The following is a 124,783-nucleotide window of genomic DNA, read 5'->3' on the forward strand; positions in this document are numbered from 1 at the left end:
GAGGACGCCCGGCTCCATCTGCACGCTGTACCACCCCACCTTACCGGGGGTCGATGCCCGAAGATGATGAAGCCGGCGGAATAAATTAACGGTAGGTACCTCCCCCTTGAAAAGACAGAGCCACACGAAGCCAACTATCGTCCTAACAGCTAACGGATGCAGCTGAGCCACGGCAACGTTCATAGCTTTGACGATGGCCGCGACGTATTTATTCAAAGGAAACCGGAGGCCATACTCCAGATGCCTGATATATACGCCGATATGCCCCGGAAGAGGGCAACAGACCGCCTGACCCTTCCCAGGGATAACGATTTTGTACCCCTCACCGAAGTAGAAATGACCCTCGAAAAGAGTCCCACCAGAACAACTGGCGAATTTATTGGTCCAGGCACGGTCAGGACCAGTCTCGCACGCCTCGCCGTGGCCCAGGATAGGCGGTCTCTCCTCACCAGAAGGAATCCCTTCCTCACAGTCATCATCCCCCCACCCTCCGGAGCTTTTGGATCGACTTCAGGAGACGGAGACCTAGGGCCCCCAAACCTTATCGGGATGGCGTTTAGTATCTCCTCCTCATCAAGACGCGACGAGGAACCCCCCGGCGCAGGCTCACTAGGTCCAGCACCAGCAGAAGACATGTTACAACAAAACTTACGAGTTAAAAAGAGAATTTATTTGTTTACCTTGAAGAAAACTGCCACGCCGGAGTAATAATTCGGAAAGCTAGAGAGTGGTTTCGTCACAAGGGCTAGAAAGAAGGAAATTTTTGAGGAAATGAAATTGGTGGCCAATTTCAGGGACTAAGTACCCTATTTATAGAGGAAAGCCCATGAAGAGGAACCAATCAGGGCGCAGCCCATGAAACATCAGCCAATCAACAAACAGACACGTGTCGAGCATGGAACCACGGGATGTCAATCGTCGCGACAGTTGAATGTCAATCAATGCAACAGTGACCAAGCGTCTTCAACACGCCCCTTCATATCTCTGCCTATTCATCTTCCTCGACAAATTCCTAAGTATCTGTTCTCCGCCGGCCACGTGATCAACCAAGCCAGAAAGCACCGGCCAGGGGGCAATCAGAAACAACCGGCACTCTCTACCTGGTCTCAGCCAGCGTCATTGCCTTTTTCCACATCGGACGTCCCTTACACATCCATGTGGAGGGGGGATATGGTGCAGCCTAAGCAGAGCCATGCCGGGGAAGAAGAAGCCGGGGCATAAATTGCTGGCGGCACAGAATATACGCTCAGCATACATCGGAGCCCATGCCACGGCATAGACTACGCTGGGGGCAAATTGATGGGGCATATTCTGCACCCTCTGACCAAGTCAACATATTGAGCAAGGTCAAAGATATCCACAGCAAGTCAACGGCTTAAACAGCCTAACCGACGCAGCCTGTCGGCCTGCCTCTTGTGCCTCGGCTAGGACACCTTGTCCGCCGGGGCACACATCCGCGAACTCATATCCAAGACCCCTCGGCGGCGAGTCAACATGGCCCGCCGGCCTGCCATGGGTCCCTCGGCCGAGGGTAGCTCAGTCTTTCCACCTGCTAGCCACTTGGCCACTACGTGACAAAAGGTGAAAGTATATAAATACTCCTCAACTATCATTGAGGAAAGGATCCACAATTAAACCTAAGAATCACTATTCATCTGGTAATATCTTCCTTATCTCTCTACAATACGCACCTTGCTAAGTAACAACAACTTACCTCTCTAAGTTACTGACTTGAGCGTCGGAGTGAGTTCGCTCGGCCCAAAGCCGAGCCCTCAGTTTGTTCATCGTTTCAGGAGACCGCAAGGAGGATTCAACTAAGGACGTCATTCTACAAGCACGGGTGGTAACATATAACTGCTCTGGAATTACACCCGGAACACTTACAACTAGTTTTAATCCCGTGCACCAAAAATTGCACGGGATTACTTGTTAAACAATTGTTATTATTAAATTATGAATGGAGAAAATGTAGAAATATTAAAGTTTAAATATACTAAGTAAGAATATCAATCAACAATATTGAATATAGTAAAGACAATAACATTAATACAGTCGTTATTACATGGGACGAATTGACATGGTGAGACGATTTCGTTGTATATAAAAACAACTTACTTATTAGTATTAGATAAATAGTTTATTTGTTGAAATGAACCGTCTCACAGATCCGTTTTACTCTATAATTCGTGTCAATCTAAATAGGCTCAATAACAAACTGTTGGCTCAAAATCTAAATATGATTAAAATAGCCTTAAATAACTTCAAACTAATCCATTAAAATCTCAGTACATATCGCCAAAGGCCCCACCTTCACCTTATAGTAAATTAGCAATGTTAACCTAACATACTTATACTTCACAGTTCACACGCCTCTTTCTCTTTCGCTCTCTCTCTCATCAAACACACCCTCAGCAGTCACCGTCATTATATCATTTTCTCAAACCTATAATTTCTCTTTATAATCCTTATTCATTAAATAATATATCATCTCGTTTCTCGATAATGTTTACCCAGTTGTCAATCTCTCTCACAATCAGCTATGTTTGTTTCATTTTTTGTTCATGTTTCTTTGATTTTTTTTATTCAATTTCTCATAGATCTGATGGTTATTTTTTTTAAAGTTGATTTTTTTTTTTTTATAAAATTATTAGTGAATATCATCGATCTAATGAGTATTATTTTTTTAAATAAAATTACTCAATATGAGTAAGTATGTGTTTTTAAATAATATTCTTTTTACTTTATCTGGTTGCTTATATTATGTTTAAATTATTATTTTCATTTATTTAAAACTTATTTTCGTTAATTTAAAAAAATCTCATATTTTGAATGTAATCTTCCCTTTTTTGAAGTTTTTTTTGACAAAACAATAGAGTATTTCTAAGAACGAAAATTAAATCTATTCAATTTAAATGACTTGGATATTTTATAAAAATATTTATCAATTAAATTTCAAAATCTTATTTTTATATAAGTTTTTAATGGCATGTTTTTCCTATTATAGTTACAGGATTTTTAAAGAGAATTTTTTGAAATAAATTGTTAATTTTAGCTTTCAAATTTTTTTGAAGATTTTAAAACAATTTTTTCAAAAAAAATAAGTAATTTTTAGATGTTAAATATTTGTAATCGCTTACTTGAGATCATTTAAAAGAATTAGATTATATTAATTCAAATTAGATTAGCTTAGATTATACGGACTATTAATAAATTGATTTTATTATAAAAAACGTGCAAAATAAACTTAAAATCATTTTTTTCGAAGTAATTTTTCAGATTTGAATTGGGTGGAGGAGAGGAGAGGAGAGATTGAGAGGAGAGAGGGTAATTAAGTGGTGTATAGAAAGTGGTGGGTCATATATGTTGCCAAATTTTTAAAAAAATTCAGCCAATGGGAAACCTTCAAAAAAAACCCGACTTTTATACTAGTTAGATTATGTGATTTTTTTTTTGGATTAATGTTAATGGTAAGAATAACTCTTAGTCTCAAATTATATATGTTGTTGGCGTTAAGCTCGTGCGTTATAACGGAGTAATTAACTTAGTTTATAATTATAATGAAAAAAATTATAAGGGTTTAATGTTTACATGGTACATCTAATCATTTCTTTACATTAATGTAGATTGCGAATGTTGGTGGTTGAATCTATTTTACATTACTTCTTCCGTTCCAATGAGTTGTATACATTTGCTTCGTGCGTTAGAACGTAATAATCAAGCAAGTAAAACAAATTAGGTTACTAATTTTTTTTTTTTTTTTTTTTTTTTTTTTTTTTTTTTTTGTCGGAGAGAAAAGATGTATTACATGATAGTTTGGCTCTCGGAGCCCATAATACATCCATTGTGTAAGACTAAAACAACATTATTAATACAAACTACTAAAACTATGATAGCATGGAGTAGAACGGAATATTGATAGCGAGCATTTGAACCAGCTTCACCATCACACTTGACTTCCATAAACCGCTGATACATAAAAACCGTCGGGTGACAATAACAAGGTATACTTACGCTCTTGCGAAAAGAACGTAGAAATAAAAGGTGACAAGCAAGACGATGAAGTCTGCCATCGGTGGAGATAACTCTCCTACACCTTAGAGATTGAACCCTTGGATCGTAAGACCAGCAAACCACGAAAATCGGAATGTAGATAGATGAGAACAAGGACAACCCCACAACCAAACACCCCTCCACGAGACTCCAAAAGGCACCAAATTCCGAGACCAACCCACACTCGACTGAGAGGATCCATAACATGATTCCAAGACGGAAGCAAACTCCAAATGATAGAGGGACAGGACACCCTAAACCCTTGAAGGAGATGCTTACATAAGGAAATCTTTATTAAGGAAAAACAAATTAAAAAGACAAAAATAAAAAGGACACTTCTAACTAAAGTCATGAAATAAAAGGAAAGTGACCATCACAACCAACCCACCCGACACTACAATCCGATCCATATTGAAACTACCAAGTCAGACCAACACTCCAATCATAAAACTGAAAAGGACCAAAACAGGATGAACCCAAGTCAAACAAAGATGAAAGAGTCCCCATCAAGTCAACAAGATCAGACCATAAACTCCACAACAATCCTAGGCCGAAACATGAACCACAAGACAACAAACACTCGGAACACCCCAAAGCTCCAAACGAAGCAACGGGGGACACACGGGGACATGCAAACCGCAAAAGGTGGAAAACACGCAACAAAGCCACTCATAACACCAACCGACTCCTCCCAGACCACCGTTAAACATGCAAATGAACAAAGACATAGACGACACTCACTGACACTATTGGTAAACGAAAAAGGACCGATAGGTGGGGGGGAAATGGGGATCACCATATCGGACCCAAAATCACATAGGACAACAAAGCGGAAATGGATGAGCTATACTCATCGACACGAAAAGAAAATCAGCCCGGAGGTGGGGAAATGGGGGATCACCTGCCGGGATGAAATCCAAAAGGACGGAGACAGGACAAGGAGTCGGGAGAGGGGACATGCAAGACCACCAAGAGAAGGCAGACCACCGTGAACGAGAAAAGTGACGACACCAGCAACGGAGTAGACCCAAGAACAACAAAAAAAAACCAAACTTCAACAGATCGGACAAGGGAAGACGAAATTATAAACTGATTGGAGACGGTGACCGAGGAAACATCCATCCGAAGTAAAACAATCGGAAATCAAACGTAATCGCTTTAAGCAAGGAGTGAATGACCCTCCTCGAGACAAGCCAAAGCGCGCCACATCTCCGGAGAGGCGGTAAAAATATAGGGGATGTAGAGGGGTGGGTGGCTAGTGATGGAGCAAGACTTAAATTTTTGGGGTTTTTTGGGGTTTTTTTTGGAGAGAGAAAATTAGAGAGAGGAGAGAGCTTTAGTCTTATCTTTTATTAGGTTACTAATTGTTCATAAAGAAAATTCAAAGCTAAAATCTATTGTCTGTCAGTTAGTCTTGCTGAAGACGGATCGGAGCAAGTGACTGTCTGTCAGTTAGTCTTGCCGAAGACGGATCGGAGCAAGTGACGGGTAATGTCATTTACAAAACGGATAGGGGGGACAAGGTGGGGGCACCCCATGTGCTTCCCTCTCTCCTCTATTTGGGTCATTTGTGAGAGAAAATGGTATCCGTCACTCCAAAGTGACGGATACGTGTCGTGTTCAATGAAATTTTGTGATTGTCTATATACTTCTAAATTATGGGCCACATCAACGGAATGACTAGGGAAAGGAAATTCAAAGCTAAAATCAATTGTCTATACACTTTCATCTTAATGACTGTTAGAATAAGACATCGTCAATATTTACTACCTTAATTAATCATAAAATTATCTCATATGTAAATTTAGAATAAAACCGCCCTAAACTTTTTTTTTTTTTTTTTACAATCGGGATAACGAGATCTACATTTTAATAGCACGCTTAGCTATCTTATGAGCGGCTTTATTACAAATTCTAGGAACATAAGCAAAAGAAATGCAATGAAAGTTTGCCGCTAGATCGATTATATCGTCAATAGTATTCCTAGTCCAATGTAACGATAATAAAACATAACAAACTCAATTAAGATTGAGTGGACCGAATGTAAATTGATTTTAATTAGTCTTGTGGTTCCACATTGAAGAGGATGGGACATCCTCTTAGCATTAATCTCTACCTCAAACCCAAAATATTATACTACTAGTTGGTCATTTCATCTGTAAGAATGGACCTAATTAATTACGAGTAGTATTCTCAAATAAGATCGTTGTACTCTAGACAGTAGACACAGTCTTTTAATTACTAACATGCTGTGAAGCGATTGTTAAAAGTTGGGGTTGAGCTCCCAAGCACGAATCCTCATACCAACAGCGTAAGCCACAAATGCGTCAATAGCAGCCTGCAAGGCTTGGCCACAGCTAAGATTTTCAACCTCCCAGTCACTCCTAGCCACCGTATCGCTTCGTCCAATATCAATATCAAGCACCTCCTCTGCTATTTCAGCAATTGTTGATCGATAAAGGCTCCTTCCATTATCATCTTCCACGTGGTGGCGAAGATCAATCGGCATCCCTGCCTCCATCTCTAGCTTGTGGCGCGACTCCCTGATACACATGATATATAACAATTCCATCACATTCAATTGTTTACTTCATCTTTCGCATTAAAAACAAACTTTATATGACTTTTTAAGGTCAAAATTAAAAACATAAGCAGTTAAGTATAAAATGCGGTTAGAGTTCGTTATAAGACCAATTAATCTTGTTTCAGACCGTCTTACACAAAGATTGTGTAAAATGTATCCAATTCACAAAAATCATCTCCGTCACATTCAATTGTTTACTTCCTCTTTCCAATCAACAACAAACTTCGTTTATGACTTTTTAAGGCCAAACTTGAACAATTTTGACGGTTAATAATTTAAAACAAAAGTATAAAATGCCGTTAGAGACCAATTATAGTAAAAGTAGTTATCAAAAACCGTTTTACAAAATATTCGTGTAAGGCCAACTTAAACAAGTACTCCGTATTATATTTCCAACAATTTAAGCCTAAACTGGATCAATATCACACAGACAACTACGAATGCGAGAGGATGAGTAATTGTATAAATGTAGAAAAATACGGTTGCATACGAGAGAGTATACTAATTCCGTCCATTCAAATCAATTTCATTTCTAATTTTGGTCAAGATTTTATAAAAAAATTGACGAAATATTAATCATATAATAATCTTGCTTGTTGATTGGTTGTAATTCAAAAATCGGTCATAAAATTATACTGAAAATAACAAAAAAAAATTTAAAATACTCCGAATAAACATAAAACAATATCTCAAAATATCGTCGAATATTGCAAAAAAAAACGCGAAAAATCAAATAGGAAGATCATAGTGAAAGGATTCCGTCACCTAAGTTTAGCGGCATCCTGATGATTCCAAAGACCGACGAAAGTAACACGGGAATCAGACAGTAACCGACGAAGAACACGAGGACAGGAGCCGGCACGGTGGAGTTTGAAGACAAGACATTGGCGGCCAATGCAGAGTTGGATGGTAGCAGCAGAGTGATTGTAGAAGTAGGTGGATGGGGTCCACTGAACGCCTAAACCGACAACGAGACGGTGACGATGGAAACGGTGGTTATGGAGAAGGGAGTGAAGCCAGTCGCGTGCGATACCGGGGTGGTTGGTGACGGTGGTAGAGATTTGATGGGTTTGGTTGTTGTTACCGATTAGGGTTATTGTGAAATTGGAGTTGTAGTGTGGGTTTTCTGATATTAGTATTCCCATTGTTTTTTGAATTTTTGTGGTAATGGAATGGTGGGGCGAGTGAGTTTATATAGTGGGGATTAGTTTAAGTTTGTTTAGACCTGCGGAACTGATACAGATGTTTAAGACGGAATTTCGGGGGTTCGTCCCTCATAAGTACAAAAGTAAAAATAGTTTTAGGACGGAACTGGCATAAATTGTAGTGTAAAACGGTTTCACACCGTCTTAAGCAATAACGCCTGCGCAACTGAAAGTTATTGGGTCCGAAAGCCGTTGGTGATTTCTTTGATGGGCGGTGCTTATTCTTGCCGGCTAATGAGATTAGGATGGTGCGAAATTCAACTTCATTCTTAAGAGTGAACTAGTTTTACACCCGTGCAGAAAATTGCACGGGATTCTTTTAAAATTCTGATATTCGACGTCTGATAATTTATATAAATATAATGAGATGTAAATATTTAGGTGAAGTACTTCATGATTTCTCTATCTAACTTCTTATTACATATGATTTGTTATTTTGAGAATTATGATTTGATATGATAAAATTGAATGTTCGAATTATAACTAAAAAAATGTGAGATGTAAATTAGTTGTTTATACTCCCTCCGTCACAGTTATTTGTTTGCTTTTCAATTTTAGGGATGTCTATAATAGAGAATTGAATCCTCGATACTCAATTTGGTCCGCTTGTCATCTAATGATTGACCTACCCCTTTTTTTGTCTATGTGCTAAAGCCAAAGCAAACAAATAACCGAAGGCAGTACCGAATATGTCGTAGCTTAAATCATAATCCGGAATTAAGTTCTCATATTTTTTATTGACAAAAAGTGAAATAGTAATGAAATCCAACTATCCATTTATCCAAGTAGACCAAGCAAAGCTGTCCCGATCCTAATGATCCGAGACGCGAAAATGACCGGAAATGTATCACCCGAAAGTGACGCAATACACCCGAAGTGACCCGACCCAAAACTGACCCGATCCAAAGTGACCCGATTGACCTAAAATGACTTAATTACTGCAAAATCATGATCCAAAATAACATAAACGACCCAGATTGACCCGACCCAATATAACCTCGTTCGAAGTGATCATATAAATTATTGGGCCGATCCGATGTGACCCGACCCGAACTCAACCTGAATATCCCATTTACCACGTCTATATCCAAGTATACCAAGCCCAACCCATCATAATTACTAAACCTAAATTCTTGAACATACTTCCAAGTTCCAAGTTCCAAGTTCCAACCGCCTCCTTCACTTACTCACTTGATCACCTTCTATAGTTCTATCACATTAACCTTGTATCCATTAACCATTTATTCATAATCAAAACCTCATATATATTTCTCAAAAAAAACCCTCATATATATTCCTCCTATATACACAATCCGTTTAATTCAATCTTATATTCTATAAAACACATTAATTATTAAATACTCACACAATACAATGGAGTCTTTGCACAATTTATGGACTTCCTAACATTCACATATCTATCTATTTCAATCTATTTTTACCTTAGATCTCCCTGCTTTCATGATTTTTTTTTTGTTGAATGCCTCCAAGTAAATTTTTGATTGAAACTCAAGTTCTAATCATCGCACCAATTTATTTAAGTTGTTCAATCCAAGCTTCATTTTTTTCAACCAGATTTATTTATGTATTTAATTTGGTTATAATTATTTTGATTTTGTAATCATGCCGACATTATTTTTTTCTAAATTATGATTTATGATATTTTTTTTAGTGATTTTTTATTTTAAAATCATAGCAATGTAAATTTAATACTACTATTGAATTTTTTAAGTGGCATAAATTTTAATTGGGCATTAAATTGTATCGTGAAGACATCAGTAACAAATGAAGATTTTTTTTGTTTTGTAATTATAATAAACGTAGTATATTGATTTTGTAACTGGTTATTTTGGATGTAATTATTAATCATTTTAATTATTGATTCACGGATTAATTATGAAATGAAAGCATAGTATAATGTTAATTAATCTAATCTTGATTTATTTATGAATTTATTTATGAAAGCAGGAACCTAGTTAGGTAGAAGAGAGATGGTAATTAATCTATTTCATTGAACGTGGGTTGCATTTTGAAATAAAAGATTTTTTACTCCCTACAAATTAGGGACCAATCACAATCCTCTAATTGCTTCAGCTTTTATAGATAGGGGATTGTATAAAATGGCGGAGTTAATGCAAATGGGCCGAAGAGGAGTGGAGGAAGGGTAAATGTGTCTGTATTGACTAGGATGGATATATATAGCGGAAGTATATCTGTCAATCGGGTCGTTTGTTAATTGTTCATATGGATCGGGTTAAAATACGGGTCGGATTAGGGTAGGAAAATATCAGTAACTCTTATATAAGACCGTCGTATAGTATAATCAATCCTTATTCAAAAGGAAAGAAATCTAAAAATTATATTTAATTTAATTTATATTTTAATCTTATTTGATCAACACTCGAATGATTACCCACTCAAACTCGAACCCATATCAATCTCACCCTAGGAATCATGGATACATCGAAACAGAGTACTCTCAAACATTCTCTCCACCGCGAATTCAGGAACGTCTATTTTGATATCATAGGAACTTCCAGGTAAACTTGCTGCAAATTTTAAATATACATGCTTAGTAACAAAATTGAGACTTAACTTTATCACAACTTACCAATGTAAATTATGCTTATATGAATCTAGTGACATAAACTTGCCTGTGGGCTAAAGTCTACTTAAATTAGATGCATAAAAACCTTAAACTTTATGATGAAACTATCAAATTATATTTATTTCTCAACTCCTGTGGGTATATTAAGAAACATAGTTCAATATAACATCCTAACTAATTATACAAATATAATAAGATTCATGTGGGTAAGTCTCATCACATTACGTATAATTAATTACAATAAAATGTCTAGTTTTCACATGTGATTTCGTATAAAATTTAATCAGTTAGAGATGCTGTAGCTACTCCCTAACTAATAAATTTAAAATCACTTGACATTTACTTTATGTATATACTAACTCGATGTATATAGCGTTAGCGAAGTAAATACCAATGATACTGTCGAAAGCCAAAAATAATGCCATCACTTCAAGCAAATCAAGTAGAATCAATTTCCAATACTCAGCATACTTAATTAGCCAAAGTAAAGAAAAAAAAAAAAAAAAAAAATGTATGAAGTCACATGCTTGTCCATTATCACCAGACTTATCTCGGTGGTGCAAACACCACTCCATAATTTCATATACTCCAATAAACAATAAAATAACAAAACCATAAAGGTGACAATAGCATGGTGGTGCCACTCCATAATTTCATATACTCCAATAAACAATAAAATAACAAAACCATAAAGGCGACAATAGCATGGTGGTCCAAACACCACTCCATAATTTCATATACTCCAATAAACAATAACAAAAACAATAAAATAACAGTGGGTACTCCATAATTTCATATACTCCAATAAACTATATAAAATGCATAAAGTACTCCCCACTTTAGCATGTGGACAAATTTGTGAAACATGGGGCAACTTTGGTGTACACAAAAGTACAACTTTTAAGAAAAAGATAGTTAATGGTGTACATTAAAATCAAAGAATAAGCACACAATTACTGCATTACACTATACAGTACGTCTTCCTTGCGACGGGTCGGATATTGCGACGGATATTATGTAAGTGGAAATGGGTAGAGGGGACAAGGTGGGCACCCACCCCATGTGCTTTGTCTCTCACTCTTATGGATTTTTTGTGAGACGATATGGTATCCGTCGCAAGTTTGCGACGGATACCCTCCGTCATAAGGGAGAATTTGTGTACACTATAAAGCAACAAAATCATAGCACAGTAGAAACCGTAACAGTGCGCGAAAACAACAGATGTAAGTCATCTTCAACCTTCCGTCAATACATCAAAAACAGAAATTTCCAGAAAAATAAAAAATAAAATTTCAACATAAAATTTCCCAGATTTTAATGATAAAGACGGAAATAGATTACACACAAACAAGGCAATAAACGATTATCAGAAGAAATCCCATAATCCGACAGAAAAACGAGAGCGTCAAATCATCACATTTCAATTGACGGAAAAACCGAAGTCGGAAAACAACAAACAAGACAGAGGCGATAAACTTGCTCTAATACCAAATGTAAGATATTTAATCTTCTATATGTATGTTTAATTACTGAAATAAACATACAATAAACTAAGAAGCGGAAGCGATAAATAAAGATCGAGAATTAAAACCTCCAGCCATTGCTTATCGGTATTCCTGATCAGCTTTTACCCAAATAAAAGAAATAAACCCGTTTCCGTTCTCGACCTTTGCTGCTATAAAAAAACTCGTCTGCTTAATGTGCCTTTTCTGATTTCGGTTCCGAACCCTCCTTCTCAGTGATTTAGATGGTATATATTATCTTAAGGGAGAGTAGGTTTGGTGACCTTAATAATCAGAATTTGTGTTCCATTTATACTAATCTTGCCATCAAAGATCAAGTTAGAAAAATGAAGAAAAGATGAGTGGGTGGTTGAAGAAGTGGGAAGACAAAGTAGCCAAAATAATGGGCCACTAATATTGTGAGTGGTTGGTTGACTCAAAAATCCAACATCATGGATACATACTCTCAAACATTCTCTCCACCGGCGACGTATGTACATGTAACCGCAGATTCACCAAGATAAGGCGACAAAACCAAGGCGGTGGGGGTTATCGTAGACGGATACCAAAGCTATGCATAATTGCATACCATCAAATAGCAACCACGATTCTAACCTCCAATCTCAATAACAGTGGCGTATCTAGGATTTGTCTATAGGGGGTGCGGCTACGGATTTGAGATCTCGACAATCAAATTTCTAAAAATGCTAGACGACGGTTAATAATAAGTTTAGCACTAATAAGGGAGTATGTTATTTTCCTACGGTCATAGTATTAACACAAATACTTGTATAAGGTCGGAATTTACACAAGTATATTGTGAGACAAGGTTTTTGATAACTACTTTTAATTAACATTGGGTAAAATCGTCTTATTATAAAAGAATAACTGCAATATTAATTATTACACATAATTAGTGACGACATTGATATTTAATAAGAGCTCATTTTGATAGTCCTATACTGGAAACTATCAAACTAACAATAAAATTACAAAAGAAAAAAAAACTATGGGAATCAACCAAGAATGATTTAGGAGGAAATAGTTCTAGGTAAGAGAACAAAAATAATTAAATCAAAAAAGATGACCCTGTGGATCGAACACCAGACATCCAACAAAACATTCACCATACTTACCAGTGCACCATGATGCATATACTGCTAAAACTCCTGTCTAATATTTACTTGAAATAAAATGGCTTGGGGGTGCAGGTGCATCCACCGCACCCCCCATAAAGACGCCACTGCTCAATAATATCTTCCAAAATCTAAAACTCAAAACAGAAATAACAAGATTCTCAACATTAAAATTTACAATAGATGAAGTACAATATTACGCCATAACCGAACAGTAGAAAATGATCAATTTCCAACCAAATTAACAACATACGACTAAAAAGAGAAAATAAAGTAGGTGCTACTCAAATTATGTGATCAATTAATTCCCAATCCAAAATATTACGAGTAGCCGAGTAAGACATTTCATATTTATAGAATAAACCTAATTAATTGCGAGTGAGTATTCTCAAATAAGATGGTTGTATACTAGACAACATCTTTTATTTAGTACTAATGTATACCATCAGCACCAACCCTCATACCAACAGCATAAGCCACAAAAGCGTCAACAGCAGCCTGCTGGACTTGATCATAGTTAAGCTCCTCATCTTCCCAGTCACTCATAGCAATCTCATGGCTTCGTTCGATATCAATCCCAAGCACCTCCTCCGCAATTTCAGCAATTGTCGCTCGATAGAGTCTCCTACCATCATCGTCCTCAGCGTGGTGGCGAAGATCAATCGGCATCCCTGCCTCCATCTCTAGCCTGTGACGCGACTCCCTGAACACGTGATAAACTAATTAATATTATACCAAATCCGTCACTTTCATTTAATTGTTTAATTTCTCCTACCAATCAAACCAAACTTTCACTATCACTTTTTACTGTGAAACTTAACAAAAATTGACCGTTAAAGCGTCGTTTTGCAGACTGAGAGAATTACGGAATACATTTTTTTCAACAAAATTAATTGTATAAATGGAGAAAAATATGTTCAATAGTCGTCTTGTAGACTATGAAAAGTTTAATTCAATACAATATGTAGTACAAACTAATTGTAATTGTGCCTATTTAAAATGTTTTTCATTTTTGAAATTTGGTCAAGATTTAAAAAAAAAAAAATTTGACCAAGTGTATATAATTTGATAGTAGATTTTATGGTTTTTTAGTTATTAGTCAAGAATCACACAGAATATTTCAAAATAAAATCACACGTGGAAAAATAGGTCAAAATTTGCAACCATAATTCTCTAAATAATCATGAGTTGAGATTTCAATTTCTTATGATATATTGATGTAAATTTTTCCGCATTCATTTTGCACAATAAATAAGAAAATAATTTTGGACTAAACAAAAAGTCTATCCCACATACAATTGACAAAACACTCTATCTCACATATAAATACAATTGATTTTGAACCACGCAAAACCTTCAGAAAAGGAAAGAGAGAAAAAAATCCGACTACCATAAAAACGGAAAGAGCGGGGAAATGAGTGAATAGAAGGGAGTATATTCTCTGTGACAAGTGTACCAAAATTATGCCTGTCAGATAAAATTATTAATCAAAAACATTCCAAAAATAGAGAAATAATTAATTGCCAGAGACACCCAAAGCAGAATATATAAGCAAATGACCGAAAACACAATATCAAAATTCAAAATGTGGTTGAATATAACAAAATAAAATAAAATAAAATAGGAAGATGATAGTGAAAGCGAAGAGGACCTTAGTTTGGCAGCATCCTGGGAATTCCAAATACCAACAAAGGTAATCTGAGGATCGGACAACATCCGTCGAAGAATCATGGGACAGGAGTCTGCATGATGGAGTTGGAAAATGAGACAGCGCCGTCCGATACATAGTTGGATGGTAGCGGCAGGTTGGTTGTGACGATATGGAGCCCACTGGACACCTAAGCCAACAATGAGATGGTGACGATGGTAACGGTGGTTGTAGAGAATAGAATAAAGCCAGTCACGTGCGACTCCTGGGTGACTAGTTACGGTTGTTGAGATTTCATGGGTTTCGTTGTTGTTACCGGTTAGGGTTATTAAGTAAGTGGTTGTTACTCCCATTGTTTTTTGTATTTTTGGGTGTTGTTTTAGTGGAAAAGTTTAAGGAAATGTAGGGTGTGGTTGTGTGGGGGAGTGAGTTTATATAGTGGTGTTTTAGGTTTGGTTTGGGATTTGTTGTGGCCGAACCAAAAAGTGCATAGAAATTGATTGTGTATAACGGAAGATTTAACAAAAACGGGCACGAACTTGCCAATCTTTATTCTTGATGGTTAATTCTCGCCACACATTTTCATTGAAGATAGATTAATTTGTCGTTTTAAAGAGATCTCTCATAAAGTGAGTTAGTGGGGAAAGAAATGAAAGGGATAACTCGTGGAAAGATTGTAAAAGCAATCTTTTATGATATTTACGGAGAGTATTAGTTAGTATTTTATCAAGAAAATATTAAATTGTAGGTATTTTTAGCGATGAATGAATAAGAAATTCTAAATAAATTGAAACCAAATACACCAATGAGTAAGTGTGTGTATGTTTGAATCGTTTCTCCAATTATTTATCTTTTTAAATTAAAGATAAATAATGTTCGAGATGAAAATTGGATATTTAGTCTATGGTATCGATCTAGTCTTTTTCCATTTTCAAAAGTTTACTCGGTTATTTTCCACTATACGGCTGTACCCCAGTTTTTTTTATTAGGAGCATTTGCTTAAAGCGAAGATTTACACCATTACATATACTTCTATGTAGCTATGTAAGTAACAAGAAAATTCGAGTAAGATTTAATAACTTTGCCACGAAAACATCAAGACTGTATGGATGATATTATGATAAATATCATAGTGAACATTTTAAACATAAAACAAACGTTCGTGTTACAAATACAATACATCAAGATGGAACTTTTGGAAAAATTAACAAAATACAATAGAGATGGGTCAAAAAATGAAATTAACAAATTACTTCTTTAGTTTTATTATTTATACCTTCATTTTAAATTATCATGATTATGAATAGTTTACTTATCGATGACTATGATAACTAAGATAAGGTTACTAATTTTCTCAAAAAAAAAAAAAAAAAAAAAAAAAAGATACTCCTAGTTACTAAAATGTGAAATCCTTGATGTGACTTTACTAGAGAAAATCTAGATTTTGCGTGTTGGACTGAGGAGACGATCGGTAAATGGGCTGTACATGCTACGCACAAGTGGACAACGGGTAAAAACAACAGGATAAGGTTAAATACCGTCATAATCGTATGATCGTTTAAGTAACGGTAACTTTTCAGTTTTCACCCCATGATTCCCAATCGCTTCCACCACACCTTTCTTTTCGTTAATTATTTTTACCATTTTTTATTTTTTTTTATTTTACGTTACTTTCGCTATATAAACCTCCCCACTTTTTGGTTTTATCCTGATTTCTAAAGCTTCATCCACAAACCAAAGGAAACCCTAATACCAGAAATTTCTCTCTATTTTCACTTCTTTTCAAGGTAAAAATCTTTTATCACCGCGTAGAGTTAAATGAGAAGTTCATTTTGAATACGGATAGAGTATCAAATTTGCTTTCTTGCACTTCGATCTTCATGTTAATTTGGATGTTAATCTGTACTCTATGTATTTCCTCTAGATCATGTTAGATTTTCTTACTATAACTGTTGATCCGCAAATTAACCGTATAAAAGTTTTAGTCAAAGCTTGTTCATTTATACAGGTATATAATCAACAATTGCAAATGTTACGCTTTTCGTCCCAACCATTTGTTTACCATTTTTATTGTGTGTAAGCAGTCTTTTAATAAAACGTAAACAAATGGTTGGAAAGGAAGGATTACATTTATTTTCTCTCTTACAAAGTATTCCTAGTTTTTTAAAATCAATTGAATTTAATTTATTGGTGATTATGTGTATATGTTGTGTAACGATTACTAACGATGAAGCCTGAAGGCCAGGGATGATTACTTTGGCTTTTGTAACATAAAGTTATGAACGCTTTGTATTATTTGCCGGTGTTATGCGAAGTAGCGAACCCCAGGCCGACATAACAAAGGTCTTCCACTAATAATGATATTAATAAGCATTTGTTGACTAGATTATTAGGAATTAGCCACTTAGGATTCATTCTTTCCGTGATTGGATTGAGTTTTGTGTTAGATCAATCAATTTGTATAATTGTATTCATTCAATTGTCGCAGCCTAGTTGGTCGTTGTGCGATAAATGTATAGCCTGTAGGCAGTGGTGGCCCCAGGGAGTGGCTAGTGGGGGCGACTGACGTTTGAAAATTTCGAAATTTTTAGTTAAAATTTTCGAATTTTTTTGAGGCCCCCTTATAATATTATCGTTTCGCTCCCGCTGATTTAAATTCCAAATTCGCCATGCATTACATAATCTATCTCGAATTTGTATTAGATTTTAACATATGTAAACTTTCTATTGCTTATACAGGAATGACAGACAAGTCGCAGTATGGTCGCATTGGTTACATTGGTCTAGTTGAAGTGGTGGATAACTCAGCAATGACTACCAAGCAAAGCTCAGGTCCCACCACCACAAACTATGAGCTAACCACAAAATCAACCAACTACGACAAGCAAAGCGGCAGCTACATGCGTGGGACTGCCAAGGAATCATACTCAAGCGGAGACTACTCGAACCATGGGAAAGTTGGGTACAAGGACCAGTACAAGACAAGCTCGAGTGTGAGGGTTGGTGACAAGATGGGTTACACCGAGTACTACAAGCAGGAGAAGGTGACTCGAGTTGAGTATGACACTACTACCACCAACTACACTGGGAAGAACTACAAGAACTATGGTGGTGGGAACAAGCGTTACATCAATGGCGGTGGTGGAGGGAAGAGGTACAATCCCTATGGTGGTGGTAACAAGTATCTGAACTAGTGCGTGGTTGTGTACTAATTTCTTATCTAAACAGCCCGGTTGTTTTGGGGTTGTAGCTATGGTTTTACGGTTCTAGTACTAATCGGGACATTCTACTGCTTTCGACTGGATTTTGTTAATTTTCTTGTGCAATTAAAGGTGGCAAAGTCCCCTGTTGTAAATAATTAAACTAAAATCATGGACCTCAGAAATCAACTATAACTAACTAAAATAATCTTAGCTTTACTAAATTTAAAACTTAATACTCGGTATCAGTTAACTTAGTTATAAACTTAACTAAATTATTATTATGGTATTCAACAAATTCTTATTTTCGATGGGAAAATTTCCAGTTTGAAATAAGACGAATCAAATATAGCTATTTTACGATAAAATGTTATTACTCCGTACTATTTTCTGATAAAGCGTTTGGTAAAAAGTGACAATTTTAGTTATAAATATTTTGTCATTAAATGGCTACATTCTATTAATAAAAAATGGTAACATTTGATTCGTCTTGTTTCAAATCGTCTGAAATAAGACTTATTTACGATGGAATCTTCAATGTAACAGTTCCAAATCCAGACGTTGCGTATGATATACTAGTACAGTAAAATTCTACTGTAAAGTTTTGACTAGTGAATGGTTTGATGGACTATATACTTAGTATATACAATCATACTCCGTATAATAGTTGTCAATTAGATAAAAAAATTCTTGTATAAAACCGTCTTGCACAATTATTTTGTTAAATACGGAGTAATAAGTTAATTTACTTAATGCACCAGTAAAATAACTTCCCACCACTACTTATCATATTTAGGTGAGATTGTGAGAATGTACTCTACAAAACTATTTTACAACGGCTTATTTTTTTATTTTTTATTTTTATTTTTTTGCAAAGAACACGTGCGGTATTATATTACGTCCCACTCCGCCATCGTAATGATGGAGGGCAGAAAATCAGTATCCGTACATATCTCCTCCTCAACGCTAGAACATAACCGTGCTACAAGATGAGCTACCGTATTACCCCCATGCTTCACATGTAAGCTACCATGAAAATCGAAAAGCAAAGAAAACTTGCAAATATCATTAATACACAAACCAAAACTATTTCTATCAATCGAACCTTTCCGTACCGCTTGGACAACTTGGAGAGCATCGGATTCCACCACCACTTTGGTCACGAGCAAAGTTTTGCTACTTCCAGTCCGTAGAGCATAGCCTTCGCCTCCGCTATCTCAACCGACCATCGAGCTTTGCATCTCTTGCTAGCCATGAACACCACCGCCCTGCAGAGTCTCTACCCACAACCCCAAGGCCAATCTCCTCTTCATTGAATATGGCTGCATCGGAATTAATTTTAATCACTCCGACATCAGGAGCAGTCCAGTCCGCCGCGCCCACATTCGTACCACCACTCCCATTGCTGCCATCGCCAATCGCCAAAATATCTTGGTAGTCTCCAACCATTCGTATCAGCCCCATAGTCATTACCTCATAGTTGGGTTGTTATAAAACGGTTTTATTAGAGATTCACAATAACTAAATAACAAAAGGATAAGATCAAATTGGTATCTAATCGTGATCTTCTAATAACTGTTACCACTATTCATTTCTTTTTTTACCATGTTCCCCAATCGTTTCCACTACTCCTCATCAAGCATTTTTTACGGTAAATCATAATTACCCACTTTTACCACGACACTTCCGCTATTTAAACGAACACCACTTTCACTTTTACTTTCATTCATTTTCAAAGCTTCTTCAACAAAACAAAAGAGAAAGTGTACAAAACTAGGGTTTAAGAGCTATGGCTTCCGACGATGACCAATATGATTACGAAGGATATTCTGGTGATGATGTTGATCCCGACATGGATGAACCTTTCTATGGCGGTGATGAAGATGTTGATCCCGACATGGATGAACCTTTCTATGGCGGCGATGAAGATGTTGATCCCAACATGGGTGAACCTTTTTATGGCGGTGATGATGAAGATGTCGGTCCCGACATGGGTGAACCTTTCTATGGCGGTGATGATCAAGATGATAATGAGGGTTACGATCACGGTGACGGTAACAATGACGATAACGAAGGTTATGGTTATGGTTACGGTTACGCAAGCGATGATCCGAGCTTGAACCACTATGAGGTAGGGCAGAGTACGGATCGGGTATTTGATCCAAAGTGTTAGTTCGGATCGGATATCCATATTAAAAATCCTGAAATTAGATATCCAATATCCAAACCAAATGTTTCGGATATCCAATGTTCGGGTATCCAAAATAATCGGATCGGATGCGGATATCCATCGGATATCCATACTTTTGAATTTACTTTAAAATTAAGTTTGAAACACGATTATATTCATAGTCTTACATGATGATTTTCTTTAGTAAATGTTCTCGACATAAAATTTAAGTACCACCTATATATTTCTTTAATATTTAAAACATTAATTAAGTTGTTATATCAATAAAATTTTATTTTCTCGAAATTATACTAGAAAACTATAGTTTCGGTTCGGATTGGATATCCAAATGTTTTAATTCTAATATCCATATCCAAACCAAAACCAAAGATTTCGGATCAGATATCCAAACCAAACTTAAGTTTCGGATCAGATATCCAAACATTCGGATCGGATACGGATCGAATATCAGATCAGTTTGGATAATCGGATTTTTTGCTCTGCCCTATTATGAGGTTTACTTCTTCCTTTATATTCTTAGCTTATCTTATTTTTGTCCTATGTATTAAATAAGGATTAGTCACTAGTATAGTTGTAAAACGAATTAAAATAAAACCCTATTAATGGACGCATGATTTCTAAAATAAAATTACTGTATATGTAAATGTTAAAAACTAGAGTAAATTATAAATTACTCCCTTTTAAGTTGCACTTTTCTAAACTTACTCCCTTATATGTTTGTTTTTTTAAATTACTCCCTTAAGTTGTTCTCAGGTCAAAAGTTACTACCAAGTTAGTTCTCAGGTGAAAAAATTAAGTAAATGGACGAAATTACCCTTCGAAAAAAACCATTCTCTTCATCTCTTACTTCCTCATTTCCTATATCCACCCTTCTACCATCGGCCACCGGCCCACCGCACAACCTCCACTACCGCACCACCGTCATCCCAACAACCTCCCTCCCACTACCTGATGTAGGACAATGGGCCACCGCACGTGCCACCATACTCATTTAAATTTCCCGGCAACAAGCAACACCTCACTCCCTTTCCCACCTAACACACCGACAAATTCAATAGGCTAAATGTCTCCGGTGACGTTGTCGGCAATATTAGAGCCCAAAATTGGTATGTCGACATTTTTCGTGGTTGAGTCGCCGGCAACGTCGCTCATTGAAGGTGGTTGTTTTGGGCAAAAAACGCAAATGGGGCGAGAAAGGAGAGATAATGGGGCGAGAAAGGAGAGATAAGGACGGATGACGGGGTTATTGTGAGGGAGGAGAACGGCGGGTGGTGGGGTGTTAGAGAGGAAGGAGAGGGTGGCGGCTGGTGGGATAGTTGGGGAGATAAAGGGGGAAGATGGGTGAGGGGTAGTTTCGTCATGAATTTAGAAATATGGAGGGAAAATTAAAAAAGAAACGGAAATACTCATCGGAGTTGGTAAATGGTAGCAAGTTTTGGTCTGAGGTCAACTTAAGGGAGTAATTTAAAAAAAGAAACATATAAGGGAGTAAGTTTAGAAAAGTGAAACATAAAAGGGAGTAATTTATAATTTACTCTAAAAACTATTGTCAAAGTGTTATCCTGAAACTCGTCTCAGGGAAATAAATAGCAAGTATTTATTTTCCATTCCATGATAACCAACTCATAAAATCCCTCAAAATTTCTGTGTTTTGGTAATTTGTTTACCTTTAATTTTGGTAGGAATACAAAAATCATCATAAATTGTTATGATAGTTGTACAATCATTTGATCGGAAAATGATTGAAAAGTGTTGTGGAATTGCAGCATATACAAATACTTGTGTAAAGCGGTGTTATACAAGTTTATTGTTAAACAATGTCTTTCATTAACTAATTTTGCTCAATAAGAGCATCTACTAGCTTACCTTTGCCACATCAACTTTTTAAGCCACAACAATTTCAAGCTATAATTTGCTCCAATTGTTAAGCTAATTTACTAGTAGCTTAATTGAACCCACTTAACACACCCTCTATTTTTCTATTGGTTACATTCTTCTTATAGGACCATTTGAGCTACTAGCTCCATTGAGGTACTAGCTCAATTTAAGCTAGTTTATGGAGAGTGCTCCAATGGTTAAACAAGTAGCTTGAAATCTTTTTTATTTGCAAGCAAGTCCTTTTAGGTAACCATTGGAGATGCTTTAATGTGATTATATTTGGACCGTTTTGTGTAAAATCGCCCGACTGTTGACGCGGGACACTAAACTACTATGCTTATGCAGGAAATAGCAGACGAGCCTGATTATGGTTACAATGGTCTAGACAACTCAACAATGACGACCAATCAGAACACAGGACCCACCACTAACACCTACGAGCTAACCACAAAGTCAAGCAATTACGACAACCAAACCGGCAGCTACATACGTGGAACTGTCAAGGATTCATACTCGAGCGGGGACTACTCGAACCATGGACGAACTGGGTACAAGGACGAGTACAAGGCAAGCTCAACCCTAAGGGTTGGTGACAAGAGGGGTTACACTGAGTATCACAAGCAAGAGAAGGAGACTCGAGTCGAGTATAACAACCCCAGCACTTACTCTGGATCTGGAAAGAGCTACAATTACAATGGCGGTGGCGGTAGTGGTGGGGCCAAGAGATACAGGCGCTAAAGTGGTGGTAACAAGTTTTTGGCCGGACTAAGTGTTTTGGGTTGTAGTTATGGACTTAGGCTTTATGTAGTTTTAGTAATCGTGACATTTTACATTTTTATTGCTTTTAGATTGGTTTGTGTTCATTATCAAGTTGGCCAAGTCCCTCCTCGTGTTAATAAATGTTCCGGCAAATGTTTATTGTAGCGGTTAATTTTCCTTAAAAGATGTCATATTTCACCCAACTTAAACTTGAAAAATATAGCCATCTTAAAATGAAATTTGCCTTATTGTAGTCGTGAGAACTTAATTGATCACCCCTCTTTATTAACGACCAAATTAATACAATATTTAGGTCTTAGGACTTTTTTTTATCTTAATACCTACTATAATAAGAATAATAATGATAATAAAAATGAAAATAAAAATTTACCTCCAAATATAGTCATTCTCCTTATTTACTATGGAGTAAAATATAAAAAACTATAGGGTATATACGTTCTAAGTTTCTAACCAATGAGAAAGCTTCATATTTATTCTACTAAAATTTTACTTCATTGGAGAAGTGTATTAAAAAAGGTAATGTGCCAATTTATACTTTAAGATTTCTGGTAAAATAAAATTTACCAAAATGATGAAATCCCTTCCCCGAGGGTTTTAACTTTTACCGTGGGGTGTGGACTGTACATTCCACTACCAATAACCAAAGGAGATAAGGTCAAATCTAATGGAATCTTTTCGTACCATCTTTCACTTACGGTAACTTTACAGTTTTACCCTCAAGGTAATCCCAATCGCTTCCACTACTAAACCGTAATTTCTTACTCACTTGCACTATATAAACCAACCTCCCCACAGCAGGAAACCCTAGTCGCCGTAATTTCTCCACATTTTCACCTTCTTTCCAAGGTAAAACCTTTTTCTTCAATTTTCTTTTTTTTTCTTAAGTTGAAATCTCATCATGTTTTTCAATATTATGTAAACCTTTACTGAATTGCTCATTATTCTTTTTTTTTTTTTTGTTTTATCAAAAAAGAATGTGTACCCTTGTGCATGATAATCTTTAAATTGTTGGTAGATTTGTTGATCATGGAGTATTAAGAGTGGGTAATTTGGGGTTTGTGTATTTAACCTTCTTACTAAAGAAAACCAACGTGTGTCCACGTTATTGTACTCCCTCCTATTCACTCATTTTGTCCCTCTTTCCTTATTGAAGCTAGTCGGGTTTTTGTCCCTCATTCCTTTTTTTGGTAAGTTTTCAAGTTGTGAATTTACCATCTTATCCTTGTCTATTTTTGCATATTACAACATTTGCCATTCACTAACCCACTTACTTAACATAACCCAAATCTAATTCAACCCACCTAACACTAACTAATCCAGCCCAAAACAATTAACAACCCAATTATCAACCCAATTAACAACCCAATTATCAACCCAACTCCCGCCATATAATCCCCTCATCCTTCCCCAAACCCTAGCAGCCTCCTTCCTCTTCATCTTTCTAGAACCGTCTCTTCATCTCTTCATCTCCAACCCAGAAAACCCTAAATCGTCTCTGTCATCGCCTCCTTCCTCTCATCGCCTCCTTCCTCTCATCTTTCTATAATCCCTAAATCGTCTCTATCATAATCTGAGACACGCTTCTCATCTGTGATCTCCAATCTCTTAAAACCCGATCATCAACATGTCGCATCTTCAAATTCACAATGAATCCTCAGGATTTGACTCTAAATCTCCAGATCTGACTCATCTTTTCTCCGATATTGAAGATGGTCCTTGCCTATTCAACATCTATGAACCTCCTTTTGTTGATGTTGACGTTGATGACTATGGCGATAGGGAGAAGAGTATTGCACATGTTGAAGGCATGTCAATGAAGATCATTCCTGATTCGTATGATGACTATTCATCATCTTCTGAAGTTGTCCCTGAATCTGAGGTTGTTCCTGAATCTGATGTTGAGGTTGTTCCTGAGACATGCATGGAGACTGAACCTGAACTTGTTTACCATACGTGCTTGACTGAGCAAGATGCTTTTAACATTTGGTTTAAGGAAGATGTTGAGGAGAGGACTAGCAAGAAATTGGCAAGATATGAGACACCGGAGTATAAAAGAATGGCTTTATTGCAGATGTGCAATTTTTTACCTGCTATGAAGGTGCTCCTTGAAGAATAAGGGAGGTTAATTTCTGACGATCCATAATTATATTGTTTTTTTTTTTTATGTTTTTGTTGGTTGGGTTCGAAAAAATGGACCAGTGATGATTTTTTATTACAGTTTGGGTATATTTCCTCATTATAATGGACTAATGCCCAATGATCTGTTATTGAGGGCAAAATCTGACCCTAAATCACTTACTGCATGCATAAAGCCACCACAACTCAAAGTGATGAGGTTATGCAAGCATTAAGTGATTGGGATCTTGAATTTGTTGAGCTACTGAATTTTAAAGTTGTACGCCAAGTGAATTGCAGTCAAATCTGATGTTCATAATATTTGTGTCCCAGTTTACATTTAAACATTGTGCAAAGTTCATAAATAAGCATCAAAATACACAAATTATGAAACATGTTCTTCTGTTGCTTGACTGATCTTCAAAATATGCTGATCTGCTGATGTTTAGAGTCTGCTTGTATTCTGAGCTTGGTCTTCTTAACTGCAAAACATGTTCTGCTTTTGACAAAATATGGACCAATCTGATCTAGCATTTATGTTCATAATATGCTGCATAACTGTTAGCAAAAATCAAATAAACCACAGCATTGCATTAACTGAACCATCTCAACAGGGTCCATTGGTTAGAACCTGATCTTCGGTGAGGTCAATATATAATGATCCTGTTGGTTCATTACTGCACCCAGGTGGTTCAGTAATGTTACCAACAAGTTCAGCATCTGCAGTAGCATCTGCAGTAGCATCTGCATTAACATTTGCATTAACATTTGCATCAACTAATGCATTAGCCTGTATCCATGTTTCAACCTGTTCATATGTCATATCACCGAAGAATGCTCATGTTGAGTCCAGTACCTGTTGGTTCATTACTGGACTCAACATGTTCAGTAATGTTGCCAACAGGTTCATTTATATCAGCATAATGTGCTTTCACTGCATCAACCAATTTTTTTATGCTAGAAGCATCACCCACATTGTTCAAGTATGTTATACACTCTTGCACCAAGTTCAAATCAGCAGTTAGATAGTCAGGCAATAAGCCTGCAACTGCTAATTTGGATTTGTGCATGTGTGGTAAGGGGTAATCATTTCCTCCTTTCCTTTTCAAAACCTCTATCATGCATGCTTGTAGTGTTATGAAGACATAATTGAGTTTAATTACCTCCAACTTTTCAAAAGCATTATTAACTTCCACAACAAGTTTATCCAACTTGTAAGCATTTTTTCTTTGCTGAAGTGACTGAATAGCTCTGAAAAAACCCAAATCTAAGACATTCAAATCTGGTGAGTTTGGTGGTTGACAACTTAACTCAATATTCCACCCATCCTTGTTTGCTTCAGCTTTGAAATCTGGATCTGAATTCTTTATGTGTGGACGTGCATTATCTTTTTTTTTTTGGGAAAAAGGTAAGTATTATATTATAATTATCGTCACCCATACAAAATTGTGCTACTCATGCTAATTACAAATCAGTCATCCTCTACAAATTGTGTCTATCCAATCATGGACTCTCCCTATGTTTGAACATTTTCCACATCCACGGATCCTCATTCTAGTTTCAACCTTACATTGCTGTACCAGACTTTTAGGAAGTGGCACAACCCCCTCTATTCGGCTTCTGTTTCGACTGACCCATATGTGATTCATCAGACTCGCCAAAACCATTGCTACAATCTGCTTCATCAATAGGGACCTTACCCTATACTGCACCCACCATTCAATAACCCCCCTGTACAGGTATTTTTATCATCAGCCATTGTTCAACCAGCATCAAACATCGTTTACTGAAATCACATTGAAAGAACAGATGGTCAATGGACTCAGCTGCATCCCCGCAGAAGTAGCATTCATTTTCATGAGCTATGTTCATCTTCATTAGCCTATCCATTGTCAATAACCGGTTATGAGCAATTAGCCATACAGTAAATTTATGTCTTGGTATAATCAGGTGGTTAGTAATCCAAGGATGCCAGGCCCTATCAGGATACTCCTCAACCAACCAGTCATACCCCAGTTTGATAGTATATGTCCCAGTCCCCTGCAAGAGAAGAAGAGGTTTCATTGCTTCCTTTACTCCACAAATTTTCTTCCATGCCCAGCTAACACCCACACCAGGTTTATAATCCATCCAATCCTGCTGTTTTATATATACAGAGTGAATCCATCGTACCCATAGATGATCAGTTTTGGCCGCAATCCACCATACATATTTAGCAATTGCTGCAAGATTCCACCAGTATAGTTGTTTTAGGCCCAACCCTCTCTTTTTAGTTGTCTGACACACTTGACTCCAGGCAACCAAAGCAGGTCTGGTTGTGCTATCATTCCCATGCCAAAGAAACTGCCTGCATTGTGCTTCAATTTTGTTGATGATAGTCTTTGGGAGTATAAAAATACGAGCCCAGTAGTTGTGCAACGTGCTTAGGACTGATTTGATAAGAACAACCCTCCCAGCATAGGAGAGTTTTCTTGCTCCTAATCCTCTAATTCTGGTACTGATTCTCTCAATGAGGCAATGACAGTCCTCCACCCCAAGCCTTTTAGGAGTAATAGTTACACCCAAATACTTAAAAGGAATCGTGCCCCTTCTCATCCCCTCGACACCCTTTCCAAAGATAATCATAGTCTGTGCATCAACACCATTACTATACATGCTAGATTTGTTTTGGTTCATGCAAAGCCCAGAGGCATTTGAGAAGGATTTAAATGCTCTTAACAATAAAACCACAGACTTCTTATCCCGCCTGCAAAACATGATTAAATCATACGCAAAACAGAGATGACTTAACTGAACCCTCTTGCAAAAAGGATGAAACCTCAAGTCAGTCATTCTTTGAACCCACTCCAAAGATCCTACTTAAGTACTCAAGACAAATTGTAAAAAGCAAAGGTGATAATGGGTCACCCTGCCTTAAACCCCTCTTACCCTGAAAAAACCCAAAAACTTCACCATTAAGGGCTATAGAATAAGTAGGAGTAGACACACACTGCATGAGGAGACCCACCACATGATTAGGAAACCCCAAAGTCATTAACATCTCTTGCGTAAAAGACCACTCAACACTATCATAGGCTTTTTGTAAGTCAATCTTCATTAAAAGTCTGGGAGAGCAAGCTTTTCTCTTATACATTTTAACCAAATCTTGGGTCAACAGGATATTCCCAACTATGTCCCTTCCTGTCACAAAGGCACTCTGGGAAGGACTAATAATATCAGGCATAATTGTACTGAGCCTATTACAAAGAACCTTGGCAACACACTTGTAGATGGTGTTGCAACAGGCTATAGGCCGAAATTGAGTCACATTCTCTGGAGCATCTATTTTTGGAACCAAGGTAATAGTAGTTGTATTACACTCCTTCAGCAATTTACCAGAATGAATGACACTCCTCACAGCAGCACTCACTCCCACTCCTACAATAGCCCAAGAATCCTTAAAGAACTGGCTACTGTAACCATCTGGACCAGGAGCTTTGGTACCAGGAATGGAATACATAGCCTGTCTGACCTCCTCATCTGTTACTGGAGCATTCAGAATGGCCAGATGAGCTGCAGTGAGGCATTTACCTTTGGTAACAAGATGACTGTGTACTGGACTTACTTTCTTAGAGGTCCCAAGAAGCTCTTTATAATAATTTTCAAAGGCTGCTTGAATCTCCTCAGGTTTAGTGCACAGCTTGCCATTCATATCCTTAATTTGATACACCTTATTCCTCATTCTCCTTTGTTTGATACTGGCATGATAATAAGCAGTATTTTCATCCCCCTCACTCATCCATTTCTCCTTGGATTTCTGAAGGAGATATTGCTCCCTTGCTTTCTTCAGTAGCATCAACTCCTTTGCACAAGCAGATTCAGCATCACAAAGCCCCTTATTAAGAGGATCCTGAATCAATTGGGTCTGAAACTATTTAAGGGATATTTCTGCAACTTTTGTGATATTTTCAATGTCACTAAAGTTGTTATGATTAAGCTCCCTAAGCCCCTTCTTCAGCATCTTAAGTTTTGTCACCACCTTGTACATGGGAGTGCCCTGAATATCCTTATACCAACTATTCTGAACAATTTCCTCAAACTCCTCCACAAGAGACCACATGTTAAAATACTTAAAAGAGGGCCTCTTCCTAGGCATATCAGCAGTTAATTTAATCAAGCATGGGCAATGATCAAACAACCCTTCTGGTAAAAAATTTGCATAACATTCAGGAACAGTGGTTAGCCAATCTGCATTGATAAGCACTCTGTCCAGTTTACTATAAACCTTGGTCCCATTCTCATGCTTGTTGTTCCACGTGAAGAAAGCTCCAACAGTTTTCATTTCAGTAAGATTACAGTTCAAGACCATTTGTCTCATGGGTAAGACATCATTCCAAGAGACAGGTGCCCCCCAATTCTCTCATTTATGTTCATCAGACTATTGAAATCACCACAGATCATCCAAGCACTGTCAACTCCTCTACTAATCTGAGTAAGCTCAGACCAAAGCCCAACTCTCTCCTGCTCCTTATTAAACCCATACACCAGTGTAAACCAAAAAGTAATGCCCCTCAGTTTATCACAGACCTTAGTATGTATAACCTGAGCACTAATACACCTAACATCTACCAGAAATTGACTAGGCTGCCAAATTAACCAGAGACGTCCCCCTTTATGCTTGCTACTATTAGTGCAAATAGACCAATTATTACATATATTGTTTCTAACTTTAACCCAATTGCTACTTCTTATTTTAGTTTCTATTAAGCCAAACAGTCCCACCTTATTTTGATTAAGGAACCACTTTATTTCATTCTGTTTATTTATACTATTCATACCCCTAATGTTCCAAAACCCTATACTACCCATTCTCAATCTGCAATTTCATGAGACCCCTCTTACCAGCACTCACACTCCTAGAAATTGAGAGATTCAGAGCATCCATAAAAGTTATACCTCGAGGAGTATACTGTCTACTCTCAGGGAACTCTTGTCTCATCATTCTAGATAAGATTCTTCTTGGGAAAGACTGTCCTTCACCCCCCTTCACAGGAACATCCACAGGAGACTCCATCCTTGCTGGCACAGGCTGTGTTGGAGTACTCACAGGCGTACTGGCAGGTACTGGAGCTGGAGTAGCATGCTGCACAGGAGGTTTAGGAATATTCTGTTTAGGACCATTCTTCTGTTGAGGGTGTTGCACTGGAACAGCAGGCTTTGGTTTTGGTCTCCACACTTTTTTTGGGACCCCTGTCACCTCGCCCTTCCTGCACTCTTCTTTCAGATGCCCCATCCCCTTACATTTTGTACAGAGAAGAGGTAACCAATCATACTCAACACGCACTGTCTGAAGTTGACCCAATTCATCCTTGAACTTAATCTCCTTAGGGTAAGACTGCCCAATTTGTACTTCAACAAGCACCCGAGCAAACCCAAAAAACTACGATTAGTCAGTAGAGTCATCACATTTAATGAAGCTCCCAACCTCCTCTCCTAGTTTCCTCAGACTATCCTTCCCCCAGAATTTCACCTCAAGACCATACAATTTCATCCAGATAGGTACTCGTTGCACATCATGCTTAATAAGCGCTACATCAGGACTCCATTCCTTAATGATAACGGGTTTGTTATCAAACATTAAATGACCATTTCTTAGAATTTCCTGCTGCTGCGCTTTTGTTTTAAATCTCACCATAAAAATCCCATTCGGTAGAAAAGACACTTTATCAACGCCATTATTTGGCCACACTCTCTTCACAAATCCAGTTATAACAGAACTCGGGGGATTAGCTCCAAGAATATAACAAAACACAGCAGTTGACCAAAATGATATCTCACCTTCAACATCACGAGGCAACAATTGAAGGATAGGACGTTCTAATGGTGCTTCCTCTTCCTTTTTAGCATCAGATTCGGATTCCACATCTTCTACAATAGGTTCAAGCTCCGACTCAAATCGCAGAGGCGAAACCCTAAGAGAAGGCCGTCCTGCAGATTTGGGGGAACTTGATTTTTGATTATTATTATTCTTACTAGTACTAGCTTCAGATAAGCCTGATTGTTGTGAATTTTTTTGATTAATAGGATTATTATTACTAGTTTTATTGAGATTATTTTGCTGTTTCTTACGTTTCGCCATTGCAAGTCGAAGAAATCAGAAATCGCTCTCTCTCACTAGTTTCTCTCTCATCGCCATTACTTCCTCTAGTCTCGGACGTGCATTATCTTGTTGTATGATAATATGCTTATTTTCACTTTCAGGCCATTTTGCCTTAATTGCTGGAATAACAATTTTGAGTATCATATCTTTAACAACCTGTTTGTTAATTGATTCTATGCATTTTGTTTCCATTGTACCTGCAACTCTATTCCTAGAATTTCTCTTAGCTGGTACTTCAACTATGAAGGGCCATATACCTATCTTACCATCAAAAAGAACTTCACCATTTGACCCATATCTTGGTCTGGCAACAGCACACATAAACATTACTTTTCCTATAAATTTTTTGGACTGAACACTTCTATATGGTTTTTTTTTTCTGATTTAGATAAGTAGAACCTCCTACTAGGCTGAGTTAAGTAAAACCATTTTTCATCCATGTGAATAACAATACTTTGATCATTGAATTTCACTTGCTTACATACCTCATCATAATGTAGTCATCCCAAGAGAGAAAAGCAATCTCTCAAGTTTGTTTTTGTCATTCAACTGAGGTTTGATTGCATTTGTGTGAGAAAGTATTGTCTTATCTCATTACCCATCTTGATATTGCTTGTCGACTCGCTAGTCCCATAAGCTTCATCGATTATGTTGAGTGGTCCTTTCGAAAGGGGATTTTGTTGAACTTCTCAACATCAAAAACCTGCCTTGTATGACATTTTTTGCCTTTCAGTTTGCTGTTAACATTTACTGCTTGGCCTGCATCCAACTGCTTCTTTGTTTCATTCTATATCCTTGTGATACTCTTCCTGCAAACACTGAACTGGTCTGCCACCTCTAGCATTATACCCCTTTTGATCTTTCCATTATTGCTTCTTAACAATAAAATTTGAGAAATCTTACTTCTTTCTAAGTTTGTCAAGTTTTTAGTCTTCATTTATTGCTGTTTGTGAGAAATAAATGTGGATGAATCAGATTTTTTGGCTGTTTTATGTGGATTTATTATTGTAGGAAAGTGTTTTTTTGGTTGTTTGTGTATAAATGATCACACTTTAGTTGCCACTATTCTATTTATAGCTAACTTGAACTTTGCACAAGTTTAAATTTGGTGAAAAATTTGGGCGCAATTTTTAGAGCCATTTTCATTTTGGCTCCTTAAATGAATTTGGTGCCAAATTTGAATGAATAATGCACTTGGTGTCCTTTAGTTTGGCAGTTTGCTTATTCAATATGGACGTCCAGAATGAGAATGAAGGTATAAGAAGATCCTTGCTGAAATCTGAAGTCCAAATCCAACAACAATATTTTGTCAATTTTTTTTTTTTTTAGCAAACTTGTTTTATTAATTTTAGAATTCAATTACTGTGTAATTTTCTTATGAAGTGTAATTTTTTAATGTCAGATGTAGAACTCCAAAAAATTATCAAGTACTGTAATCGTATGTAGAACAAAAAACTGGTATTGTACTGTATTTGTACTCTTTTTTAATCAAGTACTCCAATGGAAAATTATCAATGTAATCTCAAGTCTTAATCTTTTGGAGGGAAAGCTTAGCATAAGCATGTCTACTTAAATTTCCTTAATCTTACTTTCCTCTCTCCATTCACCTTGGTCCACCATGTCCTTTATTCATTTTTTAATTCCTCCCTTAATTCTTGTGCACAAAATGAAAGTGACAAATTGAGTGAATAGGAGGGAGTATATTATAATTACTCGAGAAAAACAACGTTTTTCCCACTCACAATTGTTTTGATAGACCAAGAATCATAAATTTGTTTACCTACATGGGAATGCGAATCAATGTTGAAAGTTAATAACTTTGGCATCAAAGGACTGATTTTTACACGATCTAGTGTTGGACTCACATAAATACGTTAGCATAACTACTCAAGAAAAGCGTCTACTCTGTCTTGACTACTAAACACGCGATAATTCCATGATATATTTGACAATGTTCCTGTACAATTTCAAATGTTTCGCGAACTTGCCAGTTAATGTTGAAAGTTAGCAATAATTTTGGGTTTTCAGACTTATCATCTGTACAACTGCATTTGCCTATTTACGCGTCCTCTAATTGTAGGATTCTGAAATTCTTGAGTGGTATTGGTATATTACGCTCTTGCAGGAAATGGCAGACAAGCCTCAATATGCTCGCTGTGGTGTAGTTATAGTAGACAACTCATCAATTACGACCAAGCAAAGCTCAGGCCCCACCACCAACAACTATGAGGTAACCACCAAGGCAAGCAACTACGACAAGCCAAGCGGCAGCTACATACGTGGGACTGCCAAGGAGTCTTACTCTAGCGGAGACTACTCTAACCATGGCCGAGCTGGGTACAAGGATGAGTACAAGTCAAGCTCAACTGTGAGGGTTGGTGACCAGGGAGGTTACACTGAGTACCAAAGTCAAGAGAAGGTAACTCGTGTCGAGTACAACAACAACAGCTCCAAGAACTATGGCAGTGGGAGCAGCAGGGGATACAACAACTACTATGGTGGTGGTGGTGGTAACAAGTATCTGAACTAGACTCATTTTGCCATCTTCTATCCATGGCAGTCCAGTTGTGTTCGGGTTATAGCAATGGCGGATCCACAATATAATTTTTCGAACTAATTCAGCAAAATGAACCGAGAACATTAAATAAGACTAATGAAATTAGGAGTAAACTATGAGGACCTGAAGTACATTAAATATTTTTTGCAATACTCCTATGATATACGAATCCACTCATTATGTAGAATTCTGTGTAAATCCGCGGGGAAGAATTACGGAGCCACGGGATAACAAATACGGTTAGATTTTGCTTTATTATTTATGAAGGATATGTTAAATTCTACTCGGTAATACAGGATATCTTTTTATTTTTATTGTAGAGAGTATAGATTCTCCTCATTAATGATCAATAGTCGTAATTTAAATAAAAAAGAATAATAAGGTTAATAAGCGGAATGAAAATATATTTTATAATCATAATACTCAGAGACGCAAAGGACCAATATATACTTTGCGTATTTTACCATGGTGTCCGTAGAATACTGTAAATGGGCTGTAAATGAACTGTACAATCAACTACCAATAACCAAAGGAGATAAGGATTACTCAAATCTGATAGAATCCTAGAATCTTTTCGTACCATCTTTCAGTTACGGTAACTTCACAGTTTTACACTTTTACCCTCAAGGTAATCTCAAGCGCCTCCAGTCCTCCACTACTAAACCGTAATTTCGGTAATTATTATTTACCTATTTACGTCGCTCGCTTCCACTATAAAAACTAACCCCACAGGCCCACAGTTTCAACTTCATTTCACAAGCTTCCTCAACAAACCACAGCAGGAAACCCTAGTCGCAGTAATTTCTCCACATTTTCACCTTCTTTCCAAAGGTGAAACCTTTTTTTTATCTCTTCCTTTTGTTTTTCTTATTTTTTGTTTCTTTAGTTGAAATCTCAGTATGTTTTCCAATATTATGTAAACCTTTACTTAATTGTTCATTATTCTACTTTATGCGGTCTTAAACAAGAATTTGTGTAACCTGTTCATTTCTTTTGGTTGTGAATCTGTATTATATTTCCGTAATGTTTGTTAAATTTTCATGTTTCCATGTTGGTTTAAATTGTTGATAGTTTTGTTGATGGTGGAGTATTATATAATTTGGGGTTTATACATCTTTTGTGTAACGGGTTTACCACGTTATTGTAACTATAATTACTCAGAGAAAAACAACGTTTTTCCCAATCACAATTGTCTTGATAAACCAAGAATCATAAATTTGACATTGTACCTTTAGATATGGTTACGTACTTGGGAATCAATGTTGAAAGTTAATAACTTTGGTATCAAAGGACTGATTTATACACGATCTAGTGTTGGAGTCACATAAATACGTTAGCCTTTTGCTGCTTACCATAATTGTAGGATTCTGAATGTTTTCAATGATACACAAAGTAGGATTTGGGTTAATCTTGTTGAGATTTGGGACTCAAATCTATCCTTATTTGGCTTAATTGTTGTTTTAATTTTTAGATCTATTTCCAACCCGTCTGCCCTTGTCATTTGTCATGTGAAATTTAGTACCTAGGTCTATCAAACGTCCTTGTCTGTTGTCACGATTCGGTAGTTACAATGTAATTGGATGTCGCATCATAATTGCGAAAATACTGGCTAGTAATGCCTTTCCCTTTACCTTCAATGTTATTACTGGCCACTTAGCTTGTGTAATTCAACTTCTGATTGCTGGTTATTGTTACTGGATTTTGTAATGGTAAATCTTCTTTTAAATATTGTAGAAAAATGTCTTACTCTGTCTTGAGTACTCTACTTTGAACGATATTTTCTAACATTATACGATAATTCCATGATATATTTTACAATGTTCCTTTATAAGTTGAAATATTTTATGAACTTGCCATTTTGGGATTAATTTTAGGATTTCAGTCTATTGAGATGGAGCTATACAACTGCATTTGCCTATTTGCGCGTCCTCTAATTGTAGGATTCTGAAATTCTCTAGTGGTACACAAATTAGAATTTTGATTTGGTTGTCATCTGAGACGGGAAGAACTTGTTTTTCTGTCTCAATACCATCCGACTTTGTCAGTTGTCTAATGATTTCATTCGACGAATCACAAACTCAAATGGCATGCTGCCCCATTTGACGGTGTCTGTTATACCGGTTTCATTTTACAATCTAATTGGTCGTCACTCGTCAGTGATATAATTTTGAACATTACGGCTTTTGTAGTATCCAATCAGAAATCCAATCAACCCGACCACACGAGTAGGTACTAGTGTTGAATAATGGTGCATATGATTTACTCATTTACAATGTACTACTCTTATTCAATTGCAGGAAATGGCTGACGAAATTCAATATGCTTACTGCGGTTATGCTGAAGTGGTAGACAACTCAGCACTGACTACCAGGCAAAGCTCCGGTCCCACCACCAACAAATACGAGGTAACCAGTCGGGCAAACAACTATGACAAGCCAAGCGGCAGCTACATGCGTGAGACTGCCAAGCAGTTATACTCGAGTGGGGACTACTCTAACCGTGGCAGAGTTGGGTACAAGGATGAGTACAAGTCAAGCTCAACTGTGAGAGTCGGTGATCAAGGAGGTTATACTGAGTACCAATGTCAGGAGAAGGTGACTCGTGTCGAGTACAACAACAACAACAGCAGGGGGTACAACAACTATGGCAGTGGGAGCAGCAGGGGATACAACAACAACTACTATGGTGGTGGTAACAAGTATCTGAACTAGACTCATATCGCTACCTTCTATCCATAACAGTCCAGTTATGTTCGGGTTCTAGCTATGGTTTACTACTAGCATTCGTGACATTCTACTGCTTTAGACTGGTTTGTGTTAATTACTGGTTCTTGCTGTGTTAATTAATCGTCTGAGTGTCTGACGGATGTTACTTGAGTTCAGATGGTTCTGTTTCTTTTATGGAATTTGAGTAGAATTTGCCAGTGATGAATATTGGTCTTGGATGATATGCTACAGAGTATTATGCTATGTTAGTTCGCCTTGTCGTATTATTTTGCATACGCGACACTAGAACACATCTGAGGCATGATTAAAGCATGCTTTTGGGGGTGTATGTACTGCCCGATAATCTGCAATAGTCGTTGCGGACTGATATTGAATCTGCAATGTTCGATGTGAACTGATATGGAACTCGCAGTATGTTCTACAAATGTATACATGCACCCAGTGACTTCCTAGTCTGCGAAAGCAATGGGGACTGGTAGAGTGGAAGCGCTTGCTGTAGTATACTAGTAGATCCTTGGATTCGGAATATGTCCGGCGAATTGGTGGAATATAACTGAGAAATATATAGAAGTATAACTTTTTGAGGAGTTTTACTCCCTTTTGAAATCGACATATCCCTTTTGAAATCTTTTGCTAAAATTTTGCGTTTTTTCCTAAAATTGCTTAAAAACTCCAATTTAAGTGACTAATTAATTGTCTGGCGGATGTTTTTCGAGTTGAGATGGTTATGTTTCTTTTACGAAATTTGTGATGAATTTGATAGGGATGAATGGCTACTGAGGATTATCATACGGAGTATGTTACTTTGACTAATTGTATTATTTTGCATACGTGACACTAGAGCACATCGAAGGCATGATCAACAGATCAAGTGTAGACAAAGCATAATGTGAATAGCCCAATGGTCTGCATAGTCGTTGCGGACTTATCTGGTATCTGCAAATTTGCAATGCTCATAGCGGACTGATATGGGATTTTGTACGTTATGGTCATTGCAAATAATAGATATGCGACTGCCAGTCGCTCCTACCGATGGATACATGAATAAGTAAAATCTTGGAGAAATATTGGGGATTGACACGGAATCCGCATCGGAGGGAGCAATCAATTCGTAGTATGCGAAAGCAATTGTGGGTTGGTAGAATGAAAGCACTTGCTATTGCTTAACGCGGAACCAAGGATGTTAAATGACTTCCAAACTTTCCTGTCAAAGTATGAGAAAGACCAAATTTGAGGTTCATGTTCATAGTGCCTTGGACAGATGACTTGGTTATTATTCATAATAATGTTAGTCTTTCATAGTGCGTTGGACTATGACTTGGGGTATTCATAATGACGAGTCATCAGGGATGTGAATGAGCAAAAATGTTAAAACAAATGGATGATTAATTTAGATTTTCTGACTTTATTTCAGCTCATTTCAATTCAGTTTAGCTTTGTTTTGTTCAGTTATGTAAAACTACAACCAATTTTGTCAGCTCAGCTATGACAAAATTAACTCTTATTTCAGCTTCATTCGCTCCAGCTCAGATACATTCAATTTAGTTCAATTCAGCTTTACTCTATTTAATTCAATTCAGCTCGTTTCAATCGAAAAGAACAGAGCTTGAGTAATGTTATGAACCGTTTCTCCGGATATTTTCTATTTTTTTCTTGTATAAACCGGTAAAACAATATATCCATTATGCATGTAAACAAAATCTAGAGATAATATTTTATTTAAACAAGAGATAGAAGCTCAAAAAACATAATGCGCTTACCTGAACAAAACAAAAAAAAGGAAAAAAACATATAAAAGATAGCGAGGTAGGGTTGTTCAGTGGGTTGGGCTGAGCTGTGGTCGGGGGTTATAGCCTAGTCACGACCTAAACATGAGATCGGGCTGGACCCCAATATCGTGTCGGCTTCTTCCGACCCGAGTCCCGTCTATTGAGTAGCGGACCAGAGCCACTCGACCTGGGCTTTCTTTGTTTTTTTAAGTGCCGGGACCAGCTGGGGCCAAGGAAAATACGACACTAACCCGGTTCGAGGAGGAGGGGGTCATGCCCGGCTAAAACAATTTGGCCCACAGGTATCGGTTAAGCCGAGCTGGCCCGCAATGATGAACAGCCCTAGCGAGAGGACCATATTCATTTCCTTTAAACTATATCATCAACTGTCAACACCTAAGATGATCCTCTCATCAAGAGAATACCTAAAAGAGAAGATCCCCGTCATTACATTACATTACATTACATTACATTACATAACCACGTGACATTGTGACAATGCGAACGTTTCTACACATGCATAACTATACTATATCGTCAACACTCGGGTTGCCACGGTCTAGCCCCACTAATTACACCTGCCACAAATCCAGAAAGCAAGTATGTGTAATGTTGATCCTCAAAATCTAAGGGGTCCCTAAATCCAGCAGAAGCTTCCTAATAAACAATTCAGGGGGTTTAACCCAAATTAAAATAATTTATGGAAAGATCCAAATATAAGAGACGTGGGGGAAGATTTAACAAACTAAAATAATCAGTCGGTGTGATGACAAATTGACAACCCACATTTCTCCCTTCTTTGGTCATGGGTTGTTTTCATTTAACACCTACGCAAATTAATACTCCATATACGACAATTTGATTGGTATTTGGTAATACAGATTATGGACTATTAGCCTAGTATAAACAAAATCCAAACCTAAAATTTAGTTCTTTTAAATTTTTATTTTAATAAAATGATATTTTATGTTGAGCAATCATCTCTATAAATTATTTTAAATTTTAGACAAAGATAAAACTACTAATACAAACATAAAACATTACTATATACTAAAAATCTTTTAGCCTAATCGTTAAGATGAATGTAAATTGAACACATGGTTACATTTCTAGGCTCCCTCTTAATGAATGATTTATACTCCGTATATCTTAGGCCCATTTCTTTTGGGCTGAATTAAGTTGAATTGAACTGAATTGAGCTTAATGAAGCTTAACTGAATTGAAATTTGCTGAGATAAATAGATATAATAAACTAAGCTGAAATAAAGTGAGCTGAACTGAATTGAGGGAGAGCTGAAATTAAGCCAAAAAAAATAAAACCTTACTTATAAATTAATCTCACAGAAAAATCGATGAATTGCGATATTATCGTGTACCATGATCTCTTCTCTTATAGAAGGAAATCAATATCTCTCCTTTTTCTTGCCAAACCGTCATTCTCCTCCACTCATATCCCTGCCACTTCATCTCCCCCACCGTCTTCACTCTGCTTTTTGCTGTTGTTTATCGTCTTTTATCCACCGTTTAATCTCTTCCACACAAATTAAGATAAAATAATCCCTCCTTTATCCCCTCTTTACCTTCCTTCTTCCAAAATCCTTGTCGCTTTCCATGGCTTTACCATATCAGACCGGTCCTTTAATTAATTTACCCACAAACCTTCGTGTCAATCTCACATATATGAATTTCAATCAAACCTTAGCTGGCCTTTTTATAGATCAGAGACACTTTGATGTGGTGAGGGTCCAGCAATATATTAATATTTCATGGACCACTCGGGATGTCGTTAAGCTCCACGTTATGAAGCCGTACTTTGTGTTCGAATTTACTCACCCTGCTGACTTTGCGCATTTTAGTCAGCTCCGTTTTTTAAATATTGAAGGTAGTCTTTTGGTTCTCCGCAAATTGTCTTGGGATTCTGTGCTTGAAGACATGAACTTTACAACTGTTCCTCTGTGGATTAGCGTTCATGGTCTTCCAGTCCAATATCTTCATCCCTCTGTGGCTGCTCACCTTCTTCAACATGTGGGAGAGGTGATTGAAGAAGAGGATATTGGTCCCGAGCTTCCTCCTCGGCCTTTTGTTAGAGCTCGAGTCTGGGTTGACCTCTTACAACCCCTTATTCCCGGTTGTTATATACCGCTCTCGATGATAGAGTTCACCGGGGTTTCGTTTGGTTATGAAGGAGTTTTTCGTTTTTGTCGCAGTGTGGTACAGTGGGTCATAAGAACTCCTTCCTCGCAAGCTTGATATTGCTCGTGCATCGCCCAAGATAGACCGTCGTCCTGTTTGGTTTGCATCTTTCGGTTTCGGGTAGTCTACGGACCAAATACAGCGCCACTTTATACTAAGCTTATCAGGGGTCTTCCTTCTACTTTTTCGAATATCAATACGGTGGTAATCTCTCGTTCCGAGAACGGCCTGATGCTCACGGTAACTCTTCCTCGTCGTCCTCTTCTCTTTTTGGATTTTATTCTACTTCTTCGTCCTGGTTCTTCCTCCGACAACACCCGTCACCTCCAACCTTTGGCGCTAATTTAGCGGGACACCAAGGTCACACTGTTCACGACCCTCGTCATGATGTTCATGATACACATGACCCCTAATTTGGTTTTGGGGCTGTTCAATTTGCCCCTAATCCTACCCCCGCAAATATTCCGAATGGAGATGTCCCACGATCGCGCCGTATGCAAGCTCCAGACCCAACTGAGGATCCCACCCTCGGGTTTTTAAGTTTCTCAGACTCGCCTCCCTTGGTTCAGCCGGTTGCATCTTTCACTCAAACTCGTCAGGTGATTTCTCATCACCCTCTACATGTGCAAAATTTTAATTCATCAGGTTATGCCTCTCCGGTTTCGGAAGGAAATCAGTCCTCTTCAATGGATTTTTCTGTTCCTGATGTTTTTCTGCCCAGCAATGTTGACATGTACCATCATCAGGCATTTCACTCTAGCCATAATTCTGATAGCCAAGCTTTTATGAATGCCGTAATTCCTGGAGATACTTTTTCAGCTGCTGGTTCTCTGTCTGATGCATTCAGCTCCTTGTCATCATCTGTTTCTCCAATGTCAACTGCTGCCTTTGCAGAGTTTCTTAATGATAATTCTAGCATCAATTCTCGCAGGACAGTCTCGTCCACCTCTGGAAAATCTATGTTACGCTTTGTTCCTTTTAATGGCTCTCGTAAAAGAGATTTCTCTTTGTTTTCTGAGGATGAAGCAACTCGTGGCTTTATTTCATCTTTCCCCAACAAACGCCTAAAGATTTCCTCTAACCTTGCAGATTCTAGGGGGTTTTCATGTTCCTTTTCTCCGGATATCCGAGTTGATTCTCCAAAAACTTGGGTTGTGGCAGGCCCGTTGCTGCCACCAGTAGGCCAATGAAGATGTTCTCTTGGAATTGTAGGGGTTTGAGAAGTACGGACGCCCCTAAAATTCCGTATTTATGTTGGTCCGTACGCTACTACGATATTTCTTTAGTTTTCCTTCAAGAAACAAAATGTTCTGTAGCGGATGCGGTTTGTAAAACTAGTCCTCTCAACCTACCTCGTTTTTGTGGTACTGACTCTGTTGGTACGAGTGGTGGGTTGCTTTTGATATGGGATGCCAGATCCGATATTTTCCCTCTTGTAACGGATCCGCATTTCATCCTTTGTAAAGTTGTAAATCATGGCTCCAATAGTGTTTGGTATGCTCTTTTTCTTTACGGCGAGTCTTGTATTGCGTCTAGAGCTAGTTTCTGGCACGAAATGAAAGCTCTGTGTTCATCCTACTCTCCTCTTTGTATGATTGGAGATTTCAACCAGGTTGAACATCATTACGACAAACTTGGAGGCTCTTCAAACATTACGGGATGGAAATCTTTTTTAGATTGGCGTATAAATATTCCTCTTTCAGAACTTCCGTATTCCGGCCCTAATTTTACTTGGGCTAACAAGAGGAATTCATCTAGTTTGATTTTGGAACGTCTTGATCGTTGTTACGCTTCTCAGGATTGGAATCTTTTGTTTCCAGATGCTTATCTTAAAAATCTCAACCTTTTCCTTTCCGATCATGCCCCAATTGTGTTATCTACTTCTGCCAAAGTCAAGAAACCAAAGCGACCCTATCGAGTGGATAATTGGTGTTTGGAACTTCCGGCTATTCAAGCTCTTATTTCATCCATCTGGAATTCTTCTTCTCTTTGCAATGCTGCTACTTCTGTTTCTTTGAAACTTGCAAAAATTCGTTCTGCAATTCTAAAATGGGTTCTGGAGAATCGCCATCACTTTATGTTAGACTGGAGCTTAATTTCCAAAGACTTGTCAGTTTCTGCGGCTCTTGCTCAGGATAGCTCCTCTGCTTTTGATCACATTACCAATATTAGATCAATTGAACATGATGTCTACATCCAGCACTCCTTTTGGAAACAACGTGCTAAATCCGAATTCCGTTTTAATGATGGCCTGCCAACTTCATATTTTTTTAGCCGATCGAAAGCTCGTGAGAAACGTCTTAGGATTTTTGCTTTGAAAGATGATATGGGCAATTGGATTTCTTCTGATATGGATCTCTCAAATCTTATTGTTTCTCACTTCACCTGCCTGTTTACTTCCAGTACTCAATCTACGGGTTCTTTAACGCTTCAAGATTTATCTATTCCTCAGCTTGATGGTTTTCAGCAGGATTATTTGTCTCGGCCTTTCTCGGCCAGTGATGTGGAATATGCGTTTTTTTCGATGAAACCAAATAAATCTCCTGGACCTGACGGTTTTCCACCTCGTTTCTATCAGCTTTTTTGGGGACTTATCAAGGAGGATATCACCTCGGCTGTTCTATCCTTCCTAAACTCAGGTATTCTTCCTCCTGCCTGGAACAACACTCATGTTGTTCTCATTCCGAAGGTTGAACTACCTGAGATGATTTCTCAGTTCCGACCTATCAGTCTATGTAATGTCATCTACAGAGCTGCTTCCAAATGTATTGCTCTTAGGCTCAAGAAGGTAATTGATGGCATCATTGGACAAAATCAAAATGCTTTTGTTCCCGACGCTAATCGTGATTGGGGTTTTCGGGACACGAGATTTTGACTTATATTAATCGTGGAAAAGGGGTACCCATTTGTTTTGGGGCTATTAAGTCGGATATGAATAAAGCTTTCGACAGAGTTTCCTGGGCCTTCTTATTCAAAGTTCTCAAACTTTTTGGTTTTCCAAAGGTTTTTAGAAAGCTCATCAAATCTTGTGTGAGAACTGTTTCTTTGCAAATTCTTATTAATGGTACTCCTTCCAGCCGTATCTTTCCTCAATGTGGGTTGCGTCAAGGTGATCCTATTTCGCCTTACCTCTTTATTTTGTGCATGGAGATCTTGTCGCTCCTGATTTTCAAAGCTGAAGCAAATGGTGAAATTGAAGGCATTAAACTTTCTAGGCAGAGCCCTGCTATTTCTCATTTGTTATATGCAGATGATTCGCTTTTGTGCCTTCGTCTTACAACCTCTGCCTGTGAGTCCTTGCGAAGAATCCTGAATGATTTCAGCTCTATCTCGGGTCAAATGATTAATCATCAGAAATCATATATCAAATTCAGCCCCAATACTCCGGCGGATTTTAAGGAGCATATTCTTGATATTTTACATGTGCAATCAAAATCTAATTTCGGACTTTATCTGGGCATCCCAATTGATCTGGGCAGAAGAAAATTGCCGTCTTTTCAGTTTCTATTGGACAAGATCTCAAATAAGATCCTTTCGTGGGGGGCCAGCAAATTTTTCACAAGCAGCCAAGTTAATTCTTATTAACTCTATTCTCATGGCATCCATTGCTTATGTCGCCTCCGTCATTCCGTTACCTCAGCAGATCACCTCTAAAATAAATTACCTAATTGATATCTTCTGGTGGAAAAAACCTCATCATACAAATGCTCAGCACTGGTTACCTTTTGATCAATTACAACAACCAAAGACGAATGGTGGGCTTGGCCTGAAGAATGCTACGATTGCTAGTCAAGCACTGCTGGCCAAAAATTTTTGGCGTCCTCACCATCAGCCGTCTTTGCTTTTTTCCAAAGTTATTAGATCCAAATACAAGAATGATTTTCCTTTACCATCTAGCAAATCAAAATGTTCTACAGCGTCTTTTGCCTGGAAAGGCGTTGTCAAGACCACTTTTTTACTTCGCGATGGAATTGCCTGGAAATTTGGAAATGGAAAATCGATCGATCTTAAATCCGACGCTTGGATTCTTGGTAATAAGCCTATTTTTAAGTCTCTGATGCAACCTCAATCGGTTACTTTTGATGATCTTCCTCGCTAGACTCGACTCACTTTGAACAAGAATGTTATTTTTCAACTCTTTAATAAATTTTCTGCAAAAAGTATATGTACACTGGAACTCCCTCACCAGCCAATGGATGATTATATATATTGGAAGTACACGGAAGATGGAAGATACTCAGCTCGTTCTGGTTACTCCTTCCTTCTAAAAAAAGGTTCCTTGTCTTCTTCCTTTGTTGCAAGCCATTGTTCCGACTTCCAATGGGATTTAATTTGGAATATGCCATGTCAACCTCACATTAAGATTTTCCTGTGGAAAATGGCCCATCAGATTTTACCTACTTCGGATGTGTTAATTAGAAGGGGTTTGGTTATTAGCCCTGTTTGTTGTTTCTGCCGCACGAGTTCTGAAACTATGAGCCATCTTTTCCGAGATTGTGAAGTCATCAAAAGAGTTTGGTTTGCTAGTCACCTTGGAGTTCGAACGGAGTCTACCTCTAATGTACCTTTTCATTCGTGGTTCCAAAATATCTTCAGGTATTTATCTCATACTGATGCGGATGATTCTTGCGCACAGATACACTTTACGCTTCTACTTTTGGCTATTTGGAATCACAGGAATAATGTTATTTTTAAAGCTTCCCCTGTCAACCCTGTTGCTATTATACATGACGACCGAGCGACTTCACGTCATGACTTGCTTTCGGTTCCGCCACCGGAGAATGTTATTATAACTTCTAAACGGCCAGCGTCCTGCCCCTCTTTCTCTGTTTTACAACACTCTTACCACTGCTTCGTTATAGCTGCTGCTTTCAACAAATATATGTCATCTTGTTCCTTTCAGATTCGCTACAACAATCGTGTTCTTCACGATTGTACGGACTGTTTATGCAACTCTCATCTTCAAGCTACCATCATAGCTCTACTGGAGGCTATGACTTACGCCTCCTCTCGTAGACTTCAAACGGTGCTGTTCAAAGTCAGCAACGACAAACTTCTACAGTTGCTTTACAAAAGTGACACGCCTATAGTCCCGATAGCTGTTTCTAATAGTTTTAGTCATGTTAAGCTTTTCTTAAATTGTAATGAAACCTGGTTTGTTAGCAGTCTACTGTAAGTCATCTTGTTTATATTTATAAAATATAAGTACACCTTTGTCAAAAAAAAAAAAAAAAAAAGAAGGAAATCAATATTTGTACTCCATAAAACAACTAATTGATCATACAATAGGCAACTATTTAACATTTTTAATTCCTTTTAATTCTATTTTTAGCTTTAAAAATAAATGTCAATTAACTTAAAAAGTCATACGACATAATACTCATAACTTGAAATCAAACTCCGCTCATACCTTATTCACCCTTGTCACTCCTAAGTTGCTAGGTAGTACGAAAACTCCTTCAAACCAGTCGTCCCGTGTCGGACACCGATACTCGTCGGACACGCCTAAATGTGTCGAATACCTACATCAATTATTTAAATTTAATATCAAATACATTTACAAAAGCAAAATAATACGTTAATTATAACTATAAAATATATATTCTTAATTTAAATAACGTATCTCGTGTCCTAAATTTTATAAAATGTCGCTAAGTTGTAAATTGTACTAACTCCTTTAAAAAAACCAAGAAAGTTTGTATTCCTCACTCTAAAACCAACATTCAAAATCATGGGTTTCATTCACACTTATCTAATTTTTCTTGAAAAATCCAATTTATTACCCACCATTTTTTTCTCTTTCTTTCACACTCTTTACTGAGTTCTTGTCTGCTTTGGATCTGCAGCTTCTTTCTTTCCTCAACAGGTAAAGTTACTATTTATATAATTAACTACTCCTAATCTCAATTTATATCTTATTTAAATTGATTTACCTTTTGTTTTCATCCTCTTTTTGTACCATTTATTGTTCCCATTTGCAAACTTTAGACCTTTATTAGCTCACCAATTCTTACTTGTAGTTGTGACGACTCACACCCGATTTAAATAATGTTGAAATGGAAACGGGGTTGTGAGACGTCTTATTAGCTTTTATGTTGTTTAGAGGAAATTTCCCTGATTTTTCTATGTGGGTTTTACATTGATTGCTTCAATTTTGAGTAATTTAAATTAATTGCAGTGTTTTGTGCCAACATTGTAGTGATTAGTGAAGAAAGACGCAACCTTTGGTTTAAATTATAATTTACAGGGTACAAATTAATTAAAGTTTGAATCTTTTGTATAATTAATTTATAATTTGTGGGTTTCTGTTCAATTAAATTGCAGGGTATTCCGCCAACATTATATTGAAGAAAGACGCAATCTTTGATTTAAATAGTAATTTAGAGGTTGGAGATTGTTTGTAGTTTGGATCTTTGGTATAATTATTAAATTATAATTTATGGGTTTATGTTAAAAAATTTAAGAAAGTTCAAGTAAATGAGTTAAGAATTGTGTTTTTAGTGATTAAGTTTGATGGGTGTCATGATGGATACTTATAATGTGACTTCGAAAGACGGATACTTTGACTTTGAGGGTGATATTGAAAAGGGTGAAGTGTATGGAAATAATTTTATGATGAAGGAGTTGGAATGTGAGGGTGCTAAAAACGGTCGGCTAGAACGTGGTAATGAGACGGTTATTCACGAAGATATGGAGATATCGTCAATTGATTCTAGTAGTGATGATCAATTGGAGAGTGTGAGATTGGTTGTAGAAAAAAGTAGTAGAGGTGTTGGGAGGAAAGTGGTTAAGGAGAAAGGTAAGGCGATAAGTGCTAAGAAGCATCCAAAACCCCCTAGACCGCCCAGAGGGTTATCATTGGATTCAGCTGATCAGAAATTGATTAAGGAACTTCATGAGCTTGCTAGGGTTAAGCGTGCGAGAGTTGAACGTATGAAGGCATTGAAGAAGGCGAAAGAATCAAGGCCACGGTCCTTGAAGAATCAGTTGTTTGCCACGTTGCTCACTATTTTGTTCTGTCTGGTTCTATTTTTTCAAGGTAAATTGCTTAAAACATCATTTTGAATATGCCCTAGTCCTTGGTTTGTCTAGCTTACTCGGAACTTCTGTGATTGTGAATTGGTGATATACAACTATACAAGTCAATTATAGATTTGATATTTGAAATTCAGTGAAAGAGACTATTAGTGGACTGAATTTTGGTATTCTTCTGAAATTTGCATCTAAAATTCCTCCTACATTCCAGAATTACTTGCCACTTTCACTTTTTTTTTGTTTTCTTAAGAAATGATGTTGTTTCCATTTCCGATTGGGCGATGGAGCAAAATGTCTCGCTAAACTCTTTATGCTTCTTGTAAAGTAACAGAGTGTAGATGCATTTCTTGACACGATTTTCATCATGGGTCATACGTAAACGACCATTGCATTAAGAAAATAGGGTAAAGCTGCAAACATTCAACCCTCCCTTGCCCTGCCAACTGTGGTCGGTGGAGCCATTGTGGCTTCAGGGTAATTTTGGTGTATTTTTGTCCCCGTTGTTCCCATTTCCCGTTCAAGTAGCTACAGTTCACCTTTGTGACAGGCGAAATGAAGCACACGCTAATTTTACAATGCTGATCTGACTTCTTTTGATTATTGACGCTTCAGCTTATTAAGGGCATAGTGTTCTATCTAGTTTTATGTTTTAAAGTACATTAAGTTTTGTAGGAGACAGTCTTGTATGTGAAACACACTCCCAAATGCTTACTTTTCCTCATTTAACTTGTATGATTAATTTATTCATCTTTGATGTAAGACTGTTCCATATAAGCTTTTGTGTGCAAAATTATGAAACCCTATCTCCGTCTTGACTCTTGATATCAAACCATGCACTGGACATTCTTTAAGTGAAAGGGATTGAGATGCAGCAAAGTTTTTATGTTGCAGGAATTTCATCTAGAACCAGTACAACAACAAATATCAGGGAAACGCAGTACCTGTCTGACATCGCAAAGCAGCATAGGATTATCTCTGTTCAGCAGTACTCAGTGTCATCCGTAGCCAACCTCAACGTAGCTGATTCTGAATCTCCTAGGTAGTTAACTTCGAAATCTTATGAGTTGTATTGCTAATTTATTCCTTGTCGCATTCCACCCTCCAAAACAATACTGTAGACTAGTGAAGCAGGTTTTTGGTGTGGATAGAACGGAACAAGATCGCAGAATGGTTGGCTGAGTATAGGATGAAATTCATAGTGTGGCGGTCTCTAAAAATTCCTATTGGACCATTGTGAGCCCAACGTTTCGTAAAAGCACTCGGAGTTCTTTTATTTTTAGTGTGTAAATAGTGCAGTTGTCCCTTGTTGTGGGAATGATACAGTTTAGTAATGAATTTTTTTACTGCGACCTTCTCTTTCGGCTACTGGTCTCTTTATTTATCTGGTTCATGGTGTTTCATGTTAGCTATTGTAAGATTCATAACTGCCGCATCATAGATTGCGCTTTTGTTTATACCGAGCAAGTTTTAGTACAAGCTGGTGGTGCCACACAGTGTAGTACCTTTTAATTTAGATAAACTGTTTCTGTTTCGAAATTGTGAGTATTGTTTCAATTTAATGTTCAAATTATGTGCTTTAATAGTTACAGGATCTGCTCATCTAAATTAGTGTAAAGGAAATCTTTTGGATTGATATTTCTCGAGACTGATACAATTTGATTCCTATTAAGTCTGGTAGGGGTATTTTTCCTTTAACGAATTATTAACCGAGATTTTTGCTGGAGTTCATTTCATGTTGCGTACTGTTGCTTCTCGTTCTGACACATAATATTCTTGATCATAGAAAAGATTTTTCGGGTCTCAATTCTTCATCTTTGGTTCAGATTGCTTCTCTAATGCTTCCTGTGATTATGGCTTAGTCCCATTTGAGCCAATGTTGGATTTAATGTTTGGCTTTCAATAAAGGAGACTATTAGTTACCTGCATTTCTAAAATGTTCTGAAATTCAGTTCCAGAAATCCTTCTACAGCAGAGGTCGGCTAACAACTTTCACATTTTATTTTAGTAACAAAAAAAAAATGACTCGCTAGAGTCTATACTCTATGCTTCCTGTATCGTGAAATTGAGTGTCGATGTATTTCATGATGAAAAACTTATTATGGGTCATATTGGATCAACCTTATGACGCTAAGAAAACGCAAGGTTAAGTAGGGCTGCGTACATCTTACAGTCCCATACTGTGCCATACGCGTGAACCATAGGCTCAGACTCTCCGAGTTAATGTTGTAATTTTCCTGCGCTTGCTTTTGTTTCTCTTGTTCAATAGCTTCAGTAGGAAGTGAAAGACACTGAGAAGCAGCCTACAGTTTTTTACGAAGTCTATTATGTCTCAGGAATTTCAGCTTGAACCTGTAAAACAACAAATGTCCGGGAAGCGATTTACTTGTCTGAAGTGGGGCCAGCATTACTCACTGTCATTGGTAGCCAGTCTCAATGGACCTGGTTCCGCGTCTGTTAGGTAGCCAGCTCTGAAATCTCACATTTTATTACTGTTTTTAGTTCTTATTTTGCCTTCTAAAATGAATTGCTAATTTATTCGTTATCCCATTCCCCTCCGCAAAACCTTGTTATAGTCTTATAGACTAGTAAACCTTGTTATCCCATTCCCCTCCGCAAAACCTTGTTATAGACTAGTAGAACAGAACATGAGAGCAGAGTGGTTGGCTACTTGGCTGAGAGTATAGGACGATTCCCACAGACCGCCAGTCCGACGGCCTCTGAAAGTGCCCGTTGGCCATTTGCAAGCCCGATATTTCTAAACCACTTCAACGATGAAATTGTTTTACCTTTTTTTATTTTGAATGTGTAAATAGTGCAGTTGTAAGTTGTCCCTTGCGTTTGTGGGAATTATCAGTTTAGTAATGGAAAATAACACCGCGACCTTAATCTTTTTGCTGCCATTTTCTTTAGTTATCCAGTTTATGGTGTTACGATTTAGCTGTTGTAACTACCGCGACAAAGGTTGTGTTTTTGTTATTATTACGCAAGTTTCAGTGGCGTCTTACATTGGAATAGTACATTGGAATAGTTCGGATTACTTTTTGACAAATTGTATTTATCATGTAAAAATTCCATTATTTGTATCTCAATTCATCGGAGGAGCAGGGTGCGTAGTTTTATACTTCACAATGGCAATAGCGACTTTAGCAAGATCATCAATGGCCTTACTATCGGGGGTTATGGGCGACTTGACATGCCCAGACCAATCAAAATTCCTCTCGCACATTTCAACATTGCTCGGAACAACATCAATGTAATCTTGGGCACTGCTATAATCATTATCCGCCATCTTTGCTTTAGCGGCTGGAATCCAGTGTCCCAAAATCTGATCATACAGTCCAACACACTGCTGAAGATATTGTTTGGTTTTGGCATCGGTTTTTGGGTCGTTGGCAAGAGTTGCAATGTGGAGTCGGGTCGACCTAGCTTTGTCGTTCACGTGATCTACTAAAATGGTTGCTAGAGCTTTCATATCTGTTGCGGAGCGACTCCTTGGGTCGCTGTTTAAACTCGAGGCGCATAAGTTGTAGTTGGGTGTTAGTTTGCAAGTAAAATCAATTAGATTAACTGCGTTTGTTTGTGCATTAGTAAAGATGATGTTATATGCAATTAAAGAGAAGAAAATAACACATGATAAAGTTTTCTTCATTTTGTAAATTGGATATTTGTGAGGCTAAGAATTGTTAAAAGGTAAAACTAATTTCTTATTTAAATTGTGAAAATTTAGAACTATTTATCTTTCAATTTATAGTTCATTGATGTGTCTAAATTGTTATACGATCCGCATATCTAAATTAGTATTAAAATCTTTTTTCGATTAGTATCAATAGCATTTGCTTCCTATTAAGTTTGATTGGAGTATTTTTCCTTTCACGAATAATTTACAAAAATCGTCATAATCTCATATTATGACCACTTGCATTGATTTTTCGCAAGCCTCTCGCTTAATTAAAGCTATTTGGCAAGATATTTTTAGTAGTTTATTCGAGCAAAATAGTTTATTTGATTAAATTAGATATTTATGATGTTGAGAATTGTTAAGAGGTAAAACTAATTTCTGTTAAAAATTGTGAAAATAATAGAACTATGTGTCTTTCAATTTAAAGTTCATTGATGTGCTTTATTTGTTTGAGGATCTGCATGTCTAAATTAGTATTGAGATCTTTTTCGATTGGTATAGATCTCATTTGCTTCCTATTAAATTTGGTAGAGGGATATTTTTTCTTTCGTGAATAATTTACAAAAATTATGGTTTTTCTAACGTGTGTCTTAAAGTCACACATAAATAACTTGAGAATATCTTTTAAATTTTTTCACGTTTATGTTATTAATGTGTGTTTTTAGGACTCATCAGAATATCTCATGAGAACTCATTATATTGGAAAAAAGAGTGGTGAAGATAAATAATTCTTATAGAGAGGCAAACTGAGCTGCCAATTGACTTAAGGATTTTCATTTCATTCGTTGTTATTGTTCTGGATGCGCCTCCTCCAGACCTTCTCTCTATTATTCCTCATGAAGACTTTTTGGGAGTTGCTCTCCCTCATTTTTTTAGTTAGTTAGTTTGGGGTAGGCTGTAGGGCTGGTCATTAGTGCGGGTCGGCCTTGCTAATCCGGACACGTCCTGCCCGTGACACGTAGATGAAACCGGCCCGTCTGACCTAGCCCAACCCGCCCTATATCCGGGCCGGTTCCGGGTCTCCAAATGTCAAACCCGGACCCGCCCATAAACCCATATCACGGGTCACTTTTGACTCGCCCCGGCCCGCCCCAACCCCAATCCGCCCCGCGCTCAACCCGCCCCGACTCGACCCCGACCGAGCCGGTTTTGGGTCTCCCAAACCTTGACCCGGCCCGGACTCGGCCGACCCGCACTGATGACCACCCCTAGTTTGGGGCTTCATCCCTCTTATGCACAAAAAAAAATAATAAAATAAAGCTATTAAGTAAATTGGTTGTGGTGGTTCTTGTAGGAGCAGTTGTATAAGAGCAAATCCAATGGTATAACTTAGGAATTTGTTTGCAATTTTTAGAAATTACAAGCTAGTTGCTACACCATTGGAGTTTGCCATATAAGCTTGGTTAGTTTAAGTTACTAGCTTCATTAAGCTAGTAGCTTAAATGGCCTTACAACAAAAAACAACCAATAATAATTTAGTTGGGCATAATTCCATTATTCAAGCTAGTATAAATGTTAAGCTAAACCATTGTAATTGTTTGGTAGCTCAAAATAATTGTAGTTTAAAATATGATATGGCAATGGTAAGTTAGTTGAAACTAGCTTTCCATTGGACTTGCTCTAATACAGTAGTATTTGTGTTTTTCATTTGATTTCCGTACAAGAAAAAAAAAATACTTGCTATATTTTAGAAATACAATTCATTTTATCATTCAAACATCTTGAAACTTCAAAGTTAACGAACTTTAGATTCTAATCTTAATACACTTTTGACAAATTATGATTATCATGTAACAATTCTATTACTTGCATCTCAATTCATCGGAGGAGAAGGGTGCGTAATCTTATAGGTCACAACTCCATTAACGGCTATAGCAATATCATCCACAGCCTTACTATCATCGGTTATGGGCGACTTGATATGCCCCAACCACGCGAAATTCCTCTCGCACATCTCAACGCTGAGCCGAATAGAATAAATGTAATCTTTGGCTCTGCTATATTCATTATTCGCTATTTTTGCTTTAGCAGCTTGAATCCAAGTTCCCACAATCATCCCATAGCTTCCAATACAATAGCGAAGATTTATTTTGGTTTTTGAGTCGGTTTTTGGGTCGTTGAAAAGAGTTTCTATGTGGTGTTGAGTCGACCTAGCTTTGTCGTTCACGTGATCCATTAGAATGGTGGCTAGAGCTTTCATATCTTGTGCAGACCGACTCCTTGGATCGCTGTTTAAAATCGAAGCGCATATGTTATAGTCAGGTGCTTGTTTGCAAGTAAAATCAATTAGATTAACTGCCTTTGTTTGTGCTTTGGTAAAGATGATGTTATAGGCTATCAAACACAAAAAAACAACACATGTTAAGGTTTTCTCCATTTTGTAAACTAGATGTTTAAAATTGTCAAAATAATAGAACTATGTATCATTCAATTTATAGTTTACACAAATTGATCCGCAAAGGTGGATTCCCTCGTTAAAATTTGGGTGAAATTTCCCAAAGCAATCTTGTGAAGTATTTAATTATTTATGACCTGAGTTTATTCACCTTCCGTTGGTTTGAATTATAATGTTATCCACCTATTGTAGATGGGTATGACCTGAGTTTATTGATGTGCTATATTTGTTAGAGGATCTGAATATCTATATTAGCATTAAGGAGATTTTTTCCCTTTAGTATGGATCCCATTTGCTTCCTATTAAGTTTGGTAGAGGTATATTTTCCTTTTTTGAATAATTTACAAAACTAGCGGTTTTGTAACGTATGTCGTAAGAGCACACATTAATAACCTAAATGTGGAAAGATTTTCAAGACATTCTCATTAGTTTAAAATAAGTTTATCTTTGAATATCTCTTGAGAATATTTTGTAAGTTTTTTCATATTTATGTTAATAATATATGTCTTTATGACACACATTTGTCCATTTCAAATTGATTGTCGCGTTCTAAATTTAGCAATTAGGCTCTGTTTGGCAAAACTACCTGAAAAGGTAGCTGAAAACTGAAAAGCTAATTGAAACTTGAAAAAGTAACTGATAAGGTAGCTGAAAATTAGGAGCTCATAAGGTAACTGATTATATAAAAATGTGTTTGGCAAACTAGCTGAAAAGGTAGCCGATTTTGGTAAAATGACGTAAAAATATATGAAAATTATTTAATATTATAGAATAAAGGGGTAAAAAATGGAAAATAAGTCATTTCAGGTACCGGATTTCTTAAATGCTACCTGAGGTAGCATTTCATTTCAGGTATGTACCTTATTTGACCAAATAAGTTACTTGTCAAACACTTGCAAAAAAATCAGGTAGCTGAAATTCTGGTCAAATAAGCTACTTTGGTCAAATAAGCTACCTGAAGTGTCGTGCCAAACGGAGCCTTAGATAAGATTTTAGGAAAAAAAATTGATATACGAGTTGATTTGACTAGGTTTTTGGTGAAAAAGGTAGTATACGGAAAGCTAATGACAAAATTTATGTGAAAAAAAGTAAAGTACGTATGTAAAAAAGTAATTCTTCCAATTATCCTCAAGTCAAAGATAAAATTGTAACTTTCTTACTTTTTTTTTAAACTATCCCAAAAAAAGTAAGTAAAACGAAAAAAATGGAATGAAACAAGTATAAATAATACGGCCAATATGGCAAAAACAAAGTGCAAATGTCTTTTTTCACAAAAATGATACTTCAGGCCTCAAAATATAATGACCCTGTTTGGTAAATAGCGGATTAATTTCAACATAAGCAGATTGCAACGGCAGATTATAAATGACATATTTTAACAACAGGTTCGACTAAGATATTATAATTAGCAGAATTAATTTGAGTGTTTGGTAGCTGGCAGATTACGATTAGTAGATTATTAGTTTTTCTTTTGTAAAATGTAGTAAAATTTCCTAATTTAGAATATGCTAACCAATATGTTGGGTTAAGCAGCATATTGACCCCAAATATGCTGTTTACCAAACACTAAAATTAGCATATTGACTGGTCAATCATATTAAAACTCCCATTTACCAAACACCCCCAATATGCAGGGCGTCTAATACCCCGAGCCGGGCGACCACGGGCGGCGAAATCGGGCCTCCGGTTTTGACCACTGAATTTATAAGCTTTACTGATAAAATTTAATACAAACCTCGACATGTATTACACTTAGGGGACGTTTGTTTCGCGCGTAGGTATTAGTTTGGAATCAAGAATCATACCCCGATGATATGGGTTTGGAACTTGATTCTTCATACCTGATGTTTGGTTTAGTTTTGGATGGAATGAGTTTTTTTTTTTTGAGAGTTGTAAAAGATGGATGGAATGAGGTTGAACTTAATCAAAGGTAAAAAAATCATCTAAAATACAACTTTTAAAATAATTATTTTTAATATCGTAAAATCATGTAAATAAAGATTTGATCAAATAAGTATTAAAAAAATTTCATTTATAATTTTCCATATAAGGTTTTCTCATAGTTTTGTTTTTATTAATATTGATATTCATGGGTATCAATCACATGCTCACCTGATATGGGTGTGAAACCCTTAATTTTGCCAAACAAACACAAAGTACGAGTTTGGCTCATTCCAAACTCATACCTCATACCTTTATGAGTTGAAACAAACATCCCTTATACGTACATATTTAGGGTCTCATTTTTTCACGATACACCGAGCCTCCATTTATTTTAAGACGCCTCTGATAATATGATCGACATTTTTTAAATAATTTTTGTTAATATCGAAATCAAATTGTTTATATGTGTAATTAGTCATACTAAATTCCAACACATAGTACCATTCAATATATCATTCAAAAATGTTGAAAGTTAAGAACCTTAGATTCTAATCTTAATACACTTTTGACAATTTTTCATTTTTAAGTACTAGTTCAATTACTTGCTTTCTCAGTTCATCGACGGAGGAGCAGGGTGCATCATCTTATAGGTCACAACCGCAATCGCGACTTTAGCAATATCATCCATGGCCTTACTATCATTAGTTATAGGCGACTTGACATGCCCCAAAAACTCGAAATTCCTTTCGCACAACTCAATAGTCGTCGGAAGAGCATCAATGTATTCTTGAGCTTTACTATAATCATCATTCGCCATGCTTGTTTTAGCATTTGGAATCCAATAGCTCAAAATTTTATCATACCTTGTAACACATTGGTCAAGATATAGTTTGGTATTTGAGTCGGTTTTTGGGTCCATGAAAAGAGTTGCAATGTGGAGTCGGGTCGAACTAGCTTTGTCGTTCACGTGATCCACTAAAATGGTCGCTAGAGCTTTCATATCTTTTGCAGAGCGACTCCTTGGATCGCTGTTTAAAGTCGAGGCGCATAAGTTGTAGTCGGGTGTTTGTTTGCACGTAAAATCAATTAGATTAACTGGGTTTGTTTGTGCTTTTGCAAAGAGGATGTTATATGCAATCAAAGAGAAGAAAATAAAACATGATAAAGTTTTCTCCATTTTGTAAATTGGATATTTGTGAGACTAAGAATTGTTAAAAGGTAAAACTAATTTCTGTTTTAAATTGTGAAAATTTAGAACTATTTATCTTTTAATTTATAGTTCATTGATGTGTTTAAATTGTTATAGGATCCGCATATCTAAATTAGTATTAAGATTTTTTTCGATTAGTATCAATCGCATTTGCTTCCTATAAAGTTTGATAGGATTATATTTTTCCTTTCACGAATAATTTAAAAAAATCGTTGTAATCTCATATTATGACCACTTGCATTGATTTTTTGCAAGCCTCTCGCTTAGTTAAGGCCATTTGGCAAGATATGTATGTCAAGTAGTTTACTCGAGCAAAATAGCTTATTTGATCAAATTTTTAGTACCTTAATTTTTCTTTTACAAGTGTGTTAAATAACTTATTTAACCAAATAAGCTGCATGCATGAAATGAAACTACCTAGGGTAGCATTTAAGAAATCACAAAAACTTCTGAGAGACAGTCTCTCAATAGCGTTATTGAGAGAGCGTTATTGAGAGACCTCTCACATAATGGGGTGAGGATGTTATTGATTTTCTTTTTTCCCTGTTATGTTTCCCACTAATTTAGTGGAAGACGGTCTCTCATAAGACCTATTGGAAATAAATAAGGTAACATATCTTATTTTATCTTTTTCTTTACACTTTCAATCTATAACTAGTATACATCCCACACAATACATGTGTAACACCCCTACTTACCAAGGAGCCTTAACAAGACCTTCCCCATTAAGTAAGGGCGTTACCATCTCAGTTGCCGAGGTAAGTATATCAAATAAACAATAACAAAACATTTATTAAATGTTTCATACAGGTTATACAAACACAACAAAGGATTACAACTTTGCAACCACTGAAGGAACTACTAAACATAAGTGACAGCGTGATGACTCGATTCCCATTCATATCCCGCAACCAACACATCAAGCAACACCTTCATGTCCCACTAGCTTTTCTAAAGCAATTTTGTGGAGTATTTAATTATTTATGGTCTGAGTTTTTTTTTTTTTTTTTTTTTTGTGCTAAAGAGGGGCAAAGCCCCGATACAACTAACTATTGGCTATTACACGAGGAATAGCTACCCCAAAAACGTCTTCTCGAAGGATAGTACGTAGCTCATTAAAAGGGACATCTACATAAGTAGGAATGGTACTTGAATTGATTCCTCGATTAGCTAATAAATCCGCTGCTTTATTCGCTTCTCGATACACATTCTCCAACTTCACCACCCAAGTAGTGCTTCGAATCAACTCTTTGTATCTCCCAACAATAAATTTTAGATTGTTACTTACTAATTGATCCTCATTAATTAACTTAACACATGGAAAATTGTCCATGTTGATCAACAATTGCGGGATGTGCATTGCCTTGGCTCTTTCCAAACCGGCGAGTAAGGCAAGGAGTTCAACTTTCATAGATGTGCAAATACCACACGAGAAATAATAAGCTGATACGAAATCACCTGACTCATTTTGAAACACTCCACCACCGTCGGCGGGTCCTGGATTGCCCTTCAAGGCACCGTCCGTGTTCAAGAGTATCCAACCATGTGGTGGCGGATTCCAACGGACATAAATATCAACATTTGAAGGTCTTTGTGGTGGAATAAGTATGTCGAAGTTGTTGAAAGCTTGTCTCGTAATTTCAAATTGTTGGCACAAAAACAAATGGGGCTGACTCGGGTTTTCACTATCTCTGTAATACCCGCCCTTTTAGGGACCCTTTGACCAATGTTGACCGACCTTGGGAGTGGAAGTAATCTTAGGAAAGTGTGCCAAAACTTGTTTGGGCTGCGTGTTGAGAGTGGTACTCGATAGAGTAGAGGCTACTCGATCGAGTATTTAGGGTACTCGATCGAGTAGGGGGCCACTCGATCGAGTAGGTTGGGTACTCGATCGAGTACCGCGTTTTCAGCGAGGGTTTTATATCGCGTTTTGTTAAATCCGCAAACCACTTCCGCCACTTTCTTCCTATCCTTCAGTCGCCCCTTTCCCTTCCCTTCACCTCAAAACCTCCATGGATGCCTTTTGAAGATTCTTGAGCCTTAGGAGAGCGTCTCTTGAGTCGGGTAGCGGTCTTTTGCTGAGTTTTCCCCTAATAGGTATGTCATATTCATCATCCGTGCCTTTGTTTCTATAGTTAGGGTTTTGCTTGTAGTAATAGATATTTGCGTGATGGTAATAGGCTTTGCTTGTGCGCTGGATACTTTGTTTGTCGGCATGGATTGGTTGCGGATGCGTAAAGGTAGGTTCGCCTACTCGGTTTAGTAGATGGTCTAGTGTGTCGAATATTGTGGCTGTGTTGTGTTTGGTTGTCTGCTATAATTGTTGTATCGTGGTGGTTGTGGTTGTTGTTGATGTTCTCGAGATGCGTTCTCGGCTGAGTGGGGTCACTTGCGGGAGTGACTTCACGCCCTAGTTTCGCCCTTCGTGGAACCCGCCACGGAAGGGGATGTGCAAATTAATGGGACAGGGTTATCGCTCGTATGATGAGCGGGGCTTAGGTGGGCAGGCTGCGGTCCCCCACCGCGGGGTCTGGTCCAGGTGGACGATCGATGTGAGTTTGGTTGGATTATTGTGATTGTAGTTGGGGCGTTTGTCATTGTTCGTATTGTTAATTGTAGTTACCATTGTCTTGTCTTATCTCGATCTTGACCTTGTTTGGTTGTTTGTTTGTTATGTGTCTGCCGTGATCCCTTATGGTGAGCGATCGGTCTTAGCAGGTGTTGATGTTGTGGATAGCTGGAGTCCGGGCAGGGACGAGTCTTCACGAGATATGATGGTCATAGCGAGTAGTCTTTGAGTTGTACCTAATATTGTATTTTGGTTTGAATCACTTGTAATAAAGCTTAATAGTTCTTTTATTGACGTTTGGTAACTACTTTCCTCGGGTAACCGAGATGGTAACGCCCTTATATGCTAAGGAAGGCCTAGTTAAGGCTCCTCTGGATATGGGGGTGTTACAAAGTGGTATCAGAGCGACGATTTTGGAACCTGTAACAAATGAACATAATGAATGTAGAGAGTCTAATAAAATGAATCTGGTGTATGTGTAATGGGAGCCCCGGCTGATGCTAGATTTTGGGTGAGTAGGCGCCCTCATTCCAAAATTTTGGCCCCATGACACTTAAGCCAGTCACATGGGATGGGAATGTGGAGTCCGTGTGTCTGTGTGTGCGTTGTGTGTTAATTGTGCCGGAGCTACCTCCGGTTAAGTTTTGTTAGAATTAATAGAGGTGTGATAGTAATGTTTGGGCCGAGTATGGTAATTATTGATAAGATTATTGAAGCTCGTTGGATGAGTAGTGAGCTTATATGATGGTTATGAGATATGTGACGAAAATTTATGTAGCTTACATGATGGTAATTATAGTATAGTGAATTATAATTCGAGATATAGCGTATGGTAATGCGTTGTTGCCTTATAGGATGGTCGAAATTTTTCCGCTGCGTAACATTTGATTCATGCAAGGTGAATTGCGTATGATAGAATATAGGACATGATCGAATGAGTTGTTTAAAAGTATGCATTATGCGAGAGGTGATAGATTCATTTATTATGAAAATTATGCAATTATATGACAAATGAAAGAATGAACGAATGGTAAGTTAAAAGTTTCAATTTAGTAGTAATATATAAAGTAAGCTTAAATTTAATACGATGACGTGATTATGTTTACGGGAGGTTCGGTAACAGGTAAACCGAGTAGGGTAATAGGTGTAGTGTACGTAGGATAAGCTTCATTTGGTTGGCAATATGGTAGACCTTGTTAATAATAGTAATACGTGAATGAATTTGATAATGAGTGCCGAATTCCGAACTTAGTTGGAATCGACACGCGGTGTTGTTTTTGCAGGAATCTTCAAGTTACTTTGTACTTATGATCGAGTACTTAACTATACTTGACCGAGTGCGAGTGCTTACTTGACCGAGTAGACCTCACTCGATCTAGTTAGGGGGCGATAACGTCGGGATTTGGAAAATTTCCTGCAGACACTCGACGATTTAGCCCCTACTCGATCGAGTAGGGTGGTACTCGATCGAGTACCACAGGCACTCGATCGAGTAGGTTACTGTGCAGTAATTCCTACGGGTTTTCTTAAAACCCTCCATCTTTCTATTTCTTCTTCTTATTCCTCTATATTTCGACACACCCATCCTAAATCACTCTCAAATCCCTTATTCCCTCTCAAATCCTCTCTTTCTCTTGGGTTAATAGTGATTCTTGGGGTTGATTTTTTTTGTTTAATTCGTTTCTTACCTTACTAATCAATCAAGGTATGTTATTCTTCTTAATTTATGTGATTTGTTACTTTGAATGTGTTAAAATAGTGTGATAATCTGAAATTTTCGATTATAATGATCAATTTGGTGCTTTTAATTGTTGAAACATGATTCACATGCCTTCTTTCCATGTTTATTGGTGGCTAATTGCTGTAAATTAGATTAGAAATTGCAAAATTGAACCCGAAATTTCTAGGGTTTCCAAAATTGAAATCGATTTTTGGGTGTTTTACAATGATTAGATGGAAGAATTGAGCCTTAAGTATTGTTTATATCATGTTGGGGGATAGATTTTTGGTGATTTTACCTTAGAAAGTTGCCTTAAAACTCCGTCTTAAAAGTGCCTTAAGTGGAAATTCGTGATTTATAATTGAAGAATTGATGTTGTAATTGACATATAAGCATGAGTTGAACTTCATTATGCTAAAAGAATCGATGAGTGATGAATATATGCCCAAATTTTCACAGCTGTAAAGACCGTCTGCAAATTTTAGTTGAGTTGTTGAACATAACATGAAAGTGATGATGATATGCCATAAATTATTCTTTCTCTTGAAGTAGTAACATGAAATTGGCAATGTAAATGGAACGACCTTTAGAAGCATGCTAGGATATTCGAATTGCTGAGAATATGTGTTCACATGCCAAATTTTCATAATTGCGGTTTATAAGTGGCTACAAACTGAGACTATATGTTAAAATTGAGGGAACTTTTGATGAAATGTGTGTACCTAGCTGAGCATCTAAGTTTAATGGCATGATTTATGTGCTTCAAATATGGAACTAGTTGATGAGTTAGTGAACTTGCTAAGTATATAGAACTCAAATCGTATGAATATATGCCTACATGTTTTATACAAATTGTTTGACCTTATACCTAAAGCAGATGCCGAGACTGAACCTTGGAACCCGCCAAAGCAAACGGGGGAGGGGTAACCCACCTGAGTTAGGGGAAGGAAGTGGACCTGTGGTACCCGCAGTCTCCGAATACCCTACAGTTGTTTTTGTTGACTTCAAGCAAAGGGAGCGTTTTGTAGCCTTACAAAAACGCAAAATGAGACCTACCAAGTGTATAGACACCAGTGTGTTAGAGGAGTTGGAAATAGAGACGGATGTCCGTCACATATTCGAGACCTTGGGATTTACGGGTTTGTATAGGCTGAGGAAGCACACTTACCCTTTTCTTACCTTGGAGTTCATGAGCTCTTTTATCTATGACCCAGCGGGTCAGACTGTTGAGTTTAGATTGATGAATACCAGTTTCCTGTTGACCATGGATTTGTTTGCCTCTCACCTTGGGTTGGCCAAGCCTCCCAAGGACTCCATCACCGACATTCCAGCTGAGTGCGGCGTCTGCCGCCTAATGCCTTGCTTGACTGGGAAGCAAGCTCCCACCTCGAGCAACATGCTGATTAATGATGTTCAGCATATTACCTTGAGGGTCTTTCTCCGTTCTCTCTCGAACCTCCTCTATGACCGACCGGATATCAGTAAGCTGAACAACCATGAGGTGTTACTTCTGATGTCCTACTTGAACCCGGAGCGGGCCAGGAAAGTGGTCTTTAATGCTCCTTCCATAGTTTGTGCTGCTCTTGCCGTGATGGCTTCCTCCCCTTCCCGGTACCTGAGTTGTGGTGCCATTGCCACTCGGTTAGCTGAAAAGCTAACCTCCTTTGAGGCTTCTTCGGCGTACGTGCCTCTAGCTACTCCAGTGCCTACCATGGATCGTGAATACTATCTCGACCTGAAATGGTTGAGGACCTTGGCTGACGGTAGCCTAGCATGGAGGGTGTATGGGATGAGTTGGATGAAGATTCCAGCCCCTGAGCACCTTCCACCCACGGAGCCCTTGGAGCCGACTGTAGTGACGGTGGACTCCGACGACGAGGAGGAGGAGGATGATGATGACCCCGCCACCGGCACTGCGGACCTATCTCATTGACGACACCCTTCTCGAGGTGATGCCAGAGCCGAAGAAGGGGGAGAATGCATCGGTCGTGGCAGTGGAGAGACCTAGGTTGGGGAGAGGACCACGTCGAGTGAGGGAGAGGGCCTCAGAGACTAGGCCACAGCCAGCGGCACCACAGCAGCAGCAGTCTTTTCCATGCTACCCTTACCTCGACACCCCGGAGACGCGATCCAGTTACCTGGCGGAGAGAGTGTCATCTACTTTGACACTCCGAAACATGCATGAGATGGCCTACGTGCAGGGGATAGGGACAAAGGGACCGCATCCGGTGTGGTGGAGCGGAGTCGGGGACTACACAGGGGTTTTCCATTCCTACGGGGTGGATCAGTCGACATGGGGGGCACCTCAGTCCTTCCCTTACGGTGGCTTGACCCCATGGTACGTGGGCCCGGGAGCAGGAGCAGGAGGTGATGCGGGAGTGGGTTCATCAGGTGCGGGCATGGCCGGAGGTGGTGGTGGTGATGATGAGGTGATGTTCGAGCAGCAGCAGGAGGAGTGATACTCCTCGTCCTTGTCTTTGTTGATAGTAGTTGATGTTAGATGGTGATATTGTTGTTAGACTTTGGTAGTTATTTCCTTTTATTATTGAGACTTAGTCGGATTTGTATGATTGGCCATAAGGCCGGAATTGCTACTCTAACCTTTTGCAGGATTTTTGAGAGTCGGGGCATCATCCCGACTCAATTTATGTGACAATCATGTGTTATATGTTGGTTTACGACGGGTTATGAAAAGTACTTGACCTGCAGGTACTCGACGGAGTACCCCACACTCTATCGAGTAGCTGCAGGAAAGGAAGAAAGGAGACATTCTGATCTCGGGCTACTCGATCGAGTAGCCAAGACACTCGATCGAGTAGCATGGCACTCGATTGAGTACCGCTAGTTACTCGATCGAGTAGCACTGTTACAGGGGGTTTTTGGAAATTAAAAATGTTCAATTGTTTTATAATTGCGAGTTTAATGTTTAAAGTAGTTGTGAGTGCGTGGTAACACCTTTAAACCGTTAATTCATATGTTGCAAGTTGTGGTTGAAGTTTTATAAGCATAGTTGTAACGATTAGTGAAGCGGTAATCATTTTCTTGTTACTTTAATATTGCATACGCCTCATTACGATCTACTTATCGGAGTTGTAACTCCGCCTATATTTGTGCATATCATTTTAACGTGTATTGTCAACGGTAACTAGTTATTCCGGTGACTTGCGTATGATTTCTAAATTAACAAATGTGTAGTTAGCGAGTAATGTCCACAACAAATGATAGGGTTTCCCTTAAGGTCACGATACAAATAATAAGTAATACGCGTTGATATTAGGGTGGCGAACTTCGGGGACGAAGTTCCTTTTTAGAGGGGAAGAGTAATGTCGCGGAATAAAAAGGCTGTTTTTGAATAATGCCTTGCTTGTTTACAATGTTGTTGGTATTATGTTTTGCTTTAGTTACAAAAATTTCTGAGATATAACGAATTACTTTAGTTATTTAAAGTGAAGGGGTTGTATGTTTCAAGGGACGGTCATGAAAAATAGTTATAGTGTGATAAATCGTGCTCGAGTCACGTTGCCAAGTAACATGGTGGCGTTGGTTGTACCATATGATAATTAATGTGAAACATGTCCTGATCGATAGTTTGATAGTCGATACTGTATATCGGTACCGTATGTCGGGTGATCGTAGATGGTGATTCGCATGACGAGCTTGATGTTTCATAGGTATATAGAGTAACGGTTAGCGGTAATAGTGCTTGCATGATAGTAGTAAAAGTCTTTAGAGATAAGTATAGACGGTGATGATGATGACATGGGGGGGGGGGGATGGTGTTTCCAGGGAGTAGTGGGTTGAGCGGGAGGATGAGTGAGGTGTTGTTCTCGAGTCCCAAGCGGGAGTTGGGTGAGGTGAACTTCGGGGACGAAGTTCTTTTTAAGGGGGGAAGACTGTAATACCCGCCCTTTTAGGGACCCTTTGACCGATGTTGACCGACCTTGGGAGTGGAAGTAATCTTAGGAAAGTGTGCCAAAACTTGTTTGGGCTGCGTGTTGAGAGTGGTACTCGATAGAGTAGAGGCTACTCGATCGAGTATTTAGGGTACTCGATCGAGTAGGGGGCCACTCGATCGAGTAGGTTGGGTACTCGATCGAGTACCGCGTTTTCAGCGAGGGTTTTATATCGCGTTTTGTTAAATCCGCAAACCACTTCCGCCACTTTCTTCCTATCCTTCAGTCGCCCCTTTCCCTTCCCTTCACCTCAAAACCTCCATGGATGCCTTTTGAAGATTCTTGAGCCTTAGGAGAGCGTCTCTTGAGTCGGGTAGCGGTCTTTTGCTGAGTTTTCCCCTAATAGGTATGTCATATTCATCATCCGTGCCTTTGTTTCTATAGTTAGGGTTTTGCTTGTAGTAATAGATATTTGCATGATGGTAATAGGCTTTGCTTGTGCGCTGGATACTTTGTTTGTCGGCATGGATTGGTTGCGGATGCGTAAAGGTAGGTTCGCCTACTCAGTTTCTGTAGATGGTCTAGTGTGTCGAATATTGTGGCTGTGTTGTGTTTGGTTGTCTGCTATAATTGTTGTATCGTGGTGGTTGTGGTTGTTGTTGATGTTCTCGAGATGCGTTCTCGGCTGAGTGGGGTCACTTGCGGGAGTGACTTCACGCCCTAGTTTCGCCCTTCGTGGAACCCGCCACGGAAGGGGATGTGCACATTAATGGGACAGGGTTATCGCTCGTATGATGAGCGGGGCTTAGGTGGGAACGGCTGCGGTCCCCCACTGGCAGGGCTGGTCCAGTGGACAGTCAGTGACAGGTTTGGTTGGATTATTGTGATTGTAGTTGGGACTGTTGTCATTGTTCGTATTGTTAATTGTAGTTACCATTGTCTTGTCTTATCTCAGTACTGACCTTGTTTGGTTGTTTGTTTGTTATGTGTCTGCCGTGATCCCTTATGGTGAGCAGTCGGTCTTAGCAGGTGTTGATGTTGTGGATAGCTGGAGTCCGGGCAGGGACGAGTCTTCACGAGATATGATGGTCATAGCGAGTAGTCTTTGAGTTGTACCTAGTATTGTATTTTGGTTTGAACCACTTGTAATAAAGCTTAATAGTTCTTTTATTGACGTTTGGTAACTACTTTCCTCGGGTAACCGAGATGGTAACGCCCTTATATGCTAAGGAAGGCCTAGTTAAGGCTCCTCTGGATATGGGGGTGTTACAATCTCTTCCAAACATAATATTATTTCGCCATTTTCAAATCCACCAATTAGTAACGGCGAAGATAAGAAGCCAGTCCACCGCGTTTACTTCCACATCATTACTCGCATTCTTAGTTAGCCATGTAGTAAAGGGGGTATTAAAGAAAAAATTATTAGAGGGACTAATCCCTAAGAGATACCAAATATGTCGAGATACCTGACAAGAGCGGCGTAAATGTTCAGTCTTTTCGTCTTCTTCATTGCATCGTGGATAAAGCGGATTATCGCCCATATTTCTTTTAAATCGATTGACATTAACCATTAAGCGGTCATGAGCAGCGAGCCATAAGAATGTTCGAATCTTTTGTTGTAGAGGGAGTCTCCAAATGGTTCGCCATAGCGGAGTTTCAGGTGCTTGTGAGTTGCTTGATTCGGTTAAAAAACCTAGAGCCGTCTTGAGGGAAAACTTACCCGAAGAAGTTCCTTGCCAGTATAGTGTATCCTCTAGGTCGGGGACTGGAACAAGTGATATAGATACAATTTTCTGTAGTATCGATTGTAGTAACAAGTCAGCGAATTTTTCCCATTTCCATCCATTGCTTTCGCACCACATATCGTTCACGGTTGCACCTATTCAATCGTCCAGAATTGGAGCAATAATATGGTCTGACAAACAGACCCCATCCACCCAAGAATGGTCCCAGAACAATGTTCATCTACCATTGCCCACAGCTGTTGCAGTTCCACGCACTATAGTCTTTACTTGAGACGAAATTCCTGCCCACACATTAGGCATATTTCGTTTGAGCTAAAATATGTTAATGTCGCATCTGTTATTGCAATACATAGCTTTTAGAACACTAGCCCATAGACTGGTTGGTTCCGTTAGAACTCTCCATACGAGTTTTGTGGAAAGGCTGCATTTTCTTGCCTTGCCGAGACTATACCGAGTCATCCTCGAGACTTTGGTTGCTGAACTGTTTCCCAATTGATCAAATGGATAGATTTTTTTCTCTTCATTTCCTCCCCACAAGAAACGACGAGTTTAAATGGATAGATTAGTGGGACTCCTATATACAAAGTGTCCAGGAAGCTTAAATTGCTAAAACCTTGGCTCAGAGGCTTAAATAGGGTGTTGTTCTCTGATATTGAAAGAAATGCTGATGTAGCTTTTAATTTGTTGACTGGTTGTCAACTTCAGTTACAGAAGGATCCTTATAATGCAGTTTTGATGGACAAGGAGAAGTAAATCAGGGAATCTTTTCAGCTATTGGAGGAGTCTAGGACTGAGTATCTTCAACAAAAAGCAAAGTGTGTATGGGCTCGAGAAGGAGATGCTAATACAGCTATGTTTCACCAAACAATTCAGCAAAGACAAATACATACTAAAGTGCTCCAGATTGAGAATAAGGATGGGGTAGAATGCAAAGCTCCTGATGACATGTTGAAAGCTTTTGTGGCTTATTATGAGGACCTGCTGGGTACTTATGCATAAACTTCACATTTTTATAAAAATGTTGTTATCCAAGGAGCTATTCTGGATGAGAGTGAATGGCCTGGAATGCGTAGTATTCCTTCTGTGGAGGAGATCAAGAAGGCCCTCTTTTCTATTCCTAATAATAAGATGCTCAGCTATTAAGGACATTATTCATGGGGATTTTTGCTCAGTTATTAAGAACTTCTTTATCCATGGCAAGATGCTCAAACAGATTAACAGTACAAATATTGTGTTGATTCCTAAAGTGGACAATCCCAAACCAGTTAAAGATTTTCGTCCCATAGTTTGCTGTAATACTATCTACAAAGTGATTTCCAAGCTTCTTTGTAATAGGATTAGTGGTTGTCTTCCTCATATTATCAATCCTGCTAAATGTGCATTCATTAAGGGTAGAAGTATTTTGGGAAATATTCTGATTAGCCAGGATCTGGTTAGACTCTATGAGAGGAAAAGTGTTTCCCCTAGTTGCCTGATGAAAGTGGATCTCAGGAAGGCCTATGATTCAATAGAGTGGGTCTTTGTTGAACAAATGTTGGATACTCTTCATTTCCCTCCTCAGATTATTAAGTTTATTGTGCAGTGTATGAGCACTATTACTTACTCTATTGGACTGAATGGTCAAAGTCATGAGTTCTTTCATGGCAAAAGAGGTTTAAGGCAGGGAGATCCACTTTCTCCTCTGCTTTTTACCTTATGTATGGAGTATCTGAGTAGATTGTTGATAATGGGGAGTGGTTTGCATGGGTTTAAGTCCCACCCTCTTTGCAAAAGTTTACAGTTGAATCATCTTATGTTTGCTGATGATTTGCTTTCATTTTGCAAAGGTGAGGTGAAATCTATTTGTATTGTTATGAAGTTGTTTAAGAGGTTCTCTACTGCTTCTGGTTTGAATATCAACAATGATAAGTCATATTTCTGCAGTAATAGTATGCAATCTGATGTGGTCCATCAAGTGCTTCAGGGTACATGTTTTAAGAAAGGTGGACAGTTAGGTACTTAGGTGTGAATATTTTCTACAAGAGGCTGACTAAGAGTAACTGAAATATTCTGGTGGATATGATGGTTAGTAGAATTAGAGGCTGGAATAGTAGGAAAATTTTCTATTCAGTTCGTTTAATTTTGGTTAAATAAGTGATGTCTACTATTCATACCTACTGGTCTCAAATTTTTGTGTTGCCTATTGGAGTGATGGATAGGATCCAGGCTCTCTGTAGGAATTTCCTGTGGGAAGGTAGTGATAAATATTCTAAGGCTCCCCTGGTTAGTTGGAATGTGTTGTGCAACTCTAAAGATCATGGAGGGTTAGGTCTAATTGATAGTAAACAGTGGAATGTTGTTGCCATAGGGAAGCTTGTCTGGTGGCTGGAAACTAAACAAGATCATTTGTGGATCCGGTGGGTTGATAATATTTATCTGAAGGGTAAGGATTGGATGGTATATGAGCCTACTGCCTACAGTTCATGGTCTTGGAGAAAGATATGTGAGGTGAATAATGTGTTTAAACCAGGTTTTATTCAAGGCAACGGGTGTGGAGATGGCCATTACACTATTGTTGCAGGTTATAACTGGTTGAGACAGGAGAATATGATGAAAGTTCAGTGGCATAAAGTTGTCTGGAATAGGTTTAATAATTCTAAATGGTGTTTCACAATGTGGCTGAAGCAACACCAGAGACTTCTTACACTAGATCGATTAGCCAAGATGGGTATGGAGGTGCCAACAGTATGCTTCCTCTGCGGTACAGACCCTGAGACTCATGCTCATTTATTCACAAAATGTGTTTATGCAACGAAATGTTATTAATTGATTACAGATTGGCTACATGTTAATGAAGGAGATATAGCTGACTGTGACAAATTATTGAAGATTCATGGCCAGACTATTTTGATTAGGCAGATCATTATGGCAGCTGTTGTAGGTATTGTTTATGGGATCTGGTTGAATAGGAACATATGCAGGATTGAGGGTTATGTAATGCAGCCTAGGACACTGATTCAGCTAGTTAAGGAGGATTGCAGAAGACGTATTCTGGGAACCTTTCAAGGGGAAATGAAAATGAATGATAGATTATGGTGTAGCGTGATGGGTCTTAAGTAAGGTCTTTTATTTGCTAAGATTGTACTTAGTTGTAAACAGGCACACATATAGAGGCAGTTGATGTAAGTGGTTGTCCATTTAGACTATGATATAATATATACTAACATTCCACAAAAAAACGTAGATTTAACAAGTGTATCTCTACCTGCTAAAGAGAGTCTTTTGGTAGCCCATCCCGATAACCTCTTGTTTACTTGTTCTTCTAGATGAGCGAAAGTGTGACGAATAACCCGTCCATTAATAGTAGGCATTCCAAGATAAGTGCCCAAGTCATCCGTTTCTTCAAAATCCAGGGCCGTTCGAACTGCCCCATGAATACTATGGTCGGTATTTCCTGAGAAAAAAACACTCGACTTCGCATTGCTTATTTTTCACCCGAAGCCTTACAAAAATTATCTAGCACATGCCGTATAACTAGCGCCTGCTCTTCACTTGCCTCGGCAAAAATAACCATGTCATCTGCGAAGAATAAATTGGTGATGGATGGACCACCACGACCTAGCACTATAGGTCTCCATTTCTTATTCCTAACCTCGAGGTCAATAGCTTGTTGCAATTTTTCGAGGCACATAACGAAGAGATACGATGATAAAGGATCGCCATGTCTAACTCCTCTGGATGGAATAAATTGCTCAGTCGGTTCTCCGTTCCATAGTATCTGCATACGAGCTGTTGTAACAGATTCTATTACCACATCGATCAAGAGTTGAGGGAAAATCATATCGCTCAAAGTGTCCCTAATAAAGCTCCATCTCAGAAGGTCATAAGCTTTTTCATGGTCGATCTTAATTGCCATATAACCCAATCTACCCTTCTTCTTTCTAATAGAATGTATGGCTTCTTGAAAAAATACAATATTATCTGTAATTTGTCTCCCGGGGACAAAACCGCTCTGAGTCTCAGAGATAAGATGAGGCAAAACTTTTTTGATACGATTAGCTAGTGTCTTGCTGATAATTTTATGAGCAACATTACACAACCCAATAGGACGGAATTGAGACACCACCTCTGGAGCACTAACTTTCGGAATGAGCACTATGTGAGTGTCGTTGAGACCCTCCGGGAAGCCTTTATCTTCCAACGCATTAATTACCATGTCGCAAAGAGACTCTGCAATGAGGGACCAGTTCTTTTGATAGAAAAGAGCTTGAAAACCATCCGGACCGGGGGCTTTAAGTGAACCCATATGATTTATTATTTGTTCTATCTCAGCAATATTAAACGGTCTAGTAAGTCATTCCCAGTCCTTGTTATTAAAAGCTTTGAACAAATCCCATTGGATCATCTTTGTCACCATGTTCATTCTCTTATGTGTATAAGTTTTTGTAGTAATCAACAATAAGCTTCTTAACCTCAGACGGATTGTCAATCCACTCGCCATTTGCATCTTTAAGAGAAGTGATTTTATTCCTCCATCGTCTAACTAACGTGCTAACGTGAAAATAAGAAGTATTACAATCTCCATCTTTAATATATTCGAGACGCGATTTCTGGTACCAAAGTAATTCTTCTTGTTCAAGCACTTCATCAAGCTCTCTACGCAGTTTGCCTTCCAGCTTGATAAGGTAACCCACCCTAGACTTTGATAATTCGCGTTGACACCCGCCTATTCTCGCCATCAGCTCCCTCTTCTTTCTGAAAATATTGTCGAAGGTATGTTTGTTCCAGTCTTGTAGGTCCTTCGAAAGCTGATTAAGACGAGTAGGAAATAACCCGCTATTTGGCCAATATTCTTCAACAAATTCTGTAAATTTTTCATGCTTAGCCAACAAGCTTGAATTCTAAAAGGCCGATTAATACTAGTTGTTGGAGCTGTTGGAGTAAGTGTCCTCAACAATACTGCGATGGCATTAAAAAATCTCATATAAGAATACGTAATGGATGATTCAATATATATAGTCAACTGATCAACATTAATCGGTAATGATTGACTAACTAGAGTTTGACATTACTGTCGTTTGACAGTGGTAGTCAGTTGATCTCTTAAGGTCACACCTAAAGGACAATTCCCTTAATAGATAAATTAATTAATTGTCGATTGATACAAGTTAATTAATTCCTTAAAATTGAACAATTTATGATAGTGAGTGAGAATATATATATCTTATTGTAATTTGATTAAATAAGATTCATTTTAGTAATTAAAATATTTTATTACTAAAATTGATTATTGTTTATGAAACAATTGAGATAAGAATGAATAGTTAATTATAATTACAAAAGATTGTGAATTATGTTACCTTGACCAATTTTATACACAAGTAATTAAGAATTACTAGATATTTTGTTAAATGAAATTTAATTAATTTTAATAAGGGATATTTAATTATTAAGTATGTATGAATTTGATTAATTACATACTACATACCATATGTGACATGTTATGTGACGTATAGACATTTGACAAAATAAAATGGAATTCCATTTTATATAATGGACCGAAATAAGGGGTATTAGGGTTAGTGAGATGTTTATTTTAATTGTAAAACTAGACACCATCATAACCTACATACTAGACATGCATGCCTAAACACATTGATAAGAGAAATGTGTAAGGTAAAGAACATGCATTGGGTATTTTACTCCCTCCTACCCGCCCCTCTTATTAAACAATAAGAAATGGTTTTTCTTATACTTATCATTTATTCTTACACAACATCTCATCCTTCCCACTCTCTTTTTCTCTTTTCTCTAAAAATAGTTTTTAGCTCATAATTTGTTCATAAATTCTAATACTAATTCTACATTACTAGTGTAGTAATATTTATATTTCACTACAAAGAAAAGGTTCCATAGCGACGGAAAACTCCGTCGCAAATATGCCAATCCCGTCGCAAAAACAGAACTTGCGACGGAATTGCGACGGATTTAACCCGTCGCTTTATTTCGTCGCAAAATTTAGCTTTGCGACGGGAATTCCGTTGCAAATGAATAACTGCGACGGATCAAACCCGTCGCAAGTCCGTGTATTGCGACGGAATTTCCGTCGCCATTCACTGTTCATGGGAGGCAATCAAGAGGAAGATTTCTAATATAATTATCTAGTTAATAATTTTATTAGATTTAAGGGTAAGTCTTGGGTGCAATCAAGAGGAAGATTTCTACTTTGAAATCATGGAGGATCATCCAATATTATGAGCTCAAGATCAAGTGTAGGAAGGAGTCCTACACTTGTGCCCATTTTCGTCCTTCCTATGTAAGGAAAAATCTATTTTTTCTCCTTCTTTCATTTATTTACATTTTGCATGTAACTAAATCTATTATTCTAAATTAGTGAGTAATTCAGAAACTAATTAGAGGAGTCTAGTTAGGGGTTAATGAACCTAACAAGTGGTATCGGATCTTTGTGTTTGCATACAAATCATTTTTTTTTTAGTTTTATACGAGTTATTAGATGACTAAAATAAAAACCGGAAAATTTGTGTTTATATAGTATATGCACGAAATTTTTCAATGCATGTATAGATTATGGTCCTAAAATGTTTTAGGTCATTTTAGATGATTTATGGAATTTTATTGCTCATGATTTATGGAATTTTATTGCTCACTTTTATAATTTATTGGATAATAATAACATTTTAGTGAGTAAAATGGTTATTTAATAACTAAAAATAGTTATATGATGTTTCTGGCCACAAAATTTTAATATGATCTCACATGCATATTTTACTTAGTGTATGTAAAATTTGAGGTTAATGTGATTAATTTCCCATGATTTATGATTTTAATGGTTAAAATGGAATAAATCGAGATTATGTAAGCTAAAAATAGCTAAAACGAACTTTATGGCATGATTTTTTTCCCAAAGTTGCACTCATATTTGGAACATCAGATGTGAAATGGAAAAATTAATCTTGTTAATTTTGTGTGTTTATTGATTTTTATGTGATAAAATCGATAAAAGGCAACTTTATTAGTCATCAAATTAAATTCGAAATTTTTTGGTTGGATTTATATTTTTCAGGATATAAATTATTATAGCATGTTCAAAATTTTGTCTTTGAATTATTTTCATAATTTTTGTGATTAATTTGGAATTAAGTTGTAAAAATTATGATTTATGTTATTTATTCATGAAATAAATTAAAAATGCTTTGTGAGAAATTTTTTATTGAAGTTTTGGGATCATGGTCATATTCCAGAATATACAAAATTTTTATTTCGAATGTTTTCAAACTTCTATGATTTATTGGGAATTATTTCTTAATTGTTAAGAGTAATAAAATTATAATGAGCAATAATGATATACCAAGTTAGATTATTGTCAAATCCTAGTGGACTAATATTTGAGTCTTAAGAAAGTTAGGGTAATTAACTTGGGCTTAATTTGATTTAAGTATTATTTTGGTGATTTTAATGAGTTAAAAGTCACGCCTTCCATAAAACCAAAGCGATATACAATATAATCTACTCAGGCGATTTGGCATATTCATTTTTGCATGTTGAATACATATATAATGATGCATATTTTATATATGTATGTCATTTACATTTATGAAATTTTGAATCATGTAATTTATTTTAGTATGGCCTTAGTTTTTAATCGGTATTACCCATAATGTAAGGGAATATCGATTCCGTTGTAATTTTATTGTGATCTCGCATCACCGTTTTATAATTTAATAGATTTAAATTTTTATTACAAATATATAATAGGGATAACTGTGTATTTTATTATTATTTTGTAATTCCGGAGTTTGCTAAAGATGGAGCCATTCGGAAAGGAGTTCCGATCAAGACGGTGTTTCCTTGGGAGGCGTGTCACTTGAAGTTCAAGGGACCAATGGAGTTGGTTTCCGAATTTGTAATAGATTATTAGATTTTCTATTTTTTTAGGAAAGACCATACTAGGAAATTGCTTTTCTGTACATGTTCTATTTTATATGTTTGCTGCATGCCAAATCGCCATAACTTCACATGTATATATTTTTATATCGAATTCTCGACCTTGTCAATTATATTATCGATAGATCACTAATTTAGTTCACTTAAAAGATATAGATGATAAATTGAGAAGACCTTCACATATTTAAAATTGAGATTAGCCTTACCAAATAGTAGGACTCATGAATCCCCGTGACATTTGGGATAGGTTCGGTTTTCCCGGGGTGCTTTCATTTTTCATTGGATAAGTGGGGGTAATAAAACGTTATTACACGCGAAATTTGATTGGACTCAACTGGACATGAAGACTAGTCTTATGTTCCGGGGCTAGAGATGAACTAAACGTAATTTCATCGACCGAGAGTTCTAATTGTAGAATCGGTTAAAGAGTTAACCCACCGAGTTATATTAGTGAGGGATGTATCGGTTTTGCCCGTGCTCGAGTTACTATGAATTTGGATCTCGGGATCATTTATATAATTGGGTGGAGGTCATTATATAAATGCTAAAACATGCTAAAATATTTTCATATATTAAAGATGAATGTTTCTTTTCCCACTATTTCGTTGTTTTATGTTGTTCTTTATCATTTCTCCTATTAATATACGATATCAATTCGATTGTAACACGAGTCTCCGTTAAACCACTATTAATAATGACAAATATAATCTCTTTCTAAATCCTCAAATGAACCGTATCATAGGTTATGGACTAGCTCCATAGGAATCATTCTATTCTATAGAACTCGATAGGAATCGTCCTATGCAAATATGAGATTAACATCTTAGAATTCCTTTCATACCCGTCTCTTGTGAAGAGTATGAATAGAAATAATAATTAGTCAAAATATGTTTTGATGAATTCGTCTATACATTCATGGTTCAACAATTTTATTGCTCAACCTAAACACTTGTCATCAGACACTTAAGTTGTTAAGAACATGACAATATTAAATTGGTAAATTGATTTGTTAGAAATTTTGATTAACCAAATGCCACAATAGAGTTAACCCTTGTGAAGGATTAACTAGGAATTTATATGAATATAAGTCTTCATCAAGTAGAAATTCTTGAAGTCAGTGAGAGCAATAAGAAGTAAGTACCTATCTTAATTGTTAAGGATAGAAGAAGACTCAAAAGAGAAAGTGTTAGACACTAAAATACAGACAAACCCCAAATAAGTAAAGATCAAGGAAGTTGGTCGTGTGACTCCAACATATTCCTTCTTGAAAATCTATGACATTGACATTGCATTCTTGCCAATTACCACATCATGAGTATTTGATACAAATTTGTGGATTTCATCAAAATATTTGATATTATCGTGTGACAACTAGCAAGAATGTTGTAGTGTACACATTTTAATTTTATATTTAGAAATGTACCTCAATAATTGTTATGATGTGAACTAACTCTAAATAAAAATATAATCCAAGTTTTTGTATAATACGCAAAGGGTTTCTCTATTATGCAATTAAGACAAGCGTTGTGCCCTTACATACCACGATTAAATTTATGGTGAGACCATACAAATCAAGGTATTTATATTCAAACTAGAAATAAATGTCATATATATACAAGACTCAAGTTGGTGACCCCAATCATTTCTCAATTCTCAATTGAAAAACGCATTTAGAAACTAATTTTGGCTAGTGTCCCAAACCATTTGATTGGGAATATTTTGGTGTATGCAAATCTTGTATTTAAAGCAAGATAATTCATGACTTTTACTTGAAAAGGATTATGAATAGAGCAAGATATTCGCCCTATTGACACTTTGAAGTGTATGGTCGAATACAATTTCAATCAGAAAAAGTTATTACTTCATCTCTTTTACTTAATGAGGTAAGAAAAAAAATTCTTTAAATAAGTTCAATGAATGTTTAAAAGTATCAAAACCTAGAGATTGTAAAACTAAAGTATTAGTACTTTGTTAAAATGGGAACAATAAACTGAAGACTTTTATCCGCACCAAAAAGAGTGTGATATGGTATCACAAGTTCACTTTCATTACGATATGATTGAATCTTTACAATATAGTTGGAGGTATTTTCTGTTATAAAATTTGTCTGGCATTTTAATTTTTCCACTAAAACAAATCACGGTTAAAGCAATCATCTACTTTTCATATGAGATATGGTTAGGCATGGTACGTAAATTGTAGTTTGTTTCGATAGTAAGCATGTGCTCTCTCTTCCTACATGATCACGAGAATAAAGGATTTGTGGCTCGTGATGCTGTCTATTAAAGAAATGAGGATCATTTCTTAAAAACAGAGTGGGAGAAAATGTTCAAGAGCCACAAACTGAAGATAAGACGTAGGAAAGTGTTTTTTCTTGGTCAAAATCAGTAAATATTGATTCAAAACCTAAGTGGACAGGAGTCATGTTATTTTTGAAAGTAACAAACCTATAACTTATTAAGATGTTTTATCTAGTTTCAACTCCGCAAAAATCCGAACTGAACATAAAACATGAAGATGCTTCCATGACTTGGTTGATTGGTATTAAGAGGTTTACACCAATTGTAATGCTTCATTAAAATTCATATTTCATAATATTTGACTGTTGGATTTTAAAATTATCTTGCATGAGGTTTGTAAATCGCAACTATCCTAAGGTAGGATACGAACTTAATAAGAAATCTTAAGTATAAGTCAAGGAGTTGAAATGTATGTTTCAGTCATGTAATAAACTTTTCTCGATTTGTCGAGTAGTTTTTGTTTATACATTAAGTTTAGTGGGAGTACGGTGGTATTATTAGTCTTATATGTGAATGACATATTGATCACTGTAAGTGATAAAAGACTTAGGAGAAGAATAATACATCTCTAAGATATCCAGTTCGATGGATGTTAGCATAAAATTAATATTCTTATGTTAATAAGAATCCTGACAAGTTCAAAAGTATTGAACATGAAGAAATTGAATCCATTTGCTTCCGCTGCGGGATTAATTCATTACGCTAAGATGTATTACTATTCTTAAACTTCGTATACTTGGAGTATGACAAGATGTTACAAATCGAATCTTTGAGAGAAGTCTCTATATAGCCACATTCTAAACACATAAGGATGGTTAGAGAAGTCTCTAGATATGATCAAATGCAAGTACGACCTACAAGACACCTTGCATTAAGTGTGAGATGATGTAATAGGACAAGAGAATTGGTGGCGCACACTTGTCTCAGACAAGTGGGAGATTGTTGAAGTAATTGTTTTCAACAATTGTGCGATCACATTAAAAAATCTCATATAAGAATACGTAAGGGATGATTCAATATATATAGTCAACTGATCAACATTAATCGGTAATGATTGACTAACTAGAGTTTGACATTACTGTCGTTTGACGATGGTGATGAGTTGATCCCTTAAGGTCACACCTAAAGGACAATTCCCTTAATAGATAAATTAATTAATTGTATATTGATACAAGTTAATTAATTCCTTAAAATTGAACAATTTACGATAGTGAGTGAGAATATATATATATCTTATTGTAATTTGATTAATAAGATTCATTTTAGTAATTAAAATATTTTATTACTAAAATTGATTATTGTTTATGAAACAATTGAGATAAGAATGAATAGTTAATTATAATTATAAAATGTTATGAAATATATTAACTTGACCAATTTTATAGAGAAGTAATTAAGAATTACAAGATATTTTGTTAAATGAAATTTAATTAATTTAAATAAGGGGTATTTAATTATTAAGTATGTATTAATTTGATTAATTACATACTACATACCATATGTGACATGTTATGTGACATGTAGACATTTGACAAAATAAAATGGATTTCATTTTATGTAATGGACCAAAATAAGGGGTATTAGGGTTTGAGATGTTTATTTTAATTTTAAAACTAGACACCGTCATAACCTACATACTAGACATGCCTGCCTAAACACATTGATAAGAGAAATGTGTAAAGTAAAGAACATGCATTGGGTATTTTACTCCCTCCTACCCGGCCCCCTTATAAACAATAAGAAATTGTTTTTCTTATACTTATTCATTCTTACAAAACATCTCCTCATTCTCACTCTCTTTTTCTCTCTTCTCTAAAAATAGTTTTTAGCTCATAATTTGTTCATAAATTCTAATACTAATCTCCCCTACTACTAAGAGAATAAAAATTCTCTTAATTTTCCCGCCTAAAAAATTTATATTCAGTTGGGCCTATTTTTCTGGATACTAACACCATAATATTAGTTGGATTGTAAATTGTGGACCCTATAAATAGCCCACTTTTTTCTATCCCACATGTCGAAGTAAAAGCTATTAATAGCCCAGATTTTTGAATTAGCCCACTGTTTTTACCGATTTTTATTTTAATGTCAATACGTGTTTTAATTAGATTATACAACTAATTTAATTGTATTATTAATGTCATAAGTTGCAAGTAATGATATAACATTATTTTTAATAGTAATAAAATAACTTACTTAAAGTCTCTTTTGATGACAGTAAAAAAAATTTTCTAGCTCTTATTAATATTATATTTAGTATATTATAACATTTAATTAAAACTACCGGTCATTTATACAAATAATTTATTTGAGAACGTCTCTTTATAAAATAAATTCAGAAATTACCGTGCTTTAGCACGGGAACTACACTAGTTCTACATTACTAGTGTAATAATATTTATATTATTAGAATTTTATTTTGAGGATCTAATATAATTATCTAGTTAATAATTTTATTAGATTTAAGGGTAAGTCTTGGGTGCAATTAAGAGGAGGATTTCTACTTTGAAATCATGGAGGATCATACCACCAAATTAAGATTGAGATCCAGCTCGTCAGGAGCTGGAACCACATTAAGATTGAGATCCAGCTCGTCAGGAGCTGGAACCACATTAAGATCAGCTGGAACTGGTGCCTGTAAAACAGCTAGTAAAAGGTGTGATCAACGAACAACAAAGATAACATATTTAATTGTCAATTAATTTATTTCATTTCCCAATTTGATCAGCAAACAACAGAGTATGATTGCAATGACTCCCTATATAACGGGAACTAAAGCTGTTTTAATTGAGAGATACACCAACACTCAATAGCTTATATAGTGTGAGTCTTAAATGCCTCAAGTAAAAGCGGTACTGGGTTTTTTTTTTGAACATGAAGTTATGAGACTATGTTCTCCTAGACTCGTGTAAAGTTGCATCTAATAAGCTGAAAGAATATGTTTAATTGATAGAAAAGGTGACCGATGCATGTACATTTAAGCAACTGTAGTACTAAATATATTGTTTAGCAATATATTTAGTAAGTAAAACTAAAATAATTATATTTATAATTTTGTGTTCACCGCGTATTTAAATGAGACTTTCTCTATTCCACTTTTATTTATACAATAAAATGAGATGGAGTTTCCATAAGATAATATATTCTTGAGTTATTCTAAGATATGGACATCCATATAATATTATTTCATAACAATATAATATATCGTCAAATTATAATTATGTTATGTATATGACCATAATTTACTAAACTTTTGCCACGGATTATTAGTAATTTGTAACGAATATTACTACGTTTATTAATATTTTGCCACGATTATTGTTATTATTATTGTTGTATGTTTTGTATCCGTGAAAATCATGGGTGCATTTGAGACTAACTGTTAAACTCACACATAAACGTAACCTTATTAATCTGAAATATATTGATATTTTTGTTGCATTTTGTTACCTACCCTGGAATGTAAAAATGTTGTACATGAAATATAGTAGATATATTTTGGTAAGAAACTAATTATCATTTTAGTGTTTAATTTCACATGAATCAACATATTCGACAGGTACAACATGAGACGTCTTGGATTATAACTTCATAATAGTTACTCTATTAACGTAAAATATCACCACAAACAGTTAGTAAAGCGTGATTACCGAGGTCAAATGGAGAGGATTTGGTTGGATGGCAGGACCTCAAGATCAAGTGTAGAAAAGAGTCTTACACTTGTGCCCATTTTCGTCCTTCTTATGTAAGGAAAAATCTATTTTTCTCCTTATTTCATTTATTTACATTTTGCATGTAACTAGATCTATTATTCTAAACTAGTTGAGATCCCGTGCTAAAGCACGGCATTTTTGAGCTTAGCTTATATAGTATGAATTTAAAAAAATATTTACATAAATGAGTAGGAATTGCTATTTTGGGAGAGGATATAATTTCTGCAAAAAAATCATACTAAATCGATATAACGTAAAAAATATTCATAAATCAATATATTATATATATACTCCGCATGGGTATATTACAATATCAAAATTGTATCAATATATTTTTTGTATTTATTTTCATGTTTTGTGAATAAGTTATTTGGTAGTGTATAATATGAGGGCCCACTTTAGATTGTACTCCCTCAAGAATGCCGGTGAAAAAGATTGTATAAATTGCGTTGAATAAACTTGTATAGAATAACATGGGTCCCACTTTTTTTTGTTAGTAAATCATATCAATTATTAATATTTAGCATGGCTCACCACTATAGTTAAGCAATTGGGCGGAAAAACATTCATAATTTCTTATTCTTTTAGTTTAGTGGGGATTGGTGAGTAATTTAGAAACTAATTAGAGGAGTCTAATTAGAGGTTAATGAACTTAACAGGAGCAAACCCATTCGGTGAGATCAGAAGTGAGCAATGGCAGGATTGAAAATCCAGAATATGACGAACCAACGCATCCTCGAAAATAGTTCCCCAATTCGAATTACATAGTGCTCTATCCAGTCTAGCACTTTGTCGAGTCTCAACTGAGTTACCTCTAGCCCAGGTATGAGAGGAACCCGTAAAAGCTAAGTCAATTAGCTCACAATTCTCGATCCAATTATTGAATTTTTCACATCGTCGTGCCATATTTTGATCACCTCCATGCCTTTCATCGAGAATTCTAGTTTCATTAAATCACCCGCAAGCATCCAAGGACGATAATTATTGCGAGCGAAGCTTTCTAACTCAGTCCATAGTTCTCTTCTATTAGTCGGGTCCGGACTTGCATAAACAGCAGAGAAAAACCAAGGTAATTCTCTTTTCCTTGCAATTTCAACCATCATAAATTGTTGGTGTTCGACGACTGGAGTGACATAGAGAATGTCAGTTTTCCAATATAAGCATATACCTCCACTAAAACCAACCGTATTTACCCGAGCATTTCCATTATAACCAATAATATTGCCTAATTTAATAGCATGCCCATATGCATCTCGACTAGGGCAAGGACCGAGGGTTTATACATTCTTATCACTTCTTTTATCACGTTAATTTTATTCTTGATACCGTTGCCTTGAACATTCCATACTAACAGAGTAATATGGGGTAGGTTTGGACTCAAATTTGGTATTTGTGTACTCATAAAATCAGGAAAATAATTTAATGACGATAGACTGCTCGACTTACTAGCTTTAGAATGTTGTCAATACTCCTTGGTATCGACATCTCCAACATTAGATTCGATGGATTGTTCTTCTCTAGCTCGAACCTGACATCCATTGTCGGACATTCCGATATCACCACCACCATATAAGAAGCGGGCATCTCCGGCCAGGTTCTCACTTTCAAAGTTTGAGTTGGGGGTACCACCACTATCTCTGGGTTTTGCGGCAGACACTGAGGTTGAGGTAGGGGGTGATCGTGATAGGATAAGTATGGGCGAGGATTCATTGTTGAGATGGGTATAGTTTGGTCGGACAATAGACAAAACAAGGGACTCAATCACATCATTCGAGTTTACTTAGAAAGCAATGGTTTTGATATGTCGACTTCAACACCGAGTCTAGTAAATTGACCTCGTTACGCCAAGGCAGTATTCTTATCAACTCGAATAACTTTTTCAATTTTCGAACCAATCTTTTTGAGGAACATTTCGTTGAAGTACTCGACAGGTAAGTTCGGAATACGAACCCAGGCCGGCGGATGGTACAAAAATTTGGAACCCATTTTCTGATTGTTAAATAGTGATCGTCAATCATCCATGGGCCTTGAGTCACTACAAAATCGTAGTCTTGTTTGGATGAGAACCTTGCAACATAATAATTTTCTGACAGATCTGTAAGGGTAAGTTTGCCCTTGATCGACCACTTTGCTTGTAATTTCCTCATCAAAACGAGATATCCAATTTTCTTATCGAACATTTTCTGATAGGTAAAACTAATTTCTGTTTTAAATTGTGAAAATTTAGAACTATTTATCTTTCAATTTATAGTTCATTGATGTGTTTAAATTGTTATAGAATCCGCATATCTAAATTAGTATATATTAAGATCTTTTTCGATTAGTATCGATCGCATTTGCTTCCTATAAAGTTTGATAGGAGTATATTTTTCCTTTCATGAATAGTTTAAAAAGATCGTTGTAATCTCATATTATGACCACTTGCATTGATTTTTTGCAAGCCTCTCACTTATTTAAGACAATTTGGCAAGATAATTCAAGTAGTTTATTTGAGCAAAATAGCTTATTTGACCAAATTTGTAGTTACCTTAATTTTTTTTACAAATGTTTGTCAAATAACTTATTTAACCAAATAAGCTGCATTCGTAAAATGAAACTACCTCGGGTAGCATTTAAGAAAAAAAGGTAACATATCTTATTTTATCTTTTTTGTTTTGTTTTACTCTTTCAATCTATAACTAGTATACATTCCACACAATACATCTTGGCATCGCCGTTAAGTACATACTTGCTGTGTCGACTTTCTCTTCTTCATCGAGCCCACTGATTTTTATCCTTTGAACTAGCAAAGTACATTGCGTCAAAGTCTAAGCAAACTCCGTTGTTTTGCGTTGTGCGCAACTCATCTTGATCGCGGGTGTAGAAAATGTACTCATTGATCGCATACCCGCTATAAAAGGTTGCACGAGCATTAGGACCGAAAGCGAGATGTAGTAATCTGGGCGAGTAATCATAATAATGTTTCTCATCATTGTAAATAATATCCTTTAACCACTCTTGAAAATGCTTGTTATGCTCATTTGCATACCACATTTCTCTTTTAAGAAGCTGTTTTTCCTTAAGGTAACGCTGGTTTTCCATAATGAATGGCTGGACCTCGTCATCGTTAAAAAGAACGTATGTATGAGCTTTATGCCGCATGTCAAGTGACATATCTTTATAAACACAACCCCTGACACCTTTTCCTTTCATCCAGTCACAATGACGATTCTTAGGAGCTCCAATTAACTCGTCCAAGGAGAGGTGCGCGTAACAATATGAAAGAGCTTCATCGATAATAGCTCACTCAGTAATACACCCTTCTGGACAATACCTATTAGATGTGTAATCCTTGTAAACTTTCATCAATCTCTCAAATAGATACTGATATCTCAAATACGCTGGGTCGAGATACAAAATCTCTCAGACTAGGTGGACAGTCAAATGAACCATGATAGTGAAAAGTGATGGAGGAAATACATTTCATACTGACAAAGACTGGTGACGACGAGGTCCTACAAAGAATCCGCTTTATCAGGATCGATGACTTTATTACTTATTTATTGGAAGAAGATGCAAAATCTAGTTATTGCATATCGAACCTTTTTAGGTGGAATAGAACGAACGGCCATAGCTAATATTTGTTGCATCAATGTATGACAATCATGTCACATTAATCCAGTAAGTTTTAGGTCCTGCACTGATACAAGGCTTCTAATATTAGATGAATAGCCCTTTGACACTTTAATTCCATGCAAGCATTCACAAAACTCTATTTTCTCCTTCCTTGAAAGAGTATGAGTTGCTGGTGGCAAAAAAGTCTGATTTCCTTTTTTTTTAGCTGGCAGTTCGGGCCTAATACCCATCTCTGCCAAATCATCCCTAGCTAGTTTGTTCTCTTTTGTCCTACTCAAAACATTCAAAAGATTATTGATTATATTATCACAAACATTCTTCTCTATGTGCATAAAATCTAGACAATGTCTTACCGGGAGGTCACGCCATTACATAGTTTGTTAAAAAATACGGATTTTTTTTATAACCCCGAGAAGACAACTTAGACCCTTTCTTCCCATACGTTATCTCAATATCTTTTACTTTCTCATACACTTCATGCCTATTCAAAATCTTAGGATTCGCACGGAGCTCGGTGCACCCATTAAACGCCTTGTGAAGCTTACGATAAGGGTGATCACGGCGTCACCCTCTATGATTTCCTATGTACACATGCTTGCGAGAATGCTTCAAGTATTCTGATATAATATCCTCTCCATACAATGGGAAAGCCTCTTTCCCATGTACAGTATGTCCAGAAAGATCGTCGTAAGCCGGAAAGTCAGTTATTGTACACAACAACATTGCTTTCAGATTGAAAGTTTCATTTTTATAAACATCAAAGATTTGTACCCCTCTATCCCACAAAATTCTCAAATCATGTAGAAGTGATTCCAAATACACATCTATGTCATTCCCAGGTTGTTGAGAGCCAGAAATCAATAAGTATAACATCAGATACTTCTGTTTCATGCAAACCCATGGGGTTTAACTATAAATGGCCAACATTACTGGCCACTTACTATGTTGGGTACTCATGTTTCCACGAGGATTCATTCCATCTGTGGAAAGTGCTAGACGCAAGTTCCTTGCTTCATTGGAAAAATCAGGATACGTAGCTTCAAAATCTTTTCCATTGTTGACCATCCGTTGGGTGTCTTAACTTTCCGTCTCGAATTCTTCCACTACAATGCCAAGTAATCATTCTTGCATCTTCTACATTCGAATAAATCCTTATGTTTCTTAGTATTATTGGAAAATACCACAACACCTTAGCTAGGATCCCTTCCTTAGTCTTATAACATCATAAAGTAGTGCAGATAATTTGATAATTTCTCATAATTTTTGCGGTAGAATATGCAGTCATTGGGACAAGCATATACTTTCTCCTATTCCATGCCCAATTCTTTTATCATCTTTTTAAATTAGCCTCATATGTCCGACTGGGAAAAACGTTACCGTCAGGAAGCATGTTATAACAAAGCTAGAAGAACGGTAAAACTCTTATCACTCCACCCATATGACCCCTTCAAATTATATAACTTTGCCCCAGCGGACAATTTTGTATACGTCATACAACCATTAAATAAAGACATTTCAGATTGACTCAACTTCTCAAATAAGTCATCCATTGATATATATCCCCATCACCGCTAGCTTCAAAAACATCGGATCCATCATTTTCATGAAACATAACATCCAAGTAATCTCCATTATCTAAACCAACTTCAGATGAATAATGATTGTTTACTTCTTTTGCATTAGATTCCCCATCGCCTATATCTAAACCAACTTCAAGTGTATCATTGTTTACTTTTATATCATATTCATCCTCTGATTCTCCATGAAAAATCCAACGACAATAATCTCGACTGAAATTATTCTTTTATAAAATTATTCTTTTCTAAGTGTATTACAACATTTATTAGAAGGGCACGAGATTGGTGATGTGCCTTTACAATTTTGACGAACAAAATTGTAAAATTCAACTATTCCATCATCATAAATTAGGTCACCTTTTTTTTACCATGAATCATCCAAGTTAGAGCCATATATAAACTAATTCAAATGAAAACCAGACTATGAAAATGAGATCACCTTTTATAAGCTATGAGGAATAACGAGGGTGACGGTAGCGGCGACGACGACAAGAATAATGAGAATTTGATGCTTTTGTTATGATGCACTTTATGAATAAATGTATAGTGATGATTCTAATGAAACACCCTATTTAATTAAATAAATCTAAAACGGTTGTTAAAAACCGTTGTTAATTGTACTTATTCAACAACGGTCGGGATAAACCGTTGACATCTTATTTTAATATTTATTTTTTGGCAAAAGAATCAATTTTTTAATATATTTTATAATAATAATATCAGATTAGTTACTTTAAAATGTTTATAAATCTATATAAAAGTATAATAGAGGAACCACGACTTCTAATAAGCTAGTTCTGTAATAATTTGTTAAATGTTTCCATTAAATTTACGTATTTGTTTTTAATGCAAAGTAAATCTTTATTATTCTTTCATAATTAATTAACGTGTTAATTATTAAATTTAAATATTAAGTGTTTGCATATGTATAATAAGAACTACTCCGTATTTAAAAGTGTATATATCACACGCACTAATTAAAACAAGTAATAAAAAAGCATGCATTTTTATTATTGAATGTTAAAAACATAACAGAAAACAAGGAAATAAATAAGCAGTAAATATTACAAAACAAAAGAAAAAAACCAATATAAAAAAAAATGCCTAACAACAAATGACATGCATGCAAATTACTTAAAATCCCTAACAGGAATTTCACTCGGGAGTGGGTAATCAGGATAAACCTAATCATAAACCAACTTTACTATATCAACATCACAACGGAGATCAAAATGAGGCACTTCTTCGTCCTCCCAGGATTTCGGCACAGTAGTAAAATAGTGGGGGTACTTCTTTCTCAGCATATGACCGTCACAACAATCAATAAGTATGGCCCACCGTAAACATAACGATCAGGGTCATCGTTATAGTATTCATGTTTCCCCAATTGATGATCACCTGACGCATACCTTGCAGCAAGTTTTTTTGCTTGGCGAAAATCGTCTTGCCCACATCCTCGAAACTCGATCAGGGAATACCCATGAAAACCACCATCTTTTGTCCACGCTGGGTGGAATTTTTGACATTTGTATAGCCATTATTACGAAGCGTGTCCTTCAACCAAGTAAGACTCTTAGAAAATGGTTTACCCTTGTCATCATATTTGACGGGAAGATTGCGTATTATGCAAGTAACTGGATTGATATAACGACATAATTAAGTCTTAAATGGAGTATGCTGTATGCTATTTGTGGTAAATATAGAATAATAGATAGATGTTTTAATTAAGTAGTCTACATATGTTAGGCTATTTATAGTATATATACTAGCTCCGTAATTAATTAAGAGCAATTTCGTCCATAAGTTACATTCAAACAACAAATAAATGCAACGTTGAATAGACTGCATGCACGGCGTTGATTCAAGCGACCAATAAGTGAAACATTGATTCAAACCAAAATATAATGAACGGTCCATAGGCATGCATGCAGTTGTCAAATCATACATGGTGAAATAAATAAGACAATGGTTTATCAAAAAACGTTCTCCTTTGTTAGAACTTTCATAACGGTTTCACTAAAATCGTTGTCATATAATTTAAATATAAATTTAAATTCCTATTAAAATAATAAACGGTCCATTTAAGAACATGTATATGTCAAATCATGAATAATGAAAAGTCAATACATAGGAAATAATGAATAATAATGACAACGATTGATAAAAAAACCATTCTTTTATGTGATAACTGACAATGGTTTTCCCTAAACCGTTGTGGATATGGGCCACATGCCGGTCTGCGGGCGCGATGCCATCTACCGGTCCGTAGTCATTGGCCACCTGCACGCCAAGCCAATCTGTGGATAATCAGTGGTCTATAAAGCCACGCTTGGTGACGTAAAAATGCTTTTGACTGGATCGCTTTAGATTGGTCGGTTTCGTCTCAGTAAAGGTCTCGAAACGATTAGAGATGTTCGGAGTTGCCACCAAGCATTTGTGGGATGCTTGAACCCGTTCGAATCCACTTTATACCTAGGTCAACCAAGGAAAAAAGCGGTGTTTGACATAGGTTCTAAAGATAAGGACTCGTCCCCCTTTTAGCATTCTATGCCTAAAATGACTCTCGTGCGCCCTGGATAAGGCCATCAACTATCCAAAGGTTCTGAGTAAGGGGTGAGGGTACGTATTGGGAAGCCCTTTAATCGGACACCCAATCCCGCCCGCGTTAGCGGCTTCTACTGATCGATCATGGTTGTTTAAGTGCAAGAGTTGATAAAACGGTGTAAATGCATGAATGCTCATCCAAAAGTTTAACCTATCATGTGAGAGCTTTCTATGTCGGTTGATTTAATCCAAGTATCAAGTATAAGATGTCAAGTTGGATTTAGATTGATTTTCATGTGAAAACGGAAATTAAACATCCATTTACCAAATTCGGATTATGATGCTTAACACGATCCATTTATTTGAAAAAGGGTGTCAAATGACAAAGTGTAAAAACATGTAAACTTGTCAACCGTCATGTATACGGGTTAACCGTAGTCGGGATTGTCCTAGATAAGTATCAAAACGGGACAGAATAATGCCAAGCAGCCCCATTGGGGCACGAGCCTATTGGCGAGGGAAGGGGCTCTGCCATGGTTTTAAAATATGAAATCAGACGGCCTCTTGGGGCGCGGGCCATGAGCCGACCCAAGGGGGTGTCTCCTGATTTTTGAAAAGGTTGTTTAAAACCGTATTTGTGATTAAATAATTTACAAGTATTGTTTGCATGACTCGGAATAATTACTATTATGTTAGTAATATTCGTTGTCGGATTTGCATGTTTGAAAAGCATAATTTACAAATAAAAATGTAAAACGTTTGATTTGAACTAATTATGTTAAGTTCATTTATTTGTAATTAGTCAAGTTAATCATCGTACTCGGATTAAACCGACATGGTATAAAGAACCAAGGAATAAACCGTCATGGTATAAAGAACCAAGGATGATTTTTGTAATGGTCAAAATATGTAACATAAAAATGCATTAAAATGGTAAATAAAAGAAAAGAATTTCTTTTAAAATGTAATTAACCAATTAATATCACCGAGTCACGGATTAAAGCGTCATGGTATATGGAACCAAGGGCGATTATGATTTATGGTTAAAAAGGTTTGTCATAAAAATAATTTGAAACATTTGAAATGGTAAAAACCGATTACAAATAACAAATGAAATAAGAGGAAAGACGAGAACAAACACGGTTGAGTCTGACCCGAAAACCCACAAGAGGCGCGAGCCACTTTGCATAACAAAGGGCTTCTGTCTCGGGCCAAAACTCGGTTTTGGCTCGTCTACCTATATTTGAATCGTGTTATGCATTGTTCATGCTCATAAACTCATAAAAACAGTAGAGACATGAAATAAGTGATATATTTACACTCTCAAACTTAAGTGTATTGATGTTTGCGTGGTAGACGACTTTAGAGACGATTTTCTCGTTGTGACTACTCGGGATCAAAGAAGTTTAAAAGAGTGCCTTAAAAAAGGATTTCGTTTTGAAAATGAGTTGAAAATATGTTAATTAAAACATGTTGATTGATGAATTGAGTTGGTCAAATGGGTCGTTCGAATGCCCGGCGACGGTACCAAACAAAATGTGTAAGGCTTGTGTTTACGATCGGTAGGTCGTAAACACGTGTCGATTTTGTGACTTAGGAAGTCGAGTCTAGAAGTTTAAGGGAGAGGTGAAGGGGCGGACGCTCGCGTGAAGGGTGGTATTTATAGAGAAATGTGGGGAGGTAAGTCGGTTGAGTTTGCTTAGAGGCTAAGCAGACGCCTGCTTTAGGCGCGAGCTACCTTGAGATACAAGTGGGTGTATTGTCCCTTTCGCAAATTTGGATTTTGCATTTGTTCTAACCAATATTTTGTTGGTTGTGATTTGTGGTCTTTGAGGTTTGCTTAGCCGCGTAAGCTTCCTCTTGGGTGATATTTGGGGTAGGTATTTTGTGTATTTGACTCGAGTTTGACCCGTGTGAGTCGGGATTTGAATTTCGAGTCGGTTTTTGGCTCGTTGTCTTTTGACTCTAATTAGGTTCATGGCATTATTTTCGACATTCGAGATTTGGGTTGACTAGGGTTGACTCAGGTTGACTCGAGTTGCGGGTTTCTGAGTCGGTTTTGGGTCTGAAGACGGTTTTAACTCTAAATAGTATTATTTTAATGCAAATGAAGTTAGAAAACTTTTGAAATCATTTTTTATATCTGAGTAGTGCATTAAACCATCTCATGTATGGCCAATCCACGCACGCATATCAAAAACACGTTATAGTCCGATCATCATCGGGTGGTTTTGGAAGATGCATATACTGGGTATCTACAACCGTTGTTATATTTGTATTTTAAGACAACGGTTTCATAACCCGTTGTCATTTTATTTTGATCACAACGGTCCATAATAAGCATGCATTGGTCAAATCATGAATTAAACATTCTAATATTCAAAATCTGTTGAGAGGAAGAACAATCTTGATTACCTATGAAGTTCAATAAATTAATCAAATCAAGTAAGAAAAAGTTCAATAAACTTATCATTTATTTCATTAGAAATAACTCAAAATATATTAATATTACATTCATCAGACATCAAAAGATTTAAAATAATCCGGAACAATCTCGGTTAAGAGTAAAAAGTTCTTTTCACACTGCCACCAACCACGCCACTCTGGTATACCGACAACTGCGGGGTCATTAACCTCGTATTTTGCAATAACAGATTCAATGTATGAAAAAACCTATCTTGCATGTGGAGATAATGTAGGAAGAGTAGAACTCAACATATCTCTCCCGGCAGTCAAGTTGCGAGTATCAGGCCGATGAGGGTATGACAAAGGTGATGAGGATAATGACGCTTGGTTGACAAGCCGGACTGCATCAAGCCTCTTACTCTAATAGTTCCAGGACTTCTAGCTATTTTCAATGGATGCTTTGATTAATTGGTGTTGATTAGCGGGAAGCCCGGCTAGAACCTCCTCCTCATATGCAATCGCTTGTTTAATCCACTCTTCGTTGTTGATTAAAGCTGGGTTAAATGCCATCATATTTTTTGAATTTTGAGTGATGGGGATAATGTTAATAAAAGGATTCTTTAACATTTATTTATATAAGAAAACTGAATTTTGAATTTTGAGTGATGGGGATGATGTTTTTTGAAAGTTGGTTTATATATCAACTAGATCAATTATGTACTATATATATTCGTATTCAATATTCCTATTAATTTCTTCGTATTTAATTTTCTGTTTAATTAATTAATGCGAGAAAGAAACAGATATTCATTCATTAGAGAAAGAAAAATACATAATAATAACAAGAAAAGACGGTTTAAATAATTCAACACTAGACGGAGTCTATATATATTAATAATAATTGATTAATCATTATAATCATCGTGTAATTCCCCCGCAATTGAGTTAAATATCGGAAGTTCAATATGTGGATTATTAGGAGTCACTTGTTCTGCCTCCCAATCTCCCATGAACGAGGCACAATGTTAATATCGTACCGATATGTTCTTAATAGATTAATGTAACGATCGGTCGCAATCCATAGATATTGTGCTTGTAACCCATCATCCATATAATAATTGTGTTTTACTGCGTCATGATCCTCGTATCTTGCCTGAATTTTTCTCGCTTGACGAAAAGAGTCCAGCATCTTCCCAAAACCTTCAAACTTGATCATTGCGTAACCAAGAAAACCACGATCTTTAGCGCAAGTTGGGTGGACCTTTTTAACGTTCGTATAACCATCTTGACGAAACATATTGATGAGTCATAATTATATACTCCCTCCATACCACACCAATGGTAACATTGGGAATCTTGGCACTATTCATATTCGTAGGAACTCTTCGATATAATTCTTAATCTATAAGACAAAATATAGTCATGTGAGATCTTATTTGATTATCGTCATGAATGCTATAAGAATATCAAATTTTTATAATTTTTATTAATGTGTAACTAAAGATATTCACATTGCAAAACGTGTCTCGACAAGTGTGAAAAAAGTCAATATTACCATTGGTGTGGTATGGAGGGAGTACATAGTTATGCCTCCCCTTAATTACTTTTGATACGGTTTTCGTGCTAGTTTATATTAATTACATGCCTTTTATGTTAGAATGTTGTTACTTCCGCTATTTGATGTTTAATGCAGGAATGATGCATTTGAGAAGCAAAGGAATGAAATGGGCACCGCGGAGTGGGCATGAAGAAATACATGAAGTATGGCACGGGAATCCATAAGAATGAAGGAAGAGAATTTAAGAAGACAACACGAAGAAAAGAGCTGGGAAAGAAGAATACTCGATCAATCCTACACAGGCTCGATCGAGTACAAGCAAGCTCGATCGAGTACTCACTATTTTGGCAGTTTTCCAAAATTTTCTTAAGTCGGTTATGTTTTACTATAAATACCTAATTCGTACCCTATGTTTATTTACGCATTACTTTATCTAGTTACGCATAGCTTCTCTAAAAACTCTCTTAGAATACTCTTATATTAGTTTACATTAGTTTTGCTTCGGATCTATTGCTCTTTAATTACAGTATTGTTTCTAATCTTTCTTCAATTATTAATTATTCAATTATTGTTTTGTTCATCTTATTATGCTTTTAATTATGTCGTTCATTAATCTTATTGTTGTTATTCCCTTTATCATGAGTAGCTAATTTCATAATCTAGGGTGAAAGGAGATCTAGGTTGTTAGAAAAGGAGTTATTAATGAATTGATTGTTAAATTGCTTTTGAATGTTGTTTAGTTATCGTTTTACATCTAGTTAATTAATTACTGATCAGAATTGATTAATTTAGTATTGCATAAACTAGGATTTTCACCAATCGAGTTAAGACTAGTAAAGGCCATGATAATTGAATTAGACCAAATTAATAATAGCAATTGCATGTTAAGTTTAGATCTAAAAAGACATACTAGAATCGACCGATCATATGACTTTCAACAATATGAATTACTCAACCAATGAATTAAACCTTACCCTTGGATGACTACCTAGTGAACCCGATCCCTAGACTCTTTATTATTATTGAATTTGTCTTTATTTCACTTGTTATTAGTTGTTAGAAATCAATCAAACAAAACCCCATAAAACTGTTACCTTTAAGACGAATATAAATATAAACAAACTAGATTAATGAACTCGCCTCCCTGTGGATTCGACCATTTCTTACCACTAGCTACCAGTTAGTAGTAATTTATGATTTATTTTGATGGGCCAACGACTGAAAATAACCTTATCACATATCTCTCATCCACATTAAACTTTTAGAAGAACCCTTACCATCATCTTCAACTTTGATTGGAAGGTGGTGTATAATACACGTAATAGGATGGACATAACGGGTGTTTGATTGTGATTCAGCGGTTGTAGAAGACGATGACATTATGATCGAGGTATAATTTTTAGTTAAATTACATGTGATAATTAATTACTCGATGAATTGGTGCTTGTGTTTAATTAAACTATGAATTGGTACATATTTATAGGCTGGGGTGAAGTCAGGAATTTTTATTTGGGGTAGCGAATATCTTAAGGCTATACTATTTGAAAATTGAAAATCGTAAAAATGTTACATCGTACTATGCAACATATAAAATTCAAATTAGAAACTCACAATATATAATCAAATGGACTAATGTAATGGCTTGGATGTTTCATTGTATAGTTCAACTTCTCATTATATTATTTTGTAAAAATAAATTTGATTTTTGCATTGTAGCTTACAATGAATTGAACATTTTTTTTAATGTAATGGGATAAACATTTTCATAGAATCAACAACTTATATTTATTCTTATTTTTCGACATTATTTTGGTTCGGGCTTTATACCGTCATTGAAAGAAAATTTAATCATTTTAGGGGAAAAATAAATTCTTAATACCCTAAAATAATGAATATTGACAATTTGAAAACTAGCAAAAAAATAACAATAAATTAATTAAATAACCAAAACTAAATCAGGTGTATTAAATAATTTAATAAAGAAGTTTATTGATTTGTTTCAGATTTCCGTTCCAATCACATAAACATTTAATAAGGTCATTGAAAAGTCAAAAATAACAAAAACTTGAAGACAGTGGGATTCGAACCTTAGTTGTGTTGCATCATAAACTACTATTTATAATAATCTACCACTGAAGCACATCTACTTTGTTGTTTAACTTATACACTTTATTATAATTATTCTTTTCTTAATCACATTTGGGGTAGCTAAAACATGACTTATTTATTGATTTTTTTTCACTTGGGATAGCGGCCGCTACCCCTTGCTACTTACTAGCTTCGCCCTGTTTATAGGAAAATATGTGTGCATGTGAATGGATAGTAATTAATAATGGTTGTTCGACAACCACTAAAAGCGTCTATTCCAATCAAAATGAAGGCGGGAAAGGTTGTTGAGTTTGAGGTTAAGTATGAGAGATTACCCATTTTTTGTTATGGTTGTGGTGTTATTGGTCACGGCAAAAAGGACTGTGATGATGGTCCTTATGAGGAAGAAGACTTAGCTTTTAGGGAATGGTTGCGGGCTTCACCTTGGAAGGTTACAAAAACTAAAAGCAGCGATGGGGCTGGCAAAGCTAGGCGGGAAAAAAATGCTGAATTTGATGTTGTGCAAAAGAATGACACGGAGGATGATATTGGTAAAATGATTAAAATATTACAGGCTATAGCTCTTGATTTGAAAGGAAAAACAGGGGGAAGAGGGAAGGGTGCTAAACAGGGAGGGGAAGGGAATAATGAGAAGGGAGGAGGGCAGGAGAAGATGTGGCGTGAGGAGAGTGTAAAGGAAGGGGTGAGGTGGGTGAATGGCTCTTTGCTGGTCATGACAATATGATAGTGACTATGAGGAGGGAGCTGGTGATTGAAAGTAGTGGGGTGGGGAGTGAGACGGGGCAGTATGGTATGAAGTTTGATGGAGCGGAGAATCATGGTGTAGAGTGGCCTGGTGGTGCTAGTCTTATGGGGGGCGAAGGGGAAAGGAGGCTACTAGTTGTAGAGGGATAATTAGACGCGCATAGCCCGAGAAGCTTGTGGGGAAGGGGGTGGGATTGGCCGGATCGAAGTTGGGAAGCGCAGTCGAAGTGAGAGGGGGTGGAGGAATGAGTTGGTGAAGCGATCTTAGGTGACGATAGACGGGGGCATCTTAATACCTGAGGCGGAGGTTGAGGGTGCTCAACCTCGCCGGGAACAATGAATCACTAAAGCATAAACTGTCGAGGATTGAGCAACCCCGACGCTGTGAGATCTTGTGGAAACAGCCACCCGCGCTGCGCGTACCCATGCGTTGATTTCGAGGCGACGACACTTCTTCCACGGAACTCCGGCGCGAGGCCGAGGCACGTCATGGGCCGTTACCAATTTGAAAGGCATTGAAACCGGTGAAAGGTTTGACAAGCCTCCATTTGTGGAGTCGTCGCCAATTTTTATGGAAAATTGGAACCGTTCGAATACTTCACGTCATGTCAAGACACAAAGTAGTGACATGAACACTAAGAAATTCGTTACCCTTAGCATTCTATGTCTAGAATGACTCTCGTGATGCCGATGAACACGGATGTTCACCGAGATCTTGAGTAAGGGGTGAGGGTACGTATTAGGAAGCTCGTTTATTTGAACACATAATCCCGCCCGCCTCGATATCGGTCTCTACTAATGATCAGAGAAGTGGTTTATACTCGATATGTTGTCAATTTGTATGCATACAATGCAACATCCAGTAGATTAATCCTAACATGTAAGAAATAGAATAAGTCAGTGAACAAACAATTTAGCACTCAATTGGGTCGAAGTTGGAAGTTATATTAATTACATGTGAATGCCAAGTAAATAAATCATACAAGATAATAAGTAAAGAACAAACAAATAAATAAATAAATAAATAAATAAATAAATAAATAAGTTATAATTGATAAACTTGAATTTACATCATAAACATGCTCAAAATAATTTGAAAAGAAAAGAAAATAAAATAGATAAAAGGAAATAGAAGAAATAAGGAAATTAAAAAGAATAGGAAATAAATTTAGGACAATAAAAAAGAAAATAGAAAATATGAAAAATATGAATTATATGGAAAATAGTCGAATTATGGTGATAATAAGAATAATAGTTGATTAAAATCCTAATGAGAAAAGCTATGTCAAACCGAGAAGAGTTCATAGGCAGAAGCCATCCCAGAACAGGCGCAGCAACAACTGCGTCCTCTAGAAGAGGTGCATCACTTGTTGCGATTGTTCTTAAGTTGGGTTCTGACTGTGAAAATCAGACACGCTGGTTAGTTATTGTTCGTTGGTTGATTTACGCCGCTTATTAGCATATGACCCAAGTAGAAATGTTTTAATCAGATTATATGTATCTAAGATTGTCGTAAAGTTAAAGAGAAAAAAAACGAATTAAAACGAAGGTTTATAAATTATGGTTATTTACGATGTCCGAATCGATTTACATACAAGACTTGAATTAAAGACGGTTGAAAGCAAAAAGAACAAAGTCTGAAGAATAAAGAGAAATATGTACAACAGAAGAATTTCAGGGACTTGATATGAATGAATCGAGTCTCTTAAATCCGGGTTAGAATAAGATGACAAAAATCCGCAGGTATTGAATTATAAGGGATTTAAGTTGAAAAGGGTTGAAAATGATTTATGAAATAAACATAAACTGAAAACAGTGAAGGTTTGAAGAAATAAAGAAGAAAAAAAGAAAGATGAAAACAAACAGTGACACGAGGAAGAAGAAAAAGAAGAGGAGCAACGGATAAGCAGCCCCTGGAAGAGGCGCAGCAGATGCTACGACCATTCCAGAAGGCGCATCAGTTGATGCGTTTCTTCTCCACGTCATATCGTTGCCGTTTTTATTAAAATGTTTAAAACTTGACTTTTGAAAACAGTTTGAGCATATTTATGATATAAAATCTTACAAAACAAATACAGGAAATAAATACAGAATTAAAATGGGATTTTATACCCTCAGGCTTACATGTTAGCGTAGCGAGATTTAACTAAATCGTTTTTTTAGTGGTAACTCGACTCGATCTATGCAAATATGAAAGTGCCCTTGAAAAAGAATTTAGAACAAATTGATTTAATTGATTGTGTAATGGTCACATTGGTCGGTCATGCAAATGTGACTGGGACTCAGAATGGTCTGAGCTTACGTGGTCGATTGATCAAGCACGTAGGTGTCGAAAGCAATAACGTAGTCTAGAATGCAAAGACAGAGAAGGGCGGACACTCGCGTGAAAAATATGTGAGGCGAAGGCCTCTATTTATACTAATCACAAGGAGGAATTATGGAAATGGTAGAATTTGGAAAGGAAAGAAAGAAAGATCCGGAAACAACCGTTGAAACACGGAAACTTGGAAGAAAAGAAAGCCTTGAGAAAAGACGCAGCAGTTGTTGCGACCCTTAGAAGAGGCGCAACACTTACTGCGTCCTTTCTCGGGTAGTATTCTTCTGCGCAAGAAAATGCTTTTGATAGCCTGTCGTATTTTAGGCATAACTTTCTCTACAAGACTCGGATTAAGGTAATTTTAGTGGCGTTGGAAACCTAATAGAAGGATATAGAACTTTATGTGAAATAGGCCAGACCCAAAAAAGTCGTTATCACCTCGTAAAACGGGCCTAAATGTCGGATTGTCATTTTAGCTAATGAAATACACATTTTGTAATGTAAACTTTAACTTTAGCCCAAAGAAGTGACATGAGACTCAAAATGAGATATACTCATAACATTTTATGACATTCTAACCTTAGGTAGACAAGCACATTGCTTTTTGACTCGGAATTTGATGGTTTCATGAAATGAAGACGGTTTTTGACCCGGACTCCAAATGTACTCTAATTACTGCCAAAACGACCGTAATGACACCTAGATGACAAACAAGGGGTAGACACAAGTGTACGAATTACCTTTTATTAACCGATTTACAGAACGTCATAAAATCGTGACATATGTTAAACATGCGACCCAATCATCACTGGGTGTTTGGCGGGAGGTGCAGAAACGAGGTGTCTATAGAGCCCCCACTTTGACTACGGCTTGGATAAGGCTAAGGTCAGAGTATAACCCTCAGGTGAATCGAAGATTACAACCTGAAGACTATGGCGACGCGGGGGGAGGAGGGGCTCAAGGGGTCTGAGCCAAGAACCTGTCGTCGGGAACATTTTAGAGTCTGTCGACTTCCGGGCAGGGCCGTTTAAAGTCCATTGGACTACGTAAAGAGGCTCGCCGGCTATAAGAAGAAATCATACCTGAGACTTATTTCCCGAGATGTTTCCGGAGTTGCGTAGGGGCTGAGGGTAAGACCTAAAGGATAAATAGAATTGGTGCTAGGGTGTGGGGCCCTAAAGGAAAACGTCGACGGGAAGGAGGCCAAATATAAGTTCAACCTAAGGGGTAACCAAGGTTTGGGTGTAGGAACTCTAAGAAAAAGTGATCCTAAAGGATTATGATCCTAAGGGTAGAAGTGTATGAACTCTAAGGAAGTTGGGGTGTATGAACCTAAAAGACTGGCTTATGAACCTAAAAGGAGATGGGATCCTAAGGGTTAGCTTAAGAGCTATTGGGATATTAATTTTGGTTTTGGACACATGCATCCAAGCTTTCTATGGTATGGGAAATTCAAAAGGATTTATGGGTTTATGAACCTAAGGACATTTGGTATGAGAGCTTTCAGGTTTACGAACCTAAGGGAAGCTATTTTGGGATCTAAGAATCTAGGGGTAAGAATCCTAACTTTGGGTTTACAAACCTAAGTAAGGAGGCTCTGGTTTGGGAACTTCTGGAGAATGACACCTTTGTTGAACTCCGTGAGGAAACAATAATATTGAGGGTAGCAGGACGTCGGTAGAAACTGCTGGGGAATCTGCTTGCGTCGGCATCAAGCGAACTCTGGCAAAAACTTGAGGTTGAATCAGCTTGCATCGGTCTCAAGTGAATCGTGCTTTCCGAGAAATACGTAGGCTGTAAGTGGCAATGAACTCTCACTGGGTAACACCTCGACGATTACGAACATCTTGATCGTTATGGAAGAAATCTTATGCATCACTGCGAATACTGTTAGGGAATATCTTGACCGCCGCTGGGGAGAATGAAGACTTGGGCGAAGCCCCCAGTTGGAGCGAGCTATGCTTCTTATATTCACCTGCATGGTTAGTAGCCACACAAACAATCTAACAGAAAAAATAGCACATGAGGAAACAATTAGTACGTGAACTTGAATGAGGAAGGAAAAACACAAGTTTTGAAAGCTCTTTTCTTCATGAAATTTGTTGCTTGTAATGCGTTATGCATATCCAATGGGCTTTAGATGCATGAGTTGACACGACATCGACTCACTAGGACGTAAGACGATAGACTGACGCAACGCTGACTTAGATTTGATGCGACACGGGGATGAATTTAACAGACTTTGCTTAAGTATGCGTAACCCCTAGCCAAGTGTGGGTGACAATGCGTATCAGTTCCAAAGGTAAAAGAATTGAAAGAAATGATGACGACATATAAAGGCAAGGCATGAGCCATGGATCAGCTGTGTACTTTAGACATATTTTGACATCGTCTTGCATAACGAGACTCCTCTTGACTATTGAGGCACGATAACTTCGAGAATTGATCTAAGACCTTGTCATTGTCCGGACCAAGCACTAGTTTGACTTAAAATAAGAGAGGAATAAAGGAAGGGTGGCATCTCGGAAGAGAATCCCCCGGGATGAGAAGATGACTCTGGAATTTGGTAAAAAGGAGTCTGGACGACAAAAAAGAGCCCCCATTAAAGAGGTATAAATGGAAATTATGGTTGGAAGGCTGAAATTGAGGTTTAAAGTTGATGGTTGGGATGGTAATTGAGGTTGGAAGTTAATGGTTGGTGTAGTTGTGTCCATGAGGACTGCCTATGTATTCACGTGAAGTGAAATCAAATCATATCGTAGTTGTTTTGGTAAAAATTTACCGGTTAGTTGTTTAGATTGGTGAGTCAAAGTGATCGTCTATAACTATGAGCGAATCAAGGAATCACGGCGCAAAACAAAGTAAAAGATAATGAAAGAAAGATCGACGCAAAGAGTTTTTGGTGACGCGGAAAACCCGGTGTGGGAACAACCGCGAGAGGAGTCGGAATCCCACCAAGTATGCACTATAATTATTTAGGAGATATTTTAATGGAAGTACAAGATAAAGGCTAGGAAATAAGGCTCTTTAGGAATGCTTCCTGGATCCTCTATCGGAGTTTAAGTCGGAGCTTCTGCCGGAGTTTCTGCTGGAACTGCTGCTGGAGCCTGAGTGTATTTTTTGGATTCAAGAGTGTTGTTGTGTAATTCTTAGATGACTAATATTGATGATGGAGATGTCGTTGTATTTTTAAGATGTTCTCTTGACTATGGAATGAGATGATCCCCCCTTGACTCAATTTGCTCTTCCTTTTATAGTTGTTATTTTTAGGGTTTCTCTTGCAGGCTCCTCCGCGTCCGTTTCCGAGCTTCCAGGGACAGTTACCTGATTTTCAGGAGTCAAATAAGCTGACCATTAACTCCTTTGACCATTTCCTCTTTCCTCTTAAATGCCCCACTAAATGCTCAACTAATGCCCCATTCAATGTCCATTCAACACTAACCAGTCTTTGACCAAATCTTCCATTAATTCCTCCACTTATTGCTAATCTATATTCCTCTAATATTGCTGCTTCCTCTAGAGTGTCGTTTCCTCAGGTTCCTCCATGGTCAGGCTTCTCCTGAATCAGGCTCCTCCAGAATTAGGCTTCTCTAGAGTCGAGTCACTCTAGAATTAGGTTCCTCCGGAACCAGGCTCCTCTAGAATCAGGCTCCTCTAGAGTCGAGTCACTCTAGAATCAGGCTCCTCCGGAATCAGGCTCCTCCAGAATCAGGCTCCTCTAGAGTCGAGCTTGCTCTTCCAGGATCAGGCTCCTCTAGAATTTGTTTCCCGACTTCTAGGTCCAGTCGCCCAAAAATAGGAAGTAGGTGAGTTGACCCATGACCTCTTTGACTGCACTTGTTTTAATATCCCATGTGTGCTTTTTTCATCCTAGCTACGGCACAGATTTATCCTCGACATTGATCCTCTTAAGCCTTGATTGTCCACTCGTTGCTTGCCACGTGTAACGATATGAAAATGTGAATTTTGCCCATAACAATTGCCCCCAATTTTCCTCCTCAGCCTCAAGATGAGGAGGGAAATTAGTCTTTCAAGTTCTGGATGTTGTCGTCATTCTGCTAGAACAAATACCTGCCTGCTGGATACACCGGGCCTAGTTCTGGACCCCTTCTCTATACCCAGACTTTTACTCGAGATTTTTACTCCAGGCCCCTATTAGTCTAATCTGCTCGCTCTTGCTGGATCATAGTATATGGCTCCGGTAGGCTGATTTCTGGGTCTCTTTGTTTGTGCTGGTTTGGAAGTAAAGCTATGTAGGTACCCAGGCGGAGCGCTGCTGGTAGATTCTCAGTGGAGTGAGGTTGACAGGTAGGCAAAGCTGCCTCCTACAGGATCTTCTTCCAGGCTCTCTACGGTTCTCCTACTCCGGAAGTAGCAACAAGTAGATGCTGAAGGATGCTGATGGACGTTGGGTCAGCGGATGGAACTGGTGGGTGCAGGGTCCCGTTGGGACCAGCCTCCTCCTGACTTTACCGTTCTGCCTCTGAGTGTCAGGGGTAATTCTGGTGGTGAGAACCTCGAGCAGAACTTGCTCCTGCAATTAGTATGCAGCTGGTACCTGAAAAATGTCAGTGATGCAACATAGGTGTATGCGACAATATACTAATGCATGATCCACTCTATATGGTGGCTAGACACGTTGTGACCTTTATATGCTGTGAATGCAATGTCTATCAATGTGTCGTGAGAATGATCACGTTTGAGCGTGTGTTATAATGTCGCGAGTTTTCTACCGTTCGTTTTGTATTCTGCCGTTTCTGGCGTACTTTTGTTTTATCGTGTGTGCACCTTTTTTCGTTTTTTTATTGGCGGCCTTCGTTGATTGGAGGCTCTAGGATTCAATTGCCTACTCTGTTCAGAGGGGCCCCGCTTGTGTGGGTGTTGAGTACTACAGGAGCCTCGTTCGTTCGATCTGTGGGTACTCAACCATAGGCCCACGCTTCACTGGTAGAGTTGTATCTGGTAGACTGTGTACCAACATATGTCGTCTTAAAAATTGAGGGTGCTGGCGATAAAGCCTGAAACCTCAGTCTGGCGGAGTTGCATCTGGTAGACTATGTACCAAAATATGCAGTATGCTGGCGAATTTTTGGGGAGGCTCTTGCCCCCTGCATGTCTTGCTCAACTTTGCTGTGGAGGGCATGCAAAACAGCCTGGCTCCTGATCACATTTCTCTTGCTCACATTTCTCTTGCTGAGCAATAACTAGTTATGTTCCAAGCAGGTTGCGGAATGCCCCTATTCTTGTAGCTATTGTTTGCAAGTTTTTCTTCTAGTTATTTCATTTTATCTGCTTGGTGGAGGACTACTCGTCCCTGGATATTCTTTGTTGTGGCGCCTTTAGGACCCTGATTGATTGCAAATATAGCATTTTTTTTTGGAGGAAGCACCTGGTAGAATTTGGTATTTCAGCATTCTGGTTGTTGCATATCTCCTGGATCCTCAGGCTGTTTGGACTCATTGATAATTCAACGACATGCACTGCCCCCAGACCATTGATCTCTACCCTGCCAAGGATCACAATGCAAGATAAAGAATAACCAACTACTGAATACCTCACCTCCTTGTTGATCCTCCAGAAATTTTTCTCTATGAATGTTACTCTAGAAGCAGATTCGTCTGATGGATCTGCTAGCTAGCATGATTATCTATTGGATCTGCAAAAATACTAGTCCTGGCTTGGATGTTGCCCCCAGGGTTATGAGAGCGTCTGCCCCTAGACTCTGGTCCGCAGCCGGGGATATATCTGGTTTCGGATGGTTTCAGGTGCTTGACTTTCAGGGACTCTTCAAGTTTGGACGATGAGGTCCCCTCCTGATACTCTGGTCTTTGCAGGTTGCAGAGATTTACTGACATAGTATACTGTATGCTGAGCTTCTTCTTGCTGTCGTACCACTATTGCACTGACTTCCACCTCAGTTACTGGTAGATATTGGAACAATGGTTCTCCCGAATCTGGTTTGCCACAAGAGCCTCTCTAGATGTATGGTTAGCACCATAGGTAGCCCTCCTGGGCCCTGAGTCTTCCTCCAGCCGCATAACAGCGATTGCCTTTGTTTGTACTTCCTCGAAGGTAGTGCATGGGTACTTGGTTAGGTCCTTGTATAAATCTGAATCCTGGTGGAGTCCTTGACGGAAGGCTTCGATAGCTGTGGCTATGTCACACCGGGGAATTGCTACCTTCTCCCTGTTGAACCTGTTCAGGAAATTTCGGGTAGTCTCCTCTGGTCCTTGCACTATTCGATACAGGTCGCTGGTTTGCTTTTTTGGTTTGCGGCTGGTGGCAAACTGCTGGTGGAAGGCGTTAACTAGGTCGGCGAAGCAGGCTATGCTCTTGTTGGGCAGGCTGACGAACCACTGCAAGGCTGCTCCGGACAACATGGACCCGAACCCCTTGCACATACAAGCTTTCTTTAGGGACCCTGTTGCGGTTATCAGCATCATTTTATGCTTGTAATGGTTGATGTGATCGAGAGGATCCGTGGTCCCATCGTAGAGTGTCATGGTTGGTGGTACACATCCTTTGGGGACACCAACGAGGGCTATGTCATCCACAAAATGAGGAGTCTGCGTAGCTATTGCGTGCTGCCTTCTTCAGGGGTCGTGCTACGCCTGGAATCCTGTACATCAGGTCTCTTAACTCTTGGTATTGCTGCTCCAGTAAGCTACCTGTTCCTACAAGAGGGTTAGAGGGAGGTGGAAAAGAGCCAACAGTTGTACCTCCGAACCAGGTTCCTCCTGGGAACTGATTGCCTGGTTGACTCGCCAAAGGTGTGGTGTAAATAATGGTTCCTGGTTGGCATTCTGGTGCCTGCTAAGAGGAGGTTCCTCCAAGCCAGGTTCCTCCAGAGAAATGACAGCTTGCTAGATTCATCACGTTAGTGCCTGTCGCCTGCTGGATGGGTGTTCCTGTAATAGATTGCAAGTTAGTCCCTGGCAAGCTATTAGATAAAGTACTACCTGGAGTCTGCTGCAGGCTGGGTGGCCGATCAAAATACAAGAACCCTAATCCGCTGGGCTCGATGGCTCCTCTGGGTGGTACTCCTTCGATATCCAATCTGGTGACCAGTTCTGACGAAATCTGCCGGAAAAATCCTCCACTGGTGGCTGAAACTGGGGCCTCAGAAGGTGGAGGTAGTGGAGCAGATGCTGGCCTAGCCTGTGGCACCATTGCGATCTGGTCCCTGAGATCCTGATTGCCCTTCCTCAAGCTTTTAATGGCCCGGTGCAGGGTATCCATTCCTTCTAGCACCACTCGCATTGGATCTAGTGGCGAGGCTCCTGATTTCTTGGGAATTCCTCCTGATGCTGCCTCCTGGATCTGGGTCCTAGTAAGGACTTCACTCCTGCTGGGGCCGCTTTCCTTGCTAGATTCCGTCACACCGGGTGCCGCTGATGCTTTAGGTATCTGCGGTGGCTTGAAAGGTGGTGGCATGGCTTTGGGAGACACGCCGACGGGGACCATCCTGGCCGGCCGTGACGCAGCTTTCTCGGTCCCGTGGATGCTTTGGAAGAGGCCTTCCACCGAGAAGGTTGAGGGGTGCTCCTTTGTCTTTGACCAGTTCGAACGCTCCAGACATAGAGATGAATAAAATTGCGCTTGCGAAATTAGGTTATAGAGAATGATCACTATGCTCCACGGTGGGCGCCAAATTGTTTTGGTAAAAATTTACCGGTTAGTTGTTTAGATTGGTGAGTCAAAGTGATCGTCTATAACTATGAGCGAATCAAGGAATCATGGCGCAAAACAAAGTAAAAGACAATGAATGAAAGATCGACGCAAAGAGTTTTTGGTGACGCGGAAAACCCGGTGTGGGAACAACCGCGGGGGGAGTCGGAATCCCACCAAGTATGCACTATAATTATTTAGGAGATACTTTAATGGAAGTACAAGATAAAGGCTAGGAAATACGGCTCTTTAGGAATGCTTCCTGCTGGATCCTCTGTCGGAGTTTAAGCCGGAGTTTCTGCTGGAACTGTTGCTGGAGCCTGCGTGTATTTTTTGGATTCAAGAGTGTTGTTGTGTAATTCTTAGATGACTAATATTGATGATGGAGATGTCGTTGTATTTTTAAGATGTTCTCTTGACTATGGAATGAGATTATCCCCCCTTGACTCAATTTGCTCTTCCTTTTATAGTTGTTATTTTTAGGGTTTCTCTTGCAGGCTCCTCCGCGTCCGTTTCCGAGCTTCCAGGGACAGTTACCTAATTTTCAGGAGTCAAATAAGCTGACCATTAACTCCTTTGACCATTTCCTCTTTCCTCTTAAATGCCCCACTAAATGCTCAACTAATGCCCCATTCAATGTCCATTCAACACTAACCAGTCTTTGACCAAATCTTCCATTAATTCCTCCATTTATTGCTAATCTTTATTCCTCTAATATTGCTGCTTCCTCTAGAGTGTCGTTTCCTCAGGTTCCTCCATGGTCAGGCTCCTCCTGAATCAGGCTCCTCCAGAATTAGGCTTCTCTAGAGTCGAGTCACTCTAGAATTAGGCTCCTCCGGAACCAGGCTCCTCTAGAGTCGACTCTAGAATTTGTTTCCCGACTTCTAGGTCCAGTCGCCCAAAAATAGGAATTAGGTGAGTTGACCCATGACCTCTTTGACTGCACTTGTTTTAATATCCCATGTGTGCTTTTTTCATCCTAGATACGGCCCAGATTCATCCTCGACATTGATCCTCTTAAGCCTTGATTGTCCACTCGTTGCTTGCCACGTGTAACGATATGAAAATGTGAATTTTGCCCATAACAGTAGTTCTAAGTTGGCTTTGAGAATTGAGGTCGAAAGTTAAAAGTGGGGATGGTTGTGTCCTTGAGGACTGCCTACGTATTCATGTGAAGTGAAATCAAACCAAATAGTAGTTCTGAGTGTGTGCCTAAGCTATGTTATCAGAGCCTTAAAGTGCATGGGTCAGGAGAGTATATTCCTTTGGTGACTCAAAGAAACGATTTGAGATAACTCCCTCTGATCATAGACCAAAGAGGTATAACTAATTTTGTAAAAAATTCCTTGTCGTGTGAGAACACATAAAAGTGGGCCCTAAGGATGATATGGGTATGTCTCGTCCTAGATAGCAAAGTATCTGAAGACTCCGTGTTTGGGTCAACATGAAATTAGGTTGGATATTTTGAATATGGGGCTTGAAAATAAGAGGCTTTGATGAGCAAATCTCTTGAGCTTTGATTTTGTGGAGTTGAGTCTCGATGGGATTATGGCTTGTAATCTGGCTTGGAAATGGATTCTGTTGGCTTGATGTATCCTGAGCACATAAAGGTAGGTTAATTGATGCGGGATCAAACTTCCATGTCTTGGCTCTAAAGAATGCGTATACTTGACAAGCTTGAGAGGACTCTCAAAATTCCTAATTATCCCCTGTAACGGTCTCAAGAATGACTTAGGGTGTGTGATGTGTGAAAGGATAAATGAGGGTGCTAGCTGACCATCCTCATCGATGTCTTGATTCTATATAGACTTCAACGTTACTCTGTCCAGTATTTGATTTCAAGCTTGTTCTTGATTCAGACTCAAATTCTGGGTCTAGAATATATCTCGGCTTTTGTTCAGATTCTTGATTCAGGAAGATAACTTTGACTTTGGATATTGACATTGACTTGCTTGATTGAGCTTTTATATTTTGACTCTTTTGTCTTAGATTACGGGCATAACTGCGGCATTGGATATTGACACCAGTTTTGTTGAGTTTATGGATTCAAGTACCTAAGAGGGGGAGGGGTGAATTAGGTACTATTTAAAAATTTAACTTCAACTTTATTGAATTAAAGTGAGTTAAGAGAACAAAAGAGATGAGAAGATACTTCGAATAATATTGAAAGACTAAACGAGTATCAAGATGAATGTTTCTTGTCAAGTATGAAAGTAACAATCGTTTCGATCAGAACTATTTGTCTCGATTTATGAAATACGGATCACAGACCAAATGTGACAAAAGATGATGAATCATTACTTCTAAGGTTAAGCAAAGCAAAACAAACAAAATAAAAGAGCAGCGGAAATAAAAGAAAGATCAAACACGGGATTTTGAATTGGTTCGGCAAATACTCAAGTGTCTACGTCCAATCTACCTTTTTAATGATTTCTTTTAGTGATCTACTCTGACTACTAAAAGACCCGTACAATAAAAGACACCAACCTACTCCGGTTGTAAAGCGAGTCCAAGAACTACTCCGTTCTTATGACAAGCCAACTCGCAACCTACTCCGGTTACCAAGAGTTAAAGACTACTCCGTCCTAAACTCTACTAACACACTTAGAATGTTATAGGATCAAGTTTCCACTAACATATTCTTAGCAAAGAATAGAGATGGACAACTTTTACAAGATCAACAATTCTTAAGCAAGAGAGTTTAGTATGTTAAAGTAACAGTAGCCACGACTGTAACAACTTGAAGACTTTTAAAGGTTTTTGCAAAGACACACGGTTTTAAGCTTTTAAAAACAATTTGCAAAGTTGGAAAAATATTTCAGAAAAGTCTTGAGATTTTATGAAGGAGATGGCTCGCCTTTTATAGAGGGAAAGGGTGAAGAGGTTGTTAGGGTTTTGAAGGGTTAAATACCACACATGTGAAGAGTCTTAGCAACCACTCAAAACTTTCACCAAAGAAGGCTCTTTTGCAAAGGCAAAAATAGAGAAAGAGTGTTTGAAAGATATCCTTAAAAGCTCATGCAAATTCAGAAAACAAAGAGAGAAAAGACAAGTCACATGATGACAAGTTAACACTAAAATGGCAAAAAGCATTTCTTGTTTTCTTAAAGGACCAAAGGGTCAAATTTGCATAAAGAGGAAATATTTTGAAATTAATAATAATTCAAACCACTCTTTATTGAAGACCAACTCCTATTAAAAATCTGAAGTTTATCTTTGAAAAATAAGAGACACGTGAAGGATTTTCGAAAGATAAGAGAGCTTCAAGTGTTACGAATTGTGGCAACAATCCAAGCAGTTGTTTACTAATGAAAGCAACAGTCGTCTTGACTGTTTCTATTACTCTAAGATACTCTACTTTCTTGCTTGTACATTAGATGACACTAAGACTCAATACAATGGGATGATTAACAACTTCAACACTTCGTAATCCATGCTTGATTAAATCATTAATCCTGAAAAGGTAAACTAAGATAACACAAATCAAATGGGCATGTTATCATCAATATAAGGAACCCAACAAATTCCCCCTTTGATGATGACAAGCCCCAAACGAATGTATAAGCAATGTAAGCACCTTAATTCAAGATTTTAAACAAGCAAGATCAAATGAGAGAAGGGACACTATTACCTTACCTAAGGCAAGAGCTAAAATCAAACTAGCCAGGACAATTTTACATTGCCCCAAAACAAGATTCAAAACTAAGAAGGTTAGACAAGATATTAGTTAACCAATATGCAAAGAGATTAAGAGCGTGAGTTTACCTTTTCCCCCTCTTGACATAATAAAAAAGGATAGGGATGTCAATGGCATTAGAGTGCAAATAATCACAAGAAAACACAAAAAGACACATATAGGCGTGACAAGGTAACAAAGTCAACATAAACATACGGATTAAACATAAGTTCACCATAGTTCACCATAGTTAAATAAGGTTTAAGATACACCACCAAGCATCAAAATAACGAGTGAAAAAGATAGTTTTAGAAGGGCACAATCATGGTGGGATAAAATGAAAAAGGGCAAGGGCAAAGTCAAGGAGGCCGAAAAGGAAGGGATAGGCTAAGGGGAGGAAGCTTGTTCACCATCCGAGCCACTACCCAAGGGATCATCATCCAATGGAGCATCATCACCATGTTCCTTTGTTGAGACAAGAGTGGATATAATGTCCACTTCTCCACGAATGAGGTCCACGGTGGAGGCAAGAGCCGAGATCGCCAAATCCTTTTGATGAGCATCGTGCTTAATCCAAGCACTTAATTCAGCCACAGCTTGAAGAACTTCCCGCATACTACCCGTATTCACTTGACTAGACGACCCAACCTCAGGATCCGTCTTAATAGTCACAGAAATCAATTCATCATTTTCCACTTTGATAAGCATTTTCCCCATTTGACCATTACTCATAATGTCACACATGTCTAATGACCCCAAGCTAGTACTCACTAATACCCCTTGTGCCTTGAGCACAATTGACAATCACATTCCATAAGGTAAGTGTAGCATGCTAGAAGAGGGTCTACGGAGTTTGGTCGAAATAAGGTGAAAACGCTTAAACATTAACCCAATTAAATTCACCTTCTTATGAGCTGCAATGTGATAAATAAGGTATTGTTGGGCTATGGTGAGTTTTCCCCGATCACCCGAGGGATAAATTGACCGACAAAGCATGTTAAAGATGATTCGAAGAGGAGGGGGTATTTGGGTGTTGCTAACTGGACCACAAGAGACGGCTTTAGGACAAACAACTTGAGCGACACTTAGGGGTGAGGCGTAAGGTAAAGCAACCCAGGTTTCGGAGGGGAGTTTGTCATAACCTCCGGTTGGGATATCAAGGGCGGTAGCAAAATCAGATTGAGTAAGTTTCAGAGGCTTACCATTCACCTTAGCCGTGAGAAATTCACCCAATTTGTCAACTCGGACGGATGCAAAGAATTGAATCACCTCACTCACAAAGACCGGTTCATGCATTTCCAACAATTTTTCCCAACCTTGAGCCAAGATCATGTCACGGACAGTGTGAAAGGCGGGAGGCTCGAACCAAGTTTGGGTGTAAACCCGAGGAGAATGGATGGCTTTGGGATTCATCAACCTTTCACAATTTTTGTAGATAGAGGTAGGAAGATCTAGACTTTCAAGGTGATCCCAAACAAGAGCCAAATCCCACTTAGAGGTTAGGGAAATCGAATCTGAGGGAGAAAGGTACACTAATTTCTTCTTTGAAGGTTTCAATTTTTTTAATGGTGGTTCACTTGGTGTTTCAACAGGAGGATTGATAGTGGGGTTTTCAATGTTACTTTGCTCGACACTTTCAGAAATGGGAGGTAATTGGGATGAAGAAGCTTTATCTTTCCTTTTGTTGTTCTTCTTTTCCGGAATCGGATCTGATTCGGCGGACTTGGTTGGATTCTCATTCAAATCGATTTCAGTTTCTTCAAAATCATCTACATTCACCGTAACATGTTCAGAGGAAGAGCTTGGGACAGTAGTACTCTTCTTCCGACCTCCTCGAGTACGACGCCCTACCATGGTGGAGATGGGGATGTCGTCGGATGATGGTGGAACAGTGGAGAGAGGGGTTGGAAGAGGGTTTGGTAGATCTGGGTTCGGTGATGGGGTTGGAGTCGTGTTTGAGGTTTGTGGAGGAAAGGCATGGGAGATTTTGGGTGAAGGCATGTTTGGAGTTGTTGTTGGTGGTGGGTCAGATGTGACGGGTGGTGATGTAATTTTTGTGGGTTTGACGGGTATGGTAGTATTGAAAGAAGTTTTTACCATGGTGGGTTAAGGGTAGGTTTAAAGGGTAGGTGAGATGGAGGAATTTGGGAGATGAAGGGATAGACGGGTTGTAGGTTTTTGGTGGGTTAAGGGAGTTTGGGACGATGGGTTGTAGGTAGGAAGTGGCCCAATAAATGTGGTAAGTGAGGTAGTTGGCCCAACTAATTAATTTCAATCACTCGAAATAAAAACGCAAGCTAGTATATTATAAACGTAAATTTAGATATGAGGTTGAGTGATTACCGACTCACGAATACGGTGTCAATTTTTGGTCTAAAAATGATGTCAATGCACTTAGAATACTTAATAACATATATCCAATTTTAATTTAATCAATTAAGGAAATTTTTAAAATTCACACTAAAAATCACAAGCAATTAATTAACCCAATTTCTAGTCTAAATTTCTCAAAATGTTCTCTTGCAAGTGGCTTAGTGAAAATATCGGCAATTTGATTTTCGGTTTTGCAAAAGATAAGTTTAATATGTCCTTTTTCCACATGATCACGAATAAAGTGGTGACGAATATCAATATGTTTGGTTTTAGAGTGTTGAATAGGATTTTTGGAAATATTTATTGCACTCGAATTATCACACATTAAGGGAATGGAGTCAAAAATAATACCAGAATGTTGCAATTCCGGAGGTACTCTTTCTATCCACCGTGCACCCCGCATAGTCCGCATCCGAAAAGCCTATGAGATCAAAAGGACAATGTAAGGGGTACCATAAGTAAAGATTTTGTGTTCCAATCAAATACCGAAGAATTCGTTTAACGGCTTTAAAATGTGATTCTTTCGGATTTGCTTGGAACCTAGCACATAAACAAACACTAAAGAGAATGTCGGGATGACTTGCGGTCAAGTAGAGAAGTGAGCCTATCATACCTCTATACACCTTATCACTAACATTCTTACCGAGTTCATCTTTGTCCAATTTGGACCCGGCTACCATAGGTGTATCATGAGGCTTACCATTAGTCATCCCAAATTTCTTAAGCATTTCCTTAATATACTTTTGTTGATGGATCATGATTCCATCCTTTGATTGCTTAATTTGGAGCCCAAGGAAAAATCCTAGCTCACCAATCATGCTCATTTCAAACTCCGATTTCATTAGTTCCGAAAAATATAAGTAAAGGAGTTCATTTGTTGCACCAAATATAATGTCATCAACATATACTTGTACAACCAACAGCTCGTCTGACTGTGACTTTAAGAACAATGTTTTGTCAACGGAGCCTCTTTTAAAACCATTTTCAATAAGAAACTTAGACAATCTATCATACCAACACCTTGGTGCTTGTTTTAAACCATAAAGAGCTTTGTCTAATTTGAAAACATGGTTAGGCAAGTCATTGTTCTCAAAACCCGGTGGTTGCTCTACAAAGACATCTTCTTCCAAATATCCATTTAAGAAAGCGGTTTTAACATCCATTTGGAAGAGTTTAATGCCTTTGTGAGCCGCAAAAGCTATAAGCAATCGTATGGCCTCAAGTCTAGCTACCGGTGCATAGGTTTCATCGTAGTCAATACCCTCTTGTTGGTTATAACCTTGCACCACTAGCCTAGCCTTGTTCCTTACAATTTCTCCTGAGTCATCAAGCTTACTGTGAAAGACCCACCTAGTACCAATGATGGTACGATTAGGCGGTCTAGGGACTAAGTGTCATACCTCGTTTCTTTTGAATTGATTGAGTTCTTCTTGCATAGCAAGCAACCAGTCTGCATCAGTCAAGGCGACTGTTACATTTGAAGGTTCAATTTGAGAAAGGAAGGCATTGTGGGCACAATACTCATTGAGATGAGCGAGATTGTTGAGGGATGATCTTGTTCGAATTCCCGAGTTGAGATCACTTGTAAGATTGGTAAGTGGATGAGAGCTTTGATGTTTCCACTTCTTTGGAACAATGGTTTCTTGTTCCCCCTCAGCAGCATCAGTCACAGTGACTGTTTATTTTGGCCTAGAGTGATCTTCATCATCACTGTTTTGGGTTACTTCAGTTCTGGAGGTGGAGGCAACAGTCGTTGGTCTGTTGCTTCCAGAGAAGAAACAGTAGCAGATGTGCTACGTGTTCCCCCTGAGTTGCTGATATCCTTTGAAGGTGACAGTCCCTGTGTCTGTTGCAATTCAGCGTTGGGAGTTTCTTCATCCTCGAACACGAAGTCCTTTCGAACAAGACCAATCTCAAACTCATCGTCATCACTATCATCATCATCATTCTCGTTTTGTACCTGTCCAAGCACACTAGATTCATCAAAAATGACATGGATGCTTTCTTCAATTAACAAGGTTCGTTTATTGTAAACTTTATAGGCCTTGCTATGATCGGAGTAACCAATAAATACTCCTTCATCACTACGTGGATCGAACTTACCCAAGTTGTTTTTACCATTGTTATGAACAAAACATTTGCTTCCAAAACATCTAAAGTATGAAATGTTGGGTTTTCTTCCACGTAGCGATTCATAGGGAGTTTTATTCAATATACTCCTTATCATGACACGATTATGAATGTAGCAAGCGATATTTACCGCTTCGGCCCAAAAGTTCTTAGGCAACTTACTAGATAATAACATTGTTCTAGCCATTCCTTCAAGGGTTCTATTCATCCTTTCAACCACACCATTTTGTTGTGGTGTTCTAGGAGCCGAGAAGTTATGGTCTACACCATTATCATCACAATAAGCACCAAATGATGAGTTTTCGAATTCGGTTCCGTGATCGGTTCTTATTGAAACAAGTTTTAAGCCAAGTTTATTTTGAATCTTTCTTAACCAAATTAGAAACTCATCAAATGTCTCATCCTTAGAGCTTAAGAAGAGTGCCCAAACGAACCTAGAGTAATCATCAACAATGACACACACATAACGACTACCACCTCTACTTCTAGTTCTCATTGGTCCACACAAGTCGATATGTAAAAGTTGCAAAGGTTGAGATGTACTCATAATTCTTTTGGATTTAAAGGAACTTCTAACATGTTTGCCTCTAGCACATTCATCACATACTTTATCAAAATCAAACTTCATATTAGGAATGCCTTCAACTAAGTCAAATCTTTTAAGGGTATTAAGAGTTTTTGTACTAACATGACCAAACCTTTTATGCCACAACCAAGGATCATTGTTCATTACACTCATGCAAGACATGGTGTGACCGGATAGAGAGTTCAAATTAGTTAAGTAAACATCTTTGACACGTCTTCCTTCGAGTATTAGTTCATTAGTAGTGGCATCAAATATTCGACATATATTAGCACTAAATTCTACAAAATTACCCTTATCATAAAGTTGAGAAATGCTAAGGAGATTATGTTTCAAACCTTTGACAAGCCGCACATTGTCGACACAAAGTAATGGTGACTTACCAACTTTTCCAATGCCAATTACTTCACCTTTCTTGTTGTCACCAAACCTTACCGTGCCACCATTGTATGCTTTAAGTGAGAGGAATTGTCTTCTATCACCCGTCATGTGACGAGAGCATCCACTATCCAAGTACCAATTGCGGCCGCCTCTCACCAAGCCCTACACAAAATTAGATTTTGAGTTTAGGAACCCAAATGAATTTGGGTCCCTTTTTGTGATCAACATATTTTGTGGTGTCTTTCTTAATGCACATTTGTTTTATTGTTTTGGTATTCTTGTTAATGTCATCAAATCGTTTTGTACATCCATTGAAAACATGACCATTGTCACCACAATAATTGCAAATGATGTATTCGGGAAGACCCACGTATTTCCTTCTTCTAAAATCAGTTTTAGGCTTCTGGATGCAACAGTCAGTCTGACTGTTCCATTTGAAGCCCAAACCAGCAACTTTGTCACATTTCTCGGTTTGATTCGTGAGGAAGTTTAACACGGTTTGACTTCCTTCCCATTTTTCAGTGATGTTTTTAGCATTAACAAGTTCATTGGTCAAGTCTTTAACCCTAGAGAGGAGATGCAAATTCTTTTCTTTTTCCCTCTTGAGTTCATCATTGTTAACACTTTCTATGGACACTCTTTTCTCAACAATGAAGTCATGGGTGTGGTTGTTTAGTTTAGACACGAGATATATGATTCTTTCTTTGGACTCTTCATATTTAGATGTCATCTCGTCAAGTCTTCTGTTTAGATCAACGATTTCATCGGATCTATGATGAGGAGAAGACCTAGAAGTGCTACATTCGGGCATACCTTTTTGAAAGAAAGTAAGCCTATCATGGAGGACTTCTATTTCATTCTTGAGACAAACAACCTCACTCTTAAGACACTTGTTTTCATTTTCCAAACATTCAATCTTTTCTTTAGACTTGTCTAAATCCTTGTCAGAAGCAACAGTCTTAGACACTGTTCTCTTAAGTCTACAACTTCAACTACAAAGTCATAGATCTCATTCTCAAGAGAATCTTTGTCCTTCAAAAGATCATCACGCTCCTTGGTTAGTGAGGAAACTTGCATCACCAAGGTAGTGTTGACATTTTCAAGGTCAGAGACGTCCGTGGGGGTCAACCTAAGACGCTCAAGTTCTTTAGTCAAATGTTTGTTTAACTTGTTGACTCTTTTAACTTCATCATAGGCCTCAGAGGTGACAGTGACACTGTCTGTTGCTTTTAGTTCATTTTTAAGATTAAAGTTCTATTGAGCAATTTCCTCAATCTCATTTTGCATTACCTCAAGCTTATCATTTTGAAACCGACACTTATCAAAAAGTTGGTCAAGAAGCTTACATACTTTCTCTTTGGAGTAAGTTCTAGCCTTGGCCTTTAGATGATTTACCTCATTGTCGGAATCGGAGTCGGAGTCGTCGGGGTTAGCCATGAGGCATCTTAAGTGTTCAAGTTTTGAGGTTTTTGAGACTTTTTCTTTACCATGATTTGTAAGACACATTTTAGCCTCAAGTTCCTCCTCGATGAGTTCCTCATCTTCCTCGGAGTCGGACATTCCCCAAATAGCACTCATGACTCTATGTTTATAGTCCTTTTTAACCTTTTCTCTTCTTTCCTTTGATTTGATTTCTTCCCACTTGGGACATTCTTTAATTTGGTGAGTTTTATCACCACATTTAAAGCATCCCACGGTGGAGTTAGGTCGTTTCTTAGGAAAGCGTTTTTTCGAGTAATTATTAGTGAACCTTTTGTTTCCTTGTCCATTGACCAACCCGGCTAGATTCCTTGTGAACATAGCAAACTCGTCTTCCTCCTCATCTTCTCCATCACTTGGAGAGGATGTGAGGGCGAGACTCTTTCCCTTTGAGGACTCACTAGAATGCTTATCGAGGTTAAACTCGTGAGCCATTAGTGATCCCATTAGTTCATGAAGAGATAGGGTTGACAAGTCTTTAGCTTCCTCTATGGCGGTGACTTTAGGTTGCCATTTAGGGGTTAGACTACGAAGAATTTTTCGAATGATGTCCTCGGACTCGAAATTCCTTCCTAGACTTTTAAGCTCATTAATAATACAAGAAAAACGTGAAGAGAAACTATTTAAGGACTCGTCTTTTGACATTCTAAACATCTCATATTGTTGCATGAGAAGGTCAATACGGTGTTTTCTTACTTGGGACGTCCCTTCATAGGCAAGTACAAGGGAATCCCAAATAGATTTTGCCGTAGGACATCCGGAAATACGACTAACTTCCCCCTCACCAACACAACGTTGAAGAATCGACATTGCTTTGGAATTCTTTTCGGCAAGTTTGAAGTCGTTTTCATTGTAATTTCTTTCCTCTTTTATCTTGGTGAAACCGTTTAAGATATCGGTTTCCTCAATGGTAAGAGGTCCATTTTGGATGATGTTCCAACATTGATAATCAATACTTTTGTTGTAATGTTCCATTTTGAGTTTCCACCATCCAAAATTCAAACCGGTAGAGACCGGGATCTTGGAGTGTTTCTCGGAATCCATTACCCACGAATCAAACTCTAAGGCGATTAGCCTCGATCAAGAGCACGAGGCTCTGATACCAATTGTTGAGTTTATGCCTTCAAGTACCTAAGAGGGGGAGGGGGTGAATTAGGTACTATTTAAAAATTTAACTTCAACTTTATTGAATTAAAGTGAGTTAAGAGAACAAAAGTGATGAGAAGATACTTCGAATAATATTGAAAGACTAAACGAGTATCAAGATGAATGTTTGCTGAAGTATGAAAGTAACAACTGTTCTGACTGTAACTATTTGTCTCAGTTTATGAAATACGGACTGCAGACCAAATGTGTCGATGATGAATCACTTTCTAAGGTTAAGCAAATCAAAACAAACAAAATAAAAGAGCAAATGGAAATAAAAGAAAGATCAAACACGGGATTTTGAATTGGTTCTTAAATACTCAAGTGCCTACATCCAATCTACCTTTTTATTGATTTCTTTTAGTGATCTACTCCGACTACTAAAAGACCCGTACAATAAAAGATACCAACCTACTCCGGTTGTAAAGCGAGTCCAAGAACTACTCCGTTCTTATGACAAGCCAACTCGCAACCTACTCCGGTTACCAAGAGTTAAAGACTACTCCGTCCTAAACTCTACTAACACACTTAGAATGTTATAGGATCAAGTTTCCACTAACATATTCTTAGCAAAGAATAGAGATGGACAACTTTTACAAGATCAACAATTCTTAAGCAAGAGAGTTTAGTATGTTAAAGTAACAGTAGCCACGACTGTAACAACTTGAAGACTTTTAAAGGTTTTTGCAAAGACACACGGTTTTAAGCTTTTAAAAACAATTTGCAAAGTTGGAAAAATATTTCAGAAAAGTCTTGAGATTTTATGAAGGAGATGGCTCGCCTTTTATAGAGGGAAAGGGTGAGGAGGTTGCTAGGGTTTTGAAGGGTCAAAGACCACACATGTGAAGAGTCTTAGCAACCACTCAAAACTTTCACCAAAGAAGGCTCTTTTGCAAAGGCAAGAATAGAGAAAGAGTGTTTGAAAGATATCCTTAAAAGCTCATGCAAATTCAGAAAACAAAGAGAGAAAAGACAAGTCACATGATGACAAGTTAACACTAAAATGGCAAAAAGCATTTCTTGTTTTCTTAAAGGACCAAAGGGTCAAATTTGCATAAAGAGGAAATATTTTGAAATTAATAATAATTCAAACCACTCTTTATTGAAGGCCAACTCCTATTAAAAATCTGAAGTTTATCTTTGAAAAATAATAGACACGTGAAGGATTTTCGAAAGATAAGAGAGCTTCAAGTGTTACGAATTGTGGCAACAATCCAAGCAGTTGTTTACTAATGAAAGCAACAGTCGTCTTGACTGTTTCTATTACTCTAAGATACTCTACTTTCTTGCTTGTACATTAGATGACACTAAGACTCAATACAATGGGATGATTAACAACTTCAACACTTCGTAATCCATGCTTGATTAAATCATTAATCCTGAAAAGGTAAACTAAGATAACACAAATCAAATGGGCATGTTATCATCAATATAAGGAACCCAACAAGTTTCTCTTCATTGAGCCTTTCTGTTTGATCATGACTCGTATCGTCTTGGATTTGCTTGCTACCATGGATTTGGGTCAGACTAGCACCTTTGGTGTTAAACAGGTTAGTCTTTAGTAAACAGGTTGTTTATTATGGGGAATGGGCAAGAAATAAGTATTCTTCTGCGCAAGAAAACGTGTTTGATAGCCTGTCGTATTTTAGGCATAACTTTCTCTACAAGACTCGGATTAAGGTAATTTTGATGGCGTTGGAAACCTAAGAGAAATATATAGAACTAAACCCAAAAAAGTATTTATCGCCTCGTAAACCGGGCCTAAATATCGGGTTGTCATTTTAGCTAAATGAAATGCACATTTTGTAATGTAAACTTTAAGTTTTGCCCAAAGAAATGACATGGGACTCAAAATGAGATATACTCATAACATTTTATGACATCCTAACCTTAGTTAGACAAGCACATTTATTTTTGACTTGAGATTTGACGGTTTTAGGAAATGAAGACGGTTTTTTACCTGGACTCCAAATGTACTCTAATTAGTGCCAAAACGACCATAATGACACCTAGATGACAACCAATGGATAGACACAAGTGTACGAGTTACCTTTTATTAACCAATTTACAAAATGTCATAAAATCGCGGAATATGCTAAACATGCGGCCCAATAATCAGTGGGTGTTTGGCGGGAGGTGTAGAAACGAGGTGTCTACAGATATCTCCGTTCCTTGGTACCGAGAGAAGCACCAAAAATGCTCTTTTTATGCGAGACGAAGTTGTGTGGTCGTGATATGAGGAGAGTGAGGAGAAGTTAGATGGATATAATGGTATAGAGGTGGATTGTATGGGAAGATCGGGGGTCTTGCTTTCTTATGGCGTATGGAAATAAATTGTACATTTGTTTCCGCGTCAGTGCATCATATGGATTTTACTATTGTTGAAGATGAAAAGGAGTGCCGGAGTGGCGTGTTACGGGTTTTTATGGGTGGCCGGCTGTGTGTGACAGATATTTATTTTGGGAGCTTCTTCGGGTTTTTTGTAGGCAGTCTTTGTTGCCTTGGATTTGTATTGGCGATTACAATGAAGTCCTTTATTCCATGGAGATGAAAGAAGGGATTCACGCTCAATGGCAAATGAATAATTTTCAAGCTGCGGTAGATGATTGCGGGTTAAGGGATATTTCGTAGGAAGGATATCAGTTTACTTATGATAATGGTCAAGCTGGGGATGCTAATAGATAATGTATGTTAGATCAAGCTATGTGTAAGATTGCTTGATTGGATATGTTCCCGTATGCGAAGTTACTTCATTTGGATCGGGAGTGGTCTGGTCACGCCCCGATAAAATTGATTTTTGATAAACGAGATGTGGGTGGAGTCCAGAAGCACAAGTTTAGATTAGGGCATATATGGGTGGGTGGGGAGGGCTGTGAAGACGCGGTTGTGCGAGGTTTTAAAAAGGGAAATGAGGAGTTAGGGAGGACTATTATTGCTTGTGTGAATTCAAGCGTGGAAGAAGATTAGTATCAGGAAAATTAACTGGACCTTGGATAGGAAGCGTAAACATTTGGCTCGATTGAATAGTGGGGTGAGAACACAGGAGGAGGTGACGCGGCGAAGGAAGTTAGTGGTTGAAATTGCGGAGTTGTATCGACAGAAGGAGCAATAATTGCGTCAAAAATCACGGGCTTTATGGCTTCGAAATGGGAACCGTAACACCAAATCTTTCCATGTTAGTGCGGGGGAGAGGAAGAGGAAGAATTATATTAGAAAGCTTATTGATGACGATGGTATAGAACGAAATGGGAATGATGTTGTGTCCGTTGTGGCCTTGAACTACTTCCATGAGTTGTTTGCTACGTCGGCCCCAGATCGATTTGAAGAGGTGTTACTTGGTCTTGAGAGGGAGTTAGTGAGCGTATGAATCTTATTCTGAGAGAGCAGAGTATCGTGAATAGGATATTATTGATGCTGTTAACTAAATGAATCCGCTAAAGGCCCCGGGTTCGAATGGTATGAATGGGCTTTTTACTAGCCCTATTGGCATATTATTGGGCCAGATGTGGTTAATTCGGCGCTAAGCATTTTGAGAGGAGAATCGTCACCTGCTGATTTTAATAAGACTAATATAGTTTTAATTCCGAAGAAAAAAGCTCCAGATAAAATCCGTGATTTCAGACCGATTAGCCTTTGCAATATGGTGTACAAAATTGTGTCCAAGGTCTTGGTGAATAGGTTAAAAATCTTCTTGGGGGACATTGTTTCGGAAAATCAGTGTGCTTTCACAGCAGGAAGACTTATTTCGGACAATATTTTGATTTCTTTTGAATTGTTTCATTATATGAAAAATTCGAGACATACGGAAGGGCACATGGCGATCAAATTTGATATGGCTAAGGCTTATGATCGGGTGGGGTGGAATTTCTTGCGTCGGGTTCTTATTGCTTTGGGGTTTGACGATGGCTGCGTTCGGAGGGTGATGGAGTGTGTCTCAACGATTACTCTCTTTGTTCTTATTAATGGGGGGGCCTTCGGAGGAGATTCGGCCCACGAGAGGAGTACGGCAAGGTGATACGCTTTCTCCTTATTTATTTATACTATGTGCGGAGCTTTGTCTAATCTTATGAGATTGGCCGTTGAGAGTAATTCGGTCCATGGAGTTCGGGTGTCAAGTAGTGCTCCTGCTGTTTCCCACTTGCTTTTCGCTGATGATAGTATTTTCTTTGCTCGTGATACGAATGGAGAAGCTGATATTATTAATGGTGTTTTGCGAAAATATGAGGTAGCTTTGGGGCAACTTGTTAGTCTTGAGAAAACTACTGTCTCATTTAGCAGAGGAGTGTCAAGGGCGCAGAGGGTGAGGTTGGAAGATAGGTTATGGGTGGTGGAGTGGAGCAGCAGCGTTACTTAGGGTTGCTTACGGTAATTGGACGGTCTAAGAAGGTAATTACGGATATAATTCGTGATAAGCTATTCAAACGGCTTCAAGGTTGGCACGGGAAAATTTTGTCTAGGGCTGGTAATTAGGTTCTTATAAAGGCAATGGCCAATTCACTCCCTACCTATGTGATAAGTGTGTTTAAAATCCCAACTAACTTTTGTGATGATCTTAGATTGTTGGTGTCGTGCTTCTGGTGGGGCCATGAGGAGGGTCGAAGAGAGATATCTTGGGTGGCGTGGAAGAAGATGAGTAAGCCGAAGGGGGAGGGAGGTATGGGATTTTGATACTTTAGATTCTTTAACCTTGCGTTGCGTGGTACACAAGCATGGCGATTATTGCCTTGTCCGGAAAGTTTATGGGCTTTAATTATGAAGGCGAGATATTATACGGATGGAGATTTCCTAGGAGCGGTGGTTGGGCATAATCCAAGCTACACTTGGAGAAGTATTATCGAGGCTAGAGGGGTGTTGGAGGATGGGCTATGACGGAGAATAGGGGATGGGAGGAATACTCGAGTTGGGGTCACGCGTGGGTGGCATAAACGCAGACGGGAAAGGTCATTTCACCGTGTCCTAATGAAAGGGAGGGGATGGTGGTGGCGGATTTAATTGCGGCCCATAACGTTTGGGTTGTCGAGAAAATTAATCAAATTTTCTTGCCTTTTGAGCGGGAAAGAATCGCTAATATTCGGTTGAATCCGAATAGCCCTAGTGATATGTGGTATTGGGGGTTGGAGCGTGACGGTGTCTATACTGTGAAATCGGCCTATAGGATGCTGGCAGGGAAAATGGTGGATATGGCTGAGCAATCGGATCTGACGAGGGAGAGATGGTTGTGGAATAAGCTCTGGAAAGTTCTGGTATGGCCGCGCGTAAAACTCTTCTTCTGGAAACTCTGTAATGAAGCTTTGGCAACAAAAGCAACATCGTCGCTCGAGTTGGAGGTGAGTCTTCTTCATGTCCTTTATGTAATTTGTCTAATGAGTCAACTATTCATTTGTTTCGGGATTGTGGGGTGGCAAAGTGGGTATGGGAAGGGTTGGTTCTGGCATGTGAGGAAACGGTTGGGGGAGTGGAGTTCGATGTTGGGTGGAGGCGAGGTGGAGGGAGATTGGGGAGGCGGAGTATGGGAAGTTTATGATTGGGTGTTAGGCCATTTGGGAGCATCGGAATAAGATCGTTTTTGATGGTATGGATATAGACTCGAAGAAGGTGATCATGAGAGTTTGTGATGTGTTGATTGAGGGTGAGGGCGTGGAGGAGGACGGTGGAAGGGGGTGGAGGAGAGTGGGGGGGACAGGGAGGCTGAGGGCGTGGGAGGTAGCTCCGGAAGGGTATGTAAAAGTGAATATTGACATGGGGGTTAAAGAAGGGGAATGGGTTACCACGGGGATGGTGTGTAGATACGGAAGAGGAAGGGTGCTATGAGGGGCTTCTATTACCCGTACGGTGTGCTGGGATCCTTTGGTAGTTGAAGCAGTGGCCGTGTTGGATGGTCTGCAAGAAGCGAGGAGTAGAGGTATCGTAATGTTATGTTGGAGAGTGACTGTTTACATCTTGTCGATGTTCTTAAAGAGAAGCGGATGGGAAGAAGCATGTTCTCGCATATAGTAGATGATATTCTTTTTATTTGTAATGATTTTCAGTCGGTCATTTGGTCTCATACTAGTCGGATGAATAATTGTGTGTCGCATGCTTTAGCTCATATTATGCCTAGAGTTGTTGGTAGAACGGTTTGGCTAGATGTTTCACCGACTGCGAACAATGATGTACTATTTGATATTTCGTTATTAATATAATGCCCTTTTGGTGTTTTCCTCAAAAAAAATAATGGTTAAACAAATTAAAACAATAGTAATACATAAGAATTTAAGATAATTTAATTATTTAAAATGACAATGGTTTTACAAAAACCGTGATCAATGTATCCCATAACCACAGTTGTACCTTAACCGTTGTCAATTTTGAACCAATGAAACTATTTATATTGGAACCCTATAATTAAACTTTTAATAATCACAACAAAATCTAAACTCTTATTTTTTAATATATCAAATTATATATTCAAAAGAGTATTCATTAATTATGTCGTCTTATAATTCATCGTCCGATGAAGGATCGTACGAATCTGATGTCGAATCATTCGATGGATTGGAAGATTTTGAACGCCTAACTAGAATTGTGTATATCAAACCTTTGAAGTGCATCATTGACAATCTCTCATACACAGAAGACGGGAATAGGAAGAAAATACTGTCCTATGACCTTAACTGGTTAATAGGGGTGATTCGGGCTGCCAGATTGGATTTTGTTCAAGCTATCCACCTTGCTCTTTCGCATGATGGGTTGTTCAAGGGTCACGCACTCATCGCGTTTGGTGGGGATGGGGAGCGGCAATGCTTCCGTCAAGCTCGCAAACTGGAGCGAGCTTTTTATAACAATGATTCTTCAAGGTTTTTGTTTGATAGCGATGGAGGGAAGGACCATATTTATGGGTCGCGAATGAAGATGACCGTGGACGAGTGGCGTATTTGTACGTACATGATAGTCTATCGCACACCTATGCAAAGATAATATTTATACCCTAGACAACAAATGAATGTAGTACTTAAAACTCAAAGGAGACGGGAGTTATTAATTATTTGTTATGGATTGAATTTTACCTTGGTAGATTATCAATTTATTGATTGGGTTGAAATGATGTAATGACAAAACAATAATAAAGAAAATGTCTAGGGAGGTCGGGTCACGCATGCTAATTATGTAAATGCTCATGCCAAGTTAGGAAGTTGATTTTACGATAAATGTTTAGGCTTAAAGACACCCACCTAACGGCATTAGTGTCAACCATAGACCGGGTCCTAGAGAAACTTTCGTCCATGACTAGGTCGTCCTACTACACATGCTTAGTCTAATTCAATTCCGTGCCTCTCGACTTTAGAACGAATGAACAAACTTAATCGATGAATAAGGCCTTTAAACATAGATTAAACATTATGGTGCAAACATATGATAGAAACAATTATACAATATTAACTTATCTTTATTTTGACATTTACATATTACTTAATCATGCATGGCCTCCTTTATTCCCTAGACAAATGCAACTACTCTAACATGGTGGAAATGTAAATTAAACTAATGATAAATGAAATGGCAAACATACTGAAAATATGAATAAGAAATTACCTTGCAATTGGAAATGGAAATGGAAATGGAAGAACAATAATTGTAATATAAATAGCTTGTAAATATGAATTGTTTTATAACTTGAAATGTAAATGGGAAATATAAATAACATAGATAAAATCTAAACTAAACTAAACTAAGAGCTAATCTAAACTAACTACTAAATTTAGAGAGAATTATGAGAAATTGTGTATGAATGTGAATGGTGTATGGAAGTGTTGGAGTCTACACCCTTTATATAGGAAATGAGGGGTGAAACTTAGAGCAAATACAAGGGGTCAACCCCAAATATTTTCTCTTAATTGCTTGAGTAATTGCCTAGAGAATCCCATGTGAGCCATTAATTCCATCTTTAAGCCTTTGGTTGATCAGATAATTTAGCATCCCATGAGAATCCAAAGTTGAGCATCCAAGAAATTCTCTCATCTTCTCTACTTGGGCTTTAACACTTGATTTTATACTTGGGCTTGACTTTGCATTTGTAATTCTTCAAATTAATCCATCATTTTATCCATTCAAGTCCATGAACATCTTCCA

At 37.7% G+C, this 124,783-nt stretch overlaps 12 protein-coding genes and 1 long non-coding RNA gene across 14 annotated transcripts; 7 read left to right on the plus strand and 6 right to left on the minus strand.

Moving 5' to 3' along the window:
- Positions 1-6,081: 6,081 nt before the first annotated feature.
- LOC141606335 (uncharacterized) lies at positions 6,082-9,467 on the minus strand. Its single transcript, XM_074425423.1, has 2 exons — positions 7,400-9,467; positions 6,082-6,593 (listed from the first exon to the last, which is right to left on the minus strand). The coding sequence occupies exons 1-2, from the start codon at positions 7,777-7,779 to the stop codon at positions 6,314-6,316; spliced, it is 660 nt and encodes a 219-aa protein (XP_074281524.1). The 5' UTR covers positions 7,780-9,467; the 3' UTR covers positions 6,082-6,313.
- A 3,764-nt stretch (positions 9,468-13,231) lies between these two features.
- On the minus strand, positions 13,232-15,225 carry LOC141606337 (uncharacterized). Its single transcript, XM_074425424.1, has 2 exons — positions 14,737-15,225; positions 13,232-13,788 (listed from the first exon to the last, which is right to left on the minus strand). The coding sequence occupies exons 1-2, from the start codon at positions 15,084-15,086 to the stop codon at positions 13,518-13,520; spliced, it is 621 nt and encodes a 206-aa protein (XP_074281525.1). The 5' UTR covers positions 15,087-15,225; the 3' UTR covers positions 13,232-13,517.
- Positions 15,226-19,601: 4,376 nt separating this feature from the next.
- LOC141609327 (uncharacterized) lies at positions 19,602-22,923 on the plus strand. Its single transcript, XM_074428421.1, has 2 exons — positions 19,602-20,064; positions 22,348-22,923. The coding sequence occupies exons 1-2, from the start codon at positions 19,723-19,725 to the stop codon at positions 22,738-22,740; spliced, it is 735 nt and encodes a 244-aa protein (XP_074284522.1). The 5' UTR covers positions 19,602-19,722; the 3' UTR covers positions 22,741-22,923.
- Positions 22,924-25,375: 2,452 nt separating this feature from the next.
- LOC141608498 (uncharacterized) lies at positions 25,376-29,245 on the minus strand. The gene is made up of 7 exons (XM_074427844.1): positions 28,832-29,245; positions 27,765-28,786; positions 26,665-27,643; positions 26,532-26,598; positions 25,754-26,284; positions 25,529-25,641; positions 25,376-25,447 (listed from the first exon to the last, which is right to left on the minus strand). The coding sequence occupies exons 1-7, from the start codon at positions 29,243-29,245 to the stop codon at positions 25,376-25,378; spliced, it is 3,198 nt and encodes a 1,065-aa protein (XP_074283945.1).
- Positions 29,246-34,100: 4,855 nt separating this feature from the next.
- LOC141606338 (uncharacterized) lies at positions 34,101-36,560 on the plus strand. The gene is made up of 2 exons (XR_012526683.1): positions 34,101-34,424; positions 35,891-36,560. It is a non-coding gene; the product is annotated as an uncharacterized LOC141606338 (long non-coding RNA).
- A 5,276-nt stretch (positions 36,561-41,836) lies between these two features.
- LOC141608499 (uncharacterized) lies at positions 41,837-43,156 on the plus strand. The gene has a single exon (XM_074427845.1). The coding sequence runs from the start codon at positions 41,837-41,839 to the stop codon at positions 43,154-43,156; it is 1,320 nt and encodes a 439-aa protein (XP_074283946.1).
- Positions 43,157-43,212: 56 nt separating this feature from the next.
- LOC141608500 (putative mitochondrial protein AtMg01250) lies at positions 43,213-43,866 on the plus strand. The gene has a single exon (XM_074427846.1). It carries the CDS (start codon positions 43,213-43,215, stop codon positions 43,864-43,866), a length of 654 nt encoding a protein of 217 aa, XP_074283947.1.
- A 10-nt stretch (positions 43,867-43,876) lies between these two features.
- Positions 43,877-44,380, plus strand: LOC141608501 (putative mitochondrial protein AtMg00310). The gene has a single exon (XM_074427847.1). It carries the CDS (start codon positions 43,877-43,879, stop codon positions 44,378-44,380), a length of 504 nt encoding a protein of 167 aa, XP_074283948.1.
- Positions 44,381-45,951: 1,571 nt separating this feature from the next.
- On the plus strand, positions 45,952-51,012 carry LOC141606339 (uncharacterized). Of its 2 annotated transcripts, XR_012526684.1 has the most exons (5): positions 45,961-46,147; positions 46,606-47,320; positions 48,208-48,355; positions 49,650-49,774; positions 50,422-51,012. XR_012526684.1 is itself a non-coding variant. In XM_074425425.1 (4 exons), exons 2-4 carry the CDS (start codon positions 46,795-46,797, stop codon positions 49,669-49,671), a joined length of 696 nt encoding a protein of 231 aa, XP_074281526.1. In that variant the 5' UTR covers positions 45,952-46,147; positions 46,606-46,794; the 3' UTR covers positions 49,672-50,325. The 2 variants fall into 2 exon arrangements, 1 of the variants encoding a protein (XP_074281526.1); XM_074425425.1 differs by lacking the exon at positions 50,422-51,012 and having other exon boundaries at positions 45,952-46,147; positions 49,650-50,325.
- Positions 50,402-50,788, minus strand: LOC141608502 (putative invertase inhibitor). Its single transcript, XM_074427848.1, has one exon. The coding sequence runs from the start codon at positions 50,786-50,788 to the stop codon at positions 50,402-50,404; it is 387 nt and encodes a 128-aa protein (XP_074283949.1).
- Positions 51,013-52,808: 1,796 nt separating the features above from the next.
- LOC141608503 (cell wall / vacuolar inhibitor of fructosidase 1-like) lies at positions 52,809-53,372 on the minus strand. The gene has a single exon (XM_074427849.1). It carries the CDS (start codon positions 53,370-53,372, stop codon positions 52,809-52,811), a length of 564 nt encoding a protein of 187 aa, XP_074283950.1.
- A 2,512-nt stretch (positions 53,373-55,884) lies between these two features.
- Positions 55,885-56,451, minus strand: LOC141608504 (cell wall / vacuolar inhibitor of fructosidase 1-like). The gene has a single exon (XM_074427850.1). The coding sequence runs from the start codon at positions 56,449-56,451 to the stop codon at positions 55,885-55,887; it is 567 nt and encodes a 188-aa protein (XP_074283951.1).
- A 12,096-nt stretch (positions 56,452-68,547) lies between these two features.
- LOC141608506 (uncharacterized) lies at positions 68,548-69,510 on the plus strand. Its single transcript, XM_074427851.1, has 2 exons — positions 68,548-69,151; positions 69,227-69,510. The coding sequence occupies exons 1-2, from the start codon at positions 68,548-68,550 to the stop codon at positions 69,508-69,510; spliced, it is 888 nt and encodes a 295-aa protein (XP_074283952.1).
- Positions 69,511-124,783: the final 55,273 nt, after the last annotated feature.

The sequence above is a fragment of the Silene latifolia genome, chromosome 10 (assembly GCF_048544455.1).
Source record: "Silene latifolia isolate original U9 population chromosome 10, ASM4854445v1, whole genome shotgun sequence".
NCBI classification, from domain to species: Eukaryota; Viridiplantae; Streptophyta; class Magnoliopsida; order Caryophyllales; family Caryophyllaceae; genus Silene; species Silene latifolia.

What these genes read in the sequence shown, in the direction of transcription:
- LOC141606335 (XM_074425423.1), bottom strand. Translation starts at nt 7,779, where the DNA reads ATGGGAATACTAATATCAGAAAACCCACACTACAACTCCAATTTCACA. An exon ending in CAGGATGCCGCTAAACTTAG is followed by an intron (nt 6,594 to 7,399) that starts GTGACGGAATCC and finishes CATGTGTATCAG; the next exon opens with GGAGTCGCGCCACAAGCTAG.
- LOC141606337 (XM_074425424.1), bottom strand. Translation starts at nt 15,086, where the DNA reads ATGGGAGTAACAACCACTTACTTAATAACCCTAACCGGTAACAACAAC. An exon ending in CAGGATGCTGCCAAACTAAG is followed by an intron (nt 13,789 to 14,736) that starts GTCCTCTTCGCT and finishes TCACGTGTTCAG; the next exon opens with GGAGTCGCGTCACAGGCTAG.
- LOC141609327 (XM_074428421.1), top strand. Translation starts at nt 19,723, where the DNA reads ATGGCTTCCGACGATGACCAATATGATTACGAAGGATATTCTGGTGAT. An exon ending in CGAGCTTGAACCACTATGAG is followed by an intron (nt 20,065 to 22,347) that starts GTAGGGCAGAGT and finishes ATGCTTATGCAG; the next exon opens with GAAATAGCAGACGAGCCTGA.
- LOC141608498 (XM_074427844.1), bottom strand. Translation starts at nt 29,245, where the DNA reads ATGGTCTTGAACTGTAATCTTACTGAAATGAAAACTGTTGGAGCTTTC. An exon ending in CTTTTTACAATTTGTCTTGA is followed by an intron (nt 27,644 to 27,764) that starts GTACTTAAGTAG and finishes CATGTTTTGCAG; the next exon opens with GCGGGATAAGAAGTCTGTGG. An exon ending in GTCTGATGAATCACATATGG is followed by an intron (nt 26,285 to 26,531) that starts GTCAGTCGAAAC and finishes AAAAAAAAAAAG; the next exon opens with ATAATGCACGTCCACACATA.
- LOC141608499 (XM_074427845.1), top strand. Translation starts at nt 41,837, where the DNA reads ATGAAAGCTCTGTGTTCATCCTACTCTCCTCTTTGTATGATTGGAGAT.
- LOC141608500 (XM_074427846.1), top strand. Translation starts at nt 43,213, where the DNA reads ATGAATAAAGCTTTCGACAGAGTTTCCTGGGCCTTCTTATTCAAAGTT.
- LOC141608501 (XM_074427847.1), top strand. Translation starts at nt 43,877, where the DNA reads ATGGCATCCATTGCTTATGTCGCCTCCGTCATTCCGTTACCTCAGCAG.
- LOC141606339 (XM_074425425.1), top strand. Translation starts at nt 46,795, where the DNA reads ATGGGTGTCATGATGGATACTTATAATGTGACTTCGAAAGACGGATAC. An exon ending in TCTGGTTCTATTTTTTCAAG is followed by an intron (nt 47,321 to 48,207) that starts GTAAATTGCTTA and finishes TTTATGTTGCAG; the next exon opens with GAATTTCATCTAGAACCAGT. An exon ending in GCTGATTCTGAATCTCCTAG is followed by an intron (nt 48,356 to 49,649) that starts GTAGTTAACTTC and finishes ATTATGTCTCAG; the next exon opens with GAATTTCAGCTTGAACCTGT.
- LOC141608502 (XM_074427848.1), bottom strand. Translation starts at nt 50,788, where the DNA reads ATGAAAGCTCTAGCAACCATTTTAGTAGATCACGTGAACGACAAAGCT.
- LOC141608503 (XM_074427849.1), bottom strand. Translation starts at nt 53,372, where the DNA reads ATGGAGAAAACCTTAACATGTGTTGTTTTTTTGTGTTTGATAGCCTAT.
- LOC141608504 (XM_074427850.1), bottom strand. Translation starts at nt 56,451, where the DNA reads ATGGAGAAAACTTTATCATGTTTTATTTTCTTCTCTTTGATTGCATAT.
- LOC141608506 (XM_074427851.1), top strand. Translation starts at nt 68,548, where the DNA reads ATGTCTACTATTCATACCTACTGGTCTCAAATTTTTGTGTTGCCTATT. An exon ending in AACAGTATGCTTCCTCTGCG is followed by an intron (nt 69,152 to 69,226) that starts GTACAGACCCTG and finishes AATTGATTACAG; the next exon opens with ATTGGCTACATGTTAATGAA.